At 45.5% G+C, this 144,179-nt stretch overlaps 1 protein-coding gene across 1 annotated transcript; it reads right to left on the reverse strand.

Moving 5' to 3' along the window:
• Nucleotides 1-22,466: 22,466 nt before the first annotated feature.
• MRPS5 (mitochondrial ribosomal protein S5) lies at nt 22,467-104,058 on the reverse strand. Its single transcript, XM_065401248.1, has 11 exons — nt 103,988-104,058; nt 89,368-89,505; nt 72,567-72,692; nt 71,243-71,476; nt 63,012-63,046; nt 44,137-44,227; nt 38,668-38,714; nt 37,740-37,797; nt 34,602-34,664; nt 24,630-24,766; nt 22,467-23,025 (listed from the first exon to the last, which is right to left on the reverse strand). The coding sequence occupies exons 1-11, from the start codon at nt 104,037-104,039 to the stop codon at nt 22,801-22,803; spliced, it is 1,206 nt and encodes a 401-aa protein (XP_065257320.1). The 5' UTR covers nt 104,040-104,058; the 3' UTR covers nt 22,467-22,800.
• Between the last annotated feature and the right edge of the window lie 40,121 nt (nt 104,059-144,179).

Genomic DNA, 144,179 nt, shown 5'->3' on the forward strand with positions numbered 1-144,179 from the left:
ACCCCTTCCGGCTGCCTCACGCTAACACATTTATAATAGTCACTTTGCCTCCCAGTTCCACCTCAGAGGGCTCCCGGTTCATCATTAATAAGTCTTGGCAACTGAGGTCAGTTCCTGAATTTTTAGACGACCGAATTCTAAAATTGTATTGCTGTACACGTCCTCCCCCCCCCAACCTCTTGGGGAAAAACAAACCAAAACCCTCCAGCCAGCCATATCGGTCTCAGCCCCATGGAGAGTGAGCAGCACAATGAGATCCTGGGAATCAGGAGCCAGACACTGGCTTGAGACCATGAAGACCAGGACTCTAGTCCCAGCTCTATCTGCTCTGTCACTTTCCCTCCCACGCTTTTCTGTTTAAATTGTTCCAGGCAGGGATTGTCTCTCGTTACGTATTTTTACAGATAAAGGGGCCCTGACCTTGCCTGGGGGCTCTAGGTGCTATTGCAATATAAATAATAATAATCTGATTGTATGACAGTGACATCTGCCGCCAGTGAACTTCAACGTAGAGAAATGCCATTTACACTGAAGTAAAATGAAAGCCCGACCTATTCCAATGCCTGGCACCAGGCCACTAACAATGCCTGGCTCTCACATAGCACTTTCTATTGGTAGCTCTCAAAGCATTTTACAAAGGATGTTACGTTTTTCCAGATGGGGAAACTGAGGCGTTGCGTGGGGAAGTGACTTGCCAGCGGCAGAGCTGGGAACAGACCGCAGGTCAACTCTGTCCCACTCCAGAGTGCTGACAATTCACGTTCGAGCGAAGCACCAGCTGTGCAAATCAAAACACTATCACTACCATACAATTTCTCAGTGTAACAATGGCTATATTGCTCTTACAATGTTGGCTGCTTATGCTTGGAAAAATAAACCGAGGCGTGAGTGAAAGGGTAACGCCATCCCCGGAGACAGCGACACAGGGATACACCGGACAAATACGCAGGGCCTGCAGCTCAGCTGGCGTCATGCATAGCTCCTGGGACGCCAATGCAGGCAGCTGGTTTCCATGCAGCTCTGCCCACGGCCCCAGCTGGGGATCTGGCCCACAGGCTGCAATGGCCCAGACTGGGGACTGCGCCAACCTGCTCCTTTCACTCCTGGCCTACAGAGATAAGCCCATGCTGGGCTGTGGGTAGCTACGAGGTTTTCTATTGTGCCTGTTATCTGTGTACTGCACCTTTCCATGCCTAAGCACGTCCTTGGATGCAGAGTACAGCAGCCACTCTCTCCTCAGAGCAGACTGACCCTGCTCCTGGCTGAACGCAGCCCAAATGGATTGACACTGCGGAAGAGCCAAGAATTTCTAGTATTCAAATCACAATCATTCTGGGCAAGGCAATGGCAGGTCACAGTGGCTAAGAGCCAGGGTTGTTTCTTTCCAGTGATATGACACAAAAGAGGATGCCTTCATGTTCAGCAAGAGGAGTTTCACCATCACAAGAGCCTAGAAATGTAAAAGGTAGAAAACATGGTGAATGCGCTGCGTGTCTGCCCAGAGCACCAGCTGCTGAGAGACTGGCTGGTTCTTGCTCCTCCTCACCAAGGTGACGGCAGCACCGCACTGCAGTGATTAGAGAGCAACAGTGCTGCCCCGAAGGACAGAGACAATTTGGGGCAACACCCCTTACCTCTGACACAGAAATGCTATCGCTGGGTTTTGCATATCTGTGGTAGCCACATAACTTTGTATTGCACCATAGTTTTACCTCAGCCCTTCCCTGGCCGGAGACACCCCACCCCATGCTATGAGGAAATGGACCATAAAACCCATACCAACAAGCCAACACTGACATGGGACTGAGTGAAAACAAACAACAGTGTGCGTGATAAAAGGTACGCTATGAAATATTACCACTGGGCCTGTTGGCCCACTCACAGGGGAAGCGTATTCATGGTACATGTAGAAACCTGCATGGAACTTGGAGGGAGCACAGGTGGCAGGATGGAGACGATTGGCGGCGGCACTGGAAGTCAGTCTGCGTGCACATGGCTGGAGAGCCAATTTAGTTTTAGAACGACAGAACCCTCTCATGTTATTCCCAATATGCAGAACATGAAACACTCCCTAGAGTCAACTAGTGACACAGACAATTTTGTAGAGACAACTTCCAGTGCCATCACCCATTGTTGTGTTGAGAGGAGAACATCCCTCTCAGCTGGCCCACAGTGGCAGAGCGATCTGGTGAGCTCAGATCAGCCATGAGAGCCAGCTGGTGGGAATTCTGCTCCCTCCTCTGACACAGACTCATTGTACAGCCTTGGGCCAGTCCTTTAATCTCTGTCTTGTCCCACGCCTGCTAACTGGCTGAGCCACCCAGGCCTCTGGCAGGGGCAGCCTCTGCTCGCCCTGACCATAACTGCTCTTCCGACCCTTGCAGCACGGACTGCAGCCAGCTTGGCCTCAGTTCCCATGCAGCCGGTCCCCTTTTTCTTCATTGCCTCCGCAAGCCTCCTGGGACCACCCCTAGCAGCTCTTGTGCCCCTCACCCTACAGGAGCGGAGCCGGTGCCAAACGGATCCTCTCACCACTGCCTGCGATGGGATTTCTTCACCTTCCTCTGGAGCAGTGGGTGCTGACCACTGTTGGAGACAGGAGCCTGGGCCAAAGGGACCTTGTTCTGATCGAGTCTGGTAGTTCCTTAATTCCTAACTCCATGTCCGAGAATTAAAACGACCCTGATAGAAAGTAAAAAGCCCTCGGGAAAGAAACGAACATTCTTTTCCAAGGGCCTGAGGCCGGGAGGGAATGTGGGAACAGCCGTCTCCCTGCGCTGCTTCTGATACAGCCGCTCTGATTTCTTCCCTCAGCTGCTTCCCACCCCCGGCAGTTCAGCCAGGCCTTTGCATGCGAGAGGCAGGCTCAGGGATTTCTGATCAGCTTTCAGACAGATTGGGACCTGTCTAGAAGCCACGCAGAGGCAGGCAGGGTTTATGCCCCCGTGCCTCTCTTTTGAAATATTGGATGAGGGTTTATTTTACTAGGAGCAAATGACCCCGTCTGTAGCGCAGTCATGAGGAAGTGAGGCTGGCTCTTGCTGTCAAAGAGATGACAGTATCCGAAGCCCCAGGAGCAAAACCAACAGGGTTCACATGGCTTAGGCAAGAACAGCCCAGTCTGTGAAGTCGAACTGACAGGCCCAGAGGCCAGTCTAAAGCAGCAGCTCTCCCTTCTCTGTGGGCCTGCAGAGAGTCACAGGGTGCAGCTTGGCAACTCATTCCTGACGTGGCCAGAGATGGCCCACAGCGAGTAGCCATGGGTGCTGGTATAGGGCTAATGATGTTAAAGGCCCCCAGAGTTACAGGTGTTCATAAATTTGTTCACTGCCTGACGCTACACAGCAATAGGCGCATTCGGGGTTATTTTTAAACAGCCTCTGATTTTACTTGGTTACTTGGCAAACACCCAAAAACATTCATGCAAATTGAAAGTTTGATTGAACACAAGAGATTAAAACAAGCATTTACAGCGAAACTGGGGCTGAGTGATCATGCAAAACCCAGTCACACCTGATCACAGTCTTGTTCCTTTTGGAGTCAATATATCAGTCTTTCTCATCTTCACAGCAACTTTCCTTTGATGAAAAGGAAAAAGTTAATTTTACTCCCCATCTTTATCTGAAGGGCATTCACTTATCCTGTTCTTAAAGAACAAACAGACGCAAGGTGGAGGAGACACAGGACAGAGAAGAGGGGGGAAATACGGTTTTTGTTGATGTTTTTGGGGCACGGGATCACTGGTTAGCTACGAGTGGATGCCTTGGCTGGCAAGTTGACCATGACACATGCTGCTTGGACCCTGGCTAGTTACAGTCTGGTCAGGGCCGTCATCTGGGTGGAGCCTTTCTCCTTAGACAAGGCAGGTTTGGATGAATGCAATGTAGCTGATTTCAGGATTTGATGAAAAGTGGAGAACGAAATAGGCTCAGAGGATTAAATGGTGGGGCAGAAACCACCACCACAACGGGAGCGAATGAGACAGGAACTCACGTGCCTTTGCGGTGCTGGTAATTAGGGATCCCCAGAGGTGGGCTGGGGGCTGGATGCCTGGACAATGTGATGACTTTCAGCACTTGCCGGTGAAAACAAATTCCTCAAAGGAAGAAAGTCTTTCCGTCTGATCTGCTCCTTCTGGCGGGGGTCAGAGAAGACGAGATGAACTGAGATGAGCTGGGATGCAAGGTGGGACGGGAGATGAGAGAGAGAGAGCTGATGTTTTTTCAAAGTCTCTTTTTAAGAAACCCAGAAAGGGGAAAAGTGGGTTGCATAGTTCATCATCTTCATTATTTTGTCCACCAATTCTGTCACCCCAATTTTGTTTCATTAACTTCTGGCTGTACATCATCCGTTTTTAACAAACGTAATTTCAGCAGTCCTTGAATTATATTAATGTTGCCTTTTTGGTTTAGACTAATCCAGTTTCTTTGTCTCGTTTTCTTGTATCTTTTTATAACATTCAACATCAAATGACCTATTTTTATTTTTTTGCCAAGTAGGCAAAAATGACAGGTTATTGTAACATCTTATGAACTTTTGCTCCCTGTTTATATTTAAGCTTACAATAGGGGTACATTTTGTAGGGCCAATAGTCACAACATAATCCCTCTCATTTATGAGCCAATTACACCTAAAGTTGGACATTTGTTCATAAAATCACAATTATAAACAAAACAAACTTAAAACTTAATATTGCCTGGATTTAAATTGGCTTGGCATTATTTCTTGTCAAATATGAAAAATCGTATCGGTACAACTATTTGAATTTTAGTAAAATCGGAATAAATCGAGCATTGATGTATTGAATAATTTCAGCCGAAGGTAGGTACTATGGGCTTTCATGCGCAGGATGGTAGAGTTTAACATTTTTATCATACCAAATTCATTTGTCATATTTCTGAAAGCAAAGTCTGTTTTGAGTAAGACTTTTTTTACCTCTAGGGTTGCTTAATATACAAAAACAAACCTTTAAAGCCAGGTTGTAGCACACCCGTTTTATTTTGCCACTTCATTAAAGAGTATAAAAGGTAGCTTGGAGTAGGAGAGTTGATTGGGTTTGGCATATGTGGAAAAGTTCCCAGTTCTGAAAAAAAGAGAAACAAAGCTCTGAAGCACAGACAGCTCCTGTGTCACAAGAACCGGAGAGTGTACTGGCAGAGAATGGTCGATTCAGAGGAAAAGTAGTATCTTGCAGACGGACTTGGACAGGAGATTGTGAGAAAGCGCCAGGGACAGGACTTGGATGAGAAACATTCTGAGCGAGACCCAGGAGGGACTAGAGTAGCCAAAGGAACTCTGAGCACATTACCTTGGACTCGGTGTACCGCAGGGGGGTGGGGGGAAGCATATTCCAGGCTGCAAGTCAGGAATATGAAGAGCTGTTACCAGACCTAGCAGCCTTAGGAAAGAAAAGGAGGCACCGGCGTTAGCCTATTTAAACTTGAGAAAGGAAAGAGAGACAGACAAACAACAATCAGGCTCTGTCTACTCTACAGGTTACGCTGCTGCAATTTATGTCGCTCGGGGGGTGAATAAACCACCCCCCGAGCGACATGTTATAAGAACATGAGACCGGCCAGACCGGGTCAGACCAAGGGTCCATCTAGCCCAGTGTCCTGTCTGCCGACAGCGGCCAGTGCCAGGTGCCCCAGAGGGAGTGAACAGAACAGGGAATGATCAGTGATCTCTGGCATAAATGCTCGTGTGCACAGCGCTATGTCGGCAGGAATGCTTCTCCCGCTCGCAGAGGTGGGTTTTTTATGCTCTCCCCCATTGGCACAGAGCGTCTTCCCCAGACGCACTGCAGTGGCGCAGCTGTATTAGTACAGCCGCTGCAGTGCTGTACGTCGAGACAGACCCTCAGTGTGACTGCAGTTAGAAGTGCAAGTGAGAGTTGCTCAGAGTGATTTGATCAGTAAAGAGAAGGATGCAATAATGGAAAGAGTGGAGGCCAGAGAAGAATTGATTGGTATGAGGAAGAACCTGCAGGATTCTTTGAATGCTTACGTGATGTTGAAAGGAGACCTGAGAAATTGGAGGGGAATTAGACAGTTTAAAAAGACTGGTGTTACAGGAACAAGGGAACTTTGTTGAAGACCATCAACAATTTGACTCTGTGTCATCTTTGCAGCCTGCTGAAACTGTGTGAGAAAGGAGCCCTGAATTAAATAGCAGAGAGCACAAGCACCCCAGCCATGACAACACAGGCAGTGAATAAAAGCGCTCTGTGGTGATTCATAAGGAGCTGCTGCAGTGTTTGAACCAACTGATGAGAATGTTTAATCGTACTTAACTGTTGTGGGAAACCACCTGAGCGATTTAAGTCAGAGAGGATTAGCTCTCATATGCTTGGGTAAAACACAATTATTAAAGCAAACATCTGCTGAGGAAGTTATAGAGTGGATGACATCTCTATCAGTGTCAGCAGAGTTTTACACTGACACCGCTTGCTTTGTGGAGAGTACTGTATCTTTAACGGCCCAACGAAGTGCTTATAATGTTAAACAGGAAGGACAAAGTATTTCTGAATATTATAAAAAGTCCGATTTTGCAGGACAGGAACATCCTCAGTGTGAGAAGCATGATTTTTAGGTGCTTTGTATCAGGGGATTAAATTGCTGTATACAGAACCCTCTACCTCAAGAAGTCATCCAGTCCAGCCCCCTGTGCTGAGGCGGGACCCAGTATAAACCTAGACCAGCCCTGACAGGTGTTACCTGTTCTAAAAGACCTTCAATGATGGGGATTGCACAACTTCCCTTGGAAACCTGCTCCAGAGAGTAACTACCTGTAACATAGTTTCCATGCTGCTTGCAAACGTTTCTCTTGTGACTAGTGGGAGAGAAGTTTCAGCCTGTCTGGGAAATCAGAGGTTGGTTATAGTTCCCAGATGAGTAGGGAGAGAGCGTGTGTGGTGTGTTTGTGCAGACAGGGGCGTCGTGGATCAGGTGATTAAGCTGCAAGCAGGAAATGGGAAGTTCAGCTGCGCAGGTACAGGGTGTGATCCCGAGCACTGTGCTGCAAGGTGCGGAGCGCTCTCAACTCCTGCTGACCTCACTGGGAGAGAGGAGGCCCAATTCCATCAGGAGGCACTCGGCACTCAGCCGGCTCAGGCTCCTAGCGTTTGCTTTTCTAGGGGACTGCGCTTTTGATTTGGTTACTTGGCAGGTGCTCTGATTTTCTGGGCGCATTAGCTGGAGTGTCCCCTCAAGGAAACCTAAACTATCCCCTGGATTTCCAGTTGCATGCTGTGCAGTCTGCACCTTGGTGCCGACACCCCCCGAATAAATGCAGTGTCAAATGTGTGCAGAGGCCGGGGTTGCTGTGAAAGGTGGGGGCGGGGAGCTATCCAGCAGAGGGAGATTTACTGTTCCCTCAAACCCCAACCCACTACACCCAGAGTTATAATAGAGCCACCTACAACAAGTGCTAGAGCTGCTCATGCCCACCCCTCCTAGAAGGGATATTAAACCTCCTGCTTCAGGGCTTAAATGGAGACATAACACGTCCCACATCCGCTACTGCTGGGTTTGACACACCTTCCTCTGAAGCAGCTGGTGCTGGCCATGGGCGAGACTGGGCTGGATGGACCAAGCTGGAGCCTAGGGGCTTCACTGTGGTGGGTGCTCATAGGAAGAGACAATCACTGCCCTGCAGAGCTTACCGGCGCAATGGACAGGCAGACGCCTGCAATACTCGTGAGGCCCATGGTGGAAATGTGGGGCTGAGGCACAGGGAAAACAAACACCATCCAGTGCTCGGCAGCAGGAGGGCTCAGAGTGCTGCACAATGGTGTATTGTTATCCTTGTTTTACAGATGGGGAAACTGAGGCCCAGAGAGCTGATGTGACAAGCCCAGTGTCTCTCCGGGACTCTGTGGCAGAGCCACAACGTGAACCCAGATCTCCTGGGGCCGAGTTCAGGGCCAGAAAGATAGGTTCATCTGCTCTCTCCTCTTGCTGTCCCCGCGTGTTCTTTAGTGCGACTACGGAGTGTGGATTCTAGTCCCAGGGGACCTCTTTAATAGGTGCGATCTTGTGAAATTTAACACAAAGCCCACCTGCCTTTGATGTTAATTATTTTCATTTCATTGGATACTACGGTGTGTGTGTGTGTGTGTTTTTTTTTAACAATATCAGGGTTGGAAGGGACCTCAGGAGGTATCTAGTCCAACCCCCTGCTCAAAGCAGGACCAATCCCTAGACAGATGTTTGCCCCAGATCCCTAAGTAGCCCCCTCAAGGATTGAACTCTCAACCCTGGGTTTAGCAGGCCAATGCTCAAACCACTGAGCTATCCCTCCCCCTGGGTTGCCAGGACATGACAGAATTTGTTCCGCCTGGGCGATGTCTGCGGTCTGATGCTGTCCTGGAGATAATTAGTGACCACTCCGATCGTTGCTGCCTTCACACTGACACGGAGAGGTAGGTCAGCTGGGTGTTTTTGCCGACACTTTGCCAGCCTGACCTGTGTTTGACATGCTATCATGTTTGCACGTATCATGACTTTGGGCTCCAAGAATTCCGGATTGCCTGGGACGCTACTGGAGTTTCCTTGCTTTCAGGGTTTGACAGACGTCCTTACTCAGCGCTAGCTCTCCCTGGAGCTGCACTGCTACAAGTATTTGATGGATTGGTTTTGATAGCTACGGAATGGTCTCCTCTGCAGATTGGAATAAATGTACCATCCCTGCAGCTGTCAGATTTCAGCCGTCTCATGTGAAAATGACTCACTCCCCAGCTCTGCGTAGGTCACAAAGCAAGTCAGCAAAACAAGCCAGCTTTGTGCAGCCAAGGGCAGCACAACAGGATTCCTGGGCACTGTGAGAAGTGCTCTGGGTTCCAGGCCAGGGACCCGGTGTTAAGCAGCGAGTTCTGCTCCTTCAGATGTGCTGCCGTTTCCCTGGGCCACTGCCTCCCTCCGAGCCCCTTGTGCTGCTTTCCTGCAGCCTGTGCTTAACACGGCCTCGTGTCTGGTCCCCAAGCCTCTGGCTTCTCCCTTGGTCCTCCCAGCGCCTCCTTTCTCTGCTGGAACGCGACCCCTCAGGACTGCCTCTCTGTGCCTTGCTGGGCTCACCACACCGACTTCTGGGCTACAAACAAAAGCCGAGTGCTGCAGCAGTGATCTCTGCCCTACCCACTTCCTGACCAGCTCGCCCTAGACAGCCCGGCAGCGCTCAGGGCTGGCCTGAGCGAGAACCTAGGAGCTGTCGCATCAGACAGGCTCCCCTGGCCCAGGAGCGGCATGTCACTGCAGAGCAACGGGCTGTGCCAGACCATCACCGACGTCAGAACTCGACAGCCGCGGTCTCCCCTAGCTGGCCATTGTCGTGGGAGCATCCAAGCGCCACTCCAGGGAGAGGTCAGTGCAGGCACGAGGGCGTAGTGGTGCCGTGGCCACAGCGGTGCCGTGGCCACACGCGCTCCTGAAGTTATGGTGTCCGATAGCGCATCTAGGAGCACGGTGGCCAAGCTGAAGTGTGAGCTGCCATGTTAGCGGGTGCTGGGGGCTCAGGTCTGCTCTGGACGGGGCCTGGCGCTGATGCCCCCTCCCCCCCCCACTGCTTGAACGCAGGCTTGCTGCATCACAAGCCCGGGCTGCGTATTGTAGCTGCCACACTGCAGTGCCCGCGGCGCTCGGAGAGTGATGGGCTGTGGGAGTCATAGCAGGGAGGGGAGCTCATCCCCTGGCTCCAGCTGGCGTCGACGGGAGCTGTGCCCTTCAAAAAGCAGGCCCAGGGGTCTCACCGTGGCCCCACAAGAGGAGGCACCTGGAGTTGGAGTACTCTGGAAAACTTGCGGGTTCTCCCAGGCCACTGGGCCGACCGAGGCTCAAGGACGTTTGTAAGAGGGACTCGAAAACTTTCAGCATCGACACCACAGAGTGGGAAGATGCAGCCAGCAACAGGCCATGCTGCACCACGGCGTTAAAGGGTGGAGAGAGGTGGTTGAGAGAGGGAGGAAAGTACAGCAGGCCTCAATCACTAATAATGCACCAGCTTCATCCTCTGGCCCTGTGCTTTCCGCCTGCGGTATCGGGGGCAAGCACCGTCCCTTGAGAATTGGGGTTTTAGCTGCTTGTGACGCTGCAGCACGACATGCAGCAAGTGAAGTGCCCTGGCACGGATACCACGGTCTTTTGAGATGGGCAGTTGCCATGTCAGCAGTGGCCACAAGCCCAGCTGAGCGCAAGGCCCCGCGGGGCTGTGCTCTGTGCGGCAAGAGCAGGGCACGGTCGTTGCCATGAGGAGTTTACAATCCACACAGCCGAGACAGAGGGGGAGAAAGGAAGGATTATTGCACTCACAGTTTGTGGGTGGGGAACTGAGGCACAGGGCAGTGACTTGGCCAAGGCCATGCAGGGAGTCAGTGGTAGAGGCAAGGAACGACCCCAGCTCTCCCATATCCCAGTCCAGTGCGTTAGCCACAAGCTCATCCTCCCTCCACTCCAACCCTGCCGGTCTCTGCGGGTGGAAGGGACACCTGTCTGAGTCCTCTGCTGTTCAGCACGACTCTGTTTCCCTGGTGTTGTTATTTAGAACTGTGGAGTTTTCCAGGACTCAAGTCCCAACGCCCCTTGGCAGAGGGATCCCCTGTGAGCTGACAGCCTCTCCTGCATCCTTCTCCTGGCCCATCCTCCCTTTGGCTCCTCTCTCTCCTTAGACTGGTGCTGGAGGTAACAGTCCAGTTACAACTCACTGGCTCCTTGGGCTGGGGAGAACAGCTGCATCCGCTGGCGGAGCCAGGTCTGGGCTCAGCAGCGAGCCTGCCAGCCTGGGTCAGAGGCTTGTCTGTGGAGGGCATCAAGTACTTCTCCTTTCACAGTGTTCCTGATGTAGCAGACAACGCAGCTGCTTCTATGGGACTCGCACGTCATGCTTCATGAGCTCTGGAGATGGAGCGTGAAGGCCTAGCAACTTCAAACTGACCCAGCCGCAGTACAGACATCTCCTAGGCAGTTGGGTTGATGCTCTCGGCATCCATCACAGTTACAACTGGTTCCCCTGGGACGCAATGCAGTCATTCTAAAGCTGCGGATCTCGACTGTCCAACGCTCAGAGGCTGTTTTCAAAAGTCACCATCATTCTGGATTTCCAGAGCCTGTATTTTCTAAATCTGCTGCCTATGGGGCTGACTTGCTTTCAACTTTGCAGACCCGTAACCATGTTGTAAAGAACCTCCTAAATACTGAACATCATCTGTACCAAATGAGCACTTGCCTGGACCACAACATGGCAATGACAATGAATCATACCTCTGGGCATAGTAAGAAGATTGCTGTCATTTTGCCCAGTTCAGGTTCAGCTGCATTGGCCTCTACTTTTCCTGGGCTCCCAACTGTCAATGGATGAAGTTCCAAACAGGATACACCTGGCAGTGAGCACCTCACATACTGCCCCTGGCAGTGAGCACCTCTCAAAGTACCCCTGGCAGTGAGCACCTCACATACTGCCCCTGGCAGTGAGCACCTCTCAAAGTACCCCTGGCAGTGAGCACCTCACATACTGCCCCTGGCAGTGAGCACCTCGCATACTGCCCCTAGCAGTGAGCACCTCTCAAAGTACCCCTGGCAGTGAGCACCTCTCAAAGTACCCCTGGCAGTGAGCACCTCACATACTGCCCCTGGCAGTGAGCACCTCGCAAAGTACCCCTGGCAGTGAGCACCTCACATACTGCCCCTAGCAGTGAGCACCTCACATACTGCCCCTGGCAGTGAGCACCTCGCATACTGCCCCTAGCAGTGAGCACCTCGCATACTGCCCCTGGCAGTGAGCACCTCGCATACTGCCCCTGGCAGTGAGCACCTCGCATACTGCCCCTGGCAGTGAGCACCTCGCATACTGCCCCTGGCAGTGAGCACCTCGCATACTGCCCCTGGCAGTGAGCACCTCGCATACTGCCCCTAGCAGTGAGCACCTCGCATACTGCCCCTAGCAGTGAGCACCTCGCATACTGCCCCTGGCAGTGAGCACCTCGCATACTGCCCCTGGCAGTGAGCACCTCGCATACTGCCCCTGGCAGTGAGCACCTCGCATACTGCCCCTGGCAGTGAGCACCTCGCATACTGCCCCTAGCAGTGAGCACCTCGCATACTGCCCCTGGCAGTGAGCACCTCGCATACTGCCCCTGGCAGTGAGCACCTCGCATACTGCCCCTGGCAGTGAGCACCTGGCAGAGCTTATTTATTGGGGACATTCAAGCCATGATTTAAAGTTTCCTGGACTCCAGTTTACAAAATCCGAATGGCTCTTTAGTTTGGAAAAAGACTGGAGGCGAAACCTTCTCTTGTAGCTCCCCCTTCTCTCTGGTGTGTCAATTTGAATATTTGCTAAAAATGGATTATAGATCCAGAGATCCTGTGGTGAGACGGGACCACGGCGATCATTTAGTCTGAACTGCTGTACAGCACAGGCCAGAGAACTGCCCCAAAATAATTCCTAGAGCAGAAGTTCTAGAGAAACATCCCATCTTTATTTCTAGTAAAAATATGTCTAGCTTCAACTTCCAGCCACTGGATGGTGTCAGACTTGTCTCTGCTAGACAGAAGAGCCCATTATCAAATATCTGTTCCCATGTAGGTACTTACCGATTGTGAACAACCCCCCCTCAACCTTTTCTGTGCTAAGCTACATAGATTTGAGCTCCTCGAGTCTATCACTAGAAGGCCTTTAATCGTTCTCATGGCTCTTCTCTGAACTGTCTCCAGTTTATCAACATCCTCCTTGAGAACTGCGGGCACTAGACCTGGACACAGTATTTCAACAGTGGCTGCACAAGTGCCAAATACAGAGATAATAGAACCTCGCTATCTCTATTCAAGATTTCACTGTTCTATACACCTAAGGGTCACACTCACCCTTTCGCCAGTGTCGCAGTGGGAAGTTAGGTTCAGCTGATTATTATTAAATCATTCTGTTGGCTTTTTATTGTTTCAATTAGGCACCCTGCTCCACCGTCACTGAATGCTTGGAGACAGACAGACAGAGGGGTGTGCATGGGGATAAATAGCTGGCTAGGTAGATAGCTTCAATGAGCCTCATGCTCATGTAACGATTCAATAAATGACAATACCTCACCCACCTTGTCTCCCGAACGCCTCGGGACCAGCACGGTTACAACACGGACAGTCCTAGGGAAGGTCATAGACGTGTGCTGACGCACAGGAACAGTGAGAGCAGCAATAGCAGCTAGTTAGGGAAACCCGAAGGGCCTTTTGCATGAATTCACCACTTGGAACACATGCGTTTGGAGTCGTGTCCCGGTCGGGGGACGGACGGACTCGGATCAGCGCTGTGAACGCCTCTATTCTTTTACAGTGTGATCAGGTTTTTTGAGCTATTTTATTTTTTGAAACCAGGAAACAATGTACAGAACATTTTTAAAATACTGCAAAGCCAGTAACAACTAACATTTCAGGCCAGCGGCTCCATTGCTTGCCTGAATGGAATGTTAAATGGTCACTGGATTTAAATTTCAGGGCTCGGCCTTTCAGTAGAGACTGCGTTGCAATTTTCTTGGATGGGAAATGTGATGTCAGCATATTGGAAAGCCACTGTGATTTGTTACTATGTGACTGGGATTGTAACCTGAGTTTCTCGTATGCTCCGCTTTCCTTCTCTCTTTTATTTGGCTGAATTAAATTGTTTTCTGTAATGCAAACAGTGGTTCCATTACACTTAAAAGCAACAAATTGTTTTGATATCAGATCTCTCCGCCTTAACATGCCAGCTGACAGGCTGCAGCTACAGAAACCATTAAGTTTGTGCTGATCATTCCCAGAAAATTAGAAAATAGCTTTTTTATTGTAATATTATACTCACTGCTCCAGACAGGTATGCATATTTTGTACCCACAATCACTTTATTGAAAAGCCTTCAGGGAAGGAAGAGTTTGAATTAAGCCCTCCAATCTTCTCCTGAGCCGCAGGTTTGAAAGCGAACGATTGCTCAGAAAATTAGATCCAGCTCCCCAGCATATTTCGGGGTTATTGCTGAATCTCATTTTACAGTCGGCTTTCTCTAGGAATAGCAATTGGCTCATGTTTTGTGCATGATGTTCATAAATCAGCAATACAAGCTTGGTGCAATGGGAGTCCTGACAGAGCAAGAGATCAGCTCTAGGACGGGGCTCAAAGTCCTTCTTACAATTGCCTGGTTCTTTCACATACATCGGGTGGATTCCCCGGTCTTGCCTGGCTGCGTTGGGGCGTTCCAGTGATGCACAGCAGGTACATGGCACGGCGCACAGCCACTTGAGCAGACAAGTGAAGAGAGCAGGGCAAACATTTTTGGACAAATAGTTTATTCATTGAAATACAGTTTGGGGTCGACCAAAACTATTAGCCAATTCCATGAATAGTTTCAGCCCAAAAGATTGTTTTGGAAAAAGCCAAAACATTTGTTCTGACATTCTCAAAGCGAAACGCTGCAACTTTTTGTTTCGAAATGTAGCGAGATTCACTGAAAACAAAAGCAGCACAAAACCCCCAAAGGGTAAAAACCCCCCAAAACTGAAAACAAAAACCCCCAATCCCCAACCCCCGGGTCTCCTGGAGGTTTCCTTGGAGGCCCAATGTGTCTTCCCTGGTAGTGGGGCAGGCAGCTGGTGCTGGGACAGCCAGGAGAGCAGGGGCACCTCACTGAAGTCGAAGTGCTTGGTGCATGTTCTGGGCAGGGAGGTGCACAACTGCCTCCATCAACAGAACTTCAGTCTGGTCTCCCTCTTTCTTGGTCCGCAACTTGAAGTCTCTATGACACGATCCCCCCCGACACTTCAGGAACTGGTGTGCCGGGCCGGGGCTGGCAACGGCTTTTTACAGACAAGACAGGTTTGAAGCCCCGTGACTGAAGCATGTCCCAGAACCAGAACCTACAGCAGGGAGGGGTAGCTCAGTGGTTTGAGCATTGGCCTGCTAAACCCAGGGTTGTGAGTTCGATCCTGGAGGGGGCCATTTAGGGATCGGGGCAAAAATCTGGCTGGGGATTGGTCCTGCTTTGAGCTGGGGGTTGGACTAGATGACCTCCTCAGGTCCCTTCCAACCCCGATATTCTGTGATTCTATGAAACTGACGCGTATGAACTCTCTAAAAGGAAACTTAACAGGGAAACACTCAAACTATGATTAAATGGGCACCAATGATGTGAAAAAATGGACAAATGGGAGGAAAACTTACAAAAGCAAGAGAACAGGCTCCACCAACTATCCTGGGCTGTGAGAAGGACCTGAGATGGGTCGAGGTGGCTGCGCCCTTTACAATCTGGCACAGAGGCAAGGGTGCATATGCTGCCTCAGCAAGTACTGCCAAGGGAAAAATCTCCACCCCTCACTGGGTGTTCAACCCCTGACTTGGAATGGACATGGGCAATCACCCAGTGAAGAAGTCTGGATCCTGAGTCTGCTTTTGACTTCCCATTTGCTGCTGAAGAGGAAATGAAGTCACAAGAATCCACAGCACTTGTTATATCTGAGTGTTTTACACAGTCTCCATTACCTGAAGGGGATCAGACACAGTGGGAGGATGACGCAGTTGGTTTGGTGCAGTGGAAATAGCTGAAGTCAGCTGGTTCGAATAATATTATTTGTGCAGTGACTGAGTGAGCAGTTATTGCTGAAGACAGAGGCAAATTAAAGTGCACCCAAGCAATTTTAGCTACATTGCTTGGTCTAATCTAAGGTGAAACACAGACAAATGTTCTCGGTGGTGAAACTAATAGGTATCGCCCTTGCTTCTTATTGCCTTTCCCCAGCAGTTGTACTTAAAACCACAGGGAAAATCCGTAGTAAATACAATTGGTGCAATTTTTACCTATATAGCTAAGCAACGTTTGATGGGGCGGGAAGGATTCTGACTGCAATATCTTCCTGTAGCTAGCAAAGCTCGGAGTCTCTCAGGCACGGTGCTCATCCCATAGATTAGAATTCTGAGGAGTGTTCACTGTTCAGCTAACCAGAGCTGGAGAAGCCTAGACTAAGAAAACCAAGTCCAAATGCATCCATCTCACTGCAGTCTTTAGGAGACCGCAGCATTTACATCATACCCACTTCAATGCCACAAATACAAGTTTGCAGGATACTCTTGAAAGGTGTGTCAAACAACACTGGGGTTGTGGCAGTAAAGACAAGGTGCACTAAAAACACTCTGGGGGTTCAGTGAGGCCCTCACTAGATCGTATACAATGGCTGCTGTGTTTCAGCCGCGGCGATCGTTCTGAACAGAACGGACGGCGAGTAAGTCAGTTCTCACCTTTTTTCACAGAATGGCTTACAGCAGGTCATGGACGCTCCCCTTCTGTTCGCGACCCCGTAAGGGCCTCACGGCAGCAGCAGCAACTGCTTACATGGAAAGGCCACATTACAAATGTGTTTCATGTATTTTTAGCTTCTCCTGTGATTGGGCAGTTGGAAAACGAGGAGACAGCACCAGACAAGCAGCCGGCTCACCATGGACAACAAACAACCGCCCCCAGAAACTGCTCCTCGTGCCCCTCTGGTTGCGAACTGCGGTGGTAAGGGTGCCAATATGCATTCATTCAAAGGCTGGTGTGAGCATTGTACTTTCTCCAATAGGCCTCAGGCACCCCCGTTATTTTTACTGAAGTAGCACCTAGGAGCCTTAGCCATGAACCAGGCCTCTGCTGTGTGAGGTGCTGTACGAACACAGAACAGAAAGAAGGCCCTGGCCTCAAAGAGCAGGAGGATTGGAAACAGGGAGGCCAGCATGGGCTGTCTGGGAGAGCACAATGGAGCCATGGAGCTCTGAGTATTTATGGGGCTGAGCCCCGGCAACCAGCTTGGATGGCCAGAGAGGAGAACGTTTCCCGAGATGGGGTCCCTAGGGCCCCAAAGGAGGTCCTACAAATGTTCCCCTGAGGATACGGTGATGAATCTGAGCCCCATATGTAGGCGTAGGATTTTATATTTGTATCAGAGGTTATAATGCTTGCCGGTTATAATAATGTAGTATGTATTAAATGCATTTATGTATGAAAAAGTTCCTGTCAGGGTGGTTAAACACTGGAATAAATTGCCTAGGGAGGTTGTGGAATCTCCATCTCTGGAGATATTTAAGAGTAGGTTAGATAAATGTCTATCAGGGATGGTCTAAGACAGTATTTGGTCCTGCCATGCGGGCAGGGGACTGGACTCGATGACCTCTCAAGGTCCCTTCCAGTCCTCGATTATCCTGCCAGCCACCTTTTTGAATAGCAGAAAGGAATGACCCTCTGGGACACTGGTAGAAACGCATCTGACAGACTGCCAGCGTCTGTACTGATGTTAAGCCCTCCAGTCTTTATTGGTCCGCAACTGGTCAGGGACAGACCAGAACAATCCTTATGGCTGATTATGGTCACCCTCTGTTTTAGGATAAGTTACACTGTTTACTATGGGGTCTTGTTTCCTATATGCATTACAAATTAGGCCCTTTAGTTAAATATACATTTCTTTGTTTTAAGGTCTAGTAAGAGACGGGATCTTGTATTGTGTCTATGTTAATGAGATTAGAGGCATGTTGAAGGCCCGGGCCCCAATGTGAACTGTTTTGGTCACAAGATATAGTAAGGTTTAATTTACAATGTCTGTTTTGCTCAACATGAAACACTGCTGTTTGTATACCTTTGAAGGTCTCTGTAAAAGACGGTTTGTGTGAATGAGGAGTGTATGCATCAGAAAAAGATAAGGTGTGAAGGCCATTGTTATAGCCAGATGGTCAAGGAAGGAGTGAAGACTTAACGACACCAGAGAACCATCAACGCACATCCATGATTGAGGAAGGGCAGATTGACGACGCTGAGGTGGAGGCTGGCACCCTAAAGACAAGACAATTGATTAAATCGAAACCAGGACAGGATGACCCTGGAGGTGCTTTAGAATATTAACATCAAAAGGTAACACCAATTAAGGATGTAACCGGTCATAAATGACACAGCAAAATCCACAGAATTCAATGGAGAAAAAGGACTATAAGAACAGGGTGCTTTGCCATGGGACTTTGGGTTTGTCTTGCCACAACTCCAGGAGCATCGGATTGCGACCGACAGAACCCGGCTCCCCTCTGTGACCAATCTGGCTGGCTGGCTGGCTGGTGTGTGTGTGTGTGTGTGTGTGTGAGTGAGAGAGAGAGAGAGAGAGACTGAAAAGCATATGCTAACAGCTGTATTCTCAATAAATGCGGTGTATTGCCTTTTTCCCTGAAAAAGATCCCGTGTGCTTCTTATAAGCATAACACATCGGCTACGTCACTATGCAGCACATTTAATTCCATGGTGCATAGTGTCCGTGGGGGATCTTGTCTTGTCAGGAATGGCTGAAGCACCTAGAAGTAGAAAGGAACCCAGGATGCTGCCTTGAGACAGGACAATAGGTCACCTCGTGCTCCTGACTGAGGGTATTAGAGCCAGTGTGGGCCACCACCTCTCCAGCTCCTCATTGTACTGCAAATCCAAGAGGACCTGAAGCAGAGGGGATAGGGGGCGTGTAGTGGAATACAGATAAGGACCACACATCAGGAAGAACTTCCAGTTACAGTAAATAACCTCTATTTCTTCTTGGAGGGCCGGTCCCTGTGTGTGTTCTACTTGCAGGTGATTGACAAGCAGTGCTCAGACTGGAGGCGGGTGCGAGGAAGCCAACGGCAGATGCTTGCAGCACTGCAGATCCCACGGCTGCATCCGCAGCTGAGGTGTGATCTAAGGCACAGTGTGTCACGAACGTGTGACTGGAGCTCCTGGTGGCTGTCCTGCAAATGTCTTGTACCGCGACCTGCTGTTGGGATGCTGTAAAGGCTGCCTGTGCTCTTGTGGAGTGAGCAGACACCGTTAGAAGAAGGATGTGTGCTAACCTGCAGCACACTCGGATGCATCCCAAAACCCACTTAGAAATTCTTTCAGAGGATATAGCTTGCTCACGCGATCTTTCTGCTATGGTGATAAAAAGTCTTGGTGACTTTCTGACTGGTTTGGTCCTTTGCAGGTAGAGCGCCAGGGCATGCCGGACGCTGAGGGAGTGAAGTCTTTTCTCCTAGGTAGAAGCATGGCGCTTTGGAAAGAAGACAGGTAAGTGGAGACTGTGGGAAATGTGGAATTCAGAAACAACCTGGGGGAGAAATTTAGGATGCAAGATAAGGGAAACTTTGTCCTTCTGAAAAACAATGTAGAAAGGGTCTGCCAGGATGGCTCCCGGCTCACTGACTCTTCTGGCCGAAGCAATAGTCACCAGAAACGCAACCTTCCTGGACGAGTGGGACATGGAGCATGTCACTAAGGGTTCAAACGGAGGTCTGGTGAGTGTTGACAGGAGAGATTCAGGTCCCACTGAGGTGTAGGTTTGATCAGTGGTGGGAAGGTCCTGGTTAGGCCCTTCATAAAACGTACTGTAACTGGCTGAGTGAAAGCAGTGTCCATCTATCGGACGGAGGAAGGCACTCATTGCTGAGAGGGGGACTTGCATCAAACTAATGGAGAGACCTGAGGTCTCTTGGGATAATCTAAAACTATCAGAATCCTTGCAGTGGCTGGAGAGTGTTGACTAATCTGCGCCCAGGCAGAGAAACACCCCCATTTGGCCAGCAGCAGAGCCTAGTTGAATCTTTCCTACTTCGGGTAAGGATAGCCTGAACAGGAGTCAAGCAGGAACATTCTATTCCGGACACACATCACAAATCAGGCCGTGAGGTGGAGTGAGTCTGGATTGGGGTGCTTGATTCTGCCTCTATCCTGAGTTAGGAGGTTCAGGAAGGTGTGGATCTGATTTGGGAGGGGAGCGGGGCAGACATTGTCAGGAGAGCTCCATGAACCAAAACTGCCTGGGCCAGTTTGGTGCTAGGAGAATGATGCTGGCCCCGTCGTAATGTACCTTTCTTATGACATGTGGAAGCAGCGGAATAGGAGGAAAGGCGTATCTAAGGTCATTTGCCAAGGACAACAGGAAAGCACTGCCCCAGGAGTTGCAGCCCATGGCCCCTTTAGAGCAACATGGTCAGAAAGAGGGGCAGCTGGTTGAGGAGAACCCCAAGGGATTCAGTATCAGTGGTCCCTGAGGAAGTCTGACCTGGAGGGATAGGGAGTGTCACTCCTCAAATGTCCATCAGGGCTCAACTCTCTCCATGGAGAGACAGGAGCGACCAGACTCGTCCGAGTCTACGAACTGCTCCTCTGGTAGCGGAGGGGCCGTCAGTACTGGAGCACTCCTGTCAGAGAGCTGGGGGTAAGATGGCTCCTGGGACACTGCAGTAGTATCCTTCTCTGGTGTAGTAACATCCCTCACTAGGGCTGGGCTGGAGGGGAGACCGCTGATAAGGGAGGAACATATCTTCTGGTGTTGTGTAAGTCTCCGTACGTCCTCGTGTCCGGGAGGTTCTGGCAGTCAAGTCTGATGGAACTGCTGCGCCCTTGGAGGCAGAGTGGTCCTTGAACAAACCAGGTGGCACCAATGATGAGTCTGGACCTGCACTTGTAGACAGAACCAGCAGATATCTGTCCTTCTGCTCTGGTGCCGGCATGACTGATAAAGATCCTCCGATTCTCTTTCTACGCACTTCACCCTCCAGTCCAGGTGTTTTCAGCAGAGCCAGTTCCTTAGGGTCTGTGCATGAAGGTTCACCTGACCTCAACGGGAAGGAGCATGTCTCTTCTGGACAGTCCTCAATGAGGATCTGTGCTGAGAGTGCCCTCTATTCTCATGGAAAGCCCTAGATGAAGACTCTTTGGACTTAGGTACTGGAGGCTCCACTCCTAAGCACGTACTTAGAGGGGTACTGACTGCCAGTTCAGGCTGATGTACTGGGGGGGGAGAGGGGGGAAAGGGCGGGCAGGGGAGTGTGTCTCCCCGGCTCGGACTGAAGAAGGGTCTCACAGCCTTCTCCATCAGGTAGTGACTCAGGTGAAGCTCAGGAGATTCTCAAGTTCTGGGTAGGAGCAAGCGACAAATACTGCATGTTGCAGAGATACGCATCTCATCCCAACAGTAGAGGCAGCGCTGATGTTCGCTGCTGACAGGGAAGGAGTGAGGGCAAAAGAGACAATGCTTGAAGCCTGGGACTCTGAGCATAGTCCCAGACCTGGGCAGGGAATCTCCAGGAAGGGGGGAAAATGCACTATACTAACTAACTACTAGCTAGCAGGCTCAGAAGGATAAAACTATTGGCAATTGTATTTACAGGGTCTACAAAGGAGCTGAAGGAAGGGAGGACACAGGATTCTGACTCAGGCCACATGGTGGTAACGAGGAACTGGAGATGCGTCGGCCTGCACTGCCTCTTATGCTCTTGGTTGGGAGCAGGAGACCAGCTGTGCATGGGGGGGCCCAATAGACACTGCTTGCAGGAATTTCCGTACTCGGGTGCATGTGCATAGCCATGTGTGGAATACAGATCGGGACCAGCACTTGAAGGCCTACAGACCGTTAGCCCCTGCTGGCGACCTCGGAGCTCCTCTGCGGCCATCCTCACTGCAACCAGGAAGGCTTGGGCCAGGCTGGGAGTGGACAGTGGGGTGGGCTGTACCAATTCAAGCTGCATTGCTAATGCCAGCCAAGCAGGATGCTCTCCCATGCAGCAGAGGGGAATGCAGGGTGGTTTGGGAGGAAGGGTCACCCTCAGACATTTGTACCCTTTACCATGTGGTGAAACGTCCTCATCTGTGTTAACAGTTACCCCAGCTGGTTCCAGGACTGACTTGCTCCCTGGTTGCCTCGCTGGCTGCCAAATGACTTCTCCTGCAGCTCATCTTTGTGCCACAGCTAGCCTGCCCCATTGCTCTGGTCTAGAGATGTGTCTCTCACTAGTGGGCCATGAAAGGCAAGTGTCAGGAATCATTAAAAAATGTATTACAATCTAAAGCAAAAAAATCTGAATTCCCCACTCCCCATGCAACCTTCCCGTTCAAGGTCCAACTATTCTTTGTCAACCTCCAAACCACGCACATAAATCAAATATACTGGCTTAGCACTGATATCTCTATCACTCTTTTATGGTAAATGTCAGGGGGTTGTGAATGATTATTATTTACTTTGACTGAGGGGTCGACAAGCTCAAGAAACACTGGCCTAGACACGGATAGCTCCTGACACTGATTCATCACACCTCACTCTGCGGGGCCCTCCTCCTATCACCATCTCCCCATCTCCCCTGCCTTCCTCTGGCACTGCTCAAACCATTTCTGCTTCCTCCTGTTGTCCTTCCTCATCCCCCTCCCCCAAGTATATCTTCCGTCTCACCTCCAGCAACTCTGCCCCAGCCCTCAGCTTCATCCTACACGCCTCCCTGTCAACACTTCTTCCCCTCTAATTTCACAGCGATCCCTACCCTCCCACTCTGGACACGATTACATGGTACAGAGGTGCAGAGAGTCAATGTACTAACATCTATCCTTGCACAACATGCTGAACTCTGAAAGCACATACAGAAATTTAAGCAGCTTTGGGGAAAAATGCAGCACATTAAATTATGAGAATGATTGGGTTTTATTTTAGTAATGTTTTTAATAGTTTCCTAAATATCTGTAAAGAAAACACTAGGGTTTCCTGATTACAGACCAGGTCTAAGGATAGCAGCAGAGACCTGGTGAGTATGAAATCAGCATGGCTGCACATCAGCCATTTACATTCAGATTGTTCATTAGCTGAATGTGGATGGCAAGAGAAGTTTGCAGAAAAGCCAACGAGACTGTTGAGCATCCAAGGCAGAGCAGCAGTAACACAAAATGGTGCTGAAGTGCACGTCTAGCCAAATCATCCGTCTGAGCTGGACTTTCTCTGGGTTTGTGCTGCGGTACCTCTGAGTATTGGCATGGGCAGATCCCAGCTCTTCACCACACTGTCCTTTTGACATGTGCCCAGGAAGAACGTTTCATTCCTTGAGCTACTCTCACTTCGCTCCATTCCAGCTTGGTATTGGGAACCTCATCCATAGGTTCTGGTTCCTTCCTGACATCTCCATTAGGTGAAGCAACTACGATCGGCAGGGGGCCACACTCCTCACGGAATTCTACCACGTAGAGGCTTTTCTTATCTGCTAGCTCTTGATGGGTTTCCTGTTTGAGGGGTTTAAAAAAAAAAAAAAAAGATTCTATAAATTTCACAAGAAAGAACTGAACCAGGACAAGTACAGCCTATTTGATCTATCTAAATAATTTCCATTCTGTATTTTCCTCCATTCCAATGTTGAACATTGTTTGTCTGCTTAAATGGCATAAGCAGCAACAGAAAGTGTCAGTTTTTCAGATGTTGTATGTAAACTAAAGAAATGATTCCTGGAACACGTAAGCATGTGTAGAACATCCAGGGAATGCGATGCTGTAGTCCTAGGACTGCTGGTTTGCTAGCACTGTAGGGTCATTCCCAGCAGTACCGCTTTCTGGAAAGGCTACTGGCCTATGATGAAGGCGTGCAGTGGGACAGTAACCAAATGTGGCAACATACCAAAAGCACTGTTTATTATACACGTGACAAGGCCGAATAGTCCTATCCTGCCAAGAACTGACTGAAGATTAGTTACATTAAATGAATGTCCCCCAGGAAGTAGCTCTCACGGATGGGCAGGTAACTGGATGTTAGATGTCGTATGGTAAGCGTCCCATGGCCAAAGTACACATGCCATTAGCCTGAAGACACAAGGCAGTTTAATAGAAATCTTGTTGCTTCAATAATAACAAAGTAGCTGTGCTGTCCACGGCACACAATTTTCAAGGTAGTAACTTCTGTTATTCAAAGAAATTCTGTTCATTTGATTTTCAATCTTTCCCCCACCACCAAGAAAAATTATTCATTAAAGCCTCATTCTTCAGAATAGGTATTCACTTATAGCAGCAAACACCTCTGCTGCCCGTTCAGTGTACCAAAAAGAACTAATTTAATAAACATCTCTTAAAGCATCGATACCCCAAATGGGCCTCTCTTTCCTTTCATGCAAACATTTTGCTACTTTTCAGTCCTGCTAGCTAAGGAACATATTTCCAAAAGTGCTTCAGTCAATAGGGCTAACGCTCCTAAATCACTTGAGCTTCTTACAACCCATGGATAATCTACAACAGTATTGTTTAAAAAAAGCTGTAAGAAGCACCTGCAATTCTTTAACTAGACTAGCAACAGATGAAAGTAGAAAATGTGAGAATTGTATTTTTTTTTTTTTGCAGACTATATTTAAAATGTCAGCTGACTATGGACTGGACCACAGCAGTCAGGACTACAGCCTCCTGCCCACTAGTTCTCAGGCACTGTAGCTACACTCTCAGGAGAGGCAATGATTGTGTTCAATACACCAACAGAGACAACCCAAAATGTGACTGACGAAATAACAGCAATAAAAGTAGGATTAAGGCTTTATCTGTTTGCGCTTTTTAAAATGTCACTGACAAAAGCAAATTAATCCCACAAATTCAGATTTCCCCTTGAGGCACTTTATGCTTGAATGCATAAGAGTTGCTGATGGACAGCTGTAAGTGACTAATGACTGCTGAGGGAGTGGAAAGAGGAGATTGAAATTCAAACTCTGTTTTCTCCTGGAATTGTAGAATTCAATTGAACTTTGTTACTTTTGGAACCTAGAATTTATTCTGTTCTATATCACAAAGTATAGATTATATTTCATCTTTTGACCATCGCAAATACGACTGCAAGTACAGACTGTAAAATTTACCTGCTTTGCTAAACCCTTAAAGAGAGCTCTGGTGAGGTTAAGTAGATTGTTGGATCCAGAAAGTTTGGCATACAGGTCTGTAATCCCAACCAGCTTGCAGATGGTAATGATGGCTCGATGGCAATGAAGACCATGCCCTGGAAAAAATCAGATGTAAATGACACGTGAAAGCTAGTAAAATCATTACAACTTGAATAAAAAAACTAGGATACCGCAGACCAGCCAGTGGTAGCCTAAAAATGGCATGCAATTAGATTGTGAAGAGCGAAAGCATTCAGAATCTTCTTTTGAGGATAAAATATTGCAGATTTATTATCCTCCACATTCTTCATAGTCATGTTGATGGAAATAAGAACGGCCATACTGGGTCAGACCAAAGGTCCATCTAGCCCAGTGTCCCGTCTGTGTGTGTGAACAGAACAGGTAATCATCAAGTGATCCATCCCCTGTCGCTCATTCCCAGCTTCTGGCAAACAGAGGCTAGTGACGCCATCCCACCCCATCCTGGCTAATAACCATTGATGGACCTATCCTCCATGAATTTATCTAGTTCTTCTTTGAACCCTGTTATAGTCTTGGCCTTCACAACATCTTCTGGCAAGGAGTTCCACAGGTTGACTGTGCGTTGTGTGAAGAAATACTTCCTTTTGTTTGTTTTAAACCTGCTGCCTATTAATTTCATTTGGTGACCCCTAGTTCTTGTGTAATGAGAAGGCATAAATAACACTTATTTACTTTCTCCATACCAGTCATGATTTTATAGACATCTATCATATCCCCCTTTAGTCCTCTCTTTTCCAAGCTGAAAAGTCCCAGTCGTATTAATCGCTCCTCATATGGAAGCTGTTCCATATCCCTAATAATTTTTGTTGCCCTTTTCTGAACCTTTTCCAATTCCAATACATCTTTTTTGAGATGGGGCGACCACATCTGCACACAGTATTCAAGATGTGGGCATACCAAGGATTTATAGAGGCAATATGATATTTTCTGTGTTATTATCTATCCCTTTTTTAATGATTGCCAACATTCTGTTCACTTTTTTGACTGCCACTGCACATTGAGTGGATGTCTTCAGAGAACTATCCACAATGACTCCAAGATCTCTTTCTTGAGTGGGAACAGCTAATTTAGACCCCATCATTTTATATGTATAGTTGGGATTATGTTTTACAATGTGCATTACTTTGCATTTATCAACATTGAATTTCATCTGCCATTTTGTTGCCCAGTCACCCAGTGTTGTGAGATCCTTTTGTAACTCTTCGCAGTTGGCCTGGGACTTAACTATCTTGAGTAGTTTTGTATCATCTGCAAATTTTGCCACCTCTTTACCTCTTTTCCAGATCATTTATGAATATGTAGAACAGCACTGGTCCCAGTACAGACCCTGGGGGACACCGCTATTTACCTCGCTCCACTATGAAAACTGACCACTTATTCCTACTCTTTTCTTCCTATCTTTTAATCAGTTACTGATCCAGGAGAGGATCTTCCCCCATATCCCATGACTGCTTATTTTGCTTGAGACCTTTTGGTGAAGGACCTTGTCAGAGGGTTTTTGAAAGTCCAAGTACACAATATCCACTGGGTCACGCTTGTTGACCCCTTCAAAGAATTCTAGTAGATTGGCGAGGCATTCAAAGAAAAACAAGCTGAGTAGTTGGGTGGATGGATATAAACTTTGTATTGATTCTATTACATAATTATAATGCATTAGTACTAATTGCAAATGTTTTACTAAAACTTGCTGTATTTTACTGAAAGGTTTTTTTCTTTTTTTTTGATTTTGCGCTAGTTCTCCAGTAAGATCTGTTTCATGTGACCTAGGTCTATAAATCTTTAAAACCTGTGTGCAATAGATTTAAATATTTTATTTAAAACCTGCAAACACAGCTCTTATAGATTACTCCACTCTGCGGGACAGTCTTGTTGCTGAGTAAATGGGGGGAAAAAAATCTATTACAATACTGCAGGCTTTACTACATTAACATTTTCTTCTTCTTTTAACCTATAATTGGAAAACAAATTATACTCATCTGACGCTATTCTTCCGCCGTTTGAGAAAGCGTTGATTTTATGCTCAAAGACAGAATAAATTACATCTGAATGGTCTTTGAAAGGTTATAAATCCTTTTCATTTGTTAATGGTCCACAATATTCCATTTCCCTGGCTTTGTTTCTTGTCTTTCTCCCACCTTAGTCCAAATACAGCTTTCTGTAGGTTTTTAATGGATGAAAATCAGTCTTGCAATTTAGACAATCAACCACAGGCCAAGATTTGTTCCCAACATAAATTGAGCCCAAGTATTCCATCTTCAAAGCAGCAGCTCTGTAAGTGTGAGGGTGGGGATGGGCTCTGGAGAGCTCCACATTAGGTTATCGCAGGTTAATCAGTGGAGCCACTTAAAAGCATAGCTTTTAAAGGAGCCTAAAAACTACTGAACATTTGTCACATGCCAAACAAAGATATAAGCTAGTCATAAAAGGAAGCCATTTGAAGTTAATTCCTGGTAATAAAATAAACGTTCCGGGCTCTAACTAATAAAACTCAAGTACAACATGTTAATGGAATAAACTCTTACATTCTCTGGGTAACTAACCAAATACAGATCAGAAGGTAAGAAAATACTGGCACCCTCAAATATAACTTAAATGAATTTTTTAAAGCAAAGTTTGCATTTAGGTTTTAACTGTCTCCATAATAAAAAGTTCTCTTTAACCACAGACTTTTGATTGTCTAATATTTACTATTAGACTATGAGAATTAGATGTTACATATACGTTCTAACAAATTACAGTTATGAAGGTAGCTTAGCTAAGGAAAGTAAGAAATTAAGAAGAGAAAAAAACTAATATACTCAAAACAATATTGAGCTTAGTTTACAAATTTTGTACTAAAAATCTCAAAATTTTTGTCTTTTGTGACCATTTATTGAGAGAAATGCTGTAAATTAATGGGAAAGGAGTTTATAAAGTACCTCACCAACTTTAATACTGCAAAACAAGAGGCTTCAGGACACAGAAATAGGAGCTAGAGTGCTGTTACCAAGTAGGGAGAACAGATACCTTAATGGAAGATGAATCTGTATATGCCTTGCCTCATGGCATTGTTACTACAGTGGAGGTTTTGAAGTGTTGTAACTTTTCCTCTATATTAAAGATAGCCATAGGATATTGCTATAGTGCTTCATGGCCATATTGCTGCATTTTACAAATTATTTGGCATTTTGCCTGTTCAGTTAATCTTAGAAATTAGCTTACAAGTCATACACCTATTTCACTGTGACTATTCTTGTAGGTTACAATCATGACTGTTTTAATGGGGAAGAAAGCTTACTCTGTTAAAGCTTTGGATTTAGCTTCTGTAATGCTAAGCATGGGTTGAGGTAGCATATGAATAGTAGGACTTTAAACATCTATAGAACCCCACAGATACCATTAGCTAATATGGCCAAGGAACCAGCATAGACACGAGATTTGTAACACTGATTTACAACAACATTCTGACAATTTTTATATTTTTATATATATATATATATATATATATATATATATATATATATATACACGCACACACACACACACACACACTTGATCTAATATTTTAAATGTTAAATTAGAATTATACTTCTAATTTAATCCCAAATGGGGTTTGTCCAGAACATAGTAGTCACTAGTATGAATATTTCATGCAGCGTTGAAAATGCTTCAAGAAATGTGTGACCTAGACCAATCAGTTAAAAAATAGGAAGAGGAGATTGTTTTCTCTAGCAAAGGATACTTGAATATGTATGAATGTTTTGTGCAATTAGAACTGCAGACACAATACAAAGAGAAGATATAACACAAAGCATATTGTATAGAAAAAAAATCAACAAATGCTATAACTGGATGAGAAAGAAAATGAAATCTTGTGTAGTCTAAAAATAATCAAAGAGCAGTAAACGTCCTTTTGGGTAACGCTTCAGAGCAAAGAATGGATACTGTATTGCTAGAGCAATAATGAAATCAAACACTTGTATATTGCAACAAGCGACACTGTCTGACAGCTGAGGGAATACTATAAAAGTTGTCTGGCTGTGCATATTCACATTCCTTCCAGGATGAAATGTCACACGGACAGGCCAAATATAAGAGTGCTAAAACATATTTCTTAATCAAGTTTTTATTTCTGGTATATTTTCTACTCTGTAAATTGCCAATAAATGCTATTTTTGCTTACTATAAACAGAATACGGCTTTGATTTTTATAACTGGATCTAGAATTCTTCTAGAGAAGTGTTATGGAAGGACTGGTAGGTACCATTCTGGGGTCAGGAGGAAGGCCAAATGATCCAAAGGCACAAAGCATTATTATGGATTCATGATCTCATCCTATTGGGAAAGAATAGGCCATACTGTTTAATGTGGGACACAGGCAGATGTATACATTTAGGGGGAGGTTTTTAAGGACACAAATGGGAGTATGGCACCCATCTCCCCTTACACACATACGTACACAGAACAAAAAACATACATCTACATTTCCTGCTATAAGCATGATCTGTCAGGGGTTATCACATATACGAAGAATGGGCAGGGTGTCAGTCGGACGTTAAACTACTGGAGGACCATTTCTGGAAGAAACGTTAGATGGGGAAAAGGGTAGGCTTTGTTTTGCGATCGACCAATCATAACACAGGAGGATATCTGAGACAGCTTGGGGCTGACAGCCAACAGCCAATGCAAGCAAAGCAGTGTCTACACAGACACTGCGTCGCCCAAGCTACATTGACAGAAAGTGCTACGCCGCTCGTGGAAGTGGAGTTATAATGTTGGTGTAGAGGGCCACTTACTTCGGCGGAAGCAGCATTGTATGCAGACACTCGCATAATTAGGTCGCTGTAAGCTGCCTTATGTTGACCTAACTCTGTAGTACAGACCAAGCCTGACTGTAAAAGATAAAACAGGGTCACAAGAGAATTTTTCAGCTCTGCTGTTTGAACTCTTACAGGCCCAGAGACTCTGAATTGAACCGAGAGCTCACCCAGGTTTATCCCTGGATTTGCCCTGAAAGACATTTCAAATTGACAGATCATTACAAATATGTCACTCTTGGGATTTGGATCACAACTCATTTGTGTGTATGTGTTTGCTCTCTGTAAATAACACTTCTTTTTCCTAGTTAATAAACCTTTAGCTAGTTTATTACAGGATTGCTACAGACGCTGTCTTTGGTGTAAGATCTGGGGTACCAACTGACCTGGGATAAGTGACTGGTCTCTTGGGACTGGGAGCAACCTGAATGTGGTGTGATTTTTTATGTAAGTGACCATTTATCACTAAATCCAGCTTGCCTGGGTGGCAAGGCAGACTGGAGAGTCTAAGGAGACTGTCTGACTCCAGGGTAAAACTGCTATAGTGATCTAGGAGTTCCCATTTGTTACTGGCTTGGTGAAATCTAATTATAGAACACACTACCAATTTGGGGTGTCAGTCCTGTTTCTGACAGTCTGTCCTGAGATAGGCACTCATGGTTGTGAGCCACTCCAGACAGCATGACAGAGATAAGGAAGGAATGTCTTGTTTTGTTTCTCATAGGGAGAATCTAATTGTTCCAAATGAGAGCTTTACATTGATATTTTACATTAATAACAGCATTTGTTCATAACAGTTTGCTCAAGTGTTTAGTTCAGTAGCATTCCTGCTGGTGTTTGGACATTTTTGCTTTAAAATATTGCAAGGGATATTGAGATTTCTTTGTACTGACTAGCCTGGAACACTACAGGGAAAATTTTACTTATTTATAAACTTATAACCTCATTAAATTCAATGGAGCCGTAGGAATCTAAATGCGGGGGACAATTTGACTCTGTATCTGCTGCTTTATAAATAATATTCTAACCCACATTAAGATTTCACTTTCACATTAACAGAAGTCTTACTGAAAAAATAAGTTTTTCACCCTACAAAAGTAGTATAGGATTCACACTAATTTTTAGATGCTAACAGAATGCATGTTATGCTAATAACTTTGTATATTAGCAACTGTTGTAATATGACAGTACAGAACAAACATGTAAGCAACAAAATCAAACGGTACTTGCAAAGCTTCAACGTACCAGCCTACTAAAAATATTGTTAATCTGTGAATATTGAAATAATTAAGCAACTGAACACAATGGGCAGTATTTCTGGACTATTGCAGGCCTCTGGCTTACTGTGAACCAATTCCCAAGTGATTTCTACTACTCAGAAAACATAACCCTTGAGAACACATTGGTAGTTGGAAACTTATTGCTATCATGAAATGGGGGTTATAAACAAAGAAGGGACCATATAGCTGTATTTGTATCCCTACTGTCTATTGCAGTTAGAGCACTGATTAGTCACTCAGCAGTAGTCTAAACCTGTCCTCTATGAATGTGATTTCCTTTATTGACTGTATTTGTTCACCTCTGAAAGCAGTCATAAACAACTCAAATTATGTCCTTCCAGATTAAGTCAGGTCTATGCCAGAAACTATAAATTTGGCCGTTACTGCCAATTTATGACATAATGAATGTTTGTTTGTTTTTAAAATAGAAGGTACTTAGAATATAAAACTAAATATGTTGAAAATAAACAACAATAAGCTGAATGGCTGCATGTTAAAATGCTAAGAGTTTAAACAAGCCCCTCCTAAAGATATCTGTGTTACAGTCTACGTTAGTGAGACGTCAGAACATACGGCCGGAGTGCATCCAGACATGGTCAGGGGTTGGTATAAGTACGTGAGGTCTGGGAATTAGGTAAGTCATGAGAAAGAACGGTTACCCACCCTACAATAAAACTGTGGTTCTTCCAAGTGCTGCAGGCAGCGCGGATCCTGCAGCAGGTGTGCACACGCCTCGTGCACGCGATATCAGTGTCTTTTGAACAGCAGCGTGTGTCGTGGCTGCACATGGCCTGTGCCTCCTAGTGGGAGGGCAGGACTCTCCTTCAGCGCCCGCGCAGACTGCAGCCCTGGTTAGCTGAGGACTCAAAGTGGAATAGAGGGCAGGTTGTGGGATCTACACTGACAACCACCTCTCGCAGAACCCATAGGGTAGGTGACGTTTTTTTCTTCCAGCATGTGTGAGCGTGGCTCTCCAAAGGGTCTCAGAGTTCCACCTGAAACAATCAGTTAAAAGAAAGGGGTAAGGCAGCTCCCAAAGGCGGTGGCAGCCTTAGCCAGCACTGCCATCAACCCCACTGCCCCTGTGAGGGCACAGGGTGTACGGTGGAGGACACTGACTACAGGTGGCCTCTGGCATACCGGGGGCTTCTCCTGGGTCAGTATTTGGACGGTCAGCCCCAACAGTAAGGTGATGTCCTCTGGCTCTGCTTGGTTTATGTGGTTTCCGATGAGGAAGTCGGTATTCCGAAACACCGAAGACCGGCACAGCCCTTGAGTCTTTCAGCGAATGGAGAGCGTTGTCTGTTCTGCTGCTAAAGACCTTCCCATCCCTTCAAAGGGCAGATCCTCTCTGGGGGCTTGAACTGCCGTTGATATACTGGACGTTAGAACCCATGATCTTGCCTCATCATGACAGACATGGGCACTGACCTCGCAGCTGTGTCGGACGATGGCCACGATTTTAGTGACCATTTGGCCCACCCATGATTTCTTTTAGCTTCTCTCTGTTCTCCTGTGGGATCTGAGACAGGAAGGGAGCGACCCTTACCTAAGTGAGGAAGTTATGTTTTGCAAACAAGGCCTGGTAGTTTGCAACCCGGCGCGGCAGTGAGGTAGAGGAGAATGCTTTGTGCCCAAAGAGGTCTTTACCCTTAGCCGTGCCCTTTGCAGACTTTGACTTCTCCTGCACTAATACCACCACTGGGGATCCTGGTTTTGAGTGGGCCTAGAAATGTTCAAAGCCCTTCACGACACCTGGTATCTCTCTTCCACTCATTTAGAGTCCAGGATCTCTGAAACATCGGACAGGAGATTTTGGAATGCCTTGAGTTCATCCGTGCTCAGCGTAGGGGTTGGTGTAACTGTCAGGCAATGAGGCTCGGTCCTCAGGTGGAGACGGGGGTTGCGGCTGTCTCTCCACTATCTCCTGCTTGTGTGGAGCAATGGCCAGCTCCTGTGTGGGTGGCCTGGCTAACGATGCCCCTGGAGAACAGGGTCTCCTCCTTGTCCAGGATGTGCAAAAGGCAATCTGCTCCAGGACACATGCAGCGATGGTCCCCAATAAGACCAATATGGCCAAAAAAGCATACTGTGGGGTACTGGCCTGGCCGATGTTGTGGCTGGCCCAGTGCAAGTCTCACCTTATCTACTGAAGGGCCCTTGTTTAGAGCCCCGCAGTACTCTCCTGGGGGTCACCCTCTAAGGGTAGGGGAGAGGGACTCCCACTTGATGCCAGTGAGGAGGAGTAGGTCGGCAGGGTGAAGAGGAGCATGTCTCTGAAATGCTGGTGTCAGGGAGTGACACAGACTCAGTGCTCGTCCCCACTTTGGTGCAGAGGATGTCCCCTCCAGAGACCAATTCCTCCACAGACAGCTCCTTGGCACTGGGTTGGATTTGGCTCTCTTTTTTTGGAACAATCCCAGTGTTGATGGAGGGTCTCAGATGTTTTGTCTTTGGAGAAGTAGTGTTTTGTACCCTTCTTACTAGATGATTCTGCATGGTCTTTACATCGTCTGGCTTGGCCTCTCGGCATCAGCCTTTCCATCATGAGCATAGGTGCTGCACCTACTGCTGGGGCTTTGTTGATGACCCTTTTGCTGCTTTTTCCTCCCTGATCCCAGGATATGGTGTGTGTTCCAGGGAATGCAGGTGGAGGCTCATTCTAAGCTCTGCTTTTGTGCTTGCTGTTTCCTCTGGGTCCAAAGTGACTCACATGGATTGTTCTAGCAGGTGTAACTTGAGCTGAGTGTCCCTGGACGTGTGGGTCCCTGAGGACAAGGACAGGTATATGGTCCTTCCCAGGCAGGAGAAGCACTGGCTGTGCCTGTCAGCGAGGGGGATGAGTTCATCTCAAGATGGGCAGGAACCCCGATCGCTTAGACAGCCATGAGATGTGGCGGCCAGCACGAAGCCCCAAACCCGTTGTAAGGGGGTACTGGAGCGTTTCTGCTTCTTTGTTTTGGAAACATCCAATGTGCGGAAGAAAAGGGGTGAAGACAAAGTTTCTTGACCAAATTAGTGACAAAAAGGAACAAGTTTTGAAGCTCAGAAGAGAGTAGCAGGTTGCACATTCACCAGGTTCTCTCTCACAGCCACGGGTAGTAAGAGGGACCTGAGGAAGGGTCGCAGCCACCCTGCCCTTTATGTCCTTGCATGGAAACACGAGGAGCAAGGTGCACGCGTGGCCCTGATGGACACTCCTATTCAAAAGACTCCAATCTCTCATGCATGAGGCACATCCAAATCTCAAAGAACAGCATCAATATGCCAGCTTAACACAGTTCAGGAGGTGGCTCAGGAGAGCACCCCCTAAGGGAGGAGACAGGGGAGCAAACAACTGGGATGACATGTTACCAGAGCACAAACCAAGTGGGTAAGGCGGGGAGAGTATATCACCTACACTGGCTCTAATGGTCTTTGTTGCTAATCATTTCCTGGCGGAAAATGGTCCTGAACTCCAGCCAGCACCAGAGCAGCTCCCACACTCAGGTAGCATGGAGGAGACCCCGAGGAAGGTGGAGGGAGAGAAAATTGAGGTAGCTGGGGGAGACAAACTGGGTGCCGAGAGGAGGAAGGCGGGGATGATGGGAGGGAAATTGGACCAGGAAGAGAGGAGACCAAGGATTTAAATATATGATAGTGACATGACAATGGCTGGTAGTTCTAATGTACGGAATTGGCAACCAACAGCAGTTAAAATATAATGGCTGTATTTTTATGACGGCATTACATCAAAGAACAATTAACTTCAGTATGTATGTTTTTCCTTTGTCAAAGGAACATGAATGAGCTGGTAAATAATGCTTAGAAGTGCCAAGCCAGTTTTTAATTACCTTTGTTTTGCTTTTTCATCCGGATGGTTGTTCTTTTAAAAGTTGTTGTAATATCATGGTAAACTGAAAATAAAAATAATATTGTTACAGTATAATTCTCTAAGAATTATGCAATTCAACGAAATTACAGAATATCAACATATACAGAGTCCAGAACTCTGATAAGGAAATTATAGCTTACTCTCTTTTAGGAATTTTAGCAGAAGGGCACATCTAGATAAAATTCTAAAACAAAATGACCTTTTTACAACAGCAAATATTACTGCAATATTACATAGGCAGAATCAACAGTCACTTGCAAAATACAGAGTGTTAATAAGCAGGTTATGATCCCACCCTGCTTTGCACAGTGTTTATATATGGCGCAAACTTACCTTCTTCCTGGGATTTAGGTTTAGTGGTAACAACAACCTCCCACCCCACCCAAAAAAACAAAACAAAAACCCCTGAAAAACCCTCAGCCTAAGATTTCTCCCCAAGCTTGGCTGTTCCTAGGGTTTCCCTGCAAGTTATCCACTGTCCCAAGTCCTTAGGTTGCTTTATTCCTGAGACACAATCCAAATCCCCTTAGTGCTTGGCTGGAGCTAGCTGGACACACAGGACCTAACCTCAGAGGATACATCTGCACTGCATTTTAAAACCTGTGGCAGCGAGTCTCAGAGCCTGGGTCGACAGACTCGGGCTCGTTGGGCTCATGCTATGGCACTGAACACAGCTGTGAAGACAGTTGGCTTGGGCTGGAGCTCGGGTGCTGAAGCCCGGCGATGAAGGGTGGGTTTCAGAGCCTGAGCTGCACCATCTACACGGCAGACACGGGCTCCGAGACTCACCACCATGGTCTTAAAGTGTCAGCGTACCCAGAGCAACTCAGCACCTCTAGGGAGGGGGTTCTAGCACTTGGGCTGAAGATGGCTCAGCGGAAGAGCCCTATGGTGCTCTGCAGGGCGCTGGAACGGCCAGCTGGTAACATGGCCCCAGACTACAGCTGTGGAATTATCACTGGCCCCGGAATAAGCTCCAAGGGGACCCCAGAGCTTTATTTTATCGACTTAAAAGGAGATGGTAAATTTAACAAAATCACTTCTGTCTGAAATTTTTTTTAATGATACCGGATACAAACAACACCCAAGATTACTACAATTGAAAGAGATTACTCCATGTTTTCACGTTGTTTCCTTTGGACATTCTGCAGTGCTTGATGTATAGTCCTTACTCCTGCTCCCAAGGGCCTTTCACACAACATAATTCAGAGAAAAATATTTCTTACAAGTAAACCATAAAAAGAGTGGCAGGATGAGAGGGGGAAAGGAGTTTCAGCTGGATGCTTATGTGCCCGACACTCCTCTCATTCTTATTAACTGGAGCATCTAATTCACCCTCCAAAACTCTACTACTCATCTCCATTTGTGACAGGATGGTGCACAACTAGGTTTAAGGAACTAACACTGATGTCGGGTGCCAGACTAGTAAGTAGCTCCCATGTCCTAAAACTCTGGGTGTGACACCACTGCTGATCTTTTTCCATTCTATAGCAAGACCCTTTGTGAGGTCTGCAGAAGAGCGGCTGGCGGGGAGCTGCAGGGATCCCCGTCCCTCGCAGAGGCTAGGAGTTGTGGGGTACCCCCACTGCCCATGGTGGCTGGGAACTTGGAGGCCCACTGCCTCAGGTAGCAGGGGTACCTTGCAGCTCCCTGCCGCTGCGGGAGGCATCAGGACCCTGTAGCTCCCAGCCCCCGGGGTGGAAGTCACGGATTCCGTGACTTCCGCGACCTACGTGACAAAATCGTAGCATTATGTATAATGCATTGTGTAATAATGATTTATTCTATAGAGCTGTATACTAATGTTTTTCGCTGACTGTCTGGTATAAAGAGAGCAGGTCACAGTACTAGAAGATACTACACACGTATTTAAGGTTAGAAAACATTTTATACGTCATTAAATTGCATTATTTGAGAAGCAACAACAGTGAAGCCTGTTTTGTGGGCAACCTGAGCTTTGGCTTTGTGTTTTTATTTGAATGTTCGACCATGCAACGTTCACGTTCTCTTAATGCTGTTTTCTGTCTAGAATTCCTTGGGTCTTTTAAAGAGAACATGAGGAAGAATCATACGTCGCTTCACACTAGACGACTCTGAAACCTGCTTAGTGCAAAGTGATGGCCATAGTTCAATGCTGTAATCTACCACGGTTTGCCTGGACAGCACCAGGACTCCTTCCTACGCACTCAGGAGCTCTGCTGGACACAGGATCTCTCCTAAGGGGGCAGGAGGTGTGCAGGAAGATTATTTTTCTTCATAGTAATGCCCAGAGCCCCAATCAGGATCAGGCCCACTGTGCTAGCATGCAACACACATATAGGAGGACACTCTGCCTGCTGTGGGGCTCATCTCCTGAGAACCTGAGTTACTCTGGAGCTACCAAAGAGCGTCAAACGCTGAACTCCTCCCGCCCTAATGCGCCAGCTGCCAACATTCCCTTTTCCAGAGGCCTGCAGGAAGAGACCGTGACTTGCTGGGGTGCTTAGGAAAATTGAAGTGGTTTGAGAAGGGCACAGGGCCAGCAAGTCAGCTATAGGAAGCAGGTGGCTTATACAAGGTGCAGGCCCAGCAGAGGTCAAACTGTGCTCGCCTAGATCTACACGAGCTGTAAACGCTATAAGAGTTTTAAAGAGTCTGAAAGTCTTGGCATCTCTTAGGTATTCGAGATTCAAATTTTAAACTTGGGGGCGGGGAAAAAAATCTCCCAGTTTAGTGCATGGGGAAGAGCAACCCATATTATGAGACCAAGCCACGACTTCGCTTTGTTGATTTTCCTATAACTGTTGATTTGAGACTGAATGAAAATAAAGGGTAAACTGGATATTCATCCCAGATAATGGTGACTATTTCTGCACAGCAGTCGGCACGGAACTATCTGACGCGATCAATATGTCTAGCCAGAACAGTCTAGGGCTGAGATTTAAGAGAGCACACGGAAGGAATGAAACAACACAAGCAGAATTACAATGTAATACATTCAGGCAAGAAAAAGTTTAGTTATGATGTTTCCTTTTGTAACAGCTGGCTGCAGGTTGGTGTTTTTAACACCAGTTTGAAACTTTTAAAGGAGTCGTCTAAAAAAACCCTTCATACTTACTTGTGTGGTTTTGATATCGCTCTACATAGTGTAAATAGTGAATTGCTCTGTTCTTTGCCTAGAAAACAAACAAGCAAAATATTTCTTCTTACAATAATTGTTAAAGTTACTTTGACTGGAGTACCTCAAATCTGCAGCTGTTCATCCAAACAAAACTACACTCAGGAAAATGATAGTCACTTTTCGTCCACCTCGATGCCATACTGAATTTCAACAATTCTAATCAAATAAAATGTTTTCAACTAAGTGGATGCAGTCTCACATAGATTTATCTTCACTCAGTAACAGTGGTATCAAAGTTTGGTTATTTTATCATTACTGTTTGATGACAACTGAGCTGGGCGTTACAACATATGAGAAGGATTCCTGGAAACCACGTGTCATTCTAAAACCTAGGGAAGACTTGAGAAAGCCACTATGCTTCAGAGAAAAACAAAAAAACCTATGCTGACTGGGGTGCCTGAGCATTAGAAGTCTTAAATTGTAACCTGAAACTCCACAGACAAGGGTATTTGTCCTAAAAAAAGAACAACAACAAAAACCCCTAACCAAAATAAAAACCACACACAAAAAAGCAGTCAGAAGAAAAATTTTAAATTAGATTTTTTAATAAAGATTTTTCCTTCTTTCAAAGATACTGCAACTCTGAAATGAAAGTAACTGGGAACAATGCATATAAAGTTACCAGAGCCATCCCTGCTCATGTATTTTTTCAAAATACAACATGTCAATTGCAAGAGATAGTAGTATCCAATTTGGGACACCCATGAATAAGTGAACCAATTACTAAAATGAACAAACTATTTATTTTGTATCCAGGCAAAACTCTATTAATAGTGTGTACTAAACACTGATACTTACAAACATTTCTATATTTGATAACTACAATAGGTATGAAATATTTACATTTACTTTTAAAATTACATACTTTTCTTAAAGCTGTCATCTTGTCACTTGCTTTCCCCACTGCAAAACCTGAGAGACACAAGTAGATGTGTTATTAAAAACATATACACAATGTAAACAGTACATACTTACTCCTCTTACAGGGGTTCAGCGAGAGCTATGTGATTAAACATGTCATTTCTACTACCCTAACCTCAGCACCTGTTATTTCCACTCCACTGAATTAGACACATGAAAGAAATGGACCAGAAAAAGACCCATAAAAATTTAACATTTACAACTATCTAACAACTGGATGCAGTACTGTTGTAACAATCAAAGTCAAACCAGGTTGGCCAAGGAAAGAAATTTCCCATATCCATTTGTTCCAACCAATCCCTCAAACCTTACTGTTGTGTCCAAGAGGGACCCCTCTGTTTAAAGAGCTTCAAGACACCTGCCAACTTTTTGGAGGTGGGGGAACAGAAAACAAAACAGGCATAATAGCTGCAATAGTAAAAAAAACAGTGGAACCAAAAACAAGAGGTAAGCGTGGCTAAATAGGGTGATTGTACAGAGCCAAACATGGGGAATATGAAAATCAAGTTTTACCAACAGAAACAGCAGCAAAGCACATAAACAAGTTAAGATAAGAAACACTGAACCTTCAATCTTACATTCTAGTACATGCTGTTACTATAGCTAACACAGAAAAAAGTTAGTACAAGAACTTCACTGAATTCTGGGATCTAGTCATATTTTTATTAGTACTGTGGTACTGTCAATAGACAATGCTTGTCCCAAAAAGCATAGAGTCAGCTTAAGAGAAGACAACTGAGCGTGACAGACAACAGGAGAGAGGATGAGGGTTATAGGCTATATTACAATTACGTAGGCTGACAACGTGCACAAGGGGTGGTTCCAAATCATGGATTTGGGATATTTTGGTTGTTGTTGTTGTTGTTTTGGCAGGTGATGGGGGTTGTAACCCTGCTCTAGGACCTGGCCCAAAGCCCACTGAAGTCAGTGTGATCAGGCCCACCACTCACTTCTTGCATGAATCACAGCAAAGGCGGGTCTTGAGAGAGGATCTGAAGCAGGCTGTAGCATTGTGGACTCAGTTGAGAGGGGGGAGCACGGAAGAAAGTGTGGAGATAGGTATGGGAGAAGTGATTAATCAGATGGTCAAAGTTGGCCTCATTAACACAGAAAATCTTACTATCACTATCTGATTCCAGATGGCCTTAATTCTGTGCAGATGCCATGGATACACCTTAATTCTGGCATTTCCTAACTTCTGAGGGCTGGACTTTGTTACCTTAATGTTCGTGTAATGTAGTTTTGTATATGTATATGAGACATACACACATGAAGGTTGCGAAGTCAAGGATTCAAAAGCTAGGAAATGCCAGATCCAATGGTGCTATGATAGGTATGCATCATGGAACCATCTTTAATTGAATGATCATATACTATGTTTATCATGGAATGGAAGGGCAAGAGCATGGAAGGCTGGTAGAATATTTCAACATGGGCAAAACTAAGTATTTTCCTTTAGCCTTGATCTCAGAAATGGCTGAAGCACTTTGGCTGTAATTTTCAAAAAAAATATTCAGCCTGAGATAGACACCCCGCATGGAAAATCTCATCCTAAATGGTTAGAGTCTAGCCAAGTTATAAGCAATTGAAAATAGGGACTTATACTGGGACGTATCAGGCAACCTTAATAATAGGTGGTGCTACTTGCTCTGCCCATAATAAAATGAGACTATTTACTTCTGTGACGTGAACTCTTTGCGTATGTCTCCAAAACTGAACTGCTTTTATTGCAGCCATATAACAATACACTCATATGTAATGTCCTGTCCGCTGTCACCCTTACAATACACCCCGGGTTCCTACTTCTTGCTAGGTTTTACCAAAACCATTAGCTTGCATTTTCCAGGCTGAATCTCAGTTTAATTCCTCCCGTTTCTATTCTCTCCAAATCCTTTTGGCATTCCAGTTACAGCCCAATGTACGTGGGTAACCACCCACAAAATGGGGAGGAAACCATTTTTTTTTTTTTTTTTTTTTTTAAGAAAACAACGGATAGCATTATATTTTCAAGAATGCTTGTTAAATAAAGCTTGTCCTGCATGCAAAAGGTTAACTCTTTTATTATATAATTTAAAGAGAGTCAAGCCGATTCCCATGAAGCAGAACTGGCAAAGAATCAATAATCTCAGCGTAACAAAGGGCAGCTGTGCAGTTTGTTTGGAGATCTCATTATGACAAAACGCTAAGTCTGTCTAGTATTACTTTGTCCTCACAGTTTAGTCCAATGCTTCAACAAATGTCTCACACAAACCCTGGCTACTGAAGTGAGCAGGCACTGTTAAATTTTTGTAACTGACCAGATGAAACAGAACCTTTAGAGATGAAACTTGCATTTATTTAGAAAGGATGTGTAGTTTTCTGGCTCAACTTTATATTTCCAGTGCACATTTATTGTCTGTTGGCATCTAAGTTTTAAAATACAAAGTGAAAAATACAAGTGTTTATAGGCCTAGCAGCCTTATGGAATGTTTTCCCTTTGTTTTACATTAAAAATGTGCTGTTTAAAGAGTACTCTGATTTATTTTTCTCTTCGCGGGGGCAAAGCAAACAAGCTAAGAGGGCTTGTCTACATAAGAAGTTGAATAGTGGTATAGTTAAAGTAGTATAGCACCTTACTGCGCATATAAAAGGTGCACAAAGGTGCTTTATATCAGTATAGCTGTTCCCGTATGGGAAGGGGAATAAGAATAAACCCGCATAAGGCACTTCTATATCAGTAAAAATCACACTCCTACATGACAATTATAGCAGTATAAAAACTGTGTGTTGACCAGGTGTCAGAGGTCAATTCTATTCATTAGGCAATGACATCATCAGCACAAAGGGGGTTTAAATGGGAATATTTCTTTAGCCATTTTTAATGATCAAAAAAAGGTTAGGAGAGGGTTTTTCATGATGCATGGTGCCGGATTCCCGAGACACCCATTCACACTACATGAAGTGCTGGGCACATTGCCTTTGCCTACCCTATATAATTTTAGGAAGAGATTTGCTCTCTAGTCCAGCTGAAGTAGCAGGAGCTCAAGTGTAGACAAGTCTCTGGTGGATTTCAGCATTTTTTACCTTTATTAATTAGCCCGTCTCCTCAGTGAGTTCAATGCAGTGTTGAAGACATCAGAAACCATTGGAGCTTTGTCTACATTAGGGCTCGCATCAGTGCTAACACTGGTTCAGCTGAACTGGTTGCATATTTTCCCTAAAATTCCCTCATTTCCATATGAGCACACAGGGAGACTTAATACACTTCCCCTTTTGTTTGCAAAGACAAGATACGTGTGATTGGGGCCTTGTCTGACTTAGATTGCTAATGTCTCCTTTGAAGAAGGAATCCTCGCCCTGATTTTAATGCAGCATTTCCCAACGTTTGAAAGCTGAGACCCACTCTGAGGAAAATTAAGCCAACCACTCCCCTCTAGCCAGCCTCTAGTCTTCCCTTCTTCTTGTATTGAGAAGCTTGTAAAAACTTGTCTTCAAATGCACCTGTCCACAGCCAATAATTATTAGACCCATCACAATCTGAGGTTTCTATTTTTTTCAGTTTGCTTTGTGCAACTGACAGCACTTTATCTACAGTTAGTTTCGTTGATGCCCTAATACATAGTAATTTTCTTCCATGTTGAAGAAACCGATATAAATATCTGCAGGGGAGAAGAAAAACAAAACTGGTAAAACCCTGAGCTGCTGATGTCAACGGAAGTCTTGCCATTGACTACACTTAGGACGGAAGAATCCTATGCACTGCTACAGACTAGGGACCGAATGGCTAGGTAGCAGTTCTGCAGAAAAGGACCTAGGGGTCACAGTGGACGAGAAGCTGGATATGAGTCAACAGTGTGCTCTTGTTGCCAAGAAGGCTAATGGCATTTTGGGCTGTATAAGTAGGGGCATTGCCAGCAGATCGAGGGACGTGATCGTTCCCCTTTATGCGACATTGGTGAGGCCTCATCTGGAGTACTGTGTCCAGTTTTGGGCCCCACACTACAAGAAGGATGTGGAAATATTGGAAAGAGTCCAGCGGAGGGCAACAAAAATGATTAGGGGTCTGGAGCACATGACTTATGAGGAGAGGCTGAGGGAACTGGGATTGATTAGTCTCCAGAAGAGAAGAATGAGGGGGGATTTGATAGCTACTTTCAACTACCTGAAAGGGGGTTCCAAAGAGGATGGAGCTCGGCTGTTCTCAGTGGTGGCAAATGACAGAACAAGGAGCAATGGTCTCAAGTTGCAGTGGGGGAGGTCTAGGTTGGATATTAGGAAAAATATTTCCCTGGGAAGGTGGTGAAGCACTGGAATGGGTTACCGAGGGTGGTGGTGGAATCTCCATCCTTAGAGGTTTTTAAGGCCCGGCTTGACAAAGCCCTGGTTGGGATGATTTAGTTGGGAATTGGTCCTGCTTTGAGCAGGGGGTTGGACTAGATGACCTCCTGAGGTCCCTTCCAACCCTGCTATTCTATGATTCAGGGTTTCATCAAAGTATTTTATTTTTCATTAACATTCCTGGATGTACTATTTAAAGAGAACTCCATCAGAAACTGGATTTTTTTTTTTTTAAAAAAGAGTAAATTTCTATAAAGTAACAAAGTTTAGTGTGAGCAAGAAGGTAGCATAGAAAATGTTACAGACTTATCCTACAATAAAGTAAATGTAGACTTATCCTATAATAAAGTAAATCAGGCATTAAATTTCAGCTGGAAGAAATAATACTTTGGACAGATTATACTGAGGTACAGGGTGAGAAAAACAAAAAGAAATAACCTTCTATCCAGTTGCCTAACTGGGAAAAAACTCGTAAGGGTACAGGAATCAGTCCTACCACCCTGTCATACACTGGTTACAGCAAGTGTGGCATGTACTAGAGAAGGTAAAACCTATTTTCAGAACATGGAAATTGCCATAAGTTTGGTCCCCCTTTCTTAATGACTTTAATTGTTCTAATGAACACTCCAAACCACTCAACGTCATAAAGCTTTGGAGGTTCTTTTTAATCATAAATAATGTGATGCCCCAAAGCAAAAAGGAACAGCATGAAAAGGAAATCACATACTCCATTTTGATCTGCCAGTGATATTGCCTTTGTCACTCAGGAATTAAATAAGTGTGGCTGTTATAACTGACTATTATACTCTAATCTTATTAGTATATTACTTTGTTTTGTGTAAAAGAAAATAGAAGTGTCCTTGATGGGCATTTTTTTCAGAATCATCACTGATTGTACATTTCCATTGTAAACCTTGATTCTACTGTTCTTTCTCTTGGTATATTGATATGTATGTTAATATTCCACCCCCAAAATGAATTTGTTGTTTAAAAACAATCAGATTAATAAAACATCCCTTTGAACAACATGCTTCCCACAGCCCTACCCCAGCATCATTCACTTGGCACCTTTCAAATACATTATAATTACACCTACCTGCAGCCCCATTTCCATTTCCAACAACCACTAGGGCACTAACTGATCTTCTTCTGCCTTCCTTTGCTGTCATATTAAATACATGTTTCACCTGACGGAAAAAACCAAAGCAGTTTGCTATGAGGCACTTTGTCTTCTTAAAAAAAAAAAATTAGTCACTTTACTAAAAAGACAGATTTGTAAGAGAAGACCTCAGACACATACTACATTTTTGTGAATGAATATTATATGGAATGGGAACTGACTTTAAAGATTTAAGTCTGCTAAAAATTCTGTTACTGTATTAACTAGTGCACAACAACATAAAATAAGCATTACAGTGTGGCTTCACTAAAGCAAAAGGAACATTTTCTGTGATCGCCTCTGTACTGTTTAGTTACATAATAAATGAACATCCTGTATTACGATCAGCTTCACACTTAATTTCAAGCATCCTGTTTAAGAAATATCACAGCAAAGAAAGAAAATTAATGAAAATGTAAAAAGACATTAACGTCTTGCTTCCCACCTCAAACTGACACGTTAGAAGCTCTCTCATAGAAACTGCTCAAGGCAGGTTATTGCTTTATACCATTTGAAGACTGGGATCCCAAATTACTTACTGAGGCAGTGGCAGCTAATCTGATTTCCAGGGGTAAAGATACTAATACAAACTCTACACATACTTCCAAGTACAGTGAAAATATCACTGATTTCGGAAGAATTGGACACAAAAATCCACAGTACTGCAATGGAACCCACTTCCTGGCTCTGCCGGACTCCCTCTTGCAATTACTTCACGTCTGCGCCCAAGTTCCCATCTGTAAAATGGGGTAATAGTTCCTTTCTCCCACCCTTTGCTACTTGAGGTTTTTTTAAATCACCTACTGGTATTTCCTGATTTAGTACCTCAATATTACCATATTGCATGGAGAGAGAGTTTTTTTTGCCATTCATTTCCCAGGATAGGCTTTCCTTGTCCTTTTGAAAAAAGGGGGGGGAAGAGATACCCTGTACGAGGGTACACTTTCTGGAAACACCAATATGATTCCTTTACAATATAGCACCAACAGCTGAATTACAGTTAATACAAGCATATTTCAAGAAGCACAATCCTTTTAATAATTGTATTAGTGTCTCAAGAAGTCAGTCTCATAGCACCACATTTGGGGGAGGATTTTCAAAAAGCACCCTGCGTTGGCCTCATTCTGTTCCCCCTGACATACAAAGGAAAACTCCCATTGGCTTCAAAGGGAACAGCCCAAGAGTGAGACCCTCTGAAAACCCCTTGGTTTTCATTACAGTAATTATGTTAAATTCAAGATGCACACATTCTAGAGATGCATCATCTTTACATACGCTAAGCTTTACTAACAGCTTGTTACAAGTTAGTAGTTTTTCCCTTGACTTATATTTGGCAGGAATGGCCTGATCAGCAAAGACCCTTGAAAGAAAGACAGAAAGACAGAAATACAGACACCATGCAGGCAATTTGATATAGGAAAGAAACCCTGTAATAATGTGGAACAACAGAAAACAAGCTGAAGTAGAATGAAAGGTGCACCTCAGCCCCTCCTACTCTCTCTCTCTCCCTGTGTGTCACATAATAGCCTAGTCTCCTGTGGGCTGTAATACTTCTGTCTAATTTTGGTTGTTGGGTTTAGTGAGTGGGTGCTGGATGGTGTTGGAGACTTGTGACATACTGGAGGTGATTTGGTGTTCCCTTAAATGCTATGATTCCGACTATGAAAGCTGCTCTTCACGCTGTAGCTAAAATATACGTTTGCTCTGCATGCAATTGTGTGTGTGCTTACACCACATTCTTAACATGTGCGTGCACACGCACAGGGGGATATGCATCGGCTCAAAAAGCTGGGATTACAAGCATCTATGAAGACCTTGTTTTTCTCCCTTATCCAGGAGGTGGCAATCACAACACATGGAATGGGCTCCTTAAGAAGAACAATTTCGAAAACTGTACTTGTCAGCTGTTTCTGAGCAGCTCTGAAGGAAAATGTGTTCGGTCACCCATCAGAATCAGAGCTATCACATCTCTCTTCAAACTCTGTAAAGGCCTTTCAAGCTTGGTAATGTGAACAGACAGCCATGACTGTTAGAACATCAGTGTGCTTAGATTCTATCTATCTTTCTCCCTTTGCCTTATTAAATCAAAGAACACATCCCTTTTCTGGAACACAGTCCACAGTATTCCCCACCCTACTTAGGAATTAGACTATGCAGCTGAAAGCACATCATTATAAGACAATGGAATTAATTAATACAGAATTAACAGCTTGTCACTTTTATAAACAGCACAGCTCAAAAAAGCGACTGAAATCAAGTCACAATTACCCAATTATTAGACCTTGATTCAACCCAGTTTTAATGCTAACCTTTAAAACCTGTACACTGATATATTGTCAACCTTAGTCACAGTGTATGTATCTTGAATTGATTCTCCTCACTTCATTCATTATTCAGTGCTAACACATTTAAATTCAGCTTTCTCTGGAGAAATGAAAATAACAGAGCACCTCTTTGAAAAACCAAACCAAACCACATAAAATATTTATTTATAAAAAGGAAGGAATAGCAACAGTTTCAAAGGAGGAATAATGGCAGTACAAATCGGGATGCTATAGCCTAAAGAGAAGCTGCAGAAGTAACTCGTGCTCTTATTTGGGTCTTGCCCCTAGACCCATCCATAGAATAAACTTCTGACCCAAGTGTGGTGGTGTTTTCAACTCAGGCTAGTTGGCCTGACTGGTAATATAGGCTAAAGCCCAAGTGCTGCTTTCACTCAGGTAACCCATGCACTTTGCAGTGAGGATGCAGGCTAAGCTACTTGAATGCGGACAGTCCTCCAATGCCTTCCTACAATTCCCCGTGTGTGCCCAGGACAGACAAACTCTCCCACAATTCGCTTGGAAAGAATCAGAGGGTCTCAGCTCACTCTAGCACTAAGAACTATATGATGTGCCCACATAAGTCAGTGCAGCACCAGACTGGACCCAGTAACTCGAGTGTGGCGCGCTCACACCTGAGCTGGGATAACCCAAGTGTTGATCATCTGGGTTACCGCTGCAATGAAGGCATATCCATAGAAGTAATATCAGAAATTGTTTTTGTTTATTTTCATAGGAGGATCTGTAAGTCAGAACCACATTCCAGGCTACCAAACTGTAAATTACTTCATAGCTTAATGTTCCACTCGCAATATATCAAACATCCCAAGCCAATGATTTATAGGCTGGGAGGCTGAATGATGAAGGTAGGAAGATTTGTTTATAAAAATAAAAATTGCAATTGGCATCAGAAAAACCCTACTTTACAGACAGACCAAATTCTAACCCCCAAACTATCTGAAAAAGCTTAGTTTATGGCTGTGACCTCTCATTCTCTTATTGGTAACATTTCGGGTGCTGTTCTCAAAGGTGGTTTAAAAAGAAAAACATAGGAAATGCTTTTCATTGTATCTGACGGCCATTGTCAACATTATCCAGAGAAAAGACGACTTTCCATTTATTCTGAAGACAATGCCAAAGCTATGATATTTGAAAAGCAAGTTTGAGCCAACATCTCATCTGAAGTGAATTATTACTCAAGAAATTTCATGTGTACCTTATAATTTTTCAGTCAAAAATGTCAAACATCGCAGACACTGCAATTTCATGCCACATTTCACTTTTGCAATATTTTTCTTTCATTGTGCCATTTGTAAAAGCATTGTCTAGAAAACCTTAACATTCAGTGACTTACGAAAAAGTTAAAATCTGTGATTCTATGCATTAATAATGAAATAGTTAATAAGAAGTTTCATTTTTGCAAGAAAAAAATCCTGTTGTGGGAGGAGCAGTAATAAAATTAGTTAAAAACCCCACCTAGTCTACCAGAGAGATTATTTAAAAACCGAAAACATGCATTTTAAACACATGCTAATTATTGCTAGGTGGCTCATGGTTAATTGAAACAATGACCTTTAAACACTAACTTACATCACAGTAACAATCTTTAATAGCATAACAAAAATATATTTCTACTTAGAAGATGCAGACATGAATGATTAGAACAATGCAGGATGCAGGTTTTGTTAGCAATGTTATGCAGATTAGAGCAGTGTTGCTCAACAAGCAGTCTGTGGACTGGCGCCGGTCCCGGAGGTCTCCCTGACACAGTTTAGGAAGGCAGCAAGCCAGTCCCTAGCATCAAAAAGGTTGAGAAATACTGGATTAAAGCATGCTGACATTGACTGTATTTTCATGTTGCATCCACAGACTACTCAGCTTTGTGTTTCAAGCTAGTCCAAAAAACTACAGGAATTATGCATAAGGGTCTCATGTGGCAGTTTTCTTCAAATTTCCCACTGCTGTACTACCACCAGTGAAGCTCCACTGGTGTTGACATGCTGCCAGTGATGCTGAGCAGGGGACATGCTGGTTAAAATACCGGTGTTTGGCCACTGTTGCTTCCACCAGTGGAACTGAACCGTTGATAGTGAAAGTGTGGGAAATTGGGAACTTTTAGTGTGTGCCAACAGGGTCCACACTGGCCAGTTTGTGTGCAACACGCTAGCATGCACTAGAATTTACACCCTTGCTAGTGCAAACTAATGTAGACAAGCCCTAACTTATGTCACACCAAACTCCATATACAGACTGTAACATTTGCATGTTTGCTTTCTACCATATACCGGGTTGGCTTCTTGCTTCGAGTGTGTTATTGTTAATATCCTTGTGTTGCTTCCTGTGTACTTTATTTTCCTGTATAACATTAGGTATATTCTGTGTACCAAACTGCTTATTCAAACGCATACCTCCCTGTAACTAACCCACTGAAACATACGCCAGTGGTTAGAAAAGAAACAGCATTGTGCTTTGCTGAAACCTTCAGATTTGTGTCTCACTGAAAAGGCTATTACATGTGTAGAAAGATTCATAGATTCTAGGACTGGAAGGGACCTCGAGAGGTCATCGAGTCCAGTCCCCTGCCCGCATGGCAGGACCAAATACTGTCTAGACCATCCCTGATAGACATTTATCTAACCTACTCTTAAATATCTCCAGAGATGGAGATTCCACAACCTCCCTAGGCAATTTATTCCAGTGTTTAACCACCCTGACAGTTAGGAACTTTTTCCTAATGTCCAACCTAGACCTCCCTTGCTGCAGTTTAAGCCCATTGCTTCTTGTTCTATCCTTAGAGGCTAAGGTGAACAAGTTTTCTCCCTCCTCCTTATGACACCCTTTTAGATAGAATCCACCCTTTTAGAAAGAATCCAACATTTCGGAGGGGTTGCATTATTGATCTAGGACCCAGCTAAAAGGTGGCCAGACCTATACAAAATTCCTCAACTGAACTGACAATGATCGAAGAGAAGCAACGAAAACTCAAAAATCTGAAAACAAGAGTAAATGACCAGAAGGCAGAGAGTTTCTACAAATGGCAGAGGCAGCTTCAGTGTCAAGCAAAACAACCGGTCTGCCCTTGATAAAGGGCATTTGTTTATTACTACACTCTGGCTCCTTCTAAAGCTTCCCTTTGCCTGTGTGCAAGAGTCAAAAGAACTCTGACTTCACCTTACAAGCTTTGACGTCACCCTGATTTATTTCATGCATACTAGGTCTCGCTTTCTAATTCTGACCCTGCTAAACTGCAAGGCACTGCAGTACTGCAAAACACTGTTATGCATTGCATTTACTAAGTGGCCACATGGTTCACTGAAGGCCCCATGTTGTGAGGAAAGAAAATGAGTTAATTTTATTACAGATGACAAAAGAAAAGAGCTCTTGCATTTACAGGTGTAACAATAGCACATGTAATCTCTGTCAAACATAACTGTAGCTATTAATCCTCATTAGCTCAAAATTTAAGTAATAAGCACCACTGTCACTTTTGGCTTTTTTTGAACCTGCCAGTCTAGGATCTCAAAGCATTCAGCAAACAACGAAGTGAGCCTGACAACATCTCTGTGAAACTGGAAGTATTATTGGCAGATGGGGAAAGTGAGGTACAGGGAGGGAGTTTAAGTCACTAGCTCAAAATCACACAGGAGGGCCAGGACTAGAAATCACATCTTGAAACAACACCCAGTCCTACCCTTTAATACTCAGAGTAGGCCAAGATTTCTTTGTGACGATCTCTGAGCCGGCTCACTGGAAACCTCAGCACGTTTGTATCTTAATTCACATTTAGGGAAAAGTTAAGCCAGCTTTTTCTTTTGCTAAATGGCACTACCTCCAAATATTACTACTCTCTTTCAGTAGCTAAACACAGCCAGTGTTCACAGTAGGGTAACATTTTGTTGTTGTTGTTCACAAAACATTGGTAAGGCTGCATCTTTGTTCATAAAAAGGTTCTCGCAAAGCAGTATATTTAACTTCCAGAGAACTGCTGACAAAAGCATGGCAAATGCAGGATAAAATTAAACAGCCTTGCGGTTTAGCTTTCACCCCGTCCTTTCACCCTGACAGCAGCAGCACAGGATAATACGAATGACAAAAACAGAAAATGCATACAAATGAAGCACTAGGTATGCCATCTATTTAAAGTATGAATACTAACAAGTCTTGTTTATTTCAAAACCCAGGCTCCTTACCATATAAATGATGGGACTCAATTATCTACTTCAGCTTATAGCTGGCCTTGGATACCAACAATCTTTGCTGCTGATGACAGATCTCTTAAACGACCCACCATTCTTACTGTTATCAGCTGAAATTCAGAATACTCTATTAAAACCACACAGCCTCCTGCTGCTCCTAAAAACATTTTTTCATGTTCAAATGAAGCAGATATAAACAGACTTTAACTGCTATAGTACTGTATGGTGCAATGGCTAGTTTTATAATTTAATCTAATAGCTATACCTTGACTGTAAAAAACAAAAACAAACAAACAAACAAAAAAACCCATCTAACATAACATACACGGAAGGCCCCAACATTACCTAAAACCTTCTCTGTAGTATCCAAACTGGCAATCAACTGAAACATGGAACTGTAAGAGCAAAAGCCACTTGCAACAGTACACCATGAAGCTAAACAAAAGCAAAGAACTCTCGGGTGCTGTTAGAATATTTTAGTTTTAACTATATACTGCAACCGAGGTGTGACTAAATTAAAATAAATTCTATTTTGACACACTTGTTAGAAAATAAACTTAGAAATCCACAAACTTCCACCCACAGTTTTAAGAAAAATGTATCTCATGGTTTTTAAGAATTTTGTGCTTTGCCGATCCCCAGGATATTCATGAACTGAAGAGCCATATGAGAAGGCGTGGTCTATTTCGTTGCTACAGAGGAGCTCCACCTGGGCGGTGACGGACCAGCGAGGAAAGTGAGATGATGCCTCTCCCCCTCCCCAGCAATGCTGGGAAAAGTGTTCCTGACTTGGTAGCAGGTGCTTCCATGCCATACAGAAGTCAGTAAAGGGTTCAGCTGTGCGAGCACAAAGGGGAGGATGCTTCCTTGTGCCCTCTTCATTTTGGCTGCTTGGGTAACTGCTCAACTCTGGGGACAGAAAGGACATTTCCTACCAGGTATTGTTTTGGTTTTTTTTAAACCAGCCTGTCAGGGTGGCTCCTCTTAGTGGGGTTTCGACCTGTCTAAGGGATCCTGGTTTACCTGCAGGGAAATTAGGGCTCAGCAGAGTGAGGATATGTTGTTCACTGTTTCATTACTTTCTGCTAAAGTATAAAAGAGTGGGGCTACGGGCACGGAAAGCTGAGGAGCGAGACAGCATGTCACCACCGTGGAGAGCCCCAGTGCCTGAGCTCCTCTTACGTAAGGGTTGTGCAATCACACACAGGTGAACAGAGTCACAGAAAGTGAGATACTGCTAGCGTTGAGACTCATCTTCATTTACTAGCTAAAGCCTTTTAGACCACACATTCATATTATTTTCTCTCAAAGCATTAGTGCTCTCGGAGGCAATCCTAATCAACTACCATAAAATAAATAAAATAAATTAATGGAGATATCCCATCTCCTAGAACTGGAAGGGACCTTGAAAGGTCATCGAGTCCAGCCCCCTGCCTTCACTAGCAGGATCAAGTACTGATCTTGCCCCAGATCCCTAAGTGGCCCCCTCAAGGATTGAACTCACAACCCTAGGTTTAGCAGGCCAATGCTCAAACCACTGAGATATCCCTCCCCCCCAACGTGTCATGTAAATTTATTCTTAGGAATGAAGTCCGCTTATTTCAGGCAACCATGTAGGAGAAAGAATTGCCTTCACAAAGGAATAGATGACATGGAAGTGTTAAGTCAAAGGGAACTTCTGCTCATCCCCCTTCCTTTGGGGGAAAACAGATGGAACTTAACTTCTAGCAACTATAACCCAGAAAAACAAGTCTAAAATCTGCACCGAGTGGTGTAAAATATGACTTAACGTGCAGAATGACTACATCTGGCATATGATTTATTGATTATACCACACTCTACGATGAATCCTCAGTTAGTTTACTCACAACAGCAAAGATGAAATATCTTCAGAAAACAGCAATTCAGCAAAACTTCACAAGGGCTATGTGAATTAAAACTCAGTGAAGCAACACTCTTTGGACACACATCATCTATCTAAATAAAGCAAAAAACTATTTTGTGTAACCCGACAAAACATCACAACACTTTAATCAATCAAGATATTTCATGTAAGTCATATAGGCTATCTGGCAATCTGTGGAGACTAAACATTTTCGAACTTTTATACATACATAGGCTTATTTTTTTCTTAGTGAAGGAAGAGGAATGGAACAATTCTAGTGTTATTTCACCACCCAGCAGTAAAGAGTTTGTCAATGCATCCATGATAGAGCTCCCTGTCTAGAGTTGGGAACACAGCTACTGAAGCTCACATCAGGTGAAAATCAATTCTAAAATGTTTCCAACTCTGGAGTTATTGATTTTTAAATTTCCTCCTTTGAAACAGAGAAGGAAGAAGCGCGGTCTAGTGGTTTATTACTATAGTGCCTACGAGCCCTGGTCACGGACCAGGACCACACCACGCTAGGTGCTGAACAAACGGAACAAAACAATAGTCCCTGCCCCCTAAGAGCTTACTCATAGACTCATAGACTTTAAGGTCAGAAGGGACCATTATGGTCATCTAGTCTGACCTCCCGCATGATGCAGGCCACAAAAGCTGACCCACCCACTTTCCCTTAACTCAGCTGTTGAAGTCTCCAGATCGTGATTTAAAGACTTCAAGTCGCAGAGAATCCTCCAGCTTGCGACCCCTGCCCCATGCTGCGGAGGAAGGCGAAAAACCTCCAGGGCCTCTGCCAATCTACCCTGGAGGAAAATTCCTTCCCGACCCCAAATATGGCGATCAGTAGAATCCCGAGCATACAGGCAAGATTCTCCAGCTGGACCCTCATTTTACCAGCGATGGCACGTTATTGCCCAATTGTCTAAAATCACGTTATCCCATCAAACCATTCCTTCCATAAACTTATCTAGCCTAAGCTTGAAGCCAGAGAGGTCTATTGCTCCCACTGTTTCCCTCGGAAGGCTGTTCCAAAATTTCACCCCTCTGACAGTTAGAAACCTTCGTCTAATTTCAAGCCTAAACTTCCCCACAGCCAGTTTATATCCATTTGTTCTCGTGTCCACATTAGTACTGAGCTGAAATAATTCCTCTCCCTCCCTGGTATTTATCCCTCTGATATATTTAAAGAGAGCAATCATATCCCCCCCTCAGCCTTCTTTTGGTTAGGCTAAACAAACCGAGCTCCTCGAGTCTCCTTTCATATGAAAGGTTTTCCATTCCTCGGATCATCCTAGTGGCCCTTCTCTGTACCCGTTCCAGTTTGAGTTCGTCCTTTTTAAACATAGGAGACCAGAACTGCACACAGTACTCCAAATGAGGTCTCACCAGTGCCTTGTATAACGGAAGCAGCACCTCCTTGTCCCTACTAGAAATACCTCGCCTAATGCATCCCAAGACCGCATTAGCTTTTTTCACGGCCACGTCACATTGCCGACTCATAGTCATCCTGCGGTCAACCAGGACTCCGAGGTCCTTCTCCTCCTCCGTTACTTCCAACCGATGCGTCCCCAGCTTATAACTAAAATTCTTGTTAGTCATCCCTAAATGCATCACCTTACACTTCTCACTATTAAATTTCATCCTATTACTATTACTCCAATTTACCAGGTCATCCAAGTCTCCCTGCAGGATATCCCGATCCTTCTCCGAATTGGCAATACCTCCCAACTTTGTGTCATCCGCAAACTTTATCAGCCCACTCCTACATTCGGTTCCGAGGTCAGTAATAAATACATTAAATAAAATCGGACCCAAAACCGAACCTTGAGGAACCCCACTGGTGACCTCCCTCCAACCTGACAGTTCACCTTTCAGTATTACCCGCTGCAGTCTCCCCTTTAACCAGTTCTTTATCCACCTCTGGATTTTCATATCGATCCCCATCTTTTCCAATTTAACTAATAATTCCTCATGCGGTACCGTATCAAATGCTTTACTAAAATCGAGGTATATTAGATCCACCGCATTTCCTTTATCTAGAAAGTCTGTTACTTTCTGAAAGAAGGAGATCAGGTTGGTTTGGCACAATCTGCCTTTCATAAACCCATGTTGTAATTTGTCCCAATTGCCATTCACCTCAAGGTCCTTAACTACTTTCTCCTTCAAAATTTTTTCCAAGACCTTGCATACTACAGATGTTAAACTAACAGGCCTGTAGTTACCCGGGTCACTTTTTTTCCCTTTCTTGAAAATAGGAACCACATTAGCTATTTTCCAGTCCAACGGTACCACCCCCGAGTTTACAGATTCATTAAAAATTATTGCTAAGGGGCTTGCAATTTCTTGCGCCAGTTCCTTCAATATTCTAGGATGAAGATCATCCAGTCCGCCCGATTTAGTCCCGTTTAGCTGTTCAAGTTTGGCTTCCACCTCTGATACGGTAATGTCAATCCCCCCTCCTTTATTCCCCTCTGTCCTGCTGCCTCTATTCCTAAGCCCTTCATTAGCCTTATTAAAGACCGATGCAAAATACAATTACAATTTAACTAGAAGAAAGACAGATGGACAGAGCAGGGAATACAAGTAAACAAGGAGACAATATCAAGTCAGGATTCTTAGGTTCTATTCCCATACTCTGCCACATACTTCCTGTGTGACTACAGAACAGTCACCCACATTTTCAAAAGTGGGCTCTGATTTTGGATGTCCAACTTGAGACAACTTGGGCTGGCTTTTCAGATGTGCAGAACATTTATAACTCCAACTGAAGTCAAAGAGAACTGTGGATTCTAAGCATGTCTGAAAATGCAGCGCCCAGGTCCCCCAGGAGACCTCACACAAGAACAGATGAACAGTCTAATAGCCGGGGTAGCTGATGGCAATAATACAGACAGCCAGTCACTTTCCCATTGGATGATCCTCTCAGCAAAGGCAGGAGGAGAAAATTAAGTCCAAAGAGCAGTGACCAATTTATCAGAGGAGGACAGGGACCATCGGATGGCTGCTCAGGAGTACAGCTGTCATACCAGCTTCAGTTAACTGCACATTTGGGTGAAGAAGGGGTTGGTGAACCAGTGTACACAGTCTGGGGAAGTGCTTTTGTCCCTTTCTTTGTAGAGAGCTAAAGCAGGCTGTAAAGTTGCTTGAAATAACATTTTAAATGGGACTGTTATAATTGTACATCATTTTCAGATTAATGAACAATGTTCTGTCAGTGTGTTAACTCAGATGTAATTTCCAGTGTGCCATCCCCTCCCCCTTTCAATCACACAAGACATTTTTGTTAGTTGCCAAGGTGGTTCTAAAATGCTATTTCAATATTAGCAAAAAATATAAGTTTCCCCCACTCTGTCCACCCAATGTATTTCAATGGAGTCAAAAAGAGAGCTTCCTATTTTCACCTCAAATCTTCCTCTCTTTAGTTTTCAAATGCTGATGAATATGGGTTCTGAATTCAACATTTCTGTATGGAAAAATATATCACAAGAAGTGCCAGTACCATTTCAACCAAGAGGCAATTGGCTACAGATTTAGAAGAGGTGACACAAATGGACAAGACAGGGAGGCAAGAGACAGCTAAAAATAATCAGACAGAAAATTGCCTCTTGCATCCACAGATGATATCCCTGGTACAACAACAAGTATTTGAACTTCTGCTTCCACGTTGTTTTTTTAAACCACTAGATAAAATACAAGTAACTTTTAGAAGTCTATGTGAAAGTATTGTTGTTAAAAGACATTTTGTATTCCCTGTCTCGATGGTTCTCAACCAGGGGTACGCGTACCCCATGGGATACGCACAGGTCTTCCATGTGGTACATCAACTCATCTAGACATTTATCTTGTTTTACAACAGGCTACATAAGAAGAACTAGGAAAGTCAGTACAAACTGAAATTTCATACAAACAATGACTTGTTTATACTGCTCTATATACTATACACTGAAAGGTAAGTACAATATTTATATTCCAATTGATTTATTTTATAATTATATGGTAAAAATGAGAAAGCAAGCCATTTTTCAGTAACAGTGTGGTGTGACACTTGTATTTTTATGTCTGATTTTGTAAGCAAGTAATTTTTAAATGAGGTGAACTTGGGGGTACACAAGACAAATCAGCCTCCTGAAAGGGGTACAGAAGTCTGGAAACATTGAGAGCCACTGACCTATCTTACAGTAGCTATTCCTCATTTAAATGAGACCGTAATGGGGCCATATAATTCATGCATCCTGTCTCTTACCCCTAAACTGTGCAGGAAGCATGAGGATTATTGCAGGGCTGGTGCTGTGGTAAGCCCTGAAGAGCTGGCAAAAGGGACAGGGTCAGGAGCAAGTCTCACTTGGGTCCTCCACCCAACACACTATGTACCTTTTGAGGGTGTGTCGGATTGGGGGAGGGTGTCCTCCTTCCCTTCCTAACTGACAGGTGTTTGGTGGCCAATATTTGCCTTCTCTCCCAGCTGACTTCTATAGGTAAATTCCCCTAAGAGCTTTTCCAATAGATGAACAGTCTGAAGGCTGCATCATCCAACGTATTGGGTTTATTTATAAACTCGCTTGTCAGCCTGCTGAAGCTGCTGTTTGGTTTTAGAGAGACTTGCGTGAACGAAGAGAGGTGGCCCGAGAATCGGGAAGCGAATATGGCTCCAGGCATAAAGACAGCATTGAAAAGTGCACAGAAGAGACATGAAAAGAAGAGAACAGCGTCCTATCTGCCAGTGTATAGCATTTCAGGACATATGGTGGAAGCTCCCAAAGAAAGCATTCTGCACGGAGGTCTACTATCTACATGACTGTGGGGCTGACTTATATGTTCAAACTCCACACTAACCATTTACGCTTCTTTTCTGCATTACATGGGTTAACATGTACAGGCTTGCACATTTACTACCCATACGAACTTTTTTCTTGATAGTGGATGCAGCTGAATCAATGTGTTATCCTAAATAGCTGTATGTTGTGAAATGCATGCACTTCCTAGGAAGGTTAACCTGGCATTGGGTCACCTGCCTTTTTCTTTAAAGACAGTGTTAAGAGAAAAACAAAAAAGGCATTACAGTGGGCAATCAGCTTCTGATACTGCAAAACTGTTTATTGTACTACCATTTTTAGGAACAGGTTAGACACCGGTCAGAGATCGTATACTGCCTGAGCGCGGGGGCTGGACTGGACGATGACCTCTCAAGGGCCCTTCTAGCCCTCTGTTTCTACGATTCTATTAAAACAATGGTGCTCATAGGAAATAACTTATGCACCAGTGTAAACACTCATTTGATTTACTGGGGTGGTCCCATGACAGGTACAGAGTCTGCTGAATCTCAGCTTTTATTTAAAAAATATTAATAGTGTTTTGGTCCTAATGGTTGTGAAGATGACTTCTCAGTGTGAATGGAGTTTACACCAATGCGGTGTTGTCATCAGACTCAGCAAACACCCTGAAGCAACAAACTGTGTGAGGCACTCCGTTAACCTGTTCATCTCCCTGGGATATTAATTGTAAAGGCTACTGTGGACATTTAACTATTTCACTGCTGATCATATTAGCATATAGAATAAGGGAAGAGTGCAGGAGGGAAGCGGGAGCTGCTGCTTGGGGGAAAGTGTTGAGAGAAGAAGACAGACAGGGAGGAGGAAGGGAAGAGAAACAAAGGGCAGAAACACAGTGATGGTCCTAAAAGCAAGCCTTGTTTACCCCTGAATGTGACAAGACACTTAAATAAGTGAAAGTTTAGTTACTCTATAATCAGAATACTCCTTCTTCCCAGGTCTTATAGATCTCAAAGTGCTATACAAAGAAGATCAGAATCATCATCATTTACAGATGGGAAAACTGAGGCACAGAGCAGGTACGTGACTTGCCGAAGCAAGCCAGTGGCACAGCCTGGACTAGAACCCAGGTATAAGAGCCATATTCCACACTTGATCTTTGTGCAAATCTCCCAAAGTCTTCAAAGAGAACTGCTGTGGATTAAGGGGTGTGTAATGTCCTAAGCTTATCCCCCAGCACTCAGATCATGATTAGAAATGGATTTAGAAATCTACTGAATTTAATAATGAAACTGCTGGATACTTATCGAGTGGGAATGTTCTTGTAATAAAAATTATGATAGCTCTGGGAGAGACACAAGCTTTTCATTGGGCCTATAGTCTAAGAGGCCGATGCACAACTCTGTAGTTAGAAAATATCTCAGCTGCAGAAATTCATATGTAGTTTACTGGCCAGAAGTCACCGACAAGCACCATCCCACCGCAGTGTGTTCAGGACTATCGCTGGAAGATGCATCAAGAGAACCCTTAGCTGCAGCCTGTAGCCAGCTTTCCAGAATGACATGCTATCATAAAATATTAGATACATTCTTGGTACTTATCACTATATTATTCATATTATTTATATGCCAAAGCTATGCTAGTCACATTCTGCAGGGCCCATCCAGCGCCAAGAACCTTCCTCACTGCTAGCTCTGCACAGCCTTCTGCAGCTGCCTGAGGCCACCTGCTTTTCAACAGCAGTATCAGAGACTCTGCTGAGACCCCTTCACCCTATACGGAAATCACACTCAGTCCTGGGAATGAGTGTCCCTCCAGCCCTGGTCCAAACGGGGGAAAGCTATTCACGTGGGGGAAGGAAGCACTCAGTTATAGGGAACCCGTCAGCAGCAGCGGATTACTATTTTATGGAGAGGGGATGGTACTAAAGACTCTGCTCTTCCTTCCCAGGTAAATTTGACAATTACATTGATCTGATCTGTCTTCCCATTGGGGTCCACATTGGAGATCTGCACTATACCTACTGCAGGTGCTCCAGGAGCTGGGTGCATTGGGGAACTGGAGTACAGGCCTTCTGGCAGGCAAGGAATTGTTCTATGGATTCGTTTTCCTCTAAGTATGTGTGCCAGTCCCAGCTGTAGGACAGAAAGAAGGCTTTCTATAGGGCGTTCCACAGTGCCAGAGTCTGCAGCTGCCCAATGGTGGGTGCGTCTTAAAAAGCTGCATATTATATTTATATTTTGGATCAGGTCATTAGATTAAATTCTTCCAAAAAAACACACTGTGTGAAATTTGTAATCACATATAGAATTCTAATGAGGTGAAGAGAACTTACTTGCAATTAAAAATCAAAGATTTATGCATGTGCACAAATCCTGTTACAGGCCAGTCAGCTCCATTGTACTTCAGAGTCTGTCAATTTTCATTATGCACCTCTGTTCTGAGGTGTTTATAATTGATGTGTAAACATCAGTTAGCTTGGAATTGAAGCAACTTTGTTAAGAAGCACTTTTACCTGTTTTTAAAATAACACATGAAAGTTTGTTTTAAAGTGGCAGTGAAAAGATTATGCTCTTGAAATTATGCAGCATTTTAAAATACAAGATTTCAGAGGCCATTATGATGGTTTATGCCTTTGGAGTACCTTTTCCTCTCCCAATTTCCTGCTGGAAACTCCCTCTGAAGAATTCTCTTCCGAGCTGTCTGGTCCCACTGTGCAGCCCCATAAAAGGGTCACTGGCATGGTTTACTGCTTTGAAAAGCTGCTAGAACCTGCCATTTCATGTGGCCCCAATGGCAGGTTCACTGGTCTACAGTAAGCTGCCACAATCAGCACATAATTGACCTTCCCTCCTCACTTACCCATGAAGGAGAAGCAGGACTATTTTTAAAGGAATAAAAATGGGCTGTGATTGTCACAAGCAACGAGTGATTCTGTGAGCCGAGTTTTTGGGTGCCCAACTTGAGACACCTTAAAGAGGACGAATTTCAGAGGCAGGTGGCTCAGGCCCTCTCAAGGGGTCTGAGACACTAAGGGCATAGCTGTCCAAGAACTACTGAGCTCTGATGGAGATCCAAGCCACTGCCCCAGCCTCAGCCTCACTGCAGTCAGGGGAGAAAGGGGGAGCATGCTAATAGAGGGCAAAACATTTTTGGCATTCAAACAGTTGCTATCCATTCTGAAGGACACAATATTGCATGTGAACTGGTGGCAAATGAGTCACAGACATCGACTTTGTTCTGTATCTAAGGATATCACTAAATACTGCCTATGCAATGTCATTGTTTCCATAGCAACTAAAGCATTTCAAATGGAACAGAGAGAGACTAATATAAGACAAATGGGGGGCATAGACATGATATGTGATGGCATGGTGTTGTGTGGTGTTAAGTGTTAACGTCCACTACTTTTGGATGAATTGCATAATTCATTAATAACTTCACCATTGATAAATAACGAGGTCATTCCAGACCTGTGCAATAAAAACTTTATACCTCCCCACCTCAAAGTCTCCATTTTTGTAATATTTTGTTTTCAAATTGAAATTAAGTTTTAAATAGTTTAAAATCATTTTCTCCTACCAGCTCCCTAAAACCATGGCTGGTGAGGAACTTGGATGGATAACCCTTAGCCTAAAGTTTTGCCATCAGTTAAGAGAATATTTCGATAGCAATCTGGGTTTAATAACCAATACCACTTCTCACTACCTCCTCACTTTGTACACAAGGATTACAAAGAATTTTGCAAATGTGAACTAATTAAGCCTTACAACAACCAACAATATTTTCCATAGAAATACACACACAAATAAAAGAAAAGAAAAGAAACAATCTAACAAATGTACATATTTCATGCAACTTATTTTTGAGAACCATATTGAAAATAGCTTTTAAGGCCCTTCAAGCTGAATTCTTGGATATAGGTCATAATTGCAGATAGCACATGTAATTTTCCTCATCTGTAACGTTCTCCATCCACACACAACATTTCAGATGCGAGAATCATTGCTCTATAGAATATGATGTAGTGCAGAAGGCTCAATAAGTGTTTTACACTTTCTGTAGTTCCCTGATCCCCAACATTAGAAACAAGAACAGTAATACAGTCTATCTTCCTCACCAGTGTTAAAATGCTGTGGCATGAACTCAGTAAGGATTATACATGAGTTTTTGCTCACACAGGCTTTTGGATCACTTTATTTTTATACAGTAATCTGAACTCGGGTGCCACGCTAACATTCACCATGATGGGGGGAGGGATAGCTCAGTGGTTTGAGCATTGGCCTGCTAAACCCAGGGTTGTGAGCTCAATCCTTGAGGGCGCCACTTAGGGATCTGGGGCAAAATCAGTACTTGGTCCTGGCAGCGGGCTGGACTCAATGACCTTTCAAGGTCCCTTCCAGTTCTAGGAGATAGGTATATCTCCATATATTTTAATGTAACTGCTCTTAAAAAAATTCCAAAGATATAGAAAAAAGCAACCAATCATGAAGTTGAAGAAGATTCAGAATAATTCCAAAATATTTCACCATGACTAAAGACTGAGAGGTAGGTCTGAGGGAATCTACGGTGTCAAGACTGAACTAGATAGTGGCAACTACAGACAGTGTTGTAGCTTGCTTATCAAGAGGACATAAAAAGACCAGTGGAAGTAAATATAGTTAGGCGTTAACATCTTTTCCTCAACAATTTAAAAGGTACTAAAATTTTATCCAATTAGAGAATATATGCTGACAAAAGAGCATCTCTATTATTAAGGTTGAAGGCTAACCTTCCGTTATCAGCCTTAGGATTGTGGTTACCAACACCACCTTAAATCAACCTGAAATTTCACATGCTTGAGTTTATGCCAGGTTAGAGTTTTCCCTAGAAGGTCTGAGGCACATCAGGTAAGGCATTTGGGAGATTAAAAAACAACAACAAAACTTCCTGGCTTTTCTGGTTTTAAAAAGAGGGAGGGGACCGACCATGCACATCTCTTATAACTGACTTGTCTTTTTGCTTCTGCTTCTTCACAAATGGAGCTATAGTATTTGCCAGGGGTTCTCAAACTTCACTGCATCACAACCCACTTCTGACGACAAAGTTACTACATGATCTGGGAGGGTGGGGGATGAGGGAGGGAGCCCAAGCCCTGCCGCCCCAGGTGGGGGTGGAGATCGGGCTTCAGCTTCAGCCCTGGGTCCCAGTAAGTCTAATGCAGGCCCCGGCGACGCCATTAAAATACTTTGGGGTCCTGAGCCACAATTTGAGAACCGCTGGTATTTGCTATATGGAGCTTTGTTTTGTAGTAGGAGAGAACAGGGGACATGAGGAAGTCTCTTCAACCAACCTGCTTTAGCTTAAGGAAGAACTATGCACAAGCTTTATCTTCAAACATTTGTCTTTTCAATGTCATACAAAGCTGCCTCTGAATTAGATACTATCTGTATAGCACAGAAGATCAAACATCAGTTAAAAGAACGGCAGATTTTATTGTGCATCTGAAATAGAACACTGTTTCATATTTTCCTCAGTCAGTCTACCTTCCATCACAATAAAGCTGATTGATCAGAGGCCAATAATTAAAGTGTAGGATTTAAACGTAATTATTTTATATTTAAAAATATAAGTCCTTGAAGATTTTTGCAACACTTACCTCAATTACCCTGGAGTCAAAGTCTTCGTAAGTTTCTGTTGGGAGAAAAGAAACAAATATGTACTTCATTTATTTGCTCCTAATTATCAATACAGCACTAGGGCAACCTGTGATGACAGGTGATATAATATTACAAAGGGACAAAGCTTCTTATACAAATTAATTTCTAATCCCTGCAGCATGTAGACTCTGGGCATGGCTTGCAATTTATATACACGAAACTAAAGTCCACGGCTTGTTTTCTTTACAGTGAACTGCAAAGATATTTTTAAATGATCAAATTCATTTAGAAATGTATGCTCCCTAAATGCAAAATAAGACGGGCATTTGGCACATTTATAGAGTAATAACAACAAGGAGTCCTTGTGGCACCTTAGAGACTAACACATTTATTTGGGCATAAGCTTTCATGAGCTAGAACCCACTTCATCAGATGCACCTTTAGTTTTCCATTTCAGGGTACACAAAGTTCAGGTTTGTTGTGGATTCCTGGCCTCTGCCCTTTGGGAAGCCCAGCATGCATCATGCTGATAACACATTTGCCATGCCACCTCACTGAAACAAGCCTATCAAGACAAGATCAATCCTGGGAGGTTTTGCTGTTTGCTTACAATACAACATAATTCTGTAAGTTTCTTAATATTCTTATTTTATTTCCCATTGGGTAGGATAAAATATCAAGTTTTGGAACCATGCACTATTGTTAAAAGTAACATGGAACTTGCCTTGTCAGCAAGGTTGTGTAGTACGATGTCAGAAGCAAAGCACACACTGGGGTATCTTACAGAGCAGACGGGGGGGGACGCATAGTGAGTCTAGACTTCATGGAGTTACAGTATAAATGGAACAGAGGTGTTATAAACGTACTAATAACTTATCTCATTCGAATTATTTGGGGCACTCAGCACATATTTCTACACTGAGGAGAGCCGCTTCCTCCTGCAGAGAACGGAAGCTCTATAGTTGCACAAGACATCAGTACAGAATTAGTTTTGACTGAAGTTGCTGGTGCATTGGAACGATGGTGATAACTAACTACAATACTGCGATGTATTTCAACTTCAAATGTCAGCATTACACTTTTTTGTAAAAACATGGAAAGTTCTAGTCTTTAATTAGTTTGAAAATTTAAAATTAGAGAGTTGTGGAAAAAAAAATTGTGACATTTACTTAAATGGAACAAACATGTTCCCCACCCCACCATACTTGTAACAACTCAATAGTTAAACAGACCTGGTTCAAACCACTTACCTTTTCCTTCACCCCTTCCCCAGAAACATCTGGGCTCAGACTAAGCTTGGAAAATGCCAGATCAAATGGCAAACTTGTAAGTTATTATAACTTTAACTTCTATAATTAACAACAGATCTCTCTCCAAAACAATAATTTGTTTTACACTAATGCCTTGAGGCTCCAACCAAAACCAGGATCCATTGTGTAACTAAGAGATGGTCCCTGCCACAAAGATCTTATAAATCAAAATAGCCAAGACAGAATGGAAGAAGGAAGTAGAATTATCTCCTTTGTAGAGATGGGGAAAAGCGGTTACCTACCTTCCCGTAACTGTTGTTCTTCAAGATGTGCTGGATATATGTCCATTCCACTGTAGGTGTGCGTGCACCCCATGCATGGGTGTTGGGCTAATGGACGCTGCTTGTTAAAATCTCTGGATCTGGGCGCACGCGTATCCCACGTTTGGAATTCACATAGGGACCAGCGCTTGAAGAATTTTATTTTCTTCAGGAATTTGTTCAGATCTAAACTAGGCCTGAGACCCCCTTTTGCTTTGGTGATCAGGAAGTAGTGGGAATAGAAGCCTTTTCCCCTGAGGGAAAATGGAACTTCCTCTATGGTCCCTGTCTGAAGAAAAGAGTGGACCCCTGTTGAAGGGCAATCTCGTGACAGTGGTCCCTGAAGAGGGATGGGGAAAGGGGGCGGGATAGAAATGAACTGGATGGCATGCCCCCATTCCACCGTGTTTGAGACCTACCAATCTGATGTTATGTGGCCCCACCACTTAGGAAATGAGATAAGCGATTGGTAAATAAACGATGGGGAGCAGATGGAACTAAGGTGGCTGGTACACTCACTGTCCTTGAGTATCCCATCAAAATGCCTGTTTGGAAGGGGGTGGGTGGATGGTATGAGCCCACTGATGCTGAAGAGGGCCATGGGGGGCACCTCCTATAATCCCTTTCCATTTTTCTTGGTGGATTTTGGGATCAGGGAGCAAAACTCTGGTGTCTGAATGGCTGCTGTGGAAGAAATTGCTTCCCCGCCCCCCCGTCACTGGAGTATAGATTCCAAGGGATTTGAGTGTCGGTCACCCTGGAATCTCTGAGGCTATGAATCCTGTCATCCATTTTCTCTGAAAACAGACAGGGGCCTTCAAAAGGGAGGTCTTGGATCGTGTGTTGGACCTCTAGGGAAAACCCAGTTGACTGCAACCATAAATGCCTTCTCATATCCAAACTATCATCCAAAACTGTTTTGGAGGGCAGTTCTGGCGACCAGTTTACCCTCCTCACTCATCGCTGCAAACTCTTATCTACACTCCTCGGGTAACTTGTCTTTGAACTTCTTAACATTCTCCCAGAAAGTGAAGTCATGGCGACTCAGGGGTGCCTGCTGGTTTGCAATCCTGAGTTGCAGCTTCCTGAAGAATAAAGCTTGCAACCAAACAGATCCAGCCTCTTTGAGCCTTTGCTTTTTGGCATGGAAGCTCGATGTCCCTGCCTTTCCTGCTCATTGGCAGCTGCCACCACAGGAGAGCCTGGGGAGTGGGTGGTGAGAGTAAAAATGTTCATACCCCTTAGAGGGGACAAAGCACCTCCTCTGGGCTCATTTGGCTGCAGGGGACAGGGGGGAGGGTGCCTCCCAAAGAGCCATGACTAGCTCCAGGATTGTTTCATTAACTCGTAGAGCCACCCTAGCCAGGGTCATCGATATCAGGATGTCCATCAACTGGTGAGACCTTTCGGACACTTCTTTTGCCTGAATGCCAAGTACAGAGGCCACTTTTTAAAAGCTGTTGATGGGCTCTGTGGTCCTCTGACATGGTGAGTAATTTGAGGGCCCAACAGCCTCAGCTGATGATAAAGACGAGGAGGCAGCAGGCATCTGACGTGGTTGCTGGTCCGCAGCTTGCGGTAGAGAGGCAGCCTGCATGAGTTCCAGCTGCTCGGAACCTGTCTCAGTAGCAGATATGGGAGAACAGTGCTCTTGGTGCCCGGATCCAGTCTCTGCACCGGGGTCTGGAGGGTAGTGCGTTTGGTGCCCGTGTCTCCAGTGCGCCAGGAGCATTGAGGGCAGGACCTGGCTGGAGGGGGAATGCCCCATGGTGACCAGAATGGCCACTGGTATGGGCCTGGGACCCCTCCTTATCCAGGGCATTGACCTTTAGCTGGGGCCCAACGTTGGGTTTGCCATATGGCACCGTGGTGCCAATGACTCTGATGGGGGATGGGGGGGGGAGTGCTATGTCCTGGATGGGACAGAAATGACCTCACTTCTGAGCCTGAGGAGTCAGATGCCTCTGACAGAAGAGGGGCTGAGAGACAGCCTGAGCCCAGGGATGGCGGTAGCGGGGAAATAGAGGAGGCTTTCCTCTTGACAAGACAAGCTTCAGGGGAGGCTTGGGTAACCGTGCTGCAGGATCTCAGTGCAGTGAGCTATGAGCCCCAGGCATTGGCATGGGTTGCAGACCTTCTGCTGCCAATGATACCAGTACTGAGTGACTAAACACGTTTCTTGCAGCTGCATATGGGCCAGGGGTGGCTGGGTGCGGCACTGCCTGCTGGCTCTGTTAATGACCTTTACGGGAGACCTCAACAGACCTGACACAGGCCCCGAAGGCGGAGATCCCCCTTGGGAGGTGATGAGCGTTCCAGGGATGGCCTTTCTCACAAATGCTTTGTGGAGTGTCTGCCTCTGTCTTGCTTTGGTACTGACACAGAAGAACAAGAGGCAGAACCTGAGGAAGGTCCGAGTCTTTTCTTCGGTACCGAAGAATGGGACCGAGGAACTGCAAACATGTCTGGTGGGGTGCTCTGTACCAAAGCTGATGTAGTTGAGGCGTTTTCCCTGTGTGACGACTCTGACGGGGGTCGAAGTGCTGCTTCCACGATCAAGCCCTTAAGCCTCACCACTCTCTCGCTTTTTGGGCAGGGCTTGACGCTTTTCCAGATGTGACATTTGTCACTAATGTGGGATTCTCCCAAACATTTCAGGCAGGATGGATGCTGGTCACTGACTGGCACAGGCTTTGTGCAGATCCTGCAGAACTTAAACCCTGATGAGCAAGGCATCATTCCAGTACTGGTCCCAGTACCAAGAAAAAAGGGTCAAGAGAGACCAAAATCAGACACCTAGCCCTAAAACTATCAAAATTGACTAAAACTAACTATACCCAACAAGCTACTAAAGTACAGATATATAGAAAACAGAGTGAGGGAAGTACGTGAATCACTCAAGCCTGGATTCGCTCTGACAACCATCACTGGCATTAAGGAGGAACTGAGGTGGGTGGCTCCACTCTGACACCAACCCGCAGTGGCGTATGGTAACAGAGGGTGCTCAAGCCACCTCAACAGATACTGCTGAGGAAAACAAGTCTCTGATGTCTGTGCCTGGGGTGTGCGCACACCTGCCGTGGCCCGACATGTGCAATCTCTGGAAGAAGTAGTGAGGCACAGAGCGGTTAAGTGACTTGCTCAAAAGCACTCAGTCTGGGGCAGAGCTGGAGACAGAACCCAGGTATCCTGAAATTCAGTACAGTGCCTTGACGACAAGACCAGCCTTCCTCTCTCAATTCAATCTGAAACTCTTGGGGCACCATTACTCAATTCTTGAGAGATCCAAACTCTGTACTCATTCCAGGACCAAAGTTACACTCTATTCTTCCGAGCTCTTCACTGTTGAAGAAGTGCTGGGGGAATAAACAATTGTGCACAGTATGTTCCAGTGATGATCCATTTGTGTATTTCATCATTTGCATGCATGAGCTGCCTACTTGCATAACTGTTACTCAGATGACTACCCTAAGTGAACTGAACATATATGCATTGATTAGAAGCGGTCATATTGCTAGAGGATGTAACAATTCTATAAATGGCTCCCTTCCATCATGTCTACACTATTCTCTAGTATTATTTTAGAATATTTTGAATGATATAATATTAGACAATCTACGATGATTCAAGCAAACAAGCACGCAACCATGAGACTTATTTGATACAGATTTCTATACAACCACAGGGAAAAAAGTCTTGCCACTTCAAATCAACCATAATATGTTAGTGCAATACTTTAAAGGGTATTCAATTTAAAGGGTTGCCTGAAAAATTTCTCTGTAAATCAGTCAAATGCAACTATAGCATCATTTTTCTGCCCTGTAGGAGTCAGGAAGCAATCTTTACAAAACTAAACATTTCACATAACATTCATGATTTAGTCTTTTCAGAATGGTGATAAGAAAACACTGGCCAGGTGTGTGCTACACCTGGGGCACCAAAGGGCATGACCCTTCTTTTCCCCATATAAATTATATGAATAAATGTAAGCTTCCCCTCTGCAAGTTACTTTTGAAAACAGAATTCCATTTCAGAAATGTCTCGTAAGGGACAAAAAGCAAATCCAAGAGCATGGCAGAATTTTGAGTATTCTGTACTATTACCCTCTGCTCCTGCTCATTTGGCTCATGAAAGCTAGGGCAGAAAGGATACAAACGAAGCAGAAATGCAGTCAGATCCTTTTGACTGGCCTGTGCTCTAACATCCACTTTGGGGAAAGGAACAATAAGCAAGTCTCTTTGGCACAGCCTTTGGCAAATGCCAAGATTCAAAATATATAAACTCTAACAAATTCTCTTGGTGATGGACCTTGCGAATAGGACTGGTCACATCTTTACCAAGGTTCCTGTTTCAGAACTTACTGAACACTAAATTAACTCTCTTATCTGACTATTTTAAACATTAATAATAATTTGTTTCTGGTTATGCCCACAACAAGCTGTACTCTTCCTAGCCATGAAAGACGCATGGTTCCTGCCATGAAGAGCTTACATTCTAAAGGAAAAGGAGTCAGTAGGCCTCTCATATGGCAGGTGAGAGAATTTTCAAATACCAACAACCCAAAAAACACACCGCTCTTAAACAAGCATTTGTGGAGCTAAGCTTCTATAGATGGCTGAATCAGACAGCACAGTGAACAAGATACATGGTTACCAACAGCAATTCTTGTCCTTAATGCATTGCCTCCACAGAGCCACACTGCACATACCTGGCTGCAGAACCTGTCTGAGCAGAACTTGGCAGTGCGGGCGAACACACGGCCCTCCATCCCTGCCTTCTATAGAAAGGTATAAATAACCCACCCCTCCTAACCTTCCCTTAGGAAAAGGCCTTGCTGACTGATTTATTTTCCCAGTTGAGTCATTTCACCACCTTACATGGCGGTATGAGAACGTATACATGGCCAAAACAGATGCTGTCCCAGCGATTAGCTGTGACGTTTGGATTAGGCTTGAAGTGACCATTCTGATAATCTAGGATGATCCGCACATCACAGGTCTGAGAATGTCACCCAAGGAGCCCTCCATCAAGCCTTGTGATTGAGCTAGAGTGTGTATTTTAGAAAGACGTCTAATCTTGACTTAAAGTCTTTGAGTAATGGAAGATCCACCATTACCTCTAAGGCAGTGGTGGGCAACCTGTAGATGAGTCTGAACAGACAGAGAGGCATAACCTCACAAAACAGTGAGGTAATGGTTCCAGTTTCCATGGCTTTGGTGCAAATGCACCCTTGGAACATTATATGGCGTTCCATGCAGCATATTACTGGAAAGTATTGGCAAACTGGAGGGAGTTTATACAAAACAAAAACCCACAAACTGATTGGGGGAGCTGAAAGAAGTGACTTGAGAGAAGATTAGAAAACCTCAATATGCATAATTTGGGAAGGGTTCCGTGTATTCTGCAGCCATTAAATTTGCCACAGAAACCATCCCTTGCTGCAGAAATATGCTCCAGAAGCTAGACTTTAGTTTAGGAAAAGAAATTATGCTACTGGCTCTTATGGGTGTGAAGAAAACTTTGAAAACATCAATCAAGTTTAATAGGTGCAATTACATCTGAACCTGCAGAGAGCCTGAAACAATCCTGCAGAGAAATGTGAACTGTCTGGTAAATCTCAATGGAATATTACCAGAAAAACCTAAACATGACAATATAAATGTCAACGTTAACTGTTTCACAGACATTACTCTGCTGAGTGTTACTTGTTTTCATATTTAATTTGTTAAAAACTTTTTTGTTCTAAATGAAGCTGTTGTAGAATTTCTAGTTACCACAAAAGACTGTTGGAGAGACTCTAGGACAGTGGTGGGCAACCTGCAGCCTGCATGCGGCCCATCAGGGTAATCTGCTAGCGGGCCGCGAGACATTTTGGGGACGTTGACCGTCCGCAGGCACGGACCCCCACAGCTCCCAGTGGCCGCAGTTCGCCGTTCCCGGCCAATGGGATCTGCACGAAATGGCGGCCAGCACATTCCTGTGTTCCGCCACCTTCCCCAGCTCCCATTGGCCGTGAACAGCAAACCGTGGCCACTGGGAGCTGCGGGGCACCGTGCCTGCGGACAGTCAATGTCCACAAAATGTTTCGCGCCTGCAATTAGCTTACCCTGATGGGCTGCATGTGGCCCGCAGGTTGCTCACCACTGATCTAGGACATGAAACAGAATTTAGCCTTACCTTGCCACCAACTGCACGGGGCCTTGAGTTTGGGTAAGAGGTTTAAATATGCAAGGTGATAGCCTTATACTTACCTCCTATAATTTGTATTTCTAATGTGACATTTTATTAGCTATTCTTTCCTTGCTTATGCTAACATGAAATCTTTATTTCTGTTACTAAGCTAATGGGAACACTACAAATATGGCTACATCTTGTACTCACGGCTGCTGAGGTAAGACATACAAAAAGTGTTTTCACATTTTAAGACTCACAAAAGTTTAACTGAGAAGCAGTCAACTAGTGCTGAGCATTCATGTAACAACTGTCAGTCCAGTTAAGATTACTAACTCTTTAGTTTAACTGCCTGGGTTTGTGTATAGAAATTCTTATAGTTCCTAATATAGAGGAGAATAATTATGAAGAAATTTAAAATGCTGAGAAAGTATGGATTCTTCTTCCCCTGCCTCTCTCTAAGAAGGTAATTACATTCACTCTTCTTACCTCCATTAGGACCTGGCTCAGGGGGTCCCAGACTGATGCCTCCCCAGGAATTTCCAGTCCAGCCTCTCTCTCTCTTCACCTTTGTTTTTCTTCTCTTCTCCCACTCATCCCTCCGCCGGATAATTTCAGCCTGCACCTTCTCCTGCTCCTCTTTGTCTCGTTGACCAATTGTCTGGACTACCCCACTTTTCAGCACAGGAGCATTGAGACCAGGCCAAAGGAAACCAGAACGTCCTTAAGAAAAGCAAAACATGAAAAGAGTTCCCTCGCATTTAATGCAAAATTAAAGATTAAAACTCAACAGTACATAAGGTGAATCTAATAAAATGGATGTTTTAATGTTCACTTATATTTCAACTGCTTTTCACAAGACAGAATTTGTATTAAAAGCTGGAAATTGAGCTATGTGAAATGGAGCATCATTATCAAAATCACCTAAGAAAAAAGGAAAGAGAGAGAGAGCGCTCATCTCACGCTGTCGTAACTCCACAGAAATTAATGCCAATGTGCTAACTGCACTGTTTATAAAAAGTATTACAAATAGGGTTGTCAGGCATCTGGTTTTTGACTAGAATGCCCTGCCCTGGCTCCACACAGCTCTTGGAAGCAGCCAGCATGTCCGGCTCTTAGGCGCAGGGGCGGCCATGGGGGTCCTGCGTGCTGCCCCTACCCCAAGCGCTGGCTCCGCAGCTCCCATTGGCTGGGAACAGTGGACAATGGGTGCTGCAGGGGCTGTGCCTGCGGGGGGCGGGCAGTAGACAGAGCCCACTCCCCCTTCGCCTAGGAGCCAGACATGCTGGCCACTTCCAGGAGCTGCCTGAGGTAAGTGCCGCTGGGCCAGAGCCCGCATGCTGAACCCCCTCCCGCACCCCAACACCCTATCCCATCCGTGAGCCTCCTCCTGCACCCAAACTCCCACCCAGAGCCCACACCCCTCACCCCCTCCCGCAACTCAACCCCCTGCCCCAGCCCTGAGCCCTCTCCTGCACCCAAACTCCCTCCCGGAGCCCAAGCCCGCTCCTGTACCCCAAACCCCTCATCCCCAGACCCATCCTAGAGCCCACACCCCCAGCCAGAGCCCTCACCCCCCTCCTGCACCCCAACCCCCTGCCCCAGCCTGGTGAAAGTGAGTGAGGGTGCGGGAGAACGAGCGATGGAGGGAGTGGGAGATGGAGTGAGCGGGGGTGTGGCCTCGGAGAAGGGGCGGGGAAAGGGTGTTCGGTTTTGTGCAATTAGAAAGTTGGCAACCCTAATTACAAACCAATAACACTATGAATAGTAAGAGCAACACATTTACCAGTCCTATGGTTATTTATGTATTTACCTTCACCGATGACCTGGCCTCTATTGAGATCCTTCCTGATCTTTTTCTTGGTTCGCTTTCCTCTTCCCTTCCTTGCTCCAGAACCGGTCTCTGCCAAAACCCCTTTCCACAGCTCATCAGCTGTCACTGTAATGAAATGGCTTTCATAAGTATGGTATCAGAATAATTAATATTGGTAACATTACTGAACAAAATATTCAAGATGCTAACCCTTAGGTGATCCATTCTGGGAATGCATAACACCCCTCCCCCCCATTAATGCCCATTTAAGCAAGCATGTATTCTTCTGCCTGTATCCTTCTCTCTCGCCACTACTCTCTCTGCCCCCATCTCTTTTTGGCCCTGTGTGCATTGGGTCTCAAAACAAATTAATGGAACTCTGTTTAAACACTGTTCAAAACAGCAATGGTTTCTAACATGGTTTGCATTGCCACTGCAGAGGAGGTGAAACCACATAAGTACTGTGGTAAGGAAGGTACCCAGGTGAGCACAGGGTTTAAAATCTATTTTGAATTTTGTTTTTAAATCAACACCGTTCCTAGACAGTGTAATGTTTTAATGGCCTTGGTAGCACAAGACAGGAACAAAACAAGATCATTCGCTAGTAACTGACATTGGCAATAGCAGTAACTGCTCTCTGTGACACAGCGACCCATTGGTGCCAGCTGGCAAAGAGTTCACTGTTTTGTAACAGCAACTCCTAGCAGGCCTTACCAAATCACTACACCTAGCACACCACTTCCATGGTATTTATTCATAAACGATGTCATGTGACAGCTCTCAAGAAAGCTTGTGGCACACTGATCCTCTCAATCATTGTGAGATATACGTACGGATGATATTTAAGGAGCTGTGAATGATGAGGCATGATTTCCCTTTACAAAAACCATGTTGACTCTTCCCCAACATATCATGTTCATCTATATGTCTGATCATTCTATTCTTTACTATAGTTTCAACCAATTTGCCTGTTACTGAAGTGAGGCTTACAGTAATTACCAGGATCATCTCTGCAGCCTTTTTGAAAAATTGGTGTCACCTTAGTTATCCTCCAGTCATCTGGTACTGAAGGTGATTTAAGTGATAGGTTACACATCACAGTTGTTAGTTCTGCAATTTTATATTTGAATTCCTTCACAACTCTTGGGTGAACACCACCTGGTCAAGGTGACGTAACACTGTTTAGTTTATCAATTTGTTCCTAAATCTCCTCTACTGACCCCTAAAATCTGGGACATTCCTAAAATTTGTCACCTAAAAAGAATGGCTCAGGTATGGGAATCTCCCTCACATGCTCTGCAGTGAAGACTGATGCAAAGAATTAATTTAGCTTCTCTGCAACGGTCTTGTCTTCCTTGAGTATTTCTTTAGCACCGTGATTATCCAGTGGCCCCAATGACTGTTTGGCAGGCTTCCTGCTTCTGATGTACTTACACATATTTTTGCTGTTAGATTGTGTGTCTTTACTAGTTAGTCTTCAATTTTTTTGGGCTGCCTAATTACACTTTTATACTTGCCTTCCAGAGTTTATGCTCCTTTCATTATATCAGTTAATGCTTTCATACACTGATGAAATACAGGGTTCTCCCACCCTTTACATCCTTCCTTCCACCCCCCATTAAGGTGTGATGCTTTACAGAGCATCATAGAACTGAACAAGACACATTCAGAAAAACAAATTAATTTCACAGCCTCCTGTATATCTTGTCTGGGCACATCTGCTGTGCCATAAGGCATGGGAAGTAACCATCTTCACGTTCAGACCAAGACCTGAAAACATGGCTTGCATGCATATTTACTAACTGAGGTTACTACGCTACCATTACATAAAGCTGAAACACAGGACTTTTCTAAAAGTCAGGATTTGGGTTTTTTTTTTCAAATTAAAACTCAAATGATGTGACGAAGATATTCACAACATGTTATAAAGCCAGTTTTTCTCCCAACTAGGCCAAAATCCAGTAAAGAAGATAATCAGGAATACAGTCAGACAATTGCTTCAACTCCTGAGAATGAATGAGCCTGACCATCAACAGTGACCTGGAAACATCTCTCAAATGCCTCAGCCCGCAAGAGACATCACTACTGTAAATTAAATCTCCTGTCTCAGGCTGGACCACATTCTGGGTTTTTCTCTCTAAAGTAGCAGTCTGAATACCAGCAATCAGAGGAAGAAAAATAGTTCAGTTGGACAGAAGCGACTTGTCTAAAAAGCAACACAAAATAACTGCTGAAGATCCCCAATCATGGAAAGAGAGATCCTGCCTTATTCTCAATCCGGGCTCACAGATCCCCAGACAATGGCACCAGTGAAGTTCTGCAATGCAGAAAGCAAGGGTGCAGCCAGCACAGAACGCCCATAACCTGCCATTGCCTTTACTCATACAATGTATTTGTAATGCCTGAGGATACACATGCATCTTCCTAACGATTTGTGGCTTATCTTTATTTTGTATTTATTTAAATTCAGTAAGATAAGGCTAGTATGTGCCGGCTTCAGTCTCCTACTGCTAAAATAGCTCCAGTTGCAAAGCCACGTGTTTTCACAAAAACTTTAACAGGATGCAATACATAGATATGGTATGCTATAAAGGTTATATTGCCACGGGCTGCAAAAGGTGCATTATTCGTTTGTGGTTTTGTGCAGGTCAAATTTTTTAATACCCCATCTTGTGACACCAGACTGTCCTTGGACCACAAGCCCAGCTGTACTTACTTTGGAGGGAGATGAAAATTAGAGCACAAATTGGTAACACCCAAACATTATCTAAGATTGCAGAAAAATTAACATCATCACAATTTTAAAGTCCAATCTCTCACAATCTACCAAGATTAAAGGCATATTTCTTAGCTCATTTGAAAAGGAAGAATCCCAGCTCCCCCAAAGCATAAACAAAGAAGAAAGATTAGTTGGGGATGTGGAGGGAACCACACATGTATCAATATTAGTATTTGTGAGAGAAGTAGTTAATTTCATAGAAAGATTAAATATTGTTTAATAGGTAGAATTTTTTCCACTTGAAAACAACTTTTGCTGAATACTGTCTGATGCCAAATCAGTTATGTAGCAGATTTTAACAGCAGGGACTCAAAGAAACTAATATTGTTGATACATTTTTAAAAAGGTTAGTGAACATGCCATGATAAATGTGTTTTATTCCAGAGTAGTAATGCTTGCTAGCGCCATTACAGTTGGAAATCTATATTCTCTTTATAAACTCATGTTTATAACAAATGTTTATTTCTAGGCCAACCGTATCAGTTTCAGCTGAGAATACATTTTTATGGACACATTTACTCTAAGTGTACAAATATTTTAGCTATTGGTAAGTCATCAAACACACAAAACCCCCTTACATTTTTTCATTTCAAATACTTTCCCCCATCCCCCCAAGCAAATAAAAGGGGATTCAAAAAAATTAAAATGTACAAGTCGTTAGCTGAAATATGACATCGTGTCTTTAGAGACAATGGGTTGCTTGGTTTGTAATGGGATATAGAATCTTTAGGTAACTGATACTGGTTTACTCTGGGTCCAGATGTATAATAACAAAGACAAGACAGAGCTTTTTCAAGGGCTGGCCCAAGACTGTGGAATGAACTCCCACAGGAATGAAAGACCTTCCCCTCTAAGTGCAAGGTGCATTTGTTTGACCTTGCATTCTTTAAAAAACACATAGTATCATGTGTACACACACACACACTCCACTGTGCAACTTCTTCCGCCTAGGTAGAGGAGGAGAGAACACTATGATAGATGTTAGTCACATTGCTTAATGCACTAGTGAAAGGGGCTTGGATACTACAGTGCTAAGCATGGTATAAGAGCATATACAGAACAGAATTACCAGAGATTGTTCAGGGACCACAGTGAAACAAAGTGATGGACTCATTCTGCTTCCTAGTAGAATTGGTTTTCACAGTCCATCACCACAACTGGCAGCCTTGCTGACAGATTCAGAAAAGGTCATGTATTGCCAGAGTATGGAATGAGTAACTTACCCATCTACAGAGGTGGCCCTCTAGATCAGAGCTGAGGTTACAAATTGGAAAGAGTGGGGAAAGAGGACTGTATTTATGCTGTAATGAGAAGAGGATTTCAGCCTCCAAAGTGGTCATGGCACCTAACAGGAACACTTAAATTCACAAATCTTTCTAAAACAATCTGCTGAGATTTAAATGTTAGCTAGTATACTTAACCTTTCTACCAATTACATTACATACCTGCTACTTACTATGCATGTGTGCAATTAATGAGACCATTATACTGCATTTAATTTTTAATATACACATTCTTTCTGACATAATTTAACTGCCCTCAAATCAATAATCTGCATTCAAGGAAGGTGTTGAATAGTCCCATCACTGATGCACAGATAGCGAGAGACTATTTCAATCAAAGAGAACTGTTACAATCTCAATGTCAGAAAAAATTATCTTCAGAAGATGGTAACTTTGTCCCACCAAAACTAACCAGTCAAAATAATTTGTGGTCGTTCTAAATATTAGCAATTCCTTTCACCAGGAGCCTTGAAAACCCCTACTCATTTGTTCTTCATGCAAAACACACCCAATTTGCATGATCACTTCTTCAATTTGCACTTATAGTATTTCCCATAACTGTGACATAAATGGCAATTTCCTGCAATAGCTTTGGGAGATGTTACTGTATTAAGTGTATGTACCATTGTGGGCCAGGGACTGTATGTAATTCAATGGGGGGAGGAGGACCACAGTTCCTCCAGGAACTAAGATCAGTGGAAGGTGATTAAACTAATTCACTCAGGTTGTAACACTTCCCAAGAGGTACCACCTACTGAAAACGTTGCATATACTGCTTCAAACTGGATTCTCCAGAGACCAAGAGATAAAGAAAGGACTTTAGGATAAATAGCCTCTTCTGGATATGCCTCCTTGAGCTGGACTTTACACCTTACAGCTCTAGTGAAGACATACCCCAACAGTTGCAAAACAGATACAGTAGAAATGACAATAACAGAAAGATTGCACATATATCTTACCACACATTTCCAGCTTCTGCTAAGAGGTGATCAACAATGAGCCCTTTTTCTGTAAGCACATAATCCTAGTTCTGATACTTTACGTTAGCAAGCTAATATTCAGAGCCATGGTGGGGTATTACAGTGTTGGAAAATGTAAAGTGCTATATTTCACAGAAATGGCCTAATGTTTATGGCCTGACAAAATTAATTACTGTGTCTCAGTGTTAAAGGTTTACGTATGCACCAAATCTGATACCTAAAAATATTCTGTCATAACGCTCTTGGTATATTGCCTCAATAAATAAGTTCTCCTAATAATTACTGTAAATGCTCAAAAATTCAAAATGGCCTCTCCATAATCAAGAGTTGTTCAAAACCAATGATTCTAAAGTACAGGGGTGTATATTCTACTTCAAGGAGAAAATGTATTGGCAAGATGAACTACAGGATATATTGCAATATCCTCCACTCTAACAACTGATTTTTCTGTATCCATCACCATTCTATTTAAGACTATTGTAAGCACACCGCATCTATGCTGTTCTGCAAGGCTCTATTTTCAAGAGTCTGAAGCGGTGGCCATTTTGAATTTACGTATCTCTGGTAAGCTTTCTGCAGCAGTGCAGTAGGTTTTTATTGTACAGCACAGTATTTCAATGGTCCAAGCAGCACTGTACATAAGAAATGCTTCTAACATGCACCATTTAAGAATACTTGAGAATACAGAACACAAAGTCCCATGCACTGCAATGAAAACATGCTTGACAGAGAGAATAAACCTTGGGGCAACAACAGGGAAGAGGGGTACTTATTATTTAAATTGTCCTAGTCTTTTCTAAAGGAGTAAACATCTTTTGTGCACAAGTATTCCATATAGCCCCTCCTAATGCTCCTTAATGCTGTGAACAATAATTCTCTTTATGTGCATCTCTCAAGTGTCTGTTCTTCTCCCTTTCTACTGCCCCCAGCAGTTCTCGGTTGGCTTCCCCAGATTCTCAAACACGTTCTCAATTCCCCAGGACTACTATGAAGCTCTGCCTCATTTTCCCTTTCAGCAGTTGTGAACTTATTTCCTTCCCTTATCAACACAGCTACTTCCTCTCAACACCCCTGCATGCTGTATCCACAGATCCACTTGTCACACCACCTGCCTTCTCATACATGAATCATCACTAAAAACAGTCGATTTCCTCTTTATTCTACAGTAACAAGCCTATAAGAGAATCAATTCCCTCCAACAGTACACTGTCACAATAGGAACTGCTGCTCCAGGTCTGACAAAGCACTTCCTACTGTGACAGTATAGAGTGCTTTAAAGAATATTGATTCTCTTATCTAATATCTGAGAATTAGATCTCCTAGCTAGCTACAAAGCTTGCAGAAGGTCCTGAATTTTTCCATGGAGACATAAGTGTATATGTGCTGTGATTTATTTTTCCACTTGTAATTAGTTTCTTATTGTTATACAACCGACATACAATGGACTGAAGTATCAGATTTGCAATATAAATAGCCAAGCACCCCAAAAGATTTGGTATATAAAATTTTGCAGTTAGGAAACAAAGCAACATCATAAGAGAAGCATAACCCAAAAAGCAGAAGCTAAGATAAGGAATTGATTGAGTGTACAATATAATCCTATTAGAGAAAAATGGAATCTACCCAAGCAAAAGGAAAAAAAATCACCATAATTTAAAGAGTATCAACATTTATAGCTTATATAGTCTTGATGCCCAGAGATAAGTCAAAAACCCAAATTAGAGGCAATTTCCAAACTTCTTGTAAAACTAAAATTGGAGTTAAGGTTGAAATTAGGGTATAACACTTGCAAGTATGGAAATGAACAGTTAAAGTCAATCTTATTTCCGCCTCTGTATTATCCTTCAAATAACATTCAAAACCAGGAGACAACCTGGCAGTCCTCCACACTGCGAACAAGTCAGAAAACAAATTCTGAAATGTCTCATAACAGACATACTAAGATGCTAGTGAGCCAAATCAATCTCAGGTGTGAAGCTGGGAAAGCCAATTGATTTATACCTACAATTAGTTTAGTCCAGAATGTCCAAAGTTTATCCTCCCTTCACAAGAGAGGAACTCTGGAGTCTTGCCTACTGAAATTCCTGAAGAGAGCTGGAAAGAACAAAGACCTCCTGACTGCTACTGGTTAGAAAAGCAAAGTTAGTGAAATGCCTCTTCCCTTTCCTCACAGAATGTTGCTGACAGTGCGCCAATAGAATTCTAAACCTAGATCTAGAAAGATAAACATATAGAAGAGAAGTTACAATAGATACGGCAATCAGAGCAAAATTTCTAATATTTAAATCAGAAATTAAAGCTCTCTGTCAGGGCAGCCGGCAGGTGGCAGCAAATACAGTAAAATCACACTACCAAACAAACCAACAACAGTACTGAAAAGATTACTGTGCTTGCGAGAAAAGGCAATAAAAAGCAAAAGCAAAGCTTGAAATGGAAATCAAAACATAGCTAACTAGGGCCACCCCAGTAATATATCAGATTCCTAGTTTGATTTTTCAGTAAGCCAGAGCCTGCCCTACCACAGGAAAAATCAGAGCAAGAAATTCAGCATTTTCCATTCTTAGCAAAAGCTAAGGCTGTACTTAGAGGCTGTATTCCAACAAGCAGCAATAAAGCTTTTTATCAGATTAATGTAGAGAACACCATACTATAAACCTCCAGGAAAGGCACAGATGAAAAATACTTGCCTTTAGAATGTTTAGTTTGGATTTAACAGCATTAAACAAATGTAAATTGTGGAAATGTTCCATTAACAAGCATACTTAAAAAAAAAAAAAAAAAAGATTAAAAGGAAATTTCCGTGAAAGACATGATCATCTTAAAGTCCAGTTGACACTTTCCCACTCCTTATTGGAACAGCTTTTAAAAACTGTTTCAGCTAACATGGATTTGCCAGCCATAAACACCACACAAGAGACTACATCTCTAGACTGATTTTCATTGGAATAAATTGCCTAGGGAGGTTGTGGAATCTCCATCTCTGGAGATATTTAAGAGTAGGTTAGATAAATGACTATCAGGGATGGTCTAGACAGTATTTGGTCCTGCCATGCGGGCAGGGGACTGGACTCGATGACCTCTCGAGGTCCCTTCCAGTCCTAGAATCTATGAATTACATAGCTGCCAAGTTTTGCACAGCTCCATGTGTAACATTTTATACAAATTACTTAATGAGCTAATTTGCATATTTTTAAGTTTGCCTATACAAGAACTGAGGTTATGGTTAACACACCCTGCTCCAAGCAGTGACTTCAGCATGGAGCGGTCCAAAGGTGGCAGCGGTGAGTAGGGTTGCTAGGGGAGGGTGAGGCAGCTGTGTGGGTGGGATGCTAGGTAGAGCGGAGTGTCTGGCTGTTAGGGCATGGGTAGCTGCTGGGGTGGTGCTGGGACTGCTGCTAGGGACTGGGATGGGGGGCGTTTCTTGGGGACAGCCAGATGCAGCTGGCTCAGGAGGCAGCAGGCAAGGCAAGGGAGTTGGGTGCCAATACTGGACAGACAGCTCACCCCTTCACTTCCTCCAGCCCTGGGATCCAGCAGGGGGAGCAGCACAAGAGAGAGCGCATACCTGCCCGCTTGGTAGGCGCTACTGTGGCTTCTAGCAACCAGAAGACATAACTGAAGCTCTGGTGTGACAGGGCTATCAAATGCATGACACTTGGGAGCCCAGTTTACACCACATTATGCCAGTCCACATAAACCAACACATCTATGTTAGCTGCAGCTATTTTTAATTATGGTTTTCTAAGATGGTGGAAATTAGTGCTGATGGGGCCTGAAACTGCTGGCAGTCCAAGTAAGGTGACCTCAAAGCCACTGAAGTTGTTTAGATCACCTGAATTCTGGGGTACATTCACCACACACTAGTAACAAAGCTGGCTAGAAAAAAAACTAATTAACTTTTGCTTCTATTTAAGTCCTACAACAGTGAAGAATCAGGACAGGAGAGAGTAGTGTTTGATTCTCAATACTAGTATAGCATATGAGAGAGCTGCATGATTAGAAAATTCTGTTTTCTATTCTGTAAGCTGACATTAGCTTCATGTGTGACTGTCAGCTAATCACTCAAATCCAAATTTCTAAAATCTGAAGCACTGTTCCACTCAGCACTGCAAAGCCTAAGCGAGTTAGATGGCTAAGTACCATTTTCAAGACTGACAAGCACTCAAGAACCTAAGCCTAAATCACTGAAGTCACTTCTGAAAATGGAAGCTGACCACCTAAATCACTTAAGGTTTGCAACGTTGAGGAAATGTATAATTTTCCTTTTTTTCCTTTATAATCTGGGCCTTTTCTTCTGTGCCCATTCCCACTCATGAGACACCCTTTATATTCACATCTGTAAAGCATTCTGAGATCTTTGGATAAAAGGTGCTAAGTAAACTCAAAGCATTATACAGATCAGCTGGCACAGAACCAAATCCTACATCTCTCAACTGAATAGACAAGAAAAATTCTGAAGCAAATGATTTAAGTGTCATTTTTAAATTGCACATGAAATGCTTATTTGCAAGCACAATACTTAGCTTTATCATTACACTAACTGTCTGATCCCAGAACGGAAGCCTACCACTGAAAACAGACAAAGATGTGGATTGATTCTATTTCCCTCCATAATCCTGGGGTAATAACCAAAAATTGTTTGCAGAATTCCCCGTGGAGGTTTGAGGAAGGATAAGCACAGATTTACCCTTTAGAGGATTTTCAAAAACTTAGCCAGCTGCATTCATAACATTAACTCTTCTTGATTGTTTTAGTCCCAAAAGCAGCATTAAGTAGAAATCTTTACAACTAGATTCTTAAAAAGTAGCAAGCTAATTGTGAAGCTCTCTCAAAGGCTGTTTAAAGATGCTTGTGGAAATCTTTAAAATACTTTAGCAGGTTGAGAGGAGACCCTGGAGGCATGTGAGTTGGAGAGCAAGCACACAGTGCACTCACCTGCAGCACTAGTTCCTAGTTACAAACTAGTCAAGATAGTTAAGTTCCAGGCCGACTGCGAAGAGCTACAAAAGGATCTCTCAAAACTGGGTGACTGGGCAACAAAATGGCAGATGGCAGGGCACAGGGCAAATATGTGTAATTGTGAGTCACAAAGAGACAAAACGCAGCTGATTGGGTGCCTCAAAAAGTTTGGGAACCACTGAATTAGAGAGTTCCTCAGATGGAAATTGCTATAAAATGCAAAGTTAAAAAAAAAAAAAAAGACACAAAACACACTCATAAATGTTCCATTTTCCCCCCTGGTAACTCCACTCTCAACCTCTGAAGATTTCATTGCATAGCTTTGGAGATCTCTGAAGAGCTCATCTTTGGCTATCTCCCCTACTGTCTATCCTAGAAACTTTGGAATGTACATGACATTCTAGACAGCATGCTACCAAATCACTCAAAAATTGCATTTAGGGACAGCTCGGGTATACCCAAGGGGCTGGCAGAGCTTCTGGACATTCAGAAAGTTTGAGGAAGCTGGTTTCAGAGTGGTAGCCGTGTTAGTCTGTATCAGCAAAAACAACGAGGAGTCCTTGTGGCACCTGAGAGACTAACAAATTTATTTGGGCATAAGCTTTTGTGGGCTAAAACCCACTTCATCAGATGCATGGAGTGGAAAATACAGTAGGAAGATATATACACACACACACACACACACACACACACACACAGAGAGAGAGAGAACATGAAAAGATGGGGGTTGCCCTGTATATATGTTTTGTTTGCGGGCAGGGTGGGGAGTGGAGGCCCACATCAAATCCCAGACACCAAAAGAGCCATGGAAGTGCTCGAACTGTATTTAAACAGCATACTTTAACTTCACTTCAGTCCAAACACCCAGGAGGACCCTCTCCCCCACACTGAAGTCAATGGGGCACTGCCCAGGTGCAAGGTCTGCATGCACACAACTCTTTGCAGGATCAGGACACTAGCTTCTATTCCTCAGTGTCACATGCTGAGCAACTGCTTCTGTTTGTCTGTTTTCATTCACTGCTATACTCATTGCCAGGCAGGAGGTTCTGTGGGGGTGAGAATGCCTGCACTCTCCACCTTGCAGACTCAGAAGATACTTTGGTAATAACATCTACCCGGATTACCAATGGCTTCTCACAGACAAACAAACCTGAGTTGCCTTCTCTGCATCCTGATGATGTGTCATGGAGACAGTTTATAAACCTGCCTGTTTATAAAACTTTAGTGATGTCACTTAAAAAAAACAAAACAAACTGGATTTCATTATTGATTTACTGAATAACTATAGTTTAGGTATGGTGTTTAAAACAGATGCATTCTATACAAATCTAGATGATTATTGTTCTTACATTACCTACGGGAAACTATTCTCACTGAGTTATGGGCAATTTCCTGATGCCCAGGAGCTACTTCCTACTTATAATTGTGCTGTTTTACGGTATCATGAGAAGATTTGAGAGTTGGAAAAAGCTATCCTGAAAGATGCTTTCCTGCTCCTGCATGCAGCACAGTGAATAATCTTGCCCCACTGTAGATGAACAATACTTTGCACTTCAATAGCATGTTCCATCTGAGGATATCAAAGCTCGTTATAAACATTAAAGGTTCAGTGATTTGCCCAAAGGGAATGCTATTTAGAGATTGAATTCTTAACCTAAAAATTTAAAGACTGAATCCATGATCCAAAACCTGAACAAATCCAACTACAAGCCTATCTGGCTATATACGAACTCTTGTCACTTTAATAACAAATGAAAACTGCTATGAATACTTTACTTTGTCAAACAGTGGAAACATATTATTTCTGAATAGCAGCTTAAAATAGAAAATGGGATCCTGAACTTCACTAATGGATGCTGTACTCATGGTACAATACTTTGAAGGTCACTCTGGTTGACCTCATTACAAAAAAAGATGGTTAAAACTTTCCAGTGTTAAGATTTTTTTTTTTTAAATAAAGGGGGACAAGGAAGTGACCTCCCTGACACCAATAAGGGGATTTGGGCACTGTAGCATTAGTTAGGTCTGCAAATCGGGTCCTTTTCCTCTTTAAAAAAATCTGAAATGCACTGAACTGTTAACACAAAGTTAGCTTGCATAGGTAAAAATCAGTCAAGAAGTTCAAGGTTCCAACAGCATAATTAACTCAGCTATAAACATGGGTTTTCCCCCCCCATTCCTGTTTTTTTGACTAAACATATAGCATTTAAATCAATGTACATAACAAAGCAGGCAGGTTGTGAAACATCACTGTTGAAATTTAACTCTGGCTTTTCCTGATTTTAGAGATCTTCAGTGTTGAACAAATGTAGTTGTTTATATTATTATTACTGATAAAAGTAGTCAGTAACTGTCTCTCTCCTAACTGGAACAATTTAAGTGCATCTGGAGTAGACATGCTCTGTTCTCAAAAGAACTTTCCACTTTTAATATGGAAAGGAATGATTACTATTTTCCCAGATTCTGTTCCTTATTAAGTGGGTCAGACATAAATGAAAGAACTAGCCCAAAGAAAACTCATCTGGATGAAAAGGAGATATTTAGAGTATAATCTAATAAAAAAGTAGATATGTGAACTGATGTTTCTAGAAAGAACCCAAATGCCAAGTTTTATACCAAATAAAATTCTTTTTAGTTAGCACAGCCTCCTGAATCAGCGATTGGTATATTCAATATAATTTTATGTTACTGGACTGATTTATTCCCACTTGATTTAGAAACAATGGAAGTGGCCACCTTTCTCATGTATTACATAGCCTAGGAGGTGGTATACTCTAGTAAGGAAAAGCTTTAAGTTTTCCCCTTTCCCATATCCCATAAGGATGACAGAGCGTTTTTATGTAGCACAGTTATACGCGAGTGTTCACTGCAGTATTATACTTTGATACATAAGCAGATGCGGAAGAGGTGTTTGCTGAAGCAACTGAAGGGGTATGGCTGATTGGGGTTGAAGTCACTCTGCACAGGTATAATTCTGGATAACAGGCTGATAGTCTCTCTGGGTGTATTGCCAAGTAGTTTTAGTGTTTAGGCTGCAGTTACTTGTCTTTGCTGCCTATAGCTCCATCAGCTCAAGCCCTATGGTCTTTGAACCAATTCTCAATCATATTAGAATTGTGACTTGTTAAAGAAAATACAAGGTATGAGATCACAATTCAGTTGTAGAATTTTCTTCATGGACTATGATATAGGAATTTGCTTGCAGCTGTTAAATATCACTCTTTTCTGTTATGAAGAGCTGCCAGGGGGAAGTGTCCCCCAGAATGTAACAGGCTGAGCTTTTACTGATGTATGTCAAAGATTTTTCTGTAAGCTTGTGTGCATCCAGAGTGTTTGGGTCTCTGGGCTGTTCCAGAATGTGTATGTGTGGTGACCAACTAGATCACATTCTCTATAGCAGAAGTTGGGTTGAGATCAGCGGAGCTCCATGTGGGTGCAAGAGGGTCTGCCCACGCATTGTAATAACGTACAGAATTGGGACCATACCAGCAACCTTGTTTCTGAACGATCTGCTTTCTATGCAGCCTGACAACATTTTGAACTTTTTCCTCACATATAATCAACTTCAGCTTTAATACTTAAATTACTATCATATTTTGAATTTCTATAGCTCTTTTCACCTAAAGATCTGAAAGCACTTTACAATTAACTGAGCATCACAGAATACCCCTGTGAAGTAGGTGAAAATTATTTCCCTTCCTTTTACAGATGGGAAAACTAAGGCAGAGGGAGGGTAAGTGGCTTGTTTAAGGTCAGACAGCCGTTCGTACTCCTGATCCCTTGTCTTGGTTTCTAATCACTGGGCCAGGCTTTCTCCTCATTGTTGCCAGAACTGTGCTCCAAGAATGGCTAGACCAGGGGTTAGCAACCTTTGAGAAGTGGTGTGCCAAGTCTTCATTTATTTACTGTAATTTAAGGTTTCGCGTGCCAGTAATACATTTTACATTTACAGGGGCCAGCGGACGGAACCCCAGATGGGCAGCGGGCTGAGCTGCTCAGCCCGCTGCCGGTCTGGGGTTCTGTCTGCTGCCCCCTGCCAGGCGGGGTCCCAGCCGCCGGCCCCACTCAGCCCGCTGCCGGCCCAGGGTTCCGTCCATCCAGGCTGGCAGCAGGCTGAGCGGGGGCGGCGGCGGCCAGGATCCCGGCTGGCAGCAGAGTCCCACTAAAAATCAGTTTGCGTGCCGCCTTTGGCACGCATGCCACAGGTTGCCGACCCCTGGGCTAGACTAGGTCTTGTAATTATTATAAAAGCAAATTGTGTTCAAGTAATGATTTCCATTTGGTATCCAGATGGCACCAACAAGAAGGGTTACTATCTATGAACTCCAACGTATAAAGCACACAGATTTTGGCCCATAAGGAATATTTTTTAAAACTTTGTTGAGACAATTCTCTTTCTATTTCGAATAAACAGACTCAGTTTTGTACCTACAAGTTTACATTTTAGTAATGAGCGTGATAGCTACAGGCAACCTCTGACTCTGATTTTTACTGATGTCTAAGGGTATGAAAACAAATTGTTTCAAAGGATTACAAACATCCTCCTAAAGAGATTCTATCCATTGACAGGCAGGATGGTGGTAACCTAAGCTCAGAATCCACACAGCCAACCCACAGTACAGGAGGAACCAGAGACTGTTGAGTGCCTTGCACTGACCTACATCCCAGTAGCCACGATGGCTAGGTAAAGAACTATATACAGAGACTGCTGATCTAGAGTGGCTCAAATTCTGGGTGCCCAACACAAGATACTGAAAAGGGCCCTGCTTTCCGGAGGGCAGGGGTTCAGCACCTTCTGAAAATCAGACACTTCCAGAATGTCTCAAGCTGGACAAGCACAATCACTAGGCACATTTGAAAATCAGACCTAACTGCTTTCCAAGAGGAAAAGGCAAAACTTGGGACAACACACCACAGCTTTTAAAATTACCTTATTATAAACCTCACTGAGATGTGCCAGTGGACAGGAAGAAAAACCCTAAATGCTGTATGATCAGAAAGGGATATCCAGCTGTCTGGATTTGGACTTCAAGCTGTCTAAAATAATTGCAATTCCTCTTTCTTAACTGGAATTACTATTTTTAAAGGTCAATCTGGAGGTACAAATGATCTTGCTACTAGGTAGTTAATGTTTTTAAAAATATGTGGTGAGAGAAGTAACCCTTTAATGATGAGACAGAACAGCACTGACAGTCATTTTGGTTGACATTTCACTTGAAAAGTGTGTTTTATATAAAGTGTTCATATTTGCATTTTTAATATTATTTCTAATACACCTGAACTGCCAAAGGACTTGGGCACTGTACAATGTTAAATGTACAAAGCACATCAGTTTGAATGTTGAAGGTGTTTTGATTAAGCTAATCAAGGAAGTCTTCTAAAGAGAAAGAGGCAAAAAGGTTTAGAGGGAGAGAACTACAGGATCAGCAGCCGTCTACTTTCTTTTCCAGAAACAACATTTTAGGGACATTTTAAAAGAGAGGAGAGAGGGGTTAGGATGAATATGAAAGGAGAGGAAGTGTCAAGCCCTAAAGTTCACCACAGCAAGGCATGCTACTGAAAGCCCAATGATAGAAGTAGCAGCAAAAGCATCCCTAACATGCAGGCAAGTCTCTGGAAGAGGCAAAAGGAGGCAGTCTGCAATGTACCCAGGGCCTACAGCATTAAGGGTCTTACAAACTGACAGGGCCAACTTAAAAACTCAATTCACCACTTTTTACAAAATCACCAGACTTCCGGCATCTCATGCGACACCCACACATGTAGCTACCCCTCATATTTTATGCAACCAGCTGGGCTGTAGGAATGACTGCAACTTTGGATGCTGGCTATTAGAGGCACCCAACAGCTTCTGTTTCATCTGATGCCTGAAGAAGTTCTATGCTTAAATTCTTGTGAATCAAGAGGAGATTATCCCTTACTCGATACTAATTAGTTTAATTATTTTTAAAAAACGGTCGAAGTTCAGTTTGTCTAAGAACGTACAGAGTCAAACAATAAGCTGTCATAAAAGCAGTGGTTTTTTTTTAATCCAGTCACCTAAAGACTGAAATAGCTGCTGGTGAAAAACTTTCTATCCTAGAAAACATCTATTCATGGATTTGTATGGAATCAATATGTAGGCAACTAAGAAAATATCGAATTCACAAAATAAGCACACTGTAATAGCTTGTTATGCTACATCTTTATCATATTAATTCACTTAAAACAGTTTAAAATAAATACATCATTTTACCAGCGGAAGTGTGTATAAATTAGAAGAATGGAGATAAGCCAATCAGTTACTTAAAACCGGATCCTGCAAACACTTGTGCAAGATTAACATAATGCCCTGCGAGCAGTTCTGTTGGCTCCAGTGGAACTATTCAGTGTGTACAGTTAAGCACATGTGTAAGTCTTTGCAGGGTTGGGATCTAATGTTGTAGCTGGGCAGATGATTAGATGGATATTGTCATCTTTTGTTTTTTTAATTGACTAAAAAAAATCCAAAGACTTCACTGGGAGTTGGACTGGACCCTGACTATATAGGGAAAACTATTAAACTGACCCTATCAACAAGGCACTGTCAAATGTACAAAGTAAACGGAGGGGGGAAACAAGAAGAAAAGAAAAAAAAAAGTTTCCTGTCCCCCATTAGCTTTTCAGCTGTAGTAATCTTAGTTGATGTTTGTAACTATTGTAGATGCAAAATGTTAATACAAAAATGGGATTTTCATGTTGACAGAGTCAGTATAAAAAACAGAAGAGAGTTAGACAAACTGCTCGTGTTATAAAAAAAGTGGTCTTTTTTCAAGACTTACATTTGTTGAAAAAGCTGCCTTGCCTGCATTGTTGTATTGTCACGCTACATGGAGCAGAAATGTAACAACGAGTCTGTAGAGCCCATTCCAGGTTCGTATAGCGACAGCCACTCCTATTCACTGGTAACGAGACACAGCCTGTGGAGGAAGATGCAAAATTGTGAAGATATTTTTATTTTCAGGTTGAAAGAATCAGCCATAAAGACTTAAAAAGGTTGATTTCTTTAAGAAACCCAAAATTATCTCAGCAGACTTCCACCTTCTGTCCCTGGACTGCACAAGGTGAGGTACTTGGGGAGAAGTAATGATAGGTACCACACAACATACATTGATATGTTTAAAAATAATCGGCAGAGGACTTCTTCCATATCACTAGCAGAGATTACAAACAGCCTCTAGAAAAGGAGGGATATTCTCCATCCATCAGGTACGTGACAATGGTAAATAATAAACACATTCCAAGATATATGCACCCTCTAAAGAAAATCTGAGGACAAAGTCAGCCCATTGAAGAGTGCTATTCTAATGCCTGCCTAAAATGTTAATGAGGATCATATTGTAATTTAATAAGGAATCCTATAGGTTACATATAATAAGACAGGTTGAGAGGGAACATTTAGGAAGTGTGGCAGGAGAATGTCTCCCCATAACTGAAAGGACCTTCCCACCTTTTGTCAATTTTGGTTGTGCTTCCAGATCCACCCGTAGCTGAAGTGGCCAAAAATGCCTCCCCCCACTACATTTGGTACAAAGGTGACCATTTCTTTCTCATGCAGACCTAGCCAATTATTCACGTCCTTGTCACCCACAGACTGGATTAATGCAATGCACTACACAAGGGGTCATATCTTGAAGATCGCTCAGAAAGTGCAGCTGATGCAGAATACAGCAGCGGTTTTATTAATTGTGCTAGCTACAGAGGGCATATTAAATCAGTATCCAGGGAGTGCTCCGGCCTCCTTATTTGGTTTTAGCTGCAATTCAAGGTGCTGGTACTGACTTTTAAAGCCCTACATTGTACAAGAGAAGGTGTCATACAGCAACTGACAGGACCTGATCTACTCTACCTCTCTGGCTTGGTCTACAATTACATCGATATAGCTACATCAGCCAGGGGAGTGAAACCCCCCGAGTTTCTGACTGACATAACCCCCAGTATAGATGCAGCCATGCCAATGGAAAAGTGCTTCCGTTGCTGTAACAAATGTTGTCTGGGGAGGTGATGCTCCTACACGGACAGAAAAAAACCCTTTCTGTTGCTGTATGCTGCACTGACACTACAGGGCTACGCCTATATAGTATCCGCTGAACAGACTTGCCTTCACCCAGAGCCCCTAAATGTGAATGGCTGGTGTAGGGGGCAGAGCGTTGTCAAAAGGAAGGTATATGACTTGAATTCACTTCCTAAGTCTGCTGACCTTCAGGGTACAGGATAAATTTTGTTCTCGCAGGCTTTTGCCCAAAGTAATGGAAGTTGAGCGTATTTTTATTTACATCCTAGTGTGGGGTTGCATGTCTTTAAATTTGAGCTGACATAGGTCATTTGAATTTGCTATTGTTTCTTACTAAAATAAACCACATACACTAAAACAGTATGCATTTTGAAATAAAAATGGGGACACAGTGTACTGACCTTGAAAGAGACCATTCAAATATAGCTATTCATTAATCAACTAAATCCAAAACAAACTACTTCCTCATAAAGAAATTGGATTCTTAAATTCAGTCTTTCCTACTAGATTTTAAAAGTACAAAATAAGCATTGATCGTTGCCATATACTGTTATCTTCCAATACTATTGATCTAGTGGTCCATTCTCAAAAGGTAGGGTAATTAATTCACCTAGACAAATGACAATTTATGAATTTAACTGGGCCCTGTATCAGCAGTAGATTTTTAATAAATTCTCTTAATATTTTATTTAAATTAATATGTTACTTTAAGTCTTATTTAAATGAAAATAAGTTATTTCTGAGGAAAGTTCGTTTGATTGCTAAAAAGTCCATTATGAAAATATTCTGAGCTCCTGTAAATTTCTGCAAAATAAAAAGCTGTCCATAAATAGATATTAAAAAAATAATAGCAATAGAAAAGTGACCTGTTTATTCTTAAAATCCTGGTTAAATCATTAGGGAATCCAGTACAAATCAAACATATTAAAACAACCCATTAAAGCATAATGTGAAATGCATACAAGATATATTGGCTACCATTCAACTCCTGCATTCCTTATACATCCCAAAGTCCTACTGATTTAATAGGTGTGTTGGGTGTGCAAAGATAATATTCAGTTAAATAATCTGTTTATTAGAACCTGAACTAAACAAAAGCCCATACTTCTGGTCTAAAGTTTTGTATTTTCAAGCTGCTGCTTCTCCCCCCCGCCCTTCTTTTTTTTTTTTAAATGACAAGCAGTAAATCTACATTAGATGAACAATTAATCTTAGGACAACTGTTCATGGCAATTATATGAATGATTTATTTTATCTTTGAGTCTCATGCAAATTAGAGATTACTTTTAAAAAGTTAGTCATTTAATCTACAAACTAATTTCGTTTCATATTATGTTGTAATATTTCTAATTTCCCTTGTTACACTCCTAAATCTTCCACAGCTGTAACCTATCAATAAAATCATTTCAAAACTATTTGCAATACCATTCTGCCCTCTTACCTCGTTTATTAATCTTGTCACACCTCAAATACTACTTCACCAATAGAACAATTAATTCTTCTCCAAACTTTACAATTCTTCCAATTCAGTAATAATGAGCTTTCCATATACCTGAGCACATTCTCTACTGATAAAAAAAAATTCCTCAGTAGAAATGATGATCAGCATTTAAGTAAACTCCGATTTTTCATTCTGTAAAAAAGCTGCCTTATTCGGACAGTTTGTGCACAATCAAGAGTATTTTATGTTTAGTCACACTAAGAGGGACGTCCAATCAGTAGATTAAAAAACAGCTTTTGGGACCTCGGACAGCACAGACGTTCAGGGCTAGATTTTGTTCTTAGATTGTGTATCAGAGTGAATCAGCTGCTGTGTGGTACTGGTCATTTGAATCTTAACTAATTTGGTTGTAAATGTCCTTCATGGATCAAAATGATCATGATCACACAATATGACACTGTACTGTAGAGCACAATAAGAAAAATGAAAAGCATTCATTTGGAAACAAATCATAGAAGAGCAAAGGAAGCATATTCATTAGCAAAAATGTCCCTGCTACGTTCCTTTGCTTTTGTAGATTTTAAGTTGATTAAAAAAAAATTCCACACGCTAAATAAGTCTGCTTCATTCTAACTCTAAAGGGCTCATGGCAGTCAAAGAAAGTGAATGCAAAGACAATGAGATCAGGGAATAACAGTGTTTGGTTATTAAAAAAAAAAAAACAGTTCAAGAGGGATTAAAAGTGAACAAGGGAGTTAGCCCAAAAATGAATCTCAAAAACTAGATTAGCAAGGGAAAGCAGCAGGCAGTGGAAACAGCTGGGTTATCAATATGGAAACTGAATTCAGCTAGGATGAGAGCAGGAGATTGTAGATGAGTAGAAAGTCAGTCAAGCATCAAAAGGGGGAAGAAAAGAAACCAGATGAACACTGGCATCATAGCAATAAAAGGAAGCTGGACATGGGAGAAGTCTGACGGGTCTCAGGAGGCCTGGTGATCGGGAGCCAGCTGCCAGGGGAGAAAAGGTAATACTATTCCTGGCCCTCCCTACTCCTAGCAGCACTTTCTAAGCATCCTGGGTGAAATTCTGGCTCCCCTGAATGCTTCGTACAGAGGCAGCTAGCTACCAGGGTGCAATTTATGATAATTAAGCCTGATCTACACTAGGAACTTACGTTGGTATAACTAAGACGCTCCAGGGTGTAGAAAATCCACCCCCCCCGAGCAGCGTAGTTATACCGACTTAACCCCGGTGCAGACAGTGCTATGTTGACGGATGGCCTTCTCCTGTCAGCATAGGCAGCTGCACCAAGTGCAACAGTGGCACTGCTGCGCCGATGCTGCGCTGTAAGTGTAGACAAGCCCTTACATCTAGAGAATTCCGGCCTTGAGTTGAAAATCAAAATTAGGTATCGAGGGACCCAAAGTGGCTTTGATGACAATATTCTGAATATTTTGGTCTCTGAATTGCAGTGGAACAGAGGAAGATACAGCAGAAAAGCATCATTCCCACGTCCTGAATCTCTGAATGCTGGTATTTAATATACCCACACACTGCTGTGCACATACTCCTACCGAGGGAATAGACATTTTAAAAAGCAGAGACAAACAGGGAAAATATTTGTGGAGGGGAAATAGTTTGGAAAGTCACATCTCTATGTAACACAACATTTTGAAATGCAGATATATACATTAGTTGCCATGTCGTACACACTACTTCCTGTAACTTTTCAAAAGGGCAGCACCTATGTCTGGATTTATTTATTTTTTAATTATTTCAGACTAAAGCATTTCCTACGCATGGTCATAAGCTATTCAGAATTTAATTGGGACCCTGGCACTCTTGAGACAAAGGAGACATGTCAAGAAAGCAACAACAGCAGAGGACAAGTCAGAGTAGAAAGGAATGCATACTTAGTGGGTTTTCTGCTCTATAATAAAAAAACCAAAAAACATGCTGTCACTGCATACTTCTAGATTGTAAACATACTATACAGCAGCTAAGGTTGTGCACTAATCTTAAGGCCTGGCTTCACAGCAACAGTTAGCTCAAGTTAGTATTCTCTAGATCAGGGGTGGTCAGTAGGCGGACCATGGGCCAAATCCAGACTGCCAGACGCTTTTGAACAGACCGTGAAATCTTTTTATTTACTTATTATCATCATTACTATTATTTCAGTGTGAAAAATGTCTCTCTAGAGTCTGGACCTTGACTAGGAAATGTGGACCTTGACAAAAAAATAAAACCCTGCTCTAGTTAGTCCACTGGAACTAGCCTAGTGAGTGAAAGGGACCACACTACAAAACTCCTCTTGGGTACATGTTCCCAGTGTGGGCAGACAGACACATGCTAGCTCTGCTCGTGCTAGTGTGCTAAAAGCAGCAAATATGGCTGCAGTGGCTCAGGCTAGCTGCCTGTGCATGATCCCCCCTGGCCCCCGGGGATGTTCTCGTGTGGCTAGCCCAAGCTACCAATGACCACTCTGCTGTTTTTAGCCCACTACCTCAAGCAGAACTACTGCATGTAAGTCTACTGGCGTTGGGAAGCATCCTACCAGGCACTTAAATTCACCCATGTTAGTATTTAGATTTCTAGTATTAGTATACAAGCGCTTACTAAATATTGACACATTTTATAAGTGCTTGTATACAAATACTAGAAGTCTAAATACTAAGATGGGTGAATTTGAGTGCCTCGTATTAAATGAAGATATTGGTATAAAAGGCATCACAGAACCTTGGTGGAACAATGATAATTAATAGGACATAGTAATGCCAGGGTACAAAATATATAGGAATGACAGAGTAGTTGTGCCGGTGAGGGAGTGGCACTATATGAAAGAAAGCATAAAGTCAAATATACTAAACATCTTAAATGACTCAAACTGTACCACAGAATCTCTATGGATAGAAATTCCATGCTTGAATAGTAAGAGTATAGCAGTAGGAATGTACTATCGACCACTTGATGGTGACTGTGAAATGCTCACAGAGATTAGAGAGGCTACAAAAATTAAAAAAACAATAATAATACAGGATTTCAATATCCCCATGTTGACTGGAAACATGTCACCTCAGGACAGGATGCAGAGATAAAATTTCTAAGACACCATTAATAACGGCTTTTTGGAGCAGTTAGTCCTGGAACCCACAAGGGGAGAGGTAACTCTTGATTTAGCAGGATCTGGTACAAGAGGTGAATATAGCTGAACTGCTCAGTAACAGAAACCATAATGTAATTAAATTTAACATTCCTGGGTGTGGGGGATATCAAAGAAGTTCACCACAGTAGCATTCAACTTCAAAAAAGGGGAACTACACAAAAATGAGGAAGCTAGTGAAACAGAAAGGAACAGTTACAAAAGTGAAATGCCTGCTAGCTGCATGGAAACTTTTTAAAAACACCGTAACAGAGGCTCAAATTAAATGTGTACTCCAAATAAAAAAAGGTAGTGAGAGGACCCCCCCCCAAATGCCACTAGGGCTGAACAATAGAGTAAAAAAGGCAGTTAGATTCCAAAAGATATCCTTTAAAAATTGTAAGTAACATCCTAGTGAGATAAACAGAAAGGAGCATAAACTTTGACAAGACAAGTGTAACAGTATAAATAGGCAGGCCAAAGAAGAATTTGAAGAGCAACTAGCAAAAGACACAAAAACTCACAAAAAAAGTTTTTTTACATACACCCAAAGCAGGAAGCTTGCCAATCAATCAGTGGAGCCTCTGAACGATAGAGATGCTAAAGGAGCATTCAGAGAAGACAAGGCCATTGCAGAGAAGCTAAATGAATTCTTTGCATTGATCTTCACTGATATAGAGGATGTGAAGGAAATTCCCACACCTGAGCCATTCTTTTTAGGTGACAGATCTGAGGCTCTGTCCCAGAATGAGTTGTCAACAGTGGAGGTTTTGGAACAAATTGATACATTAAACAGTAATAAATCACCAGAACCAGATGGTATTCGCCCAAGAACAATGAAGGAACTCAAATGTGAAATTGCAGAACTACTAACTGCAGTACATAAGCTATCACTTAAATCAGCCTCTGTACCAGATGACTGGAGGACAGCTAATGTAACACCAATTTTTAAAACAGGCTCCAGAGGTGATCCTGGCAATTACAGGCCAGTATACCTAATTTCAGTACCATGCTAACTGGTTGAAACTATAGTAAAGAACAGAATTATCAGACACAGATGAACACAATATGTTGGGGAAGAGTCAATATGACTTTTGTAAAGGGAAATCATGCCTCATCAATCTATTAAAATTCTTTGAAGGGGGATCAACAAATGTGGACAAGGATGATCTAGTGGATACAGTGTACTTGGACCTTCAGATAGCCTTTGACAAGGTCTCTCACACCAAAGGCTCATAAGCAAAGTAAGCAGTCATGGAATAAGAGGAAAGGTCCTCTCCTGGATCAGTAACTGGTTAAAAGTTGGGAAACAAAGGGTAGGAATTAAATGGTCAGTTTTCACAATGGAGAGAGGTAAATAGCGAGGTCCCGCAAGGATCTGTACTGGGACCTGTCCTATTCAACATATTCATAAATGTTCTGGAAAAGGGGGTAAACAGTGAGATGGCAATGTTTGCAGCCATACAAATTTACTCAAGACAGTTAAATCCAAAGCTGACTGCAAAGAGTTACAAAGGGATCTCACAAAACTGGGTGACTGGGCAATAAAATGGCAGATGAAATTCAGTGTTGATAAATGCAAAGTGATGTACATTGGAAAACATAATCCCAACTTTACATATAAAACGATGGGGTCTACATTAGCCATTACCACTCAAGAAAGATCTTGGAGTCATTGTGGATAGTTCTCTGAAAACATCCACTCAATGTGCAGCGGCAGTCAAAAAAGCAAATGGAATGTTAGGAACCATTAGGAAAGGGATAGATAAAACAGTAGATATCAAAATGCCACTATATAAACCCTTGCTACTCCCATATCTTAAATATTGTGTGCAGTTCTGGTCACCCCATCTCAAAAAAGATATATTGGAATTGGAAAAGGTACAGAGAAGGGTAACAAAAATGATTGATTAGGAGCATGGAACAGCTTCCATATGAGGAGAAATTAAAAGGACTGGGACTGTTCAGCCTGGAAAAGAGATGACTAAGGGGAAATATGATGGAGGTCTATAAAATCATGAAAAGGATGGAGAAAATGAATAAGGAAGTGTTATTTACCCCTTCACATAACACAAGAACAAGGGGTCATCCAATGAAATTAATAGGCAGCAGGTTTAAAACAAACGAAAGGAAGTACTTCTTCAAACAATGCAGAGTCTACCAGTGTAACTCATCAGGGGATATTGTGAGGGCCAAAACTATAACTGGATTAAAAAAAAGAATTAGATACATTCCTGGAGGACAGGTGCATCAGCGGCTATGAGCCAAGATAGTCAGGGACGCAACCCCATGCTTTGGGTATCCCTAAGCCTCTGACTGCCAGATGCTGGGACTGGACGACAGAGGATGGTCACTAGATAGTTGCTCTGTTCTGTTCATTCCCTCTGGAGCATCTGGCACTGGCCACTGTTGGAAGACAAGATATTGGGCTAGATGGACAACTAGTCTGACACAGTATGGCTGTTCTTATATTCTTATGCTGTGTAGACATACCCACAGTGTTTGTATTAGCAGCTGACGAATTGTAACTCAAGTTGCTGCATCCGCAGTGCACTATAAACTTCAGTGTCAGCAGCACTTCAGCTTCAACCCATACCCCCTTATGAACCAGCTAACTCTAGCTTAAAGCATCTCTTAACTTGAGCTACAGACTTATGTGTGGACGGGAATCAGGTTATGAGAAAATCTTTTATAGGTCAGGCTAACAATGCAGTGAAGACAAGCCCTTATGCACCCTGATTCCTCAGTAACAAAAGCATTCCAGGCTAAAAATTTACATAATAAAAGCATGGCTACTCAATTTTTCTCCCCCCAAAGTAACAGCAATGGCTGGAAATCTAGTCTCAAGAGATGTACGAACATGAGTAAAATTAAAGATGAATAAAAATATTCTGATCTGGATAAGGGAAAACAAACAATAGTTATTTTCTGTATATGCAAAGTGACAGCTACAAGAATCTGCTTTGTAACACAGCTGTCTTTCTGATGAAAGGCTTTTGTACCTCCACACCCACTTACTGTAAACTACGGCAGCAGTTCTCAACCAGGGGTCCAGGGCCCCCAGAGGGGCCATGAGCAGATTTCAGGGGGCCCGCCAAATAAACCAGAGAGCAGGGCCAGCGTTAGACTTGCTATGGCCCAGGGCAGAAAGCCAAAGCCCGAGCCCTGCCACCCAGGGCTAAAGCCAAAGCCCGAGCAACTTAGTTTTACGGGCCCCAGCCCATGGCGTGGGGCCCTGGGCAACTGCCCTGCTTGCTACCTCTTAATGCTGGCCCTGGCTTTTAACCTACCGGAAATGCAGAAGAACAGTTGTTGTGGCATAGGCAGGCTGTGGAATTTGTATAGCATGTTGCGGGACCCTCAGAAAGAAAAAGGTTGAGAACCCCTGAGCTATGTAATATCTGCCTTTACTTTAACAATAAATCTGTTTAACACTCAGGATCTGGGAATTTGGTCATAAGGACTATGTAATGTCTGCAGATTGTAAATCGCTTTCCATTCTAACTACCATCTCAATATATTTTTGAGAGCAAATGTACTCAACATTCAGGAAATTTATTTCACTATGGAATGTGGTGTTCTGCAGAATCTGAGCACTAATTAATTTTTACAGTCAGCAGCAGTTTAATAATCCCCTCTACTGCTGTAATTATTTTCTACACAAATTAAATACAGAAAACCATTCTTAACAAAGTCTGTCCTTGTAAGAAGAAAGACTGCATGAAGCTGGTTTAAGCAGCATGATCTGCATTGGTAAGATTTATTTTTCAAAGACCTATCAAGATTTTTATTGCTTAGTTAAAATTGGATAGGTGTTATTCCAGGGTCCTGAATGGAAAGCTCCAGTCTGAAATAACTCTAATGTTCAAGAAGTTAATGTACGTGGAAATCTCAGATGTATTGATAAAATTCCAAGACAGCTATTTTGAAAATATTTAATCTTACTTAACTTTTGTTGGTCAACAAACTCGTTTACCTTCTATTTCTATTCCATATTTCATCTGCGCAGAAACCAATATGCAAACTGTTGTGTTTTGAACAGAAAGAATACACTAAGCACGGAAGTCCCAAAGTAACACCCAGTGCAGTTATCCACAACTGTGCAGTAACTGTAGTTTTTTACATCATCTCATACACTCCAGAAAGTCACAAGTGCTCAATCAATGTAAAGCTTTGAAGCCCACTGGTACAAACTCTTCCTTTTTATTAAGAATGTGAACTTTTATGATGAAACTTGAGCAATTTGCCTTCTCCTTAGGAAATGCAAGTTTAAAACACAAGCATGTGACAGGGTACACCACCTGTATGGGCCCTCAGGGGGACAGGAGGATGGTCAGGTCAGAAAGCCCTGGAGCTCCACAATGCGGAGACAAGCGTTAATCAGCAGATCTAGGAAGCAGCTGCAGCCTTTCAGCCTTCCCAGATCACCTCTAGGGAAGAGGTCTGTTCCTACAAATGGATGAGCAACCCAGTGTAACCAGATGAGGGGAAAGGTTTGCCCCAACGAAGGAAACACAATTGGCCTGATTGCAAGTCTCCTGGTGGATTTGAGGTTATTTCCAGCTTTGCTACAGGATGGGCATTACTTTATTTTACACCGTTCTGAGAAAGAAGGAGCAGAAATTCACTAACAGCCTTGTTTCATTTTGTTGGAAGCTTCCAAAGGACTATGGCTGTAGCCAGGCTAGTTGAAAACTTTACTTTGCCTTTGACGAGGGGGAGGAAGCACTCTCAGAAAGGCAGGAAAGTACCCACTGGCTGTCCAGCTTTCTGAGTCCAAACCGGGACGCCAGAGAGAAAGGTGTGCTGGAGCCTCCCCTCAAGGCCCTCCCTTTCAAAGAGCAACAACAAATCTAAACTGTTTAAAAATAGCTTTGATAATGCTTTCCTGGGTGTTTCCCCTCTTTATCTGGCCTTTAGGATTCAGCTGGGGCTATGGCTACTCCAGAGAGCTTTCAGCTGTGCCGCTGTAAGAACTCTAGTGGAGCCGCTCTAAGCTGACGGGAGAGAGCTCGCCAGTCAATTTAATTAATCCACCTCCAATTAATCCACCAGCAGCTATGTCAGAGGGAGAAGCTCTCCTGCCAACAAAGCGCTGTCCACACCGGTGCTTAGGTTGGTGTAACTTATGTTGCTCAGGGAGGTGGCTTATTCCCACCCCCGAGCGATGTAAATTATACCGACATAAGTGGTAGTCTAGGCATAGCCTTAGTCTCAGTCTCTGGCAGTACTTATCACTATGCAAAAGGTGCAACCTTTTCCCCCCAAAATGTACATGTATTAACTTTGATGTAGTGGAACCCTACGTGAAAATCGAAGTAAAAAATGTTAACAGGCATTCCTTCACGATACTAAGTAGACGCCCTAGGAATGTGCATTGGCTAATGACACAGCACCTAAGAGAAAATTAAAGACTTTTTCCTGTAAAAACTGTAACTAGCTGAGACCAGATTGTAGCATGAGACGCATAACTCGAGTAATTACACATCTAACAAAATCTGTGCAGCAGCAGTTGTGAGATGCAGTGATACCCTTCCTGTGACAAACCAGAATCTGCCCAATTCCCCAGCAACATTCTGTAAGTTACTGAGTGAACGTGATCCTTCATTTCCTCTGAACACTATTTTCATTCCTCCTCCTCCTCCTGTTTTTTAATCTTTATAGGGACATGTCTCCTCTCAAACAATAAATCTTTTGTTCTGGAAGCAGATAATATTGCCTACTCCCTTAGAGACCAACCCTGAGCAGCACAAAATAGCCATTCTTCCAGCCATTTAAAGTCTGGAAGATCAATAATGATGAATCTGCAACAGGCTGACAGAGAAAAGTCAGATGTATTGGAGAAATCAGAGAAAGAAACCAAGATCCAACTAAAAGGCTCAGGGATATCGGGGGGAAAGGGTGGGAGGGGAGAGAAAGATAGCTCTTAAAAATGAGCTAATTCCCACTCTTTTACTCTCACTTCTCAGGCCTCCAAAAGCTAGAGAGACTTACAACAGCTTTAGGGTTGGTGTAGAGATTGATAGGCTCATCCCATGGCCTTTGAACTAGTACAATAGTTTTTTAAAAATGCATAAGGGGAGAGAATTAACAGAAGATGTCACGAAATGGTGGAACACGCTGATAATTTGTCAGACTGAGAAATTTAGGTTCAAAATATACCGCATAAATCATGTAACTTTGGTACTTCCTGAAACTAAGTTAAAGACAGGGAAGCCCTGCATGGAAGAGAATGCACAAGAGTAGAAAATGATAATAAAGGTTGGGGCCTCTTTGGGGGAAAACACTGAGGAGGAACTCTGCCTCCTTAACCTGCAACGTGTACTCTCAAAATCCTTGGAGAGTTTCTCATCGCTCCATTTCAGCTTTGTCCTCAATCAAACTTGACCAATCCCTTTAAGTTATTACCCAGAGATGCTTAGCAAGTACACTGTCTAGTTTACTGTCAGCTGAGGAATAATTTAAAGGCATCTATCTAAGTTACTGTGAGCCCCACTCTAGGAGACAGCTAAGGGAAGGAATAAGGTCTTTGCAGAAAGGTTTGAAAAGTTTACCCAATATTTACTCCCCCCAGGACTAAGTCTTCTAGCTAAGTTAAATATCTGTGGTATCACACCTCTAAAGCCTTACCCCTACAATATAAAGGAAGAGTTCTGTACTGTATTTAATTGTGACAACTTTCCATTTAATATACTTTTGAAAATAAAATGCACCTTACTACATCTTTTTTGTTTGTTATACCTTCTTGCCCATGGGTGTAGTTTGGGGAGGTGCAGAGGGGGCATTGCCCCCCCCAAACAGAGGCAAGGCATGTGGGGCACACAAGGTCATGTGCCATTCCCCCACCCCACCCCGATTTCTGCAAGCGCAGAGCTGGCAGCAAGGGCGGGGAGCAGGGTGGGCTCCTGGGTTGCTACCTGGGTAGCTGGATGCCACCTCCTGGATCCTGGTGCTCACCTGTTTCCTATACAATGGTGAGTGCCCAAGGGCGGCAGGGTGGAGCTGGGGGGTAGAGACAGTGGGGAAGGGTGGGATAGGGCAGGGGGAAGAGAAAGGGATGGGGGAGTAGGGGGTGGGGGATGCAGCAGGGGATAGTGGGGAAGCAAAGGGGGATGGGATGGGGAAGCAAAAGGGATATGGGGATGGGGATGGGAAGCCCGGCACATGGCAGAGTGGCCACAGCTCCCATGCTCAGATCACCACAGCAGACAGCAGCAACTGGCCTCCCCCATTAAGCCATCCCGTTCCCAGCCAGCACCAGCAGCCCACGTACCACTCCAGGCAGGGGAGACAGCCAGTGAGCCAAGGGAACAGGCTTCAGCGTGCATGTGTGTCTGCGCATGTGCGCCCACGCTTTGCCCCCCCAAATATAGCAGTCAAACTATGCCTATGTTCCTGCCTTCACTTCCTTTCTCTTCCTCACAATCTTCTCTGGGTGCTGGGTGAAGACATTTTTGTCTTTGTCCCCACACTAAAGCAGCTGCCTTACGTCGACCTAATGCTGTAGTGTACACCAGGTCTTACACTATAGTAACTAGCATGTCACACCACTTTCCTTTCAAGATTAGCCAAGGCCTTGATCCTCTACTGAGATCAATGCAGGTGGACCCTTTTGCCCACATGGAATTCACTGCAGGATCTGGGTCACTGTTCTTTGAAAGGATTCCTTCATGCCTAAATTTGAAGTTAAAGTTTAAGATGCATGAGTTATCGTCATAGAAAAAATTCTGATTTTTTTTCAAGTAGAAAAGATGTCTCCTCGGCTACTTGTACTGAAACAGGGATGAAGGTTAAGGAGCTGGTCCTTCAAGCCAGGATGCATGTGTACAGCGCGTCATAGCACTCAATGGGGCTCCACCTGTATGGATCACTTCCAGCATCAGGGCTCAAGCATGGAAAATTTCAGCCCCAATAATGAATGGTTGAGAAAGCAGGTAAAAACACAGGACCGAATTAAAACAGCGGCGGGCACTTCTCTACGTTGGTCACTCAAACAGTGCAAGTCTGGAAGAACTCTGGAGTGCACACCAACCTAAGCTGGGGTGCAGGTGGGCACGTCTGGGGCGCAGTGCTGGACGCAGTCGGGCAGGGTGGGCACACTGCAGGCACTGCTGGGGCGCAGGGCTGGGGCACAGGCGGGCAGGGCCGGGGCACAGGACTGGGGCACAGGCGGGCACACTGCGGGCACTGCTGGGGCGCAGGCGGGCAGGGCCGAGGCGCAGCCGGGCACTGCTGGGGCACAGGGCCGGGGTGCAGGCGGGCACACTGCAGGGGCACAGGGCCGGGGTGCAGGCGGGCAGGGGCACAGGCGGGCACACTGCAGGCACTGCTGGGGCACAGGGCCGGGGTGCAGGCGGGCAGGGGCACAGGCGGGCACACTGCAGGCACTGCTGGGGTGCAGGGCCGAGGCACAGACGGGCAGGGCCCAGCGGCGCAGGGCCGGGGCGCAGGCGGGCAGGGCCGAGGCACAGGCGGGCAGGGCGCAGAGCGGCGAAGCGCAGCGCGCCCAGCAGCGGTAACTTACATGGTGGAGCCCGTTCCACCCCACGCGGAGCGGCCCCGCGCGAGCAGCAGGAGCGGGGCCATATCCGCGCGCTCAGCCCGGGACACCGGCCCCGCCAAGGGCAGCGGCGCGCGTCGGGGGCGACTCACCACCCTGGGTTTTAGCGGCCAATGCTCAACCCACTGAGCTATGCGGGCCCGATCCCCGAGCCACGCACCGGCTCCGCGCTCGGGCGGGCTGGGCGGGGTAACGCCGGGCAGGGAGCCGCTGCCCTCCCGCCAGTGCGCGGCACGAGGGGCCTCACCTCTCCACACAGCTCTCAGGGCACCAGAGCCACACAGCCAGCTCGCCGCCATCTCCCTGCCGGCTCGTGCCTCTCTCGGCCACCGTAGGTAGTGGCCCTACCCAGTGCCTGACAGGAAAGATACCTCGGCGGGAGGGGGGGAGCTAATGTGTGTCGCAGCGAACCGTTCCCCCGACCGGGGAAAGACAAAGGGGTTAAACAACGGCCCGCGTCCTCCCCTGGCAGTGCCCGCACGGGGGCTACAGGCAGCAGGACAGACAGCCCTACTTGGGGGCCTTGCATCAGGACCCCACTAGCCCTGCACAGAGGATGGTTAACCCGCTTCCACGTGACTCTCGCAGCGGCCGGCACAATCACGTGACTCCGCGGGCAGCAGGTGTAGGGCGGAGTCAGGCGTAGCCCCTCCCCCCGCTCTCATTGGGTGCGGCGATTGTGGGGCGGGGCTGCGCTTTGTGGAGGGAGGGGGATGGGCTCTGTGGTGCCCTGGGTCTGGGGGCTCCTGGCAGGGCCTGGCCTGCCCCCTCCCCCTGCTTCCCCGCCCGCCTTGTGCTGGAAAGTTCCATGGGTGAAGCCCAGGCCTCGTGCCAGGCCTGGACCTGCTCTTCTAGCGCTGCTGGGTCCGGCCACGGGCCGACTGAAAACCAGGCCGGGGTCGCCAACGGACCGTAGTCCGGGATTCCCTCGAAATCAGCCCACCTTGGGAACCGAAATTACTTTGAGGATCTGGGTCCAAAACCTTGAATTTGACTCAATAGTCGATGGGAAGGGAGCCCAGAGCATGGAGGGCAGATTTGAAGCAGGCACAGGGGCCCTTGTTGCTGAAGTCCTGGAGGGAGGCTGCATTCCTTCCTAGTGGGACCTTCCCGCTGGCTGCATGCCCAGGTGTATGGCATTGCTGTAGTTCAGACCGGAGGTGGCAAAGGCCTGTGCATAACTGTACAGAATCTCCTAGCCACGTGGAGATAGTAGAAAGAATGGGATAGCTCAGTGGTTTGAGCACTGGCCTGCTAAATCCAGGGTTGTGAGTTCAGTCCTTGAAAGGGGCCACTTAGGGATCTGGGGCAAAATTTCTTGGTCCTGCTAGTGAAAGCAGGGTGAGCAAAGGAAACTACGGGCTGAACTGACCAGTTTGAGGTTTGCACCTTCAGAGAAGATATTATGAAATGCAGAAGAGAAAACTAACAAAAACCAGATGCTAAGAAATATAGACATACCCACATAAATATGGAAATACAGAAATTCAGTAATCTAGAAATCACACAAGGAAATCTAGACATCCAGGAGAGAAATCAGACAAAGGACACCAAAAAATCCAGAAAAGAAACCCAGCATGAGAAATGCAGTGTGAGCTCAGCAGTAGTCAGTTGCAGCAGTTTTTCTTGGGTTTTATCTATTCAAATTAAATAAAGAGATTATTCTGGGTACCTAACATTTCGTGTGAATACTAATGCCCACTATGTCCTGTCCCTACTGAAGTCAGTGACACTATTCTCATTGACTTCAGTGGAGCACCATTTTACCCACAGTGATTGTTCATCCTGCACTCATTTGAACTGTCCCTGAGTCCATTGGGATATCCTTGTGACTTTTGTTAGGATAGCTACCGATATGTGTATTTTATACATTAAAGACATTTTTAAAAGAGGAATTAGTTCCTGCTTTTTCAGATACATTTTTCTACTAGGAAAGTTGAGCTGAAATTATTCAGATCAGACACTTTCCATACTGCTTTTCCTAGCTGATAATCAATGGATTTATCAGTCAAGATCCCATTAATAAAAGGCATTTTCTTATACAGAGCTACTGTACTTATTAATTACATGAGAGATGTGTTAAATAGTAATAAATAATTTGTTTTAGTGAATAGAAGCAGATGCCTTGAAGATTATCTGGAATGTGCCAAACAACCACTCATTCCATTACTTATCAATGCTCTATTCAGTGAGTAGCATGATGATTGCTTTATATGTTGGGGAAAATATTGAAAAAGTATAAGAAAAATTTCTTGCAGAGCAGTGACATCATATAGGCTGGCAGAAAACTGATGGAAGACATTTTATTAATATAAACAGGATTTCTATCCATTTTAGGTACTTTTAATATGCCCATTCTTATAGTATCTAGATGACAATACTTCAGTCCTTAAATACTTACAATGCAGGTGAATATAAAATAATTTCTGATGAGCAAATTTGTATCAAATATTCTCACCTCTGTACTTCCGTTATTCATTTTGATATATAAAATTAATTTCCCTCTCTGATTAATGGTGCACAGGATAGCCAACTGGGAAATCGACTTGTTATACATAATTTAGTTATAGGAGAAAAATAAATTGCCTGTTACTAAGTAGTTACATAACAAAATTTTGCCACTTGCACAATGGCTGCTCAACTACTCTGCATCTTGTTATATTGCTACAACTGATGTCAGGAAAGTAGAGGTGACTATATTTTGTCCTTTGTCAAGGAGAATTACTGTATATTGCTTTGCAAGCTGGTCTCTTGTTGTCACACTATAGATTGTATGTGGAAAAAATGGAGGAAGAGCATTGTTCAGCCCGGAAATCCACTTCCTGGAACGGTCCTCTGTACATTCAACTCCAAGATGTAATTTTAAAAGGAGCAGACTCTGTCTCTTGTATGAGATTTATTAGTAAAGTGAATATTTCTGCTTCTGTAGTGCGACAGCACTTTCCTTATCAACAGAACAAGTACAGCACAGGCAACAACTAGGTAAACTCCCTCATCCTACCAAAAGGCTACAGCTTAGACATGGAGGGAGGACAGCTACGTAGTGAAAGGCTAGTCCTTTCTCCATGCGTGTGGAGATGAAATATTTGCATGGCAAAAAAGGGTCCCCTGGGACAAAGAGAATCCCAGTGCAGCAGTATCTTGTGGGATCACCACAGGAACACATTGCCATCCACGTGTTTGGGTCCTTGCCTGAGACAAGGCAAAGTGTAGCAGCACATTTGTGGATTCTTAAACTCTCACAAAACTCATAGCATACAGGCACACTCACCCACTGCTGGACGGGTTTAACATGACTCGAGGGCCCTGCACGGAAGGGCAGAATGGTTTTCAATTGCAGTAGCTCAGTCGAGTTAGCTTAGCATGCTTGAAAAGCTCCCTCGGGACATCAGGCTAACGTATGAAGCCATGCTTTAGCCCAGGGGAAAGGTTAGGTTCATCTGGCTAACCCTGCAGAAGCACACCTGGGGGATGGGGAGCAGTATAATTCGTTCCATTTCACGTCCATCTAAATGGCAAAGAATAGGAGTATAGCTTCTAGCCCTGGGGAGGCCTGCTGAGCACTCTGATGCTGTCAGGGCAGGGTGTGTGGGGGACCCTGAGAAGCATTCAATCCCCATTATAAGAACAGAATCTCCGATATGGGGAGGGCGGGGAACTTGTGATTATTATGGGGCAGTCAGAGAGGCTCAATATGCCCACACTCTCTCATCCATGACCACCCAATTATTGTCTCCCTCCCCTCCCCCCGATATATACCTGTCCACCTCCATTCACGTCTCTTGGCTTCAGGAGTGTCAGCCTCTCACTGGGCTGATGGACTCTCTGTTGTTTGTCAGACCAGCCAACTGCAGGACATTGACTGGATGAGAAATCCACCTCCAAAACATCAAAAGGTGGGCTGTGGAAGGAGAGGGCAGATTTGCAGTCTGAGCTCTCTGATATGCAGAGACACCTGTAAGGCACAAGGAGAGAAGGTGGGGATGTTTGGCACCGACCCTCTCTCCAGCCTTTTGTCTGGTGAATATTGAAACAGTGTTAGCACAATTATGTTATCAGCTATTTATTTTCAGTAGCCTGATAGATGGAAATTCAATTACAGTTGATGACCTGACACTATGAAAAACTAAATCAGTTACAGTAGGGTTGTTGTCTGGGCATATAACTTTTACAGTTTAGTTTGATCTATTTTTTTTTAGGAGTGAAAATTGAATTGCTATACAAATTTAAAACAGTATTAATGATTGATGTGTTGAATTGTATTACCCCAGAGAGTAAGACAACAGAGTGTGATAATGGAGTCTAGAAAAACATTCAAAGACAGACTGTCTTTTCCATTAAAGGATGAAGAGTGGAATTTGTAATGCCAGCACACAAAATATTCAGTGTAATTTGGATTAGGTTTTTGTATTTCTTAACTCAAATGTTTCTCTCTCTGCTCTTTGTTCTGGCAATATGGTAAATTTTTGACAGCTGCTAACATTAATGCTCATTTGTATTGTATATTGTCTGTAAATCTGTATGTTGTTTTAAAGCTATTTCCTGAAGAACACTTTTCTGTTATAATAATTGTATTGCAAACTAGATGCATTATGCTGCCTTTGTTTTTCCTTAATAGCAATTTAAGATGTGCAAGAAGAAATATGGTATCTCTAAACTAGGGCTTGGGCTAACGTCCACTCCCATTGACGCCAACAGGTTTTGGATCAGGCCCTTAGGACTTTAGATGGGGATGAGGGAAGGTTCTGTTTCTTTCTTCCTAGGGAAAGTTGCTGGATGGAGCAGGAATGCTTTGAAAGTTTGTTGGTTTTTGTTTCCACATCAGTTTTTCTTGAATCTCTTTCATTGCCATAAAGGCTTATAGAATGGCTCAATAGATAAACATTAGGATTACCACCTAGAAAAGAAATTTAAGGTCTTGGAACATCTAAGCATTGCTCTCAACATCAAGGCAAAGGCAAGGGAAGGAGGCAGAGGCAGATTCCATGCTTACCTATGCTGAGCATTCCATTTAGAGCATTGTTGCAGGTTTGGAAGAAAGTCCATCTGTGAATGTGAGCTGATAACCCTCCAATGACTGAAACTCGGCTACCTCTGCCCCAGCAGCACTGCTGATAAATTGTTCTTCAATACCTTACTAAAAATCTATTTTATCAAAGTGACAGGGACATTTTAAGTAGATATAATGTAATTACCTGGGACCATGTGGCACTAGGGTTGCCAGTTTTGGTTGGACGTATTCCTGGAGGTTTCATCACATGACAATCTTTAATTAAAGATTAATTTTTAATTTCTGGAAACCAGGGCAGTCCTGGAGCGTTGGCAACCCTGTGTGGCACCATCAATTTTTAACCAGAAATCCCACATGGATTTCAGTGGGGAGTTCTGTTGGGGGAGCGGGGGGGAATAATCAATGGCATAGTATGGCCACTGAACTGGACGGTTATCAAGATACTATAGCTAACAGTGGATTGTCTGTGAAAACTAATGGCATTTTAATGGCCACAGGTTATCAGGACCTTGATTATAGCCACTATTAAAGCAATGGTATTCGCGAGTACTGTATTGCTTGTGATGCTGAGACATGAAACCTGTGTAATTCTTTGCAGCTATTTAGAATTTCAAAGGTTTTTAGGGGAAAAAAAGGGGGGGGGGTTATTTCTTATGTTCTGGCAAAATTCCAGAGGGCTGATTATGTTCTACTGACCTACACAGTATCCCCCCATATTCTGTTGAATGTGTTATTCTTCTCATTCTGTTTGGAACGGTCATGTAAGGTTGCTGTCTCCCCCTAAATAGCTGCCACCTTCCCACCCAGAGGTGGATGCACTTCACTGGTGGGTGAATGGATCCCTGTATGTTTAGATGGCAAGCCCTGTAAATCAGTAAAGCCCTGGTCCTACAAAAGTTGTCCACCAAGCCAGACACATGCCTGTGCCAAGTCCCAATTTTATAATATTATCTCTTACTTCCCCTGGGTCTCAGTGCCAGAGAGCTTTTTTTTTTTTTGGGGGGGGGGGGGAGAAGGTGCTGTGTAAGTGTCACTCAATATCACTCTGGCATCTACAATGAAAGAAGAAGAATGTGGTCAGACCTGATTAACATCCTACTTTGTGGCCCTGGATCCACCCCAACCAAAAGGTCCCCCTGCACCCACCCACACAACAAAGTAATCAGCTCAGACAGGTTTTCTATCTACAGCTGATACATACACTTTAGGGAATGCTAAGAAGTGATTAGTAAACAGGTCTTGCAGGTCACAATTTTTAAAAACATTGACATCCATCATGCACGACAACATTCTGTCTTAGGATTTATACTGCTGCCTGCCACGAGAGTGTCTGAGTGCCTTCCATATAAACTCAAAAGCAATAGGGAAGTCCCTAATGGACTTCATGGAGGCTCTGGCGCTTGTGTGTGTTCGGTGTATAACCTCTTGTTGGGTGGGGTTGTTTGGGTTGGTTTCAGGGTTTGGTTTTTACAGATGGGGAAGCATTTGGGTAGCTGGAGAAGATAGCGTTGTGCCATTCTGACTGCCGTGCAATCAGCACTGCATGCCATAAACATGGGGGAACTTGAGATTTGTATCCAACATCCTGGAAGGGTCTGTATTTGCTTTCCTGTGCTTCCCCCAGAAAAGGAAGAAGCCCTGTCTGTAAATTCTGTTTCTCCGCAGGTGTTTGGGGGGGAAGGTGTAATACCTTGTGCGTTAATATCAGGGCACTTGCTGGGTCTCAGCCGGGCCCAGTCTTTGCAGAATCCTTGGTTCCTCTCTGCCCTTCCCTCGAGCACAGCGGTAAGAGGACAGGGCGCTGTGAGTCTCTCTCCATGCTGAGGCACTCAGCACTGTGGCAGAAGAGGAGGAGGAAACATTACCAGGGAGGTCTCTGTTCCAGCTTTCTGGGTTTTAAGGGTGGCTCTAGGCCCTCCAGTAATGCGGATCCCTAGGACTTAGCACGCGAAGGAAAGCCATTTGACAGTGCTGGACCCTTGGTGCCAGTGCCCCTTTCTCGTGGAGGAACCCAGCGGAGGTCCTTTTTCAGATCTAGAGGAACTACTTGAGTTCCTGGTCCAGGGCCGCCAGAGTTGGCCTCAGTACCACATGGGATGGGCTTTGAGGCTACTCTGAGCAGCTTGCAGAACAAGGGAGCTGCAGCGTTCCAGGTTTCACATTCCCCCAGCCTACAGCAGGGTTCTAAGCCTGGAGCAGTTTCTTGCAGAGTTGCTTTCTGCGCCATCTGTTCTTTTAACTCTCGCACTATGCAGCCATTGGGGCGGGGGGGTGCTTCCAGATGGTCAGTCAGGAGGTATGGCCTGCAGCTCAAGGAGGAGAGAAAGATTCCAGGCCTGGAGGAAGTCCTGAGAACAGCCTGGGTACGAGCCTGTCTTCTAGGAAGAGGATTTGGGTGTAAGCGTCTAAGCTACAGCGATCCCTCCCTCAGAAAGTCAGACTAACGCCAGCTCTTCAGCATAGCAGAGACAGGATCTCCTGTTACTCAGGGTACAGTGAAAACACAAACTCTTCAGAGTGAAGGAAATAAAACCAACAATTCCAAGCAGTTCCCTGGCCACTCAGGAAGCAGCATAGACAGGAAAGAGAATTTCTCTCAACTCCAGAAGCAGCCTTGAACCACACGGGCTTTTTCCCTTTCTGGTGTGCATTAGCAGAGCTGCATTACCTCCCTCTCTGCAGGGATCCAAGCCAGACTTAACCCCATTAAAGAAGGAAAAAGGATGCAAAGCGGTTTTGCAGATACCCCAGCCAGGCTTCCCACTGTCACCCAGCAAGAGCTTCGCATGAGAAAGCAAAATATGATCTCCATGGAAACCCAGACACCACCAAAAAGCAAATATCAGCCAGACATCCTTAAAGAGGCAGTACAATGCCATTGGAAGAAGACTATCTAAGGAGCAAGCAGCATAGGCCCACCCTCCTTTGTGTAGCTATTGAGGATTGTATTTAACAATTAATAAAACTCTGGGACTCCTCTGCTCTTTTAGAGGATTATGTAATAGCTGTTTTTTCTGATTCAAAGAAAGGGAGCCAAACTATAAAAACCAAAGTCACTGGGTCCTATTTTCAATCTCTCTGTCCAGGTAATCACCACACTGAGCATCGTAGTACCTGCTGCGTTTTCCATCATGAAAGTGTCCCACAGCCTTCTGGTGGCTTGCTCAGTTTCAGCTTGTGCTGCAGTCTCTGAGAAGCACCTGCTTGTAGGTCTGGAAAGAACATGCATGAGAGCACCCCGAGGACATGTGTGAGAGCAAGGTGACCATGTCAGCCAATTGCATTTCCTGTCTGATGTATTGTCAGCAGAGACACAGCATGACCCCATAGATAGCGCACTGAGCTGGGAGTCAGGAGACCTGGGTTCAGCTTCTGGCTTCTGCAACTGACTTGCTTGGGTGACCATGGGCACATCACCCATCTCTGTGCTTGTCAACAATTCCTCCCAAGCACCCCTCGCAGCTGGGTACCCTAACACCAGGGTTTATCACCCCACTTCCTTCTCAGGCTCCTAAGGACTCCATGACAAGCCCCATTGACACAGTAAAACCCTGGCTTGGGGCTAGTTTGTAACAAAACCTAGTGCAAAGAGTCCACAGCAAGAGCCTCAAAACATATTGTCCATCTATCACACCCAGTGCAAATAACCTTTAGCTTTCAGTCTGTCACCATAGCATAGCGGTTCTCAAACTTTTTTCCCACGGACCACTTGAAAACTGCTGAGGGTCTCGGCGGACCACTTAATGATCTTTCCAAACGTTGTTTGTACTGTTAGCTAAATATTGTAAAGCGCTTTAGATAAAGGCACTAGATATATAAAAAAACCTTTATACTAATTTTTTTTGTTCTACAAATAAAAGCACACAACTCATATTTTAATATCAGTAATCTTATCTTTCTAATGGATGGATGTGCCCTCTCTCCCCCACCACAGCAGTCCCCAAGCTGGGGCTGGGAAGGATGGGGGGGTCTCTCCCCGGCAACCACAGCCCTGGAGCTTGGGAAAGTTGCCTCTTTCTCTGGCCACCGCAGCCCTGCATGTCCCAAACTCCCCCCACCCCCTCTTCTCACCCCACTGCCCCCTCCCACCTACCCCCTACTCCCCCCAAGGCCACCACCTCACCTTACATGTGCATCTTCTCCACAGTCCAGGCACCTAATTAGTGGCACCACGCCTAATTAGGTGGGGGGCCCTTTATTCTCTCATGTACAGCCACCCAGGCGCACACCTTAGAGGAAACTGTCCACAGACCACAGTCTGAGAACCTCTACCATAGCATATACCACACTCCAGCATCTTCAACCCCCCCAGCTCTTCTCCAATACTCTCCGGGCCTTTTATCAGGACACCCATCCCAGCCCCTCCCCCTGGAGCGCATCCCTGCCTTTCCCAGCAGGAACCCCCCAGCTACTCTTCTGGCAGTTCTCCCCCTCCGGGGAGCACCCATCTCAGCCCAGCCCAGCCCAGCCAAGCAGGGGGCCCTGAGCCCACCCCAGTGTGGAGAGCCCAGCAGTAGGTCACTCCTGCATTTAGCCCCCTCTAGCTTGGAAGCCAGCAGGCAACTCTCTGCTGCCATCAACTCAACCCTCCCCTGGCCCTCCAGCTTAGGGAGGTCACCCCACAGACCCCTCAGTTACCTTCTGCCTTCCCTGATCCTGTGTAGCCCCAGGTGCTGCCCCAGCCCTGCCCTCTTAATTGGCCAAACTGGGAGCACCTGTCCTGGCCCAGGTCACTAGGCCTCCTTCCTTTAAAGGGCCAGCCACCCTGTAACAGCACTTCTATTCACTCCCCACCACCACCTTTTTCTGGCTGTCTCATTAGCCTGTAGGGACTGGCTCCACAATGGTACTTAACTTTAGGTGCCTATGTCCCATTTTTAGGCACCGCTGCAATCCACAAAACTCCCGTTCGGCTGCCACCTCACCCTGTGGGCACCTAACCTCACTCGGCACCTCAGGATTTGCAGGAAAAGTCCCCTCGCTGTCTGCGTTTCTCTCTCTGAGCATGCACACTGCTGCCTCCCTCTAGGAGCCCGGAGTCCTATCTTCTGCCTCAGGCCCAGAGCGATCCAAGAACCAGGGGATGACAGGCGCTGCGTGGCCCTGATGCAGTTGGCATGGCCAAGGCCATCTAGCTCTACAGAAAACAGCTGAAGGGAGGGGCGGGCACGCTCCCTTATAGCCCAGGGGTTATGGTATCCCCTTGGCTAGGGGAGACGCTCCCTGGCTATGGGAACAGGCTGGTGTGGGGCTGCCTCAGTCTCTCCTGCTGAACTTCTTTCATTTGAATTGACGGATGGAACATGAATTGGGCCAGAGAGCAGGAGAGTCATTGGGGTACACACCTGGAGGTGGCAGATCCCTGTTCAAATCCCTTCTCCCCCTCAGGCAGAGGGGGGAGTGGTACTGGGGATCTCCCAGGTGACTACCATCGCCATTGGGCTATAAGGGAGAGCCCTTCCTTTCCCCCCTCTCCTGGCTATTTCATATGGAGCTAGGCAGCCTCTGAGTCCACCTAGCAGATTTGGCCCTGGCCGGGGGAGCACCTATCTTCCCCCGGTTCGTGGATCGCTAGCAGAGATAGGCACCTGAGGCCAGGTTGCAGGGAACCCCCTATCTCCATCACACTCCTCTCATCAGCAGCTCCCAGTGGCTCCCCACCCTTGTGAACTGCAGTCTCAGGCACTTCTCTCTGTCCATTCATCGTATAGGGAGCCCAGCTCAGGCTTTGTGGATCCCAGTGTTGTTCCTGGGATTTTCTAGGTGCCTAAAAGTCAGGCGACACAATGCTCAGCATCCCAAGTCCCTTTGTGGATCTGGGCCTAAGCTCTATAGGGCAGGGGCTGTCTATATGTACAGCGCCTAGCACAAAGGGGCCTTGATCTCAGTTAGGACCTCTAGGCATTACCATAATACAAATAATTCATAAGAAGAAGATAGTGAAATGACTATATACCAGGTGCTGGTAAAGTGCACAGAGTAAAAGAAAGTATCTCCATAAAAGAGCATGTGGAGGCTCCAATGGAGGGAGGTTCTTATGCAGGAGAGGAGGCAGGATGTGACCGGTCATGATTCATTTGTAGTCACCAACCTAAGCTTTGAACTGAAGCAGTGTTCAGACATGTGCAGACATTTTATGTTAATTTAAAAATAAACAAAAGTCACCAGTAAAAGAGTCTTCCCAGCATTTGCGAGCTGTGCTGAATCTGCAGGCCGGTGTAATTCCAGCCCTTTCTCTCCCCCAGGAACTTGCAATCAGTGGTTTGAAGGTTTCCATAGTTACACATTACATTTCCTACATTTAACAAGAGAGACAAATCAAACCTTTGGATGAGCTGAAATAAATGATAGTTATTAATATTCATACAATCCGGTTTGCCCACTCACAATCAAATATAGTGACATTTCATCAACTGTTTAGTAAATGAGGGCTGCTAATGACGATTCTTAGAATGACAATTCCTAGAATCTTCATGTTTGGATGTTGGATCTTGACTCAGAGTATTTAAACGATGGCTCTACAACACTTCACTGGTAATATGGTGCTGTCAATGCCTGGGAAGTTAATAGGGAGCCATTTTCAAAGCTTAATACCCAACAGAACATTAACCCATATAAGTAATGACTTATCCCCATCTAAGTGCTTCTTAGCAGATACAGTATTATCACTTATCATTACCATGCAAAATGCCTTTCCATGAATCAAAGAGAAGAAAGCTAAAGGCTAGCTACCAAATGGTATTAAACACTTAAGACTTTTGTCATTAAAAGCTCCGAGTCGTGCTCTGTTATTTACTAAATTCTGAACTTTGTAGAATGTCTTCATTACAGGAAAAACACAGGCCAGCCAGGCTAAAACACTCATTGCCAAACTGCGTTTCTTATGGGAACTGAGGCGTGACAAAACTGTGACGTACCAGCTCAGATTCTGACCTCTGATACAGTGGTGTCAATCCAAAGTTCTGCGGGTCTTTGAGTCATTCTTGCCCTACACCTTGTGCAGGCATTTGCATCAATGTAAAGAAAGTGTACAATGCTACCATTCTGCTCTGGGACTGTTTCCACACACTTCACCGTGGTGTAAATGATTGTACAAGGTGCTGGGAAAGAGTGAAAGGGGGTCCGAAAACTGCATTAAATCCAGTGGGGCTACCCTGTATTCACAGTAGTGCAGCCCACAGAGCTGGCTAGGAATTGTTTGTCAAAATGTCTTTTTGCTGAAAAATGACGATGTTTTCCAAAACTGGGGCAGGGGCGTGGGGGGGGGGGGGGGAAGGAGGTTGACTTTGACAAATTTTCCAGCTGGAAAAAAGGTGGAAAATAGGTTTCAGACTGTCAAAACAAGACATTGCCTAACTGAAAAGTGACTTTTTGTTTTGAATTTTAACTTTTTGTTAATATAAATTAAGTTTTTAAAAAAGAAAGAAACAAAGAAAGGTCAAAATTGAAACAAAATGTTGTGAAATTATAAAAACAAAATGTGGCCCAAACTGATTTTTTTTTTCCAGTTTGTTGGGTCATGAACATTTTCGAGATTTCAATTTTTTGTCCTGATTCTGTTTGGGAACATTTTTCAAAATCTTGAAAATTTTCATGGGGTGCAAAAAAAAGTTCTCTGCCCAGCCCTAATAACAAGAGCGCAGAGTCTGGTCAATCAGCTACACTTCCCTGACTATTAACATGGGAGCCATCACAAACGGGTATTGCTACCCACATGGGTACATTCAGCACCGTGCCTTGGGGATTTTCCATTGTAAGTACAGGGCATACCAGCAGTACTGCAGGAAAGGTGGATATTATGGTACAATATAATATTCCATTTTTGAAATGGTAACCCCTGGGTCACACAGCTGTTTAGAATGAATTAAACCAATGGAGGATAATTTATGAATAATAAAAACGACATTAATGAGCAAGAACCTCTATTTATTATGGAGGCTCCACAGCTAGGTGCAAGGATTCATCTCTCCCTAATGTACAAACAATAAAAGCGGGTCCCTCCCAAATGTATAGCACTGACTCTCTGAGGACAGCATGAACTTTCGAAGAGTCTACAAGTAAATCCACTGATTGGCCTCTGAGTCAAAATTAATTTAAAAATGGGCCCTTTAAGAAATTAGCATTTGTGTCAGGTCTCTGTAATGGATTACGACAGTTTCAATATAGTTAAAATGGATTGAAATCTTATGCATAGGCTACATTTGAAGAACTTAACTTAGTTCAGCTAAGTGTGAATTTTTTTCTACTGGTTATGAATATAGAGGCTATAAACAGTGTACAGGTAATTGCCGCTGTTAAGGCACCTTAATTCTGACCTGTGAGTGACGCCATGAGGGGAAGAAACAGAGGAATGCCTTTAAAAGTCATCTGGGTGGGACCACAAACCCTAGAAAGGTCTCCATCACTGGGCTATTACACGGCAAGCTGTCTAAAGGGAGCATCTTCCAGCCACATGCTGGGCCTGGATATTGATAATCTCCTGTGGTACTGACTCTAGTTTTCCTCTTCTGCACTCGGAGATGCTGCAGTCTGAGAATGGGGCAGGTTTGATTCAAGGCAAAAACTTCATCACTGATATGGTAAAAAAAAAAGGGCCCTGAAGAGAATGAACGCCAAACCTCAGATATCAGAGTTACTGATGTGACCTGGAGCTTGGAGGGAAAGCTCTGTGCATTAATGAAGGTTCAATAAATCCATGCTAGCAGGGCCGGCTCCAGCATTTCTGCCGCCCCAAGCAAAAAAAAAAAAAAAAAAAGCCGCGATCGCAATCGCGACCGGCAGTGGCAGTTCGGCGGCAGGTCCTTCGCTCCTAGAGGGAGTGAGGGACCTGCCGCCCCCGAATTGCCACAGATGCCGCCCCTCTCCCTTGGCCACCCCAAGCACCTGCTTGTTAAGCTGGTGCCTGGAGCCGGCCCTGCATGTTAGTTAGGATGGATGGCTTAGAAACTGAAGCCCATGCCAGCAATTGGAGATGAGTAGGATTATCTGAGAAATTAGAAAGGGGCCATTGGACAGCTCTGCTCCTGACCTGCTGTCTGTGCTCCTGAAAAATCTCCCTGCGCAAGGGTTCTGTCTGGTCTCTGCTCAAAGATTCCTGGTGTGTAACCATGTCTCCCTCTCCTAGCTCCCCACAGCAGCTAAGACGGGCAGGGAAAGGAAGAAGGGGAATGAGGGAGGCAAAGGGGAAAAGCACTGAAAGAACATGGGTCAAGGAGGTAAAAACACAAGACAGGACAAGTAAAAGAGGGACCGGGGTAGCGGGAGAAGAGCTGTTATTCTGCAGTGCAGTCAGATGAGGCTGGAGCTGGGCCAAGTCCCTCAGTCTCTGGGCTTAGCTAGGCATAGGCAGCAGTCACTGGGGCCGCGCTTGCATCACGTCCGCTCGTCTCTGCCAGCAGCGCCTCTGGCTGTGATGGGGCAGCTGTGGAAGAGCCGGGGACGCCTGTCCCATCCCGTGTGGGTCTGGGATGGGTTCAGTAGCAAGGGGAGGGAACAACCTGGGAGCAGAGCAGCCCACGGGCCAGGGGCCCTTTCGGAGGCAGGAGCAGGGAATCTGGCAGCACAGCAGCCGGGGTACCACCCCAGGAGGGAAGAAGGAGCAGGGACCCAGTGGAGGGTGCAGGAGAATCCCAGAGAGAGCTATGCCAGGCTGAACATGGGCCTGGGTGTGAGAGCTAAGGGGTGTGTGGGGCAATTGGCAGGTGCCCAGCAGTGGTGGGTACACAAGAGGGAGGATGCACTAAGAATGAGCGAGGGGACAGAGAGAGCGAGCCAGATCCTTAGGGGGAAGTGGGAGGAGAGGGAGGGAGAAGGCGGGGAACGGAACTCAGCGCTGGGAAGGAAAGTGGGGAGGTTCTAAGTGGGCAGTGGGGGAGTGAAGGAACAAGCCGGAAAGACCCATGATTTGTGTTTGAGGGAGAGGAGAAGAGGGGAGAAGTAGGGAAGGGGGATCCAGCCCAGCGTCCGGCCAGCTGCACGCGTTTCAGCTGCTTGCAGGTGCTGTAGTTAAAGAGGTCAGCTCCTCCACCAGGTATTTTTCATCGGGGCTAGTAGATTTACCCCGTGGGCTAACAGGCGTTAGGGAAATCCCTCCATCTCTGCTGACTGTATAACTATGTGAGACTGAGATGCATGATTCATGGCAGACGTTAGTCGAAAAGGCTTATCACACATTTGGTTAATTACTAAGTGAATTGCTTTAATGCTGCACACAATATACAGCTATGTTTAATGAGCTGCTAAAATAGTCTCTGGGCAAACTTTAATCATATCACTGGTCTGGTTCAGGGCAATTGCTGCTGGGGAAACGGGTCTCTTCGCTCCTAAAACGTTCTGACGGACACCGCGGTGGCCATTCTCTTTAAGGCTCCCAGAGTCAGTTTCATTAATGTGAATTGTTAAAATATTTACTCTGATCACTGGTGTGCAGCCTCCAGGGCGCACTGCGAACCCAGCTTTGCTAGCTGCAGGGAAAGCTGCTCCCAGGAAGATGGATGGGCAAAGTCTATATCCCCATCTGCAGCCTCAGATCCCAGGGGTGCCTGGAACTCCCCGCAGGGAGCCCGACGGAGAACAGAGCCCCTGTCCTCACGCCCCCGTGGGAACGAGGGGCAATACCTCAGCCTGCCTCCTCCGCACACGGGCCTGGGGGAGGGTGTGGCTGGGCTCCTGGCAGGTGCTGAGAGACCTGGGGGCTCCGAGGGATACAGAACTGCAGAGGCTGGTGTGGGCACCCTGTGAACGGGTCAGGCAGCCTTCTGGAGAGGGCTCAGCACAAACGTATGCGCTGACAAAGCTCCAGTTTCTCATGCTCTCCGCGGAGCCCCAGCAGGATGCTGCCACCAACCCATGGCATTGCATCCCTGTACACCAGCTATGCTGCCTGCGCCCGACTGAGAGATGCCAAACTAGCTCCCACTGCCACACCTACAAGTGAGGCAACCGAGACCCAGCTTAGCCCAACCTACAGCCCAACCCTGGGACAGAGCGGGGGATAGAACCCAGGTGTCCCGACGGCCAGGCCTAGGTAGTGTTTGCTGGGCCATGCTCCCTGCCATGCCTGTGCATGGATTAAATACTCCAGCAGGGCCCAGCTCCTCCGAGTAAGGCGCCTAAATGCCTTTGAGACGCTGGGTCCACATCCCTACATGTCAACTTGGAGGCGGAGGTGCCCAACCCTGCCAGGGGATTTAGCCCCACAGCTTCCACTGATCTCACTGGAGGAACGTAGCGGTTCAACGCCTGTTAGCTGCCTAGAAGTCACAGGAACCCTGCTGTGACCCACAGAGCCTGGGCTCGGGGCCTGGGCTCCCGTACAACGATTGGGGGAAATAGGTGCCTACCAGTGTGAGCCACAAAAGTCGCGTGCTCGAGGGAAGCGGCCCATGCTGGCCAATGGGAGATGCCGACGAGAGGGCAGTGACTCGGACTCAGACGGAGCAGGGCTCCAAAGCCAGGCTGCAAGGAGGTGCTCATCTCTGCCCGTGATCCAAGAGAGGGGGAGCTCTCTCCTGGGGCCAGGCGCCTTTGGTGCCTGCCTCGCTCCATAGAAAACAGCCAGAGGAGGAGGTGGGAGAGGGAGGGGCCACCTTATAACTTCCAGCCCAGTGGTTCGGGCACTTGCCTGGGATGTAAGAAACCCACGCTCAATACCTGCCTCTGCCTGAGGTCTAGGGGCTAGTCTGACGTGGGACTCCCTCTGGCCTGCCTGCTGAGTATTTATCCACAGCAGAACAGCTTCAGGAGTCACTGGGGCAGAGACCGAATGCGAATGACTCTGAATGCTGGTGTCCAGGGCTCTCATTTTGGGAGGTGGAAGACCCAGGAGCCAGTCAGCCTGCTCCAATAACCCAGACCCTGTAAGGAGTACGACTGCCAAGCCATTTAGTCCCCATTTTGTATTTATGCATGTGATGTTTCCTTCCTAAGAGTGGTACTTTGTACTTGTCTTTATTGAATTACGTCTTGTTGACATCAGACTAAAATTCTCCAACCTTCTAATCCTGTCCTCCAAAGTGCTTGCAACCCCTCCCAGCTTGGTGTCATCACAAAATTTTAAAAGCATACTCTCCACTCAATCATCCACGTAATTAATGAAAATATTGATTAGTACCAGACCCAGGACTGACCCCTGCAGAGCCTCACCAGAGATGACAGGCTCCTCTGCACAGCACTTTCAAAAGACAAGCCTGGGAGCTTAAATTTATTACTCTGCTAGATGCTAAAAATCATGGACTGAACAGAGACACTGGATGTATGGCTTATTACAACAATCTGTAACCCACTAACCCTCCTTTTTGTTCCATAATTGCAGAGGTGTTAACGGGCCACTCCACCTTGAAGAGTCCCTTAGAACATGTGCTAAACAATCCGTTCCACCTTACATTTTGCTGTGATGCTGGGAGTTCCTTCCCCAGAAGAGCTCTGCGTAAGCGCAAAAGCTGGTCTCTCTCACCAACAGAAGTTGGTCCAATGAGGGATATCACCTCCCGCGCCTTGTCTCTCTGGAATGAGTGAAGTGACACAAGGAGAGCCGGGATAGTTTGGCAGTGGGCGGATTCTGAAAAGAGGCTTATGCTCTGCTTTGAGGCCAGTCATGGAACTTGAATGCAGTGAATGGGTGATAGGAAAGGTATGGAGGGTGAGGAGGGGCTGAGCAAGGAGTGCCACTAACACCCCTGTCCTGGATGAGAATTGCTAAACTAGCTTTCTCCTCACGATTTGGAGCTGATACGGCTGGGGTTGCGCAGGTGATAATTCTGATGCCAAGACTACTGGGGGAAGAGGAATGATTCCGATAGTAAAGTCAGATGTTGTGTTGCAACATCAGCATTCGTTGCTTTTAGCCACATGTGAGCTATAGCAGCTTGGCCAGTGGACCATAAAACAGAATTTGCTTGCTACAGAACTGTTTTATCAATATACAAATGTACTAGGTCTTGGCGGCTTGTCCAACACTGCTACACAATTCAACTCAAGCCCCCTTCATGATGCGGGTAAGAAAGCGGTGTCTGAAGACATGGGACATGTTAGTTCTTTTCCAAAATAATTCTGCTGGAGAAACTGTTTTCCCCATGTACAACAGAGGAAGATGGTGTGCCACAGATATCACTATGCACATAGAACGCACTCAGCACAGGGGGATGGTGCAGATGACCTCTTGAGGTCCCTTCCAGCCCTGCATTCCTAAGATTTTATGTTTGTTGGTGTTGGTAAAGTTCACTCAAGAAATGAAAAAGAAAACGAGAGCCCCAGACAAAGAACTTCGAAAAAATCAAGTGCATTTATTGAGCATAAAATAGAATGATACATTCAGACTTTATATGCAGAGCATTTGCATGCTATTCTGAATGAGTCACAAGATATCAGACAGACTGAGTATCAGTCAGATGGATCAGATGCTCAGTAAGCAAGGTGGAATATGCTTCTGATTATATTGGTAACACATGGCAGTCGTTGAATCTCCACAGTCAGAAAATATCTGATCCTTTTATAAAATGATTAAAAACCTCTCCTGGACCCAAGCTGCCCAAATAACTGCGTTTCTTCGGAGTCCAAGGATAACTATAATGATAATTGATCACGGTGCCCTGGGAGCCCCAAGGATTTTAAGCTACCTGGAGGCCTTTATTAGTATTCGATGTCATCATGACTAGAGCTATGCAAGAGGTTGCAAGAGGGCAGCTGGGAATTTTGGCAAACAGCCTCCAGATGGGAAAGTAGATGATGGAACACCCAAAACAGAGGGGAAAACATGGAAACACTGATTGAGGCACCTTTAAAAGTAGGGCCCAACCCACTGCCCTGCCACATAAGGATTGTAGTCGCGACAATCTTCTCTGCATGCTCTAGGGAGATGACTGAAGCGGGACCAGCCACGTCACTTATGCTGCCAGGACAGCCAGGGCTGTTCTGCTGGTTACTGGTGGTGGGTCTGTCTGTGGAGCCACCATCAACGGCACCCCCATGGCTGAGTGGCAGCATTGAAGGGCCTCAGGGTGTTACAGCGTCCTTCTGAGTGGCCCCGGGCCAGCACCAAGGGCCAGCTCTGTCTTGCTGCTAGAAATCTTGCATGGCCATGAGCCGAAGGAAATGGGCACAGTTGCCTAGTCTGGCGCAGATGGGCAACACTGCCCGCGCTGGACGCTGCTGCCCTGTGATTGCTGAACAGCAGCGCGGAGATGCAGCACAACCCCAGCGTGCGAAGGTGAGTGACAAACGGCAGGAAAGAGAAACCTCGGCCTGCCCATCCCTTCTGGCCAGCATCACCTCTGCCTCGCCTGGACTGAGCATCAGCCCATGTGCCCGCATCCATGCCCAGGCACACTGCAGACGCGGCCAGGCGTCCTTCATCGCCTCTGGCTGGGGCACGGGCGACCGGGATGCAGAGCTGAGTGACATCAGCTCCCTGGCAGCCCGGCAGCCTGTGCCTCCGAGCTGCCTAGGTACCCGGTGTCCAGAAGGGGAGACAGGCCGGGTCCCGCAGAACCCCACAAGCCAGCGCCCGAGGGAGGAGGAGCGACTTGCCCGCCACCTCCTCCCTCCCCCAGGGAAAGAGCAGCACCAGCACAGAGCAGCCCGTCCCACTCCAGTCACCAGTGCCTCATGCTCAGCGCTGCCGAGGGGCCTGACAGCGTCAGCAGGGAGATCTGGCCTCCAGCCATCAGCAGGAGAGCCTCCACCAGCACCTCTGTGCCATGCCCAACTCTGGACCCAGCCTCGGCCTCTGGGTACTGTGCCGTGAGAGCTCTCTGTACAGGCTGAGCCAGGAACTGAGGATGGATTCTGGGTGACCGTTAGCCAGGCCGCCAGCCACAAGTGCTGCTTCCTTGAGGAACAACCACACAACTGCTCCCTTGGGTGAAGCTGATGCCTGCTCCTATCTAAGGGAAGCGTGGACAATCTCCATCAGCAGTGATCCCAGCACTTCCCTGCTGCCTTCGCCATCTCAGAGGGGCATGGACAAAGCCCCCCCCAGCACACCCAGTACCGCAGGGAATGCTATTGGCCTAATCTCCCCCAGAGAAACTGGTCCCCTCCAAATTCCACTCTGCAAGCAGCTCAGGCCGGAAACATGAAGTCTTAATGCTTGTTTGAGGTCCCCTGCTCCTGCTGCTTACCCTGAGCTGCAAGTCGCCCACCGCCATGTGAGATGTCGGCATCACAGAGGCCTATAAGCCACAGGAGCAGATGTACTCTCCAGAATAAAGAAGCTATTTTCGTGCAAATATCACTCATAACAAAAGGAGGGGTTAGCAAATTGCAGTCAATATGCAATATAAGTGAAGAGTCTTTCAACATTTTCCATGAGACATCCATGGGCCTCTAACCAGAGGGATAGAGACAGCTGTGCATATAGATCTTGCATGTTTATCTATCCCCGTTGCTTGTTCTTCGGTGAAGAAAACATACTGTGTTATTCTCTGTCTGCCCTGCTGTTCCCAGCCATTACAGATGATGCTGCCTGATTGATCTGCCACAGTGATTTGTCTCTTGTCTGCTTTGAAGAAATCCCCTCTGCCAGACAATGCAGTGAGACTGGGACGGACGGGGCAACCTAACTTAAAAAACTCAGCGTACGTACCAGTAATGGAACAACCGCCTTGTTCGCTGGAAATGACTCAGCTCAGCATTTTAAACAGCCACATTCATCCGCCCCCTACAGCCCTGCCACAAGGCAGTGTTACCAAGTGCTAGTGTTCGGCTGCTGGCGCAGGACATTTGGGCACAAGACCATGGGTGCTGTGCGGCCCACTCCATCGCCCTGGCTCCAGAGGCAGGCAGGTCCCACCTTTTGTCTCCCATAGATACTCAGCTCCTGGCTTCCTCTCACCTGGGAGCGCCCTGCTCACTGGCCACGTGCGGGTGAGTTCCTTTGCTAATCCACCTGTCAAAGATGGGTCTGGTGGCGGGGAAGGCAATGAGCACGTGGGACGGGTACCCCCTGAGTGAACTGGGGGTTGGGAGTGTTGGCCTGAAAGAGGCGGAGGTGAAGGCGAGGATGGGGGTGGAGGTATATCACTGCATGCAGAAGGTGGTCAGAGCGTACATGTCTTTGATCCATGCTGCTGCAGTGGGGAAGGCCGATGAACATGCCAAGGGATGACGGAAGTACTGGATCCTGTTATGTCTTTGCGTGCTAGATAAATAGCTCTCCACTATCAGCAATTTTCTTCCAGTGTAGGTAATTATAGACTGTGATCAAGCTGCCTCTTGTTTTAACCTTCTCTTCACGGATCTAAATACGCTGAGCTGTTTTAGTCTCTCATTGTAAGGCATGTTTCCCTGACCTTGAATCGTTCTTGCACTGACTTCACTGGGGCTACTCACACATGAAGAGAGGCAGGCACATAGCTGTCGGCAGGATTGGGGCCTAATTTGGTATGCTTTGAATTATGTAAGAGCACCTACAGCCATGCCCTGCAGGTAGTTTGAATTAAATACATTAGTTGTGTGCTGCAGAGACTACTGAAAAGTGATTTTTCACTGCAAGGAAGTGTGTGAATGTGTGCCCGCGATTGTTGTTATCCTGCAGGGATATCAAGGTCGTTTCCATTACAAATATATTGATCCCTGCACAGAGGAATTTTTGGCAGATTCATTTCCGATAGGTTATTTGGAAAGAGGAGGAATTTGAAAAATCTCTTAGTGGATAATGAGGCAGGTTTTGAAGCAGAGATGTTTTAGCTGGAAGCTCATTTAATTAACGTACTTTGGTGATCCTGCCACTGAGGGTAATAAATACTGTAGCCTAGTTATCCATCACACTCAAAAGCATATTGTCATGTATCGAGGAGCATGCCAGCCGTTATACCCTAGGGCTTTAGTACATATTACAGCAAATGACTTTAACATTCATCTTCAAACCCAATAAACAATCATTTGATTTTAATCTGGTATGAAACCTCTCAGGCTGATGAGGCAGGTCCACAGTCGACAAATCTCAGACTCCCTGGAAAAACAATACGCGCTGCTTCTCCCTTCCCTTAGCCGGGGCCATCATGATCCCTCTGGAAACAGGAAGGGCCTGAAAAAAAATGGCGTGAACTTTTCCCAGTCTCTGAGTGACACATAACCCTTGAGACAAGTGAACTGTCCATCAGACTGTGCTCCATACTGTCAAAGGGGTTTGAGTTCTCTTGGGTCAGTCCTCTCCTCCCTAGAGAATGTAGGGTGACGGTACAGACACATGGAAAGGAAAGTGGCAGCTAATCTGATTGTTAGGAAATCAGGACCAGTCTTTTGGTTTTGTTTTGATTTTGACATTGTTTTATTTGTATATTACAGTATTAGATATTTTTAAATTGTATTTTGGATCATTTTTTACAAAATACTAACATAAAATACAAAAATAAAAATATATGATTGAAATGAAAAATCGAAACGTTCTGCTCTGGTAAGGTTTTAATCAGCCTTATCAAAGGGCTTCATTCTGTTATTTTTTAAAACAAAATTTTATCAAAATCGGCACATTCCCATGGAACATTTCGATTTTGACATCAACCTTTCCATTGGAAACATTTTGACCAGTTCTAGCCCTTAGTTTTATACACAACCACTCACTAACAGTAAAGTCCCAATGCTGGATACTGCTCATTTTCTATCCTTTAAAATGAATAATATATGAATTCTTGAAACTTGTGTATAGTTTTCAGCCATGCCCATCTGTATCCTGGGTAGGCCGGCCCATCCTGTCTAATGTAGTGACATGAAATGTTAATTTTTTAAGTAAATTATGCATGCCTGAAAATCGCTTTTAAATTCATTCAACCAACAGGATGGGAAAGGCTCCAGGAGAAGTAGCTGGTTTAGTCATACGGGGCATGTTTTAGAACCTTTAATAAAAGATGTTGTCCTTTAAGCTCTTTGAAAAGGGAACAACCAAAAGGATTTAACAAGGCTTTCCTAGCTACATTTTCTTCTTCTTTTCTATAGTCCAGACCTTAGGAACCATTTGGAAAATGATACTTTAATGTCTACAAGCACGCAGCATCTTAAATTAATAAACAGATTCTGACTCTCAGCTGATGGCTGTCTCCAGTTCTGCTTTCCAGGGCAAACGGATACAGGGTCAATAAAACTATAACAAATGTTAAAGTGCTGATGGTTTAAAACTTTCACTTAGGCCTGGTCTACACTAGCCCCCCAATTCGAACTAAGGTACGCAACTTCAGCTACGTGAATAATGTAGCTGAAGTCGACGTACCTTAGTTCGAACTTACCGCGGTCCAGACGCGGCAGGCAGGCTCCCCCGTTGACTCCGCGTACTGCTCTCGCCGAGCAGGATTACCGGAGTCGACGGTGAGCACTTCTGGGTTCGATTTATCGCGTCCAGACAAGACGCGATAAATCGAACCCGGAAGTTCGATTGCCAGCCGCCGAACTACCGCGTAAGTGTAGCCAAGCCCTTAATTTGTTCTCACTGGTCCATTGTTTGAAACAGGAGCTGGCAGCTAGTAGCTGAGGATATGCCTGACATGGCAACCCCTTACTTAAATGAGTAGTAGGGTTAATTCGCCCCAACGGGATTACTTGCATGAATAAAGAGAACTTACACATGCCAGGGCTGCAGGCCCAGACCCTCAAAGGACAAGACTCAAACACATGCAATGATCCTCAGAATCTGTGGGACTTTCCTTAGTCTTTAAAAAGTGGAAAAAAATATAAGAACTTCAAAAATAGATATATTAAAATTCGCATTTAGAAAATCTCTTTACAGTTACGATAATTTAAAACTGTGTGTTCCCTATGAAATGGTTATAATTATTTGAAGTAGGAAAGCAATAACATCTGGCACATACTGTGTTGGGTATTCAGTGTGTTTTATGTTTACTGTGGTAGTGCCTAGGAGTCCCCATCACAGCCCGGACTCCACTGTGCTAGGTGCTGTACAAACACGTGCTCCCTGCTCCAAAGAGCTGACATGCTCTATATATAATCATATCCTTTGGCTCAGTGCAGCCATGTGGCCATCTGCCCTATAGCTCCTGTTAGAGAACCAGAAGAATGAAGGTCACCAGTAAATCTACCTGATGTAACTTTCAGTGGCAGCCGTGTACCTAACACTTGGTAAAGCTACCCACATCCTTTCATGTATTTACCTGCTCCTGTATCTTTTACTTCCTACATCTGATGAAGTGGGTTCTAGCCCACGAAAGCTTCTGCCCAAATAAATTCGTTAGTCTCTAAGGTGCCACAAGGACGCCTCATTTTTTTTGCTAATGTAACTTGACCCTGTACAGCCTCTTCCTAAGTGCAGAAGGCTCTCGCCCCAACTGAGCATCTGGAGGGAGCAAGCGAGAGAAGGCAGATGGAGGGACCAGCATGAGATCAGCACTGGACCCTGAGCATGGGGGCACCGTCGACAGGACCAGCAAAGGGAGTGATTCCCCTGCTCATGTACACACACTGGTGCTAGCTGTCAGCGAGATAACCTGAGGACGAAGGGCAGTCTAGCCGCAGCAGCCCGGGTGGTGGCAGCGGAGACGCGGCTGAGTCGTGCCAAGTACTTACCCGCCGGTTTCAGGCAAGTAAATACTTGGCCCGGCTCAGCTGCTAGCCCTGCCACTGCAGCGACTTTGTGACTCACGCTAGCTCTCCACAGGCGTGTGCACAAGCAGGGGACAGACGCAGCCTGACAGATTTGCTTTGTTTCACTGAGTGGTCTCCGAAGGGCTCTAATGGGGAAGAGACAGAAAGGGCAGTTAGGAGGCCAGCTCCCATGGGCATTGGGCGCCCACCTCCCCCACGTGTCTTTGAAATTATCCCCCGTGGTCCCTGTTCATAATTACGGTTAGAAAGGCACAGCGGAAACCCGAGGCAGCGCTTGGGAATATTTGCTCAATGGACTTGTTTCGGAGATGTACCTTTGTGTTGCATTGCATTGTACCCAGGGTGTTTCGAACATGCCACTGATACAATTGCAAGAGGACTCAGGATCTTGCTAAAGACCAGGAGAAACTGCTTCAGAAGGAACAGAGATAAAAAGCAGCAACATAAGGCTGAGGTTAAAGCTGGCTGGTCCCTGAACTACAGCAGAGCTCACTGCCGGCAAGCCAACGGTGCAGAGCAGATGAGCACCGGGAAAATGATGAGGAAGGCAGCAATGATGCTGTTATGTCTGTAATTCATTCATGCCGAACGCACCTACACTACTTATGGGTTTTTTCTTTACTGGTGGTTTTAGTGATATCTGATAATTTTTCAAGGGAAAAGGCGTGATATAGGGTAGTGGAAAACTTGGCAAGGCTAGAATAACATTAGCTCAGGACCATGCTGGGGTAATTATTCTTTCTGTAAACAACATAACCAGAGAGGGAAAGGACAAGAAACGCGTTTTGTTAAATGTTCAGGGTGAGATCTAAGTGCTTGAGATAATCTGTCAGTGCAATCAATCAGTCTTAATGGCAGTGAGCTGTATAACATCACTGCTCACAAAACATGGGGTACCTGCTCCATAGGAGCAGCTAGCAGTAATGGAAAAGTATTACTGTTATTGGAAATGCCCACTCCACACTAATCAGGTAACGTTAAGTTGCACCATTAATAACAGGACAGACTCTATTCGTGGCAATGTAAACTATCCAGACTTTATTATTAAAATCGTTTATCAACATTTAAGATACTGTTTAGGAAACCAAGTCGTTAAGATCTGATATTCATGGCACTGAAATGTACACAATCAATATATTCTAAACCCAAGCTACTTCAAAGTCATTTCCCTCTTTACTTACCTGCCAAGACCCAAGCTCAGATTTGTGTGTGGTTTCACCTGCTAACGTGAGGCCAAATGATTTGGTCTTTAATGGAGCAAACCAAGTGCCATTGGAGCAGATGTGGGCTGGTGAACCTGGCTCCTTGTAACGGAATGCTAGGAAAGCGGCACCTGCCCTGCTTTAGGTGTTAGCGATGCTCTGAGCCACAAACAACTTTGCAGTCACCCTGAAGCCACAGAAATCCTTGCATGTGCATTTCCCGAGGAGGAAAAGCGAGATTCTGGAGACTTGAAGTAGGAATATTACTGGGATAAAGTGAAAACAAGTCTGGAAAAACTTTCCCCTCTATTTGTCAAAACATTAAAACTAGCTATTCCGGTAGATTCCCTCTTGTGATCTCAGTCTGCTGAGTTTACTCTTTAAAAACGTGCAGCCGGAAATAATGATCACTAGGCACCAAAGTCCTCCTTCCCTGCCCAGCCATCACAACGGCTTTCCCCTGGGCCGCTGGTGCTGCTGTGCTGGTTCCCAGAGCTGCACAACGAGGAGAGGGACAAGGCGCCTTGCAGCCTGTTTGTCTCTCCCCCCCATCATCATCTTCCTTACCCCCAACCCCTACAGACAGGTGAGTCCCCAGCCCCACTCCTCCCCCTACATCCTCATTGTCTCTCCCTCCCTTCCCAGTTCCTATCTAGTTCGCTGCCAGATGGCCGCCATTACCCCGGTACCTCAGCCCCACATAGCCCTTCGCTCATTAGACCCCCAGCACCATCAGACAGGTGGGGAACGAAGGCGCAGCGAGGCTGCATCCCTGCTCAGGCCACATGGGAAGTCCAGTGCAGAGCAGGGGATTGAACCTGCGTCTCCTTAGTCCCAGATAACAGCCTCCCTATTGGGCAGTCCTGCCTCTCCAGGGAAGGGGAGTCAGAGGGACTTTCTTGTCTCTCTCTGCCCCATGCTACTAGGGGCTGGGATGTAGGGCCGAAGGGGGCAGGGAGAGGAGGGAGCTGGCAGGAAGGTCCCCGCTAAGCTGAGATCCAAGCCCCTGGCTCTGACAGACAAAGCACTAGCAGATGCTTGGACCGGCGAGAACCGTCTCTGCTCTCAGAGGGCTGTGACTCAGGAACTCCTTCTGCAAACCCTTCTGATCGTCCAGGACAGCCCTCCTCCCGGCCCAGCCCTGGCCCTGCGTGTGCTGAGCCGGGGCGAGGTGCTAACCCTCGCACTCAGAACAGAAACCGCCCCACCAGAGCGCCTGCAGTCACTGCATCTGCCAGCCCCACCGCGTCCCGAGAGCATCAGCTGGGCTCCCGCCTGAGAACAGCCTCGTGATGCTGGCACAGCAAGGGCAGGTCATTCCTGGGATCAGCACAAGGCACACAAGGCTCCTAGCTCTCCGCCCCCAGAATGCCAGCTGGGTTTTTTATCTGCCCCCAGAGCAAGCTGAACCTGTCCCTGATTCGACGTCTCTTTGCGGCCTAGGGCGGGACAGAGTTAAAATGAGGGCAGCTCAGCTCTACAGAGCAGGAGCTTGGAGGAGATTCAAGCGGGGAGCAGATCCCTAACTCAGTGCAAGGAGGGAGAGGCTGAGCAGTGCAAGGCAGGGACCTTGCACCTTGGGGGATTCGGCTGCGCCGTACACTAGTGCAGGGAGAGCGCCATGCGGCTGGCCCACAGCTGCGCCATCCCCGCAGCCGCAGCCCAGACCGAGGGCCGCACACAGCGAAGATGTGCTGTTACCAGAGTGCCAGCCGCTATCCGCCCACTGCTGCACCTAAACATATACAGGTGACCTTAAAGTACAGCTACACATTGGCCTGACCGCAACCAAGGGGACTGGGTGTATGAGTCAGTCACAGGAGGGCTATGAGCCACCAGCGCGCTGTGGCTGTGAGAAAGGCTAGTGCAAGCCGGGGATGTGTCAGGCGAGGCGTTTCCAGCAGAGAGAGGGAAGCGTTAATGCCATCGCACAGGCACTGGAAGGCAGAGAGGGGATCAGACGCTCTCTGTAAATACATGGGGGGAGGAAGGGAGAAGCACCAGGGAGGGTGAAAGGCTATTGAAGTGAAAAGACATTGTTGGCACAAGAACAAAAGGGTACAAACTGGCCTGGGTAAACTGAGGCTGGAAATTAAAAGGAGGGTTCCAGCCGTCAGAGGAGTGAGGGTCTGGAACAGCCCCCAACAGGAGGAGTGTGGAGGGGGGTGAACAGCATAACTAGCGTGAAGATGGAGCTTGCTAAGTTTATGAATTGGCTCATAGGCCGGGGCTCCTTGTGATAGTGTGACGCGGGCAGGCCAGATGCCAACTCTAGCCCCAGGCTGCAGGCGTTAGCTAAGAACTGACAACCTCGTAGCTGGAGCCCAGACCGCATCATCCGGATGTTACTCTTAGAAGACTGTATTTAGTATTCAGACTCAGAAATGCTGGTAAGTTGGTGCCTGCACTAATCTCACAGATAATGTCGCTGTTCCCGGCTATCGGGAAATATGCACGTTTGGCTTTATAACTTTGAAAATATTTGCTCTGAACTTGGGAACCCAGGCACAGGAATTCTCCCCCTGCCTCTCCAGAAGGATCATCAACATCAGATGGGCCATCAAGGATCATCCCAGCACAAAGGGTTGGTTAATGGCCCTGTGGCACCCACGGGAGTACCTGCAGAAGGCCTCCTCCCATCACTTTGAATGCTGGAAGAGGAGAATAAAAATAATTAATGTGATAATAATTAAAGATTTTTTTATCTTTTTGGCTGTTTGAACTCTGAAGGGCCAGAGACTCTAAACTGAAGCCAGAGATCCCCAGGGCTGCCTCCTGGGGCTGCCCTGAAAGACACTTTGAGTGGACAGATCACTACAGCTCTGTCACTCAGGACTGAGTTGGTAACTCATTGGAGCGTATATGTTTTCTGGCTTTAACCTGTAAATAAGAGTGCGTCTTCACTAGCAACGTTAAAGTGCTGCCGCGGTTGTGTAGTCTCCCAGCGCTGTAAAAAACCCACCCCCACGAGGGGAGTAGCTCCCAGCACCGGTGCATTGTCTACACTAGGGTTACCATATTAAAAAAATTTTAAAAGAGGACACTTCACGGGGCCCTGGCCCCGCCCCTTTCCCCACCCCGGCCCCGCCCCAACTCCGCCCGTTCCCTGCCCCTTCCCCAAAGTCCCCGCCCTAACTCCGCCCCCTCCCCTGAGTGCCCCGCATTCCCCCTCCTCCCTCCCAGCCACGCGAAAAGGGCTGCCCGAGCGCTACCGGCTTCATGGTTTGCCGGGCAGCCCCCAGACCCTGCGCCCCCGGCCGGCGCTTCCCCAGCGCAGCTGGAGCCCAGGAGGGGAAGCACCCAGCCGGGGGCGCAGGGTCTGGAGGCTGCCCGGCAAACCGTGAAGCCGGTAGCGCTCGGGCTTCGGGCAGCCTCCGGCCCCTGCGCCCCCGGCCGGGCACTTCCCCTCCCAGGCTCCGGCTGCTGTGCTCCTCCCCTGACTCTTTGGCTCTGTTTAAGAGCCGAGCTGCCCGAGCGCTACTGGCTTCGGGCAGCCCCCATGCCTCTGGACCCTGTGCCCCCGGAGCCCAGGAGGGGAAGTGCCCGGCCGGCGGCGCAGGGTCCGGAGGCAAGGGGGCTGCCCGAAGCCGGTAGCGCTCGGGCAGCTCGGCTTTAAACAGAGCCGAAGAGTCAAGGTAGGGAGCAGAGCAGCCGCGGGAGGGGAAGTGCCCAGCCGGCGGTATTTTTCCCGAACATGTTCAGCTTTTTGGCAATTCCCCCCGGACGGGGGTTTGATTACCAAAAAGCCGGACATGTCCGGGAAAAACCGGACGTCTGGTAACCCTAGTCTACACTGCCACTTTACAGCGCTGAAACCTGCAGCGCTCAGGAGGGTGTTTTTTCACATCCCTGAGCGAGAAAGTTTCAGTGCTGTAAAGTGCCAGTGTAGACAAGGCCTAACTCTTATTCCTTCTTCCTAGTTAATAAACCTTTAGCTAGTTTATTACAGGATTGGCTATAGGCGCTGTCTTTGGTGTAAGATCTGGGGTACCAATTGATCTGGGGTAAGTGACTGACTGGTCTCTTGGGACTGAAAGCAATCTGAATGTGGTGTGATTTTTGGTGTGACCATTTATCACAAAGTCCAGTTTGCCTGGGTGGCAAGACAGACTGGAGAGTCTAAGGAGACTGTCTGACTCCATGGTAAGACTGTTATAGTGATCCAGGAGTTCCCATTTGTTACTGGCTTGGTGAAATCTAATTATAGGACACACCACCAGTTTGGGGTGTCAGCCCTGTTTCTGACAGTCTGCCCTGAGATTGTCCCTCACAGTCAGGCAGCCTGACAAGCCGGGAGAGGCCTCCCTGACCCCAGAGGTCCCTTGCAGCCCTGTGTTCTGCTATGTTCCTACGACCATTTCTGCAAGCTGACTGTACTGTCACACAAAAGGCACACAATGTGCGGTGCTCTTTACACACCCGCTCAGGGGAGTGAGGGACGCTCGCTCCAAATGGCTCAGCACAGTAAATCCAGTCTGCCCGCCAGGTACTTTATAATGACCAGGAACATGGCTCTATAATTAGCTTTAAGGACAGATCCTCAGCTAGTGTAACTCAGCGAAGTTCCATTCACTCCATGTTGTCCTATCTCATCTTTCAAGCTCACTGTTCACTCTGGCTAACGCATCACCCTGTGTTTGCATTGAACCGTTGGTTCGGCTGCGATTTTGAAGACGGTCTTCTTGGGCTACCAAAGAGCACGTCTGATCTCAGCTAGCTCACCTGAAGCTCTTCTCTTTTGTCTGTGAAAGATTTCAGCGTCCAAAGTTATCCATCTCGGTGCGTGATTGCTTGGAAAAGGAAATCTTTAAATCAACCCTTAACTGTTCTCTAGGATACATCCATCTCTCTTTGCCACAACAGCAGTTAAGTAAATCTCCCCATTAGTGCTGCAGTTAATGAAATATGCCCTGCTGTGCCCTAGCCTGGGACTCAGAACACACTCTCTGAGCTGCTTGAGGAAGGCACAGAGTGTGCATCCACAGACCTGCCCCCTCTCTACGGTTGTCAAATATTGTGCTCTCAAATCAGTGTTTACATTCAGGTGACCCGTCTCCATCTGAACTTATTCCATCCACCACTGGAGAGAACGTGGGAATGCACACAGGCATTCCAAGGCATGAGTCAGAGGGCACTGTCAATTTCCATTGAGAACCAGCCCTTCCTCGAGTTGGTGATTATATCCCACAATACACAGTCCTCCAAATATTTACTGACTCTCTTGGAAACGATGGGCTGATTCTCATTCACACTAAGGCCCCTTTGCACCTCCCTGGCAAGGTGAAGTGGAAGTAACAACCTTGTATGGACATGATCACCGTTTTCAAGTACATAAAAGGTTGTTACAAGGAAGAGGGTGAAAAATTGTTCTCCTTAACCTCTGAGGCTAGGACAAGAAGCAATGGGCTTAAATTGCAGCAAGGGCGGTTTAGTTTGGACATTAGGAAAATGTTCCTAGCTGTCAGGGATGTGGTTGTTCCAGTGTTTAAACTGCCCCGGGAGGTTGTGGAATCTCCATCACTGGATGTTGTTAAGATCAGGTTAGACAAACACCTGTAAGAACAGTGTAGTTATTACTTGGTCCTGTCATGAGTGCAGGGGCCTGGACTAGATGACCTATCGAGGTCCCTTCCAGTTCTACGCGTCTATGATTCTACATGATATTTACCCCAGTGGTGTAAAGTGACAGTATACGTGAGAATCAGGGCCTATATATAATAGGGAATACTCTTACCACAGAATTGCCCTCTTAAAGCCAGAATCCAGCCCCTTTGCAGTGCTTGAGTGGCATGAAGATACCAGAGTGGACAGGAGGAACAGAAATGAGAGAGGAGGGAGTTAGATCAGCAGCAATGTCTACTAAAGGCAGGTATTTGCAGAGCTGACAGAAAATACTTTACTGCATTGAGTCACCGATCCATATACCGGGATCTACGCTGGATCCCCCCACCTGTTCTGCATCTTGGACTATAATCACAGACTCGAATGGTTTAGGCCGTGAGCCCAGAATCCCAGCAGGGACTGCTGTTATTTCTGCAAGGATCTCTCTGGCTGTTTGTTCTGCTCCCTGTGGTGTGGCTTGGCCTCACACCTCCTTTTGGCCTGTCTCTTTTCTGCTGACTCTCTTGTACTTGGCCGAAGGTCTGGGACAGGCATTTCCAGGCTTTGGGGCCATCGCCAGCTCTTGGGAAAATCCACGGGTGGGATGGAAGCTCCTCTGGCATACAGCTCACCTGTCCGTGCATCCCACGGGAACCCACCTTATCTTGGGGCTATGCTGTGGAATGAGTTATTGCTACGCTGATGGGGACCATCACTAGCTGCTTCACATCCTGGTTCAAATGGGGCGGTCGTCCTGCCTTTACCACCCGACTGGGCAAAGCATCAGCCTTTGAGATTACAAGCAGTTTTTTAAACCTTGGAAATGGAGCCTGCTGATTGTCCAGGGATTGCTTAGCTTTAGGATGATACCCTGGACAAGATCCTTCATTGGCATAAATCAGGATACTGCCATTGAAATCACTGCACGCAGCCCATTGGACGGGTCATTAGTGGCCATGTTCCAATGACTGTTATTGGTGTATTTATGGCAGGCCCCCGCCCAGCGTGCTGGGCACTTCCAGACAGACAGGAAGGAATGGCCCATCCCCTGAGGAACTCACAGATCAGCTCTTGTCTTTTGCTGATCAGCATGAGACATTTTTACTTAGACAGTCATATGGCCCTGGCCAATAGAGCTGTATACTCTGAGCTGTGGTGCCTGTTCTGGGGGGTTCCTGTTTCAGTCACTGGGAGAGTTGGCTGACATAGGACAGTGTATTCAGCTGGCTGTACTACAGTGTGTTACTCCATCCCTCATTGGCCCTGCTCTGGAAATTGCCGCAGTGAGACGGTCTTGCTGGATCTTTGCTTGTTATATGCACTGGAGCTCAATGAAATGTTGGCACCATGGGAGAGAGGGAAGTACATTTCTGAAGTTGAATGCTCAGGGCAGAGAGACTGGATCCAAGTCAACCTTGTAACACAAGGTCTGTCCTTTAATGCTCTATGGCTGTTTTATAAATCATCCATTGCACCAGGTTCTACTGAATCCAAATAATATTTGCAGTGTGAAGTCATCTCTTGGGTGTAATCATCTGTCCTCCTAGTCCATACCCTGTCCCTTTTTGTTCAGATAGACACCTCCCCTGAGGAGCCCCCATAAATATACAACCCGATAAAGGTGTTGTAACAGGGCGCACTCTCTTACCGCTCTGGCACCTCCTAGTGTCCCATCTGGGGTTTAGCTCCCCACACAGTCTGACGCCCCCTCCTGCAGTTACTCAGCCCCTTGTCCAATTCGCTCACTCTGTGCCCTCTCTCGTGCTCCCGGAGCTGCAGCGCTTTCCTCTTCGGGGCTTAGCCCCCCAGCCAAGTCACACTCAAGTCCCCCCTTCCCAGGTATTATCAAAGTCTCCTTCCAAACCGTCCCTGGCACCCCCCAGACAGGCTGCCCAGCTCCTGCAGTGGCTTGTAGGGGAACCACATGGGCCTGCTCTCTACACCAGGCTCCAATCCAGGGACCCTGCTCCAGCAGCTCAGGTCTTTCCTCTCCCAGCCCTTACTGCTCCTTCCCTGGACTGCTCCCACACTCCTGGGACAGGCTCCTGCTCTCCCCGCTCGTACCAGGGAATGCGTCTGCAGCTTCCTCACTGCGGGCCCCTTCCCTGCTGCCGGCTCCCGGCTTTATAGACATTCCCTCTGCGCCTGCCCAGGTGAGCTTCATCCCCAATTCAGCCTCACTGCATCCTCGCTCCCCTGCAGGTGCAGCCTATGGCTAACTGGCCTCTCTTGCCTGTATTAACCCCTCCAGGGCTAGAGTGGGTGGGTGGGGGGGAATGCCCCATCACAGCTGTATGATAGCAATAATAATCATCAGCAGCTACAACTTCTGACAGCACCTGCCATGAGAGAATCTCTAGAGAACTTTACAGACATTAATGAATTAGCATTTATGGTACTGGAGCTCCATCCGGATTACACCTTTGCAGTAACTTGTAATTGGGACGGGTGGATTTTTATTACTGTGCTTTTACAGCCTAGAGTCATAGAGTTTAAGGTCAGAAGGAACCATCAGATCAACTTGTTTGACCTCCTGTATATCACAAGCCACCCACACCACCCAGCATCCCCACACTCAACCCAACAACACAAAGTATTGCAGCCCACAGGCGACTAAGCTGGTTTGTGCCACAGAACAGAGATCATATGGTGGCGCTGAGCTTTATTATCCATATCGTGCCTAGACACAGTTCTTCTTTACTGCACATGGATAGCTGATCCACTATTTAATTTTTGTTTTAAACTTCCATGCAAGAGTTTAGTGACTGCTGCTTTGGGATCACATGCATGATTGTCTAATCTACCAGCAAGCCCACCCCTGTCATCAGTCAGTAATCCAGACATCCTCATTACTGCAGCCATGTCTTTCAACTTGCCATTAGAATTCAGTCCCTTATACCTGTGCAAGGCACTAGGTTAATGCAGAGCGACGGTACGTCTGCCTGGCAGGTTTAGGGCAGATTAAATGTAATGGAAACTGTGTCCGCTTTTGAGGAGAAACAGACACACACACAATTGAGAGTGACAAAGTTTAAGTAGTGGAGTGCTGTGTACTGAGATACGGGGCCCAGGAAACTGACTTTACATGGGAAATGCTGCAGTCAGATGGAAGCAGCTGTGAAGAATGCAGGGTTTCTCCATGACAAAGGCATCCACTTATATCCCAGAATGAGGGGATTGTAAGTACCGGTCACAAATCCACGGACACAGAATTCTCTCCGTGCATCTTCTTCACCCAGACCCCAGTTCAGATAGTCTGCATTCCTCTCTCTTTCCCCACAGAGGCAGGCCAGCCCGTGGCTGGAGGCTCTGTCATTCCTTCTAACTGTAGCCCCTGTCACTGACACTCTAGGTAAGGAGCTTTCTTCTCCCATCTGTTGGTGAACCGGGGGAAGTACAGCTGCAGAGAGACCTTGGTTTGCATAAGATTTCCACTCAGAATTCCTCCAGGGACACTTGGGAGTCACCCTCACTGTACACAGCGCAGAGGTGGCTGGCTTGAGGAGCTGAACGGAGGGAAGAGAAAACGCATCAAGGACTCTGCTTAAGTGTCCTTAGATCAGTGGTTCTCAACCAATTTACCATTGTGGGCCACGTATGCAGCTCTCTATGGGTCGCATCCACTCACCATAGACACACTATCTGAATGGCCCCGAGGATGTCACATGGGCTGCAGCAGCTGTGTGCTGATTGGGCCGCGTATTGCGAACCACTGGCTTATACGCTATGGGTTTCTCTCCAGTGAGGGTCCTATGCTGCTGGGAAGCCTCTTAAGTGGGAGGCAATGCAGAGGCAGCGTCTTGGCAGGGTACAAGAGTGAACTCTGGTGAGGCCTCTTCTATCCAGCCTTTAACTAAAGCTGACAACTCTAGGGCTGGGCGAGGTGGTTCAGCCTTGGCACTGGAGAGCAGCCCGGCAGAGGGCACTGCAGCACTGCGGAGCTACACCACCCACCGCCCCACACTCAGCAGGGTTCAGTGACCGGGGAAGGGCAAAGGACGTTTGTCTATTGGACGTGGACCTTGGGGAGCAGAGTTAATAGACTGCTGTCAATGGGTGTATTTATCATTGGTTTAGATAGACTGTGGCAGTGTTTTCCCACATGGATGCAGCGTATGTTCCTCCCCGCCTCCCATACAGTTTTCTTTGTTTCATCCACAGACCAGTGCGTGCACACGGGGAAGTACTGCCTATCACAGGCTGCCAGGGAAGGGATTTAGTGAGTCCAAAAATGCTGTGTGGGGCTCCAGCTGGTAGGACCCCTGGATATCCAAACCCAGCCCTTCTTGCTCCTGACAACACCTGGGAGAAGGGTCATGTGGTCACAGGTGCACCACAGAACTGCGTGTGCGCGTACACACACACACACACACACACACACTTTAAAGGCCAGAAGGGACAACCATATCACCTACTCTGACCTCCTGTATGTCACAAGCCACCTCTACCACCCAACACCCGCCCACTAAACCCAACTGGGAAGGGGCTTTGTTCCTTCGCCCTTTAACCCAGGGGTTAGGATACCTTGGCCCTTTAATTGCTCAGTTTCCTGGTCTCCGCCAGCTACTCCTTCACCCTGTAATAGTCTCTCCAAGGCCTGATAGCATGGGCCTCCAGGAGCCCGGCCTCCTTCTCGCGCCCTCATAGAGTACTAGGGAAAGAAATGTGCCTCTGTCTATTAACCAGCAGTCTTACCCCCTTTCCCGATGGCAGGCCTCCGGCTCTGTCCTGCGGTGGCTTCTGGCCAGGCTACTACTGAGCAACCTGCTCGGGCTAGTCCCTGGCCTCTCTGGCAGCTGCCCCACTCTGCAGCCTGGCTGTTGCTAGTCAGCCACTCAGTCATCGCTGGGGAAGTAACTTTTCATTAAGCCCTATGTGGCCACTACAGGGCGGGTTTTACACACCCCATCACACAAAGGGAAGAGGTACATTAAAATAATATTCAGGTTGCAAAGTCAAGCGCTCAAAAATTAGGAAATGCCAGAATTAAGGTTGATTGTGCAACCTTCATTCGCCCGCCACTCCTACCCCTTGTGCGTATGCATTATGAGACGGTCTTTAATTACCTGACCAAGAACAATACAGTAGATGAATCAGTTTGTGTGATTTTCCTGTTCACTTCTGCTGGGGATTAACTGCATCATCATCTGACCATCATGCAATGGTGGGCAATGTGACCTACAGCCAAATGTTGATAACAATGTAAATGATCACCACTGCATGCTTTTCTTCCTGCATACTGCAGCAGATCATGCCTGTAATTGTATTACTGCTTGGCCCTGTTCATGAACAAGTTAAACTCCTCTTCCACAATCAACTTTCCACAACCCCGCTGGCACACTCAGTACTGAGAAGATTCTGGTGAAAGGTGTCATGCAGTGAAATAACGTGCAGATGATGAGAGCTGTCTGGAGCAAAGGAAGTGACGCACGGCCCGAGGAGTCTGAACGATTGTCAGGAGGGAGAACAGGCACTTGTACTAGCACCAGTGAGAGGAAATGGTGCTCCTGTAACTCAACGCGGACGGAAGAAGTTTTGCAAAACTTAAAATTCATCCTTCTCGTTAGGATACAAGACTTTCACATAAAAAAAACTTAGCTTCCATAGCACAGTAGGAATTCCTGTCCTCTGGCCCAGCAGAGCTTTGCTTTGGAACATCCTTGAGTAGAATTAAACTACAAGAAGAACAGCACACCATAGGGATTAAGCTTTCCTCTAGATCACAATTAAATGCACCATGCAGCGATCACATTACGAGTTTCTGTTAAAGGGCTGATCCTGCTCTCCTGAGTCATGCAGGCTTTCCTCGGACCTCAGTGGGAGATTTGCCTGAGTGCTGAATGCAGGACTCGCTCCTCACTCCCTTTTCTTTTATGCTTGTTTAAGTCTGTAATCAGGATCAAAGATTGGGCTCTTGGTTTGTGTAAACATGTGCGTGAGAGGGTGGCGTTCTGACAGGCCCCCCCCCCAAGACAGACTGCTCAAACACTGCTGTGTAGTTCATGGACAGTGTTTGAACCCCTCCACCAATGCATGGCAGCGTCACCAGCCCTTTACACTGGATCTCAACTTTTTAGCCCCTTCTCCAAATGGCAGTCAGGGGGAGTAAAGTATCTAGTCAGAGGACCCCCTTTGCCAGGCCTCCTAGCCCTCGGTCTCTCTCCTTCTCATCCCACCCAACACTCCTTCCTTCTTCTGGGGCTCATGGGCTCCCTGGCCCCATCCTGGCCTGGTAATCAGGTACATCTCTGTCCAATTAGGCCTTCTCCAGGGAACCAAACAGGTCCTAGCAACCCAAGTGCTGGCTCCACTGCTAGCCCTCAGCACTGTTACGTATGTCCCCTCCTCTCTCAGGGGAAAGGCGTTTCTTCCCCTGAGCTCTCCTAGGCCCCATCTTGCCCTCAGGGGGCTCATCTTAGTTTCTGTTATAGGGTTCATCCCTTCGCTACCCACAAAAATCTCATTTAGTGTGGGGGAGGTTCCTTCGCCCCACGCTTTCCTGCCTGAGTTGGACTAGTACAAGATGCACCTCTGCACCTCTCATTCACACTCACTGGGGTTTTATATTCTCAGTCTGGCTTTTACACTATTTGGTTCTAACATAGCAGGGTCTGATTTCGCATGCAGCCCTGCTGGTTAACGCTGACCCGCTGTGCTCCAACTGAAGTATAATGGGTTTTCTTTTCCACTACTTAACTACCTAATTGCTCTCCTCCTGTCCTTGTGCAGGCTGAGCCATGATCAGCAGTAGAAGATGCAGAACTCAAAAGAATTCTTGGGGTGAGCCGGGCACCCCCAAGCAAAGTCCTTGTGGGTGTGTACTGCAGGGTGCCACGGATCAGGAAACCAGTACACTGTCCTGTAGCCCCTCTTTCTGGGTGGCTATGAGAAGAGCCAACGGCTCCACAAGGATGTGTCTAAACCAGGGGTCGGCAACCTTTCAGAAGTGGTGTGCCGAGTCTTCATTTATTCACTCTAATTTAAGGTTTCGCATGCCAGTAATACATTTTAATGGTTTTAGAAGGTCTCTTTCTATAAGTCTAGAATATATAACTAAACTATTGTTGTATGTAAAGTCAATAAGGCTTTTAAAATGTTCAAGAAGCTTCATTTAAAATTAGATTAAAATGCAGAGCCCCCCGGACCGGTGGCCAGGACCTGGGCAGTGTGAGTGCCACTGAAAATCAGCTCGCGTGCCGCCTTCGGCACATGTGCCATAGGTTGCCTACCCCTGGTCTAAACCTTTCCTGTGCTAGGGTTACCATATTTCCACAAGCAAAAAAGAGGACACTGGGGGGGGGGGGGGGAGGGGGGGAGGAGCCCCGCTCTAGCCCTGCCCCTGCCCCACCCCCATCCACTCCCTCCCACTTCCCACCCCCTGATTGCCCCCCTCAGAACCCCCAACCCCCCCCGCTCCTTGTCCCCTGACTGCCCCTCCTGGGATCCCTGCCACTAACTGCCCCCTAGGACCCCACCGCTTATCTAAGCCGCCCTGCTTCTTGTCCCCTGACTGCCCCCTCCTGAGAACCCCCTACGACCCTACCTGTCCCCTGATTGCCCCGACCCTTATCCACACCCCCACCCCATATTCACACCCCCGCCCCCAGACAGACCCCCGGGGACTCCCATGCCCTATCCAACTGCTCCCCGCCCCCGACAGGACCCCCAGAACTCCTGACCCATCCAACCCCCTCTGCTACCTGCCTGCCTCGACCCCTCTCCACACCCCTGCCCCCTGACAGCCCCCCCAGAACCCCCGACCCATCCAACCCCCTCTGCTACCTGCCTGCCTCGACCCCTCTCCACACCCCTGCCCCGACAGCCCCCCCAGAACGCCCGACCCATCTAACCGCCCCTGCTCCCTGTCCCTGACTGTCCCAATCCCTCTCCACACCCCTGCCCCCCTGACAGCCCCCCCAGACCCATCTAACCCCCCCGCTCCCTGTCCCTGACTGTCCCAACCCCTCTCCACACCCTTGCCCCCCTGACAGCCCCCCCCCCCCAACTCCCGACCCATCCAACCCCCCCTCCCTGTCCCCTGACCAGGGCCGGCTTTAAAGAGCTCAGGAATCGGGCTGCGCTCCGGCCGGGGTTGCGGGGCTTGGGGCCGGGCCGGAGGTGCTCGGCCAGCGCTGCTGGGGCCCGAGCCGGGCCGGGTCCAGGCCGGGGGTGCTGAGGCCCGAGCCGGGCCGGCGCTGCTGGGGCCCGAGCCGGGCTGGGTCCGGGCTGGGGCAGCCGGGCGCCGCTCGGCCCGGGCCGGAGGGAGCCGCTCGGCCAGGGCCGCGCCTCCCCGGAGCTCTCCTCCTCGTGCCCCCCGCCCCAGCTTACCTGCTGCTGCCTCCCGCTTGCCCCTGCTTCTTTTCAGACTTCCTGCGAAGATCTGATTCGCGGGAAGCAGGGGAGGGGGAGGAGCAGGGGGGCGGCGCGTTCAGGGGAGGGGAGGAGGGGGAAGACAGCTGAGGGCCGGACAGCATGGTAAGGCTGCAGGGGATGGGGGGAGCCGGGAAGGGGCTTTGGGTGCCCAGCGGTGCTTGGCCGCCGCTTTTCTATTTATAAATAGCTGACCGGGGGGAAATCCCGGACATTTTTAGATTTTTTAAAATCCCCCCCGGACGGCTATTTATAGACTGAAAAGCCGGACATGTCCGGGGAAATCCGGACATATGGTAGCCCTATCCTGTGCAATAAGTCAGTTTGCAGAATCCAAGGAAATTCATGTAACAGCTGCCTGGCAATGCTGCCCTAGCTGCCTCCGGCGGGTGTGAACCCCAGCTCCCAAGCCCACGATTCTGCAGTGGGAGGTGGGCCTGTGCAGAGAGCCATTAACATCTGTGGAGACCCACCCATGCACCTCCCCGTTCAGGACCAGGACCCAGATCAGTATCCAGCTCTGGAGAACAGCAAGGACTTTTGCTTGTATGTTGCCCTCTGCCGCTGCTGGTACAATAACCGGGCGACGAGTCAGTTTGTTCATTTGTTGGTGAGTGCGCGGATATTTGGTCTTTTAACAATAAAGATCTTCAGTGTATTGTCCAAAATGTATCAACTTGTTTGTGAAGAGGATCTCCAGGTCC

The sequence above is a fragment of the Emys orbicularis genome, chromosome 3 (assembly GCF_028017835.1).
Source record: "Emys orbicularis isolate rEmyOrb1 chromosome 3, rEmyOrb1.hap1, whole genome shotgun sequence".
NCBI classification, from domain to species: domain Eukaryota; kingdom Metazoa; phylum Chordata; order Testudines; family Emydidae; genus Emys; species Emys orbicularis.

What these genes read in the sequence shown, in the direction of transcription:
- MRPS5 (XM_065401248.1), bottom strand. Translation starts at nt 104,039, where the DNA reads ATGGCGGCGAGCTGGCTGTGTGGCTCTGGTGCCCTGAGAGCTGTGTGG. An exon ending in CCTGAGAGCTGTGTGGAGAG is followed by an intron (nt 89,506 to 103,987) that starts GTGAGGCCCCTC and finishes CTTCCTCCACAG; the next exon opens with GCTGTGTCTCGTTACCAGTG. An exon ending in GCGATATCAAAACCACACAA is followed by an intron (nt 34,665 to 37,739) that starts GTAAGTATGAAG and finishes TTTTATTTTCAG; the next exon opens with TTTACCATGATATTACAACA.